This window comes from Eleutherodactylus coqui, chromosome 7 (genome assembly GCF_035609145.1).
Source record: "Eleutherodactylus coqui strain aEleCoq1 chromosome 7, aEleCoq1.hap1, whole genome shotgun sequence".
Lineage (NCBI taxonomy): Eukaryota > Metazoa > Chordata > Amphibia > Anura > Eleutherodactylidae > Eleutherodactylus > Eleutherodactylus coqui.
The window spans coordinates 16,245,459-16,389,637 of NC_089843.1; the positions used below are offsets into that span (position 1 = coordinate 16,245,459).

A 144,179-nucleotide genomic window follows, 5' to 3' on the forward strand; every position below is an offset into this window, starting at 1 on the left:
CAGACTGGGGTTCTTTAGCAGTGGACACATGCAGTTACAACTCCGTGTGGACCGACAGCATGGGTGGCTCCCTGGAACCCACCGGCGGTACATAAATATATCCCATTGCAGTGCCCAGCACACCTGATGTAACGTCAGCTTTAATGCAGGTGGGCAAAAAATTAACTGGATTACACTGTAGGCGAGGGCCCAAAAAAATTGGTGTACCAACAGTACTAATGTACCTCAGAAAAATTGCCCATGCCCAACCAAGAGGGCAGGTGAAACCCATTATTCGCTTTGGTTAATGGGGCTTAATTTGTAACTAGGCCTGGAGGCAGCCCAGTTAAAATAAAAATTGGTTCAGGTGCAAGTTTCAACGCTTTAATGAGCATTGAAACGTCTAAAAATTGTTTAGAAAAATGATATGACTGAGCCTTGTGGGCCTAAGAAAAATTGTCCGTTCAGCGTGATTACGTCAGGCTTCAGGAGGAGGAGCAGGAGGAAGAGGATGAATAGAATACACAGATTGATGAAGCTAAAAGGTCCCCATTTTTGATGGTGATAGAGAACGATCCTTCCATCTGCAGGTGCAGCCTACGTATTGCTTAGGTATCGCTGCTGTCCGCTGGTGGAGAAGAGAAGTCTGGGGAAATCCAGGCTTTGTTCATCTTGATGAGTCTAAGCCTGTTGGCACTGTCGGTTGACTGGCAGGTACGCTTATCCGTGATGATTCCCCCAGCCGCACTAAACACCCTCTCTGACAAGACGCTAGCCGCAGGACAAGCAAGCACCTCCAGGGCATACAGCGCGAGTTCAGGCCACGTGTCCAGCTTCGACACCCAGTAGTTGTAGGGGGCAGAGGCGTCACGGAGGACGGTCGTGCGATCGGCTACGTACTCCCTCACCATCCTTTTACAGTGCTCCCGCCGACTCAGCCATGACTGGGGAGCGGTGACACAGTCTTGCTGGGGAGCCAGAAAGCTGTCAAAGGCCTTAGAGAGTGTTCCCCTGCCTGTGCTGTACATGCTGCCTGATCTCCGCGCCTCCCCTGCTACCTGGCCCTCGGAACTGCGCCTTCTGCCACTAGCGCTGTCGGATGGGAATTTTACCATCAGCTTGTCCGCCTGGGTCCTGTGGTATAGCATCACTCTCGAACCCCTTTCCTCTTCGGGTATGAGAGTGCAAAGGTTCTCCTTATACCGTGGGTCGAGCAGTGTGTACACCCAGTAATCCGTAGTGGCCAGAATGCGTGTAACGCGAGGGTCACGAGAAAGGCATCCTAACATGAAGTCAGCCATGTGTGCCAGGGTACCTGTACGCAACACATGGCTGTCCTCACTAGGAAGATCACTTTCAGGATCCTCCTCCTCCTCCTCAGGCCATACACGCTGAAAGGATGACAGGCAAGCAGCATGGGTTACCTCAGCAGTGGGCCAAGCTGTCTCTTCCCCCTCCTCCTCATGCTACTCCACCTCCTCCTCCTCAACGCGCTGAGATATAGACAGGAGGGTGCTCTGACTATCCAGCGACATACTGTCTTCCCCCGCCTCCATTTCCGAGCGCAAAGCGTCTGCCTTTATGCTTTGCAGGGAACTTCTCAAGAGGCATAGCAGAGGAATGGTGACGCTAATGATTGCAGCATCCCCGCTCACCATCTGGGTAGACTCCTCAAAGTTTCCAAGGACCTGGCAGATGTCTGCCAACCAGGCCCACTCTTCTGTAATGCCCCAGTCAGACTGGGGTTTTTTATAAGTAGACACAGGCAGGTTCAACTCCCTATTGTGAAGTCCGTGTGGACGAACAGCATGGGTGGGTCCCAGGAAGCCACCGGCGGTACATAAATATATCCCATTGCATTGCCCATTACAGCTGAGGTAATGTCATGTTTAATGCAGGTGGGCTTGGGCCCACACTGCATGCCCCAGTCAGACTGGGGTTATTTGGAAGTGGACACATGCAGTTACAACTCCGTGTGGACCGACAGCATGGGTGGGTGCCAGGAAGCCACCGGCGGTACATAAATATATCCCATTGCAGTGCCCAACACAGCTGAGGTAATGTCATGTTTAATGCAGGTGGGCTTCGGCCCACACTGCATGCCCCAGTCAGACTGGGGTTCTTCAGCAGTGGACACATGCAGTTACAACTCCGTGTGGACCGACAGCATGGGTGGCTCCCTGGAACCCACCGGCGGTACATAAATATATCCCATTGCAGTGCCCAGCACACCTGATGTAACGTCAGCTTTAATGCAGGTGGGCAAAAAATTAACTGGATTACACTGTAGGCGAGGGCCCAAAAAAATTGGTGTACCAACAGTACTAATGTACCTCAGAAAAATTGCCCATGCCCAACCAAGAGGGCAGGTGAAACCCATTAATCGCTTTGGTTAATGGGGCTTAATTTGTAACTAGGCCTGGAGGCAGCCCAGTTAAAATAAAAATTGGTTCAGGTGCAAGTTTCAACGCTTTAATGAGCATTGTAACGTATAAAAATTGTTTACAAAAATTATATGACTGAGCCTTGTGGGCCTAAGAAAAATTGCCCGTTCAGCCTGATTACGTCAGGCTTCAGGAGGAGCAGGAGGAAGAGGATGAATAGAATACACAGATTGATGAAGCTAAAAGGTCCCCATTTTTGATGGTGATAGAGAACGATGCTTCCATCTGCAGGTGCAGCCTACGTATTGCTTAGGTATCGCTGCTGTCCGCTGGTGGAGAAGAGAAGTCTGGGGAAATCCAGGCTTTGTTCATCTTGATGAGTCTAAGCCTGTCGGCACTGTCGGTTGACTGGCAGGTACGCTTATCCGTGATGATTCCCCCAGCCGCACTAAACACCCTCTCTGACAAGACGCTAGCTGCAGGACAAGCAAGCACCTCCAGGGCATACAGCGTGAGTTCAGGCCACGTGTCCAGCTTCGACACCCAGTAGTTGTAGGGGGCAGAGGCGTCACGGAGGACGGTCGTGCGATCGGCTACGTACTCCCTCACCATCCTTTTACAGTGCTCCCGCCGACTCAGCCATGACTGGGGAGCGGTGACACAGTCTTGCTGGGGAGCCAGAAAGCTGTCAAAGGCCTTAGAGAGTGTTCCCCTGCCTGTGCTGTACATGCTGCCTGATCTCCGCGCCTCCCCTGCTACCTGGCCCTCGGAACTGCGCCTTCTGCCACTAGTGCTGTCGGATGGGAATTTTACCATCAGCTTGTCCGCCAGGGTCCTGTGGTATAGCATCACTCTCGAACCCCTTTCCTCTTCGGGTATGAGAGTGCAAAGGTTCTCCTTATACCGTGGGTCGAGCAGTGTGTACACCCAGTAATCCGTAGTGGCCAGAATGCGTGTAACGCGAGGGTCACGAGAAAGGCATCCTAACATGAAGTCAGCCATGAGTGCCAGGGTACCTGTACGCAACACATGGCTGTCCTCACTAGGAAGATCACTTTCAGGATCCTCCTCCTCCTCCTCCTCAGGCCATACACGCTGAAAGGATGACAGGCAAGCAGCATGGGTACCCTCAGCAGTGGGCCAAGCTGTCTCTTCCCCCTCCTCCTCATGCTACTCCACCTCCTCCTCCTCCTCCTCAACGCGCTGAGATATAGACAGGAGGGTGCTCTGACTATCCAGCGACATACTGTCTTCCCCCGCCTCCATTTCCGAGCGCAAAGCGTCTGCCTTTATGCTTTGCAGGGAACTTCTCAAGAGGCATAGCAGAGGAATGGTGACGCTAATGATTGCAGCATCCCCGCTCACCATCTGGGTAGACTCCTCAAAGTTTCCAAGGACCTGGCAGATGTCTGCCAACCAGGCCCACTCTTCTGTAAAGAATTGAGGAGGCTGACTCCCACTGCGCCGCCCATGTTGGAGTTGGTATTCCACTATAGCTCTACGCTGCTCATAGAGCCTGGCCAACACGTGGAGCGTAGAGTTCCACCGTGTGGGCACGTCGCACAGCAGTCGGTGCACTGGCAGATTAAACCGATGTTGCAGGGTGCGCAGGGTGGCAGCGTCCGTGTGGGACTTGCGGAAATGTGCACAGAGCCGGCGCACCTTTCCGAGCAGGTCTGACAAGCGTGGGTAGCTTTTCAGAAAGCGCTGAACCACCAAATTAAAGACGGGGCCAGGCATGGCACGTGCGTGAGGCTGTCGAGCTGCAGAGCCGCCACCAGGTTACGGCCGTTGTCACACACGACCATGCCCGGTTGGAGGGTCAGCGGCGCAAGCCAGCGGTCGGTCTGCTCTGTCAGACCCTGCAGCAGTTTGTGGGCCATGTGCCTCTTATCTCCTAAGCTGAGTAGTTTCAGCACGGCCTGCTGACGCTTGCCCACCGCTGTGCTGCCACGCCGCGCGACACCGACTGCTGCCGACGTGCTGCTGCTGACACATCTTGATTGCAAGACAGAGGTTGCGTAGGAGGAGGAGGAGGGTGGTTTAGTGGAGGAAGCATACACCGCCGCAGATACCACCACCGAGCTGGGGCCCGCAATTCTGGGGGTGGGTAGGACGTGAGCGGTCCCAGGCTCTGACTCTGTCCCAGCCTCCACTAAATTCACCCAATGTGCCGTCAGGGAGATATAGTGGCCCTGCCCGACTGTGCTTGTCCACGTGTCCGTTGTTAAGTGGACCATGGCAGTAACCGCGTTGGTGAGGGCGCGTACAATGTTGCGGGAGACGTGGTCGTGCAGGGCTGGGACGGCACATCGGGAAAAATAGTGGCGACTGGGAACTGAGTAGCGCGGGGCCGCCGCCGCCATCATACCTTTGAAAGCCTCCGTTTCCACAACCCTATACGGCAGCATCTCCAGGCTGATAAATTTGGCTATGTGCACGTTTAACGCTTGAGCGTGCGTGTGCGTGGCGGCGTACTTGCGCTTGCGCTCCAACACTTGCGCTAGCGGCGGCTGGACGGTGCGCTGAGAGACATTGGTGGATGGGGCCGAGGACAGCGGAGGTGAGGGTGTGGGTGCAGGCCGGGAGACGGTAGTGCCTGTGTCCTGAGAGGGGGGTTGGATCTCAGTGGCAGGTTGGGGCACAGGGGGAGAGGCAGCGGTGCAAACCGGAGGCGGTGAACGGCCTTCGTCCCACCTTGTGGGGTGCTTGGCCATCATATGTCTGCGAATGCTGGTGGTGGTGAGGCTGGTGGTGGTGGCTCCCCGGCTGATCTTGGCGCAACAAAGGTTGCACACCACTGTTCGTCGGTCGTCTGCGCTCTTAGTGAAAAACTGCCAGACCTTTGAGCACCTCGGCCTCTGCAGGGTGGCATGGCACGAGGGGGCGCTTTGGGAAACAGTTGGTGGATTATTTGGTCTGGCCCTGCCTCTACCCCTGGCCACCGCACTGCCTCTTCCAACCTGCCCTGCTGCTGCACTTGCCTCCCCCTCTGAAGACCTGTCCTCAGTAGGCGTAGCAAACCAGGTGGGGTCAGTCACCTCATCGTCCTGCTGCTCTTCCTCCGAATCCTCTGTGCGCTCCTCCCTCGGACTTACTCCAATTACTACTACCTGAGTGATAGACAACTGTGTCTCATCGTCATCGTCCTCCTCACCCACTGAAAGCTCTTGAGACAGTTGCCGGAAGTCCCCAGCCTCATCCCCCGGACCCCGGGAACTTTCCAAAGGTTGGGCATCGGTCACGACAAACTCCTCCAGTGGGAGAGGATTCGGAACCATTGCTGCCCATTCTGGGCAGGGGCCCGAGAACAGTTCCTGGGAGTCTGCCTGCTCCTCAGAATGTGTCATTGTAATGGAGTGAGGAGGCTGGGAGGAAGGAGAAGCAGCAGCCAGAGGATTCAGAGTTGCAGCAGTGGACGGCGCAGAACTCTGGGTGCCACTTTGTGCCATCCACGACAGGACCTGCTCACACTGCTCATTTTCTAATAAAGGTCTACTGCGTGGACCCATTAATTGTGAGATGAATGTGGGGACGCCAGAAACGTGCCTCTCTCCTAATCCCGCAGCAGTCGGCTGCGATACACCTGGATCAGGAGCTCGGCCTGTGCCCACACCCTGACTTGGGCCTCCGCGTCCTCACCCGCGTCCACGTCCACGTCCTCTAGGCCTACCCCTACCTCTCAGCATGGTGTATTACCAGTAGTGCAGAAACAGAACACTGTAATTAAATGTGCCGCGTATTGGCCTGTGGTTGGAGGCTGACTTCGCTTACGCAACGCACAGCAGAGCCAGGAAAGAATTTTGCGCAAGCCTGCTGTAACACTTAGCTGGCTGCGTATTAATTAGGACTACTACCCCCAGCAGAGACACAGTACACTCAGGACGGTCACAGGCAGCCCAAATAGAATTTTTTTTTCCCAAATTTTTTTGGAAAAGCCCACTGCCTATATATACAGTATATCTCTTTCACTGTCCCTGCCTCACCACTACTGGCCCTGGACTATGTAAAATTACTGCAGACTGTTTCCCTTTGGACAGGATGACAGCGGTGATGTGGCGGGCAACGCAGAGCCAGGAAAGAAGTTTGCGCAAGCCTGCTGTAACACTTAGCTGGCTGCGTATTAATTAGAACTACTACCCCCAGCAGAGACGCAGTACACTCAGGACGGTCACAGGCAGCCCAAATAGAATGTTTTTCCCAAATTTTTTTTGGAAAAGCCCACTGCCTATATACACAGTATATCTCTTTCACTGTCCCTGGCTCACCACTACTGGCCCTGGACTATGTAAAATTACTGCAGACTGTTTCCCTCTGGACAGGATGACAGCGGTGATGTGTAACGAACAGCAGAGCCAGGAAAAAATTTTGCGCAAGCCTGCTGTAACACTTAGCTGGCTGCGTATTAATTAGGACTACTACCCCCAGCAGAGACGCAGTACACTCAGGACGGTCACAGGCAGCCCAAATAGAATGTTTTTTCCCACATTTTTTTGGAAAAGCCCACTGCCTATATACACAGTATATCTCTTTCACTGTCCCTGCCTCACCACTACTGGGCCTGGACTATGTAAAATTACTGCAGACTGAGGACGCAATGCTCTGCACGGCCGATATACAAAACAAAAGTGCAACACTGCAAAAAGCAGCCTCAACAGTACTGCACACGGTCAGATGTGGCCCTAAGAAGGACCGTTGGGGTTCTTGAAGCCTAAAATAACTCCTAACACTCTCCCTATAGCAGCTCCACCATCAGCAGCACTTTCCCTGAGCTATGTCAGAATGCATCTGTGGCGAGCCGCGGGAGGGGCCGATTTATATACTCGGGTGACACCTGATCTCGCCAGCCACTCAGTGCAGGGTGGTGGTATAGGGCTTGAACGTCGCAGGGGGAAGTTGCCTTCCCTGTCTTTCTATTGGCCAGAAAAGCGCGCTAACGTCTCAGAGATGAAAGTGAAAGCAACTCGAACATCGCGTGGTGCTCGCCTCTAGTAACGAGCATCTCGAACATGCTAATACTCGAACGAGTATCAAGCTCGGACAAGTACGTTCGCTGATCAAGTCACAGCCTGACCAATCAGAGGCAGCTCTCACTCACAACCATTCATTAATTCATGAATGGGTGTGAGTGAGAGCTGCCCCTGATTGGTCCCTGCGCTGAGTCATCTGTAGGTGTGTCTTGTTTTCACAGCATATATATAGTATTAGAGATGATCGAGCACACTCGTCCGAGCTTGATGCTCGTTCCAGTATTAGGCTACTGAAGATGCTCGCTACTCAAGTCGAGAGACATGCGGTACTCGAGTCACTTTCATTTCCCTTCCCCGCATGTTTAGCACCATTTTGTAGCCAATAAACATGCGGGGAAGGCATTACCACTTCCTGCTATGATGTGCCAGCCCTCTGCACGTCTACAGCAGTGAGTTGCTGGCGGGATCAGGTGACCGACGAGTACTTAAACTGGGTCCGCCCGCGGCTTGCCTCAGACGCATGCTGGCAAAGGTTCGGGAAAGAACTGCTGACGCTGAGATAGGGAAAGTGCTACTGTAGGGTACAGTTAGGCAGGGATCCTGTATTCAAGAACCCAACAGTCCTTCTTAGGGCTACTCCTTATTGTGTGCATTACTACTGTGGCTGGCTGGGAGCAGTAGTGTACCAATTTTTATTTTCAAGCATCTAGGCCTGTATAGAGCATTTCACCTATACCATTCTCTGTGTGCAGTGCATTAGGCAGAGTTCTCAATGTTAAACAGTACGCCAATATTCCCTGGGCCCCTGCAGAGCATTTCAGCTGTACCATTCTCTGTGTGCAGCGAATTAGGCAGAGTTCTCATTGCTAAACAGTACACTAAGTTTTCCTGGGGCACTGCAGAGCATTTCACCTATACGATTCACTGTGTGCTATGAAGTAGCCGCTTTTATCTTTACTATCCACTGGGTTAATAGTTAATTCTCTGCCCCTGTGCAGAGCATCTCACAATACACTTTCCTTGTGTGCGGTGAAGTAGCCGCAGTTATCAGCACTATCCACTGGGTTAATAGTTCCCAGCCTCTCTTATATACAAGTCTCTGTGAGTGGTAAATGACCCCTAAGTATCAGTGCAAGACAGCGGGCTAATTTTTTCTGTCACAGCATAGAGCCTACGGTATCTACATGTTACGGCACTCTGCCCCCCGAGCGCCAGGTGGGGTGCCCTGATCTTCCCGCACCCCACTGCCCTGCCTACTTGCCTCGGCCCTGGCTAACCCCAGGCGGACAACTGGGCAGCGGTCCCTGCGCTGGCTAGGGACCTGGCGACTACCTATATGGAAACTCACTAACGGGGGACAGAGTGCCGACAGAAGAGGCAGGTGGAACAAACCAACAGAACTTACAAGTAAAAGCAGGGCTGGAGATGGAGCTCACAGGCAAACTGGAAAGACACTGACTAGCAACTAGTGCAGACTGAGACAGACCTGACTAGAGGCTAACAGAACCAACAGAAACAAGACTGAGCAAAAGATAACAAGAAGGAGCTGACAGACAACTAGGGACTGGCTGAGGTTAACTGCAGACAGACTGACTAAATGAAAGCAGAACCAATAACTGGCAGTGAGCTCAATTCACTGCCAGTCTTTTAACCACAAGGCTCCACCCAGGGGCGGAGAGTGGGAGGAGGCAACTCCACCCACTGCTGTATAAAAAGGACTGAGGAGTGCGGACACGCCGCCGCCCACCGGCCGCCCCAAGCCGCTGGGAGAACCCCGACACAGAGCTCCAGGCCGCCGGAGCCGACGCCGTAGCGACGCGAACCGACCGCGGGACCCCGTGCCGCCCTGCATGGTAACACTACAAGTCTCTGTGTGCGGTGAATTAGCCTCAATTCTCTGCGCTATACAGTGGGGTAATTTATTTGGGCCCTGCTCTATCCTTTATCCGACATGATGAGGGGTAGGGGTAAGGGTCGAGGATGTAGACATGGACGCAGACACAGCGTGGGCGTCCAAGTACGGTTGCGGGCACAGGCCGAGGTCCTGGGCAGGGTGAATCACAGCCGTATGCAGAGGGATTAGGAGATAACCACATCTCTCCGCTCCCGAGCTTCATATCACAATTTTCGGGTCCGCATGGCAAACCTTTATTACAAGCAGAGCGGGTCCTGTCGTGGATCACAGAAAACGCGGCCAGCGATGTATCGAAACCCCAGTCTTCCACTCAGTGCACTACTACCAGGCTAGGGATGGCACCTCTGAATCCTCTGGCTGCCCCTCCTTCCTCCCAGCCTTGTTACTCCAGGAACATGACAGATTCTGAGCAGGCAGACTCCCAGGAACTGTTCTCAGGTCCCTGCCCTGAGTGGGAAAAAATGGTTCCTCACCCACCTGAGGAGTTTGTCATGACCGATGCCCAACATTTGGAAATTTCCCAGAGTCCGGCTGATGAGGCTGGGGACTTCTGGCAACTGTCTCAAGAGCTTTTTATGGATGAGGATGATGAAACACAGTTGTCTGTCAGTAAGGTAGTAGTAAGGGCAGTAAGTCCGAGGGAGGAGTGCACAGAGGGTTCAGAGAAAGAACTGCTGGACGATGAGGTGACTGACCCCACCTGGCTTGCTAAGCCTACTGAAGACAGGGCTTCAGAGGGGGAGGCAAGTGCAGCAGCAGGACAGGTTGGAAGAGGTAGTGGGGTGGCCAGGGGAAGAGGCAGACCCAGAGCCAATAATCCACCAACTGTTTTCCACAGCACCCCCTAGCGGCAAGCCTCCGTGCAGAGGGCTAGGTGTTCTAAGGTGTGGATGTTTTTTAGTGAGAGAGCGAACAGTGGTGTGCAATCTGTGTCGCACCAAGATCAGCCGGGGAGCCACCACTACCAGCCTCACCCCCACCAGCATGTGCAGGCATATGATGGCCAAGCACCCCCAAGAGGTGGGACGAAGGCCATTCACCGCCTCTGGGTCACACCACTGCCTCTTTCCCTGTGCCCCAACCTGCCACACAGATCCAATCCCCCTCCCAGGAAGCAGGCGCAAGCGCCTCCCAGCCTGCACCTACACTCTCACCTCCACAGTCCTCCATGGACTCTAGCAATGTCTCTCAGTGCAGCGTTCAGTTGTCGCTAACACAATTATTGGAGTGAAAGCGGAAATACGCTGCCACCCACCCGCATGCACAAGCTTTAAACGTGCACATTGCCAAATTAATCAGCCTGGAGATACTGCCGTACAGGCTTGTGGAAACGGAGGCTTTCAAAAACATGATGGCGGTGGCGGTCTCGCGCTACTTGCCCCCAGTCACCACTATTTTTCCCAGTGTGCCGTCCTGGCCCTACACCAGCACGTCTCCCGCAACATTAACTGTGCCCTCACGAATGCGGTTACTGAGAAAGTCCACTTAACGATGGACATGTGGACAAGTACTGGCCGGCAGGGCCACTATATCTTCCTGACGGCACATTGGGTGAACTTGGTTGAGGATGGGATCGAGTCAGAGCCTGGGACATCTCACGTCCTACCCAAACCCAAGATAGCGGGTCCTACCTCAGTGCTGGTTTCTGTGGCGTATTATGCCACCTCCTCCACCCCCCCTCCCACCTCCTCCTCTGCCACCTCTCAATTAAGATGTGTGAGCACGTTGCCAGCAGTCGGTAGCACGCGGTGCGGCAGCCCAGCGGTGGGGATGTGTCAGCAAGTTATGCTGAAACTAATCAGCTTAGGTGACAAGAGACACACTGCCCCCGAGCTGTTACAGGGTCTGACAGAGCAGATCGACCTCTGGCTTTCGCCGCTGAGCCTCGAACCGGGCATGGTCCTCTGTGACAATGGCCGTAACCTGGTGGTGGCTCTGCAGCATGGCTCCCTCACACATGCCATGCCTGGCCCACTTCAATCTGGTGGTTCGGCGGTTTCTGAAAAACTATCCCCACGTGTCTGGTGTGCCGGGTGTACGTACCTTTTTTTTTTTTTGCAAGTCCACCAGGGATGCTGCCACCTTCAGGACACTGCAACATTGCTTCCAGCTGTCAGAGCACCGACTGCTATGCGACGTGCCCACACGCTGGAATTCTACGCTGCACGTGTTGGCCAGGCTTTACGAGCAGCTGGAGCAATTGTGGAATACCAGCTGCAACATGGGCGGTGGAGTAGTAGTCAGCCTCTGCAGTTCTTCACAGAGGAGTGGGCATGGATGGCAGAAATCTGTCAGGTCCTCAGAAACTTTGAGGAGTCTACCCAAATGGTGAGTGGCGATGCGGCCATAATTAGCATTACCATCCCGTTGCTTTGCCTGCTGAGAAGTTCACTACTAATCATAAAGGTCGACACTTTGTGGTTGGAACAGGAGATGGGGGATGACAGTATGTCACTTGATAGCCAGACCACCCTCCCGTCTGTATCTCAGCGCATTTTGGATGAGGTGGAGGGGGAGGAGAAGGAGGAGGGGGATGGGGAAGACTGATTCAGAGGGAGCACTGTAAAAAGATTGTGAGGAAGTACCACCGTTCTCTGTGATCCCTCTGCTCCATACAACTATTGGGTGTCAAAGCTGGACACGTGGCACGAACTTGCGCTTTACGCCCTGGAGGTGCTGGCCTGCCTTGCCGCTAGCATCTTGTCAGAGAGGGTGTTTAGTATAGCTGGGAGATCATCACGGATAAGCGTACCCGCCTGTCAACTGACAGTGCCAACATGCTTACACTCATTAGGATAAACAAATGCTGGGTTTCCCCAGACTTCTCTTCTCCACAGGTGGAAAGCCATGGATCATAAAGATTCTTTTCGCAGCTACAGGAGAAATATGCACCCTTTATCACCCCCAAAAAAGGGGAGAAGTAGCTTGGTCTATCGCTCTCGGATATTATTCCTCCTCCTCCTACAAAACAGCATGTTATCATGCTGAACTGCCAATTTTTCTGTGGGACAAAAGGCTGTTTAAAACCAATTTTTTCGGAGGGCTGTCTCCAGGCTCTATTACAAATTAAGCAATAACGAGCTGTATCTTTAAAAAATGTTTATGGATTTCACCTGCCCTTGGCGTTAAGCAATTTTTCAGGGCTACACTTGTACTCTTAGTACACCAATTTTTCAGGCCCTCACCTACACTGTTAGCAAATTAATTTTTCCAGGCTTTGCCTATACTCTTGATAAACAAATTTTTTCACGTGTTCGCCTATACTCTTGCTACAGAAATGTTTCCGGGGCCTGCCTATACACTTGCTGCAGGAAGATTTGAGGGGTTCGCCTATACTCTTGCTACTGAAAGGATTGAGGGGTTCGCCTATACATTTGCTACAGAAATGTTTCAAGGGGTTCCCTATACTGTGGGTGCACAAAGGTTTTCCAGCGCGGTGTTCAGCTATCTGTCACAATGACTTGGGCAGAAGTGTGGGCCAAGGTCCAGGGCGGTGTTAAATTGCCATGTTTGGGCACTGTCATTTCTTCATGTGTAATACTGTCTTTGGGTTTCATGGGCTCGCCTAAGCTGTGGGTGCACAAAGGTTTCCCAGCGCAGTGTTCAGCTGTCTGGCACAAATACACTGAATGACTTGGGTAGGGTGCAGACAGCTTTCCCATTGTGATGTTCAGCTATCTGACACATACACAAAATGAATTGTGTGTGTACACATGGGTTTCCTATAGCTATGTAACTCACGGCACTTTGGGTCACACAAGGTGGAGGCTAGGACCGAGCCTGACCCTGGGCCTGCTCACGTGCTTGCCACACAGAGCATTGCAGGTACTATGTCGGTCACGATTTCACAGGCTTATTATGCCACCTCCCCCTCCTTGGGGTCTTGGAAACAGCGTTGGTCGCCATGTATTATCTCTCATTTTACTACAGTTATCCGAGATACTGGATTAGAGCATTTACAGTAAGCATAACTGATTGAATGAGATTTCACAGAGTCACTGTATACCTGTGGTGGCTACTTTTGCGACACTTCCTGCTTCAAACCAATCTTTGGTGTTAGTATGCACTGCTGCATTGTGGAGATGTGTAGAAGTACTGGCATCTGAGTCCCCTTTATGCCCACGTTTGCGGCTCCTGTCAATTTTGTGATGGAGGTGGCATGGGGTTGGAATTATGATCGTACGTCAATTTATCAGCAGTTCTCATCAGCATTGTTGGCTATCGCCCATACTTTCAAAGAGGGTCGCTGCCTGTCCCTGCCAACCCTCTGCAGTGTGTGTCTCCGGTTTCTCCTCATCCAGCATGTACTTATAAATAGACATGAGGGTGGTGTGGCTATGAAGCGAGCATGTGGCATGAGGGCAGCTGAACGCTGCGCAGGGACACTTTTGTGTGCACTGTGGACACAGGCTCATGCGGGGGGGTTGAACAGCAATGCCAGCATGTAACCCAGGAGACGAGGCAGTGGTGTCACCCGCAAGCAGTGATTGTCCTTGCTTGCACTTAGTGTGGTGCTTAGCTAAGATGTGCCAGCATGTGTGCCGTGCTGCTTATGGTCTGTCCGAAGTAAATTGTTAGGGGGGTGACAGCCAGGCTCTTGCCCCCAATTTGGCTTAATAGTGGAACCTGGGAGCCTCAGATGCAGCCATGCATGCTGCCCCGGCTGTTGCCTACCCGTTTCTGTGGTGTTTCCATCACTTTCCGATGTTTTCAGAGCATTGGTCACTTTGAAAAAGGCTCAAGTCTCCCATTGACTTCAACAGGGTTCGTTACTCGAAACGAGCTCTTGAGCATTATGAAAATTTTGTCTTGAATAATGAGCACCCAGGCATTTTGATGCTCACTCATCTCTAGTCAGCATGATTATGATGTCATAGGCTTTTTTTGTTTCTACACTACATTTAAAAAAATAAAATTGATTTGGAAAAAAATTACATTTTTATCTGCTGTCATCTAGCAGCCACAATTTTTTTTTCCATCAACATAGTTGTGATGGTTCATTTTTTGTCGGACGTCCTGCATTTCCTGTTGGTTCCATTTCGGAGTTCCATTTTTTTTTTTTACTTCTGATCACTTTTTTCTACATAATTTTTTTACGTTTTTTAAGCTCCCACAGGGGTTTTGAACTTTGCAATTGTTTGATTGCTCATACAGTATGATGAAATACCACAGTATTAGATTACACCACATTTTGATATGCAGTGTATGAATTAAAATCACTGAGGTGAAAGTAAAAACACAAACATTTTTCACTGAAAAAAGAGGAGTCAATAATGCCCCACCTGATAGACTGCAGTCCGGGCTCAATCACCATAAACCCTTGTAGAATGCACAGTGCCAGATTGCAGTATGGAGGAGCTACTTATTCTGTGCAGACTAATCTGCAGTCAACCAATTTACCCTACCCACATTGGTCGAGGGGTGACTGCAAACACACACAGTCTGGACAGGTGAACCATTGCCAAAGATGCCAGGCACACCAAACAGATAAGTATGCCACACCATACAGAAATTGCAACCCCTACTGGCAAAGCAGTGGATCGTCCTGCATCTCCACAATGGGTCACACTGGCTGACATCCCACTGCTCCCCTCCAGCATCTATAGCAACTTCATGTAAAAAACACTGATAAATGCAGGTGTTACTTTTGCATTTTGGCCTGGACACGTAAGCTGGCGGGCCGCTGCAAGGCCATCGTGCGGCCGTCAGAACCTATGCTATCTCACTATTAACTAAAAAAAATCACTAAGGGGATGCAGTACATGAAAATGTGTAATTGGATAGTCTTGATTTCTCCAGAATGCCCACAGATGCCATATCAACTGGGCAACACCTGTGATTTCAACATGGAGGAGTTGTGCGGGACCTTTGAATAATGATTGAGGGTTAACAACTGCGATCAGCTTCAGCTCTGATCATGGCTGTTACCAGTGGGTGTCTGCTATCGCAAACACTTGGCCCCTGCAGCTCTATATAAACCCTGCACACCGAGCACATAACTGTACATCCTGTTGTGTTAAGAGGTTATGAAAGCTATATAGACCGTTGCTTGACTTTGCATTAAGAAAGCAAATTCATACTAACAAGAGAGCTCAGTGCACAAATAGTCTTATACTTTAACCCCTTCCTGACAGGCGCAGGGTGCTGCCCAGATGTTATGGCAGCCTGAAGCCCTCTGAAGGCAGCCACCACTTAGCAAAGGGATCGCTGCCATCTTGGATTCTGAGCTTTAGTGCACACCTCACACCGCTGTGTTCAGCAGCCCCAGATGATGGAACTGCTCTGACAGCCCTACTAAGGCACCATAGCCACCATCCGAGATAGGAACTTGGTTTTGAAGAGGTGGAAGGGGACAATTACCATAACAAGTGCATGGAGCTCCATACTGATGCTAAGGAATAGCTACGCATGTATCATGAGTATTCACTGCATAGTTACGTGGACTAATTGACCAAAATAGGACATGACGGGTGTTTTTAAGATTTGCAAAATTAATGCAAGAAAAATACCTGTTTGAATACCCCAATGTAAATGAATGGGGTTTAAGTTGTCCAAATTGTGCATAATATGGAACACAAATACTGTATATTTGGGTTAATGAGCCTGTATAAATAGTGATTTGAAGGCATCCATAATGCTGATGTGGCCCTAATTGAAATGGAGTTTGACACCCAAGGTCTAAAGATTCAGCAGGTTTATCATCCAGAATGAGCAACTGTGATAAACTGGTACATTTTACGACTATCTGGTCTAGGCTTGCACGGTGTAATTATTACCGTAGACAGCGTTACTATGTCTGCTTCTTTTTATCTCTAAGGGCTCCCATCCACTGGCAATATTTTCTTTCTTGTGCTGCGAGAGCACGAGAAAAATCTCGCCTCGCAGCGCAAGAAAGAGGCCGGTATAGAACCGGCACATCGCAAGTGGTTTCAGTGGAGCTAGCGACAGCAGCGCTAGCCCCATTTAAAGCATAGGGAGAATGCCGCGGACTTCTGCCACAGCTGCCGATCCCATTGAAATCAATGGTTTTAGCCAAGCCCCGCAGAATGATTATCGGGGAAGGGCTTGAAATATAAGCCCTTCCCCGATTATCATCAATAAGTGTGTAAAAAAAAAAAATATATATATTACTCACCTCTCCTGCGCTCAGCCGCGCTCAGCCGCGTCCTCCTGCTGGCTCCCCGACACTGCTATTAAGCTCTTTCAGCCGTCGGGGATTTAAAAATCCCCGCCTCCTGAAAGGGCTGTGCAGATTGGCTGAGGGCTCAGCCAATAGCAGCTACTGCTTAGCTATTGGCTTAGCGCTCAGCCAATCACACATAGCCCTTAGCTATTCATTCATGAGAATAGCTAAGGTCTATGTGTGACTTTAACTTTAGAATCGCATCGCAGTAGAGAAAATATTGCCAGTGGGTGGGAGCCCTAATACTGATAATTTTTTTTCTCCGCAGCTCATTTATGGAGTCACTGACCCCATCCTGTATAATAGAGCCCTATACCCAACCATATATCAGTTTGGTCTTGATGATTTCGCTCAATATATAGTTATTGCTTTATTTCTGCACAGCATGGGATGGAACTGGGTTGGATTCATTATAGCAAGTGAAGGATGTGATAAAGTGAGAGTAAAAGAGCTTTTGGATGACTATAAGATCTGCATTGAGTATATCATCAATCTGGGCGATAAAGAGAAAGCAAAGAGGGAAATATCGAAGATCGATAAATCGACTGCTGAAGTTGTGGTGATCTGTGGATCTTACTCAGTAGGTTATGCTGATATTATCAGAGAATCTAAAGCGCTTATTGACAACAGAACGCTGATCCTCCATGAGTCCTGGATTGATGTAACAAACACAGCACAATCCGACATGAAAACATTTATCAACTGCAGTTTAGTTTTTATGCTGCCAATAATAAAAATAGAAAAGGTTGAGGATTCTATTAATAATGTGAACCCATCAACCCATCAAAATGACCGGCTGCTGGAAGAAATCTGGTTCTGGTTATTTCAATGTCTAGCTGAAGATAAAGAAAGAAATCGCATTTACGAGTGGCACTATAATCGTTATGGAGTGAACTGCACCGAGACATATTATATTCCACAAACCGTGTACAAGAGAATAGATACAGGTTTATACTATACGTATGTATCCGTGTATGTTGTGGCGCAGGCCATACACACAATGATGGAAACTGGTAATGAGTCAAGTACACACCGGATACAGCAACGGGTAAGTATTAACCCCTTAAGGACGCGACCCTTTTTTGATTTTGTCTTCAGTTTCTCCTTCCCACTTTCAAAAAATCATAATTCTTTTATTTATCCATCACTATAACTGTCTTGTTTCTTGTGGGATAAGTTGTATTTTTCTCTGATACTATTTACTGTACCATATGATGTACTGAAAAAGCTTCACGAGTTTCTAATTGGAATGAAATGGAAAAACAAAGTTCGTCCATCTTTGCTGGCTCTTGTTTCTACGGTGTACGCACTACGGCAAAAATGGTAAGATAACTTTATTCTTTGGGTCAGTACGATTATGATGATACAAAACATTCATAGGCTCTTTGTTATACTTAAAAATAAAATATCTCTGGAATAACATAAAATTAGTCTGTGCCGCCATCTTCTGACCGCCATTTTTCTGTCAACTTAGTTGTGTTAGAGCTTGATTATTGTGGGACATCCTGTAGTTTCATGGACATCCTGTACCATGTTGGAGTACATGCAACTTGTTGATTGCTTTTAATTAAACTTTATCTTCGAGACAGGGCAATCAAAAAAGTGCAATTCTGGTGCTGTATATTTTTTTCAGAGCAACGTTCCAGCACAGGATAAATAATGCGGTACTTTATAGGTCAGACTTTTATGCATGCAACAGTACCAAATTTTTCTTTTGTTTATTTTAATTTTTGAAAAAATCTCTGAATAAGGCAGGGAGCATTAACATTCTCTGAAGGCTCCCACGATCTCTCCTCAGAACCATAACCCTTCGTATCTACCAGAAAAGGTCTTGTTTCTAATCGTTTAATGTGTATATTATCTTTGATCTCATATTCTCCATGTTGATCTGGGTTGCTGCCGGTCTGGCAATTCTGGAAAATTCATTCAAAGCTAGTGGTTTGAGCAGTGAGACATGAAATGAACTAGAGATACGCAGGGAGGCGTGAAGGCATAATTTCTAGCACACAAGGTTAATTCTACTCAAGAATGTGAATGGTCCCAAAAGTTGCAGAGCAAGCTTGTAGGAGGGAACCTTTAATCTAACATGCTTGGACAAAAGCCATACCTTGTCCCCTATGGCAAACAGAGGTGGAGGCCTGTGCTTGCGATCCACAAACCTCTTCATCTTGGCAGTGGCCTTCTCAAGAGCCCTCTTGGTCTCCTGCCATGTTCTGCAAAAACTTCTGCAATGCGCCTGCTGCTGGAACCTCAGATGTGGTGGAAATGGGCAGGGGAATCCTGGGCTGCTGGCCATATGTGATGCAAAAAGGGAAACTTTTTGTAAATTCACTAAAATGCTGTTTGTAAGAAAACTCCGCCCAGGGCAGCAGTCTGACCCAATCATCCTGCTGAGCACTGGTAAAATGGTGTAGATAATTAGTTAGAATCAGATTAGTAAGCTCTAATTAACCATTGCTTTGAGGGCGGTAAGCGGAGAAGAAGTCCAACCAAGCTCCAATGAGCCTACAAATGGATACTCCAAAACTTGGAAGTGAATTGCAATTCCCTTTATCGGAAACAATGTACAGTGGAAATCTATGTAGCCAGAAGATATGTTTGATGAAGCTCACCGCTATCTGGCTGGGAAATAGTAATCCAAACAAAAGAACAAAGTGGGCCATTTTAGAAATTTGGTCGAGGACCACCCAGATAACTGTGTGACCTCCGGCGGGAGTCAAGTCACTGATGAAGTCCATATCAGTGTGTTGCAACAGAAGCACTGGGATGGGTAGAAGACACAGCAGGCCAGTGAATTTCTGTTTCAGGACCTTGTGCTGCTCACAAGTGGGACAAGCGGCGACAAAGTCACGAATGTCCTTCATCATGGATGGCCATCAATAGTTACACCCAATTAGTTCAGTGAGCTTACATTGGCCAGAGTTCCCAACTATTTTGGAGGAATTTCCCTAGGACAAAACTGACCTCCTCCTGGATTTGTCCACGAAAGTCTTCCAAACCGAAATCTCTTTGACATGGCGTATATAAAACCGCATCTGCAACTGCTGCAGTTGCTTGTGGTACCACTAAAGCAGAATAAATCATATTTAGGTGAGCACTTATATTATGCAAGTAGGGTAGAAGATGCTCCTGGTGCTCGCGCTGTTGCGTCATCTCCTGGAATAGTTCTGTGAGTCCTCTGTGGGAGGATTCAGTGGAGTCCATGGCCTTAGTACACTGTTACGGCTGACTGGTGTGGACCCACTGTGCCAACTTACCAGCTAGGCCGTAATCCTGGACCAGTAAGGTTAGCAGCTGATTCTGGTGGATGGAGGTGTTGGAGCGCAACGCCGCGAGTCTGTCTCATCTGCGAGCAGGAGAGGCACAAGGAGTACCAAGTACAGGTAGAGACTGATGTTCTCAGACGGGCTATGGGAGATGATGTCTCATTCTTAACTGACACAGGGTTAGGGGAAAAGTCCTGCCTAGGGCAATCGTTCTGAGAAAGAATGGTCCTGTGGTCTTCAGGTGGGACCTGTCTAACCCTGACAGGGCACAAGAAAGGGGATCTGAAAACTAAACACACACACACAGAACAATAAAGGTAAACAGAAGACCACAGAGATGAATGCAATACAAGACACGACTGCACTAGAGAACAGGAACACGGGAAAAGTACAAAACATAGAGCAGGAAAACACTTGGAAATGGGAACCTGACTGGATAGCTGTAGCAAGGTACACCAGGCAATGAAGCTAAGATCCTAGCTCAGTTAAATAGAAATCTGATGGCTGATGCTTAGCAGCTGAACTGGAACATTGCAGGGATTAACCCCTGCACTGCTGGAAGGAAATATACAACAGTTCAGGTTAATGTAAAAGCCGGATGACACCTTTGTCTGTCTGAAATAAGCAGAGGCAGGTAGGTCTGGGGCACAGGCGTAATAACTGTGAGGCTTTAGCATTGATTGGCTCTCTTCTGTAGCAGAAGACATTGTAGACTTTATATGATTCCTTCTTCAGCCGTGATCGTGTACAGCTCTATATGAATTCATCCTATTTTATTATTAAAATGAAATGTTAGTAGTAAAGTATCAATATATCTCGTAAAATCACCTTTTTCCTGTGATGGCATGTCCACTTAGCATATCTTATCAACCCCCCACCTCCTTATAGTAGTGACAGGCGGATCTGCCCTTTAATAAAGATCATAAACCCAACCCTATTCTTGGAGTAGTGATAGCCCCACTCCATGACATGTCGCGATTCTGCTAAAATAGGAGTTATTCATTTCCCATGTGGAGCCATAACCATTGTCTCCACCTCTCCCAATTCCTATTTCAATAGCAATTGTGGTATAATGATACTGATAAAGTACCACCCAATTGTCCATCAGCTGCCACCCAGGATACTGGGAAAGCTGAACTCCTCAATATTTTTATTCTTCCCTTCCTTCCTCAGATCTGAGAGGTCTCTGAAATGCATATAGCCTCAGGAATTCTTTATTCAAGATGGCAATAAAATTAGGCATGGACAAGGTGTAGTGCCCTAGAACATCTATTTCTGGCCCCCTCCATAAGTGTATTGTCATTGCTTGTTTGTCACGGCAGCGTTGTGGCATAGTGGCCTTGACCAAGACCAAGACCTTTTGCCTTGTTATGCATGACAAGGGTTAATGCACAATGTGCAGAGACTCCGGGTTGCTGTCTCTCTATACTGCATGGATGCATGCTGATGATTAGTCATTCCTGGGAGAAGGTTGGGGGTGCGGTCCTCTAGTTGCTCTGCTAATCCTCAGGTGTTGAGAGCTTTATATTCTTATCCCTTCCTTTGCTCAGCACAGCTTATTCAGTTCCATAAAGGGGTAGTTGGAGAGAGGTGTTCCTCTGTGCTGGGTGTTTTGCTACTTCCAGAAAAGTGCTGTAGTTTCCTTTTCAGTTATATTGCTGCTTTCATTTCTGTATTGCTTTGCTGTGTCAGTTCATCTCTTCAGGGGCTCCTATTGGGACAATTAGAGGTCAGGAAGAAGACCGTGGGGCCACCTTTATCAAGGCGATGACTTTGCTTCTAGACAGGGACCCTTCACCCCCTGCTAGGTTAGGGCCAGGAGAGTCTTTCTCTCTGGAGTGGTGCTTCTGATCAGCTTTGCTTGGTGTGCTTCTATTTCCAGCAGTGTGTACGTTATCTGACACCGTGCTAAGCGCAGTACTCCCTTGTTGCACAGGCTTTTACATACTGGTTTACATACTCCTGTTGGGATTCGCACTGTTCTACAGTGCATAGTGTTATCAACTGCAGTAGTTGTGAATGTCACCCTGTGTCATGCTACAGTAATGTGAGACCATTATATGTAGTGTCTTGTGTGGATGCACTGTGCAAAGATTGTCTAGTCATTTGTTATGTGTGTTGCACAGCTGCAGCATATGAAGAGTTAAAGGGGTTGTCCCACACCGAAACGGTTTTTTTTTTTTTTTTTCAATAGGCCCCCCGTTCGGCGCGAGACAAACCCAAGGGATGTGTTAAAAAAAAAAAAACGTTTAGTACCTACCCGAATCCCCGCGCTGCGGCGACTTCTTCCTTACCTTACTAAGATGGCCGCCGGGATCTTCACCCACGATGCACCGCGGGTCTTCTCCCATGGTGCACCGTGGGCTCTGTGCGGTCCATTGCCGATTCCAGCCTCCTGATTGGCTGGAATCGGCACACGTGACGGGGCGGAGCTACGAGGACCAGCTCTCCGGCACGAGCGGCCCCATTCACTAGGGAGAAGACCGGACTGCGCAAGCGCGTCTAATCTGGCGATTAGACGCTGAAATTAGACGGCACCATGGCGACGGGGACGCTAGCAACGGAACAGGTAAGTGAATAACTTCTGTATGGCTCATAATTAATGCACTATGTATATTACAAAGTGCATTAATATGGCCATATAGAAGTGCTTAACCCCACTTGCTTTCGCGGGACAACCCCTTTAATGTCAGTATGAGACTGGGAGATGCATGTAAATGTATTTTTTCACATCCTGTCATGTGCTGTGAGTGAGGTGATAAAAGCCAGTGTGTGAGAGTGAGAAAAGAGTTTTATAGCTGGCTAGTCTTTGCTGCTAATGTTTCTTGTGTTCAGAGTGAAAATGCCAGCCACACATGGGTACCTTCAACCCTCATGTGGTGAAGATGGAGGAGAAATAGCGGCTCTCTGAAAACTGGTATGCCAGGGGCCACTGAAACTTGAGGAGAGAGAGAAGAGAGAATGTGTGTGTGAGAAGAAACTTAAAGGGGTTGTCCCGAGGCAGCAAGTGGGTCTATACACTTCTGTATGGCCATAATAATGCACTTTGTAATATACATTGTGCATTAATTATGAGCCATACAGAAGTTATAAAAAGTTTTTTACTTACCTGCTCCGTTGCTAGCGTCCTCGTCTCCATGGTGCCGACTAATTTTTGGCCTCCGATGGCCAAATTAGCCGCGCTTGCGCAGTCCGGGTCTTCAGCAGTCTTCTATGGAGCCGCTCGTGCCAGAGAGCGGCTCCGTGTAGCTCCGCCCCGTCACGTGCCGATTCCAGCCAATCAGGAGGCTGGAATCGGCAGTGGACCGCACAGAAGAGCTGCGGTCCACGAAGACAGAGGATCCCGGCGGCCATCTTCAGCGGTAAGTATTGAAGTCACCGGAGCGCGGGGATTAAGGTAAGCGCTCCGGTAAACTTTCTTTACTTCCCTGCATCGGGGTTGTCTCGCGCCGAACGGGGGGGGGGTTGAAAAAAAAAAAAACCCGTTTCGGCGCGGGACAACCCCTTTAAACATCATGCAGAGGTACTGTTTTCTCAAGTCTAGCATCTGTGGAGAGTTTTCCTTCCCTAATTCCAGGAGTGATCCCAGACAAATAACTAGGACTGTCAAGCCGGTGTCATCCTGAGTTTTCCCTGCCAGGAGTGGTTCCTTTAATATTGCAAGACCAAGTGCTTTCTGAGTCCCTCCCAGATTTGCACGTTTTTGTGACCTGCATCTTCTTTTGCCACCGACAGCTCATACAGGTGGGAAAGGGAGTGGTGGTGTCACCCATGACAAACCTACATTCCTGTTCCATGTATATTGGCCATCCCTATCCTACGGGTGTCCGGAAGAGGCCTTGTGGTTTTTGGGCCAAGGTCGCATGTAGCCCTCCGTGAAGGAGCCTTGTGAGTGCCACCATGACAAGTAACTGCTTTACCCTCCCAGCTCCTCGGCGTGGGCCTCCTGTCCTGAGTGGACCCTCCTGGTCGCCACACAAGGGAATATAATTACCACCTGCAGGGAGGTTTGACAGCTTGAGTATTTCCCATAGGCATCCTGGCTCCAAGATTCAAATCAGAAGAAAATCTTTTAATAAGTACTGATTGTGCAAAGTCCCTAGTCTGATATCTTCTATTCATTTGTCAATGTCTATTTGTTTGTTCGAGTATTACACACAAACTGTATGACATTAAATTATGCATATATTATGCATATATTATGATCTTGATCTGGAGAAGGTTATAGGCTAAACATAATTCAGAAATGTTGTTGTCTTGACAACCTTATTTGCATTTTTTTAAACCTGTGCTTGAATTTTCATGCAGCAACCTCCAAATTTGCTTTCAACAATCGATTTTACGCACTCGATTTAGTATTCCTGTTTATTTCCAAAAAGTAATTCCCAATAGAAGAGTCATACTGAGCGTTGTTGCTTTTTAGCCCAAGTCTAACTCTGGTGGAGGCAGCAATCATTTGCCCATTGGGTCCTTCCTAATTCCGTCTTGGATGGCCATGTGGACAACAATTTGCTAAAATATGTCCCCAAAAAGGAATACATGGAGCAAATTTATGAACACTGGCCCTCATTTATCAAAACTGTCTAACAGTAAATCAACAAGCAGTAAAAAGCAGTTTTGATGGCCATAGCAACCAATCAAAGAGCAGCTTTCATTTTACCTGAGCACTAAGAGAATTAAAAGCCATCCACTAGGCCATCCACTAGGCCATCCACTAGGAGGATGGATGAGAAGACCACCTGTGCTCCTAGTTCCTTCACCATCTTTCCAAGGTCTTCAAATTCTCTGCAGATAGTTGTACAGTTCTATCTTGAAGTGTCATTTGTCCCTATATGTATTAGTAGGAATGGGTGGTGTTCTGTAGGACTGAAGAGTCTTGACAGCCTATCAGATACATCTTTAATTTGTGCACCTGGAAGACAGCACATCTCTCATGACGTGTCAGGTCTCCAGAAAGCGGTCTCTGTTCCTCACATTAGGGAATCGTCCATAACCACCACTCTCCTTTTCTTTCTTCTATACAACAGTACTTCTTTTTCTTCATTCAGGAGGACTCTGTGTGCTTACTACACAGTTCTTTGTGGGTAAAGTCATTACTTGCTGTACGTCTTTCCCCTCTGCTCTGTACTTTGTGAGTAGGTATCATTTCTTGCTGTAGCTCTTAATTCTTTGTGGGTAGAGTCAATACTTGCTGTACCTCTTTCTCCTTTTGCTCAGGAACCAGTACCAGGCCCCCTGGTTCCAAAACAGTATGGGTTCTGGTTGACTCTAAATCCTCCTCCTTCTTTGGGTCACATGCTTCCATTCCTCTGATTCTGCAGGTATGCTGGATATTTTTTTTTTTTCCTTTAACATTTTGAAGACTTTCTTCTACTCTGTCAGGGAAATCCTCACCATCCTTAATAGGTTTTAATGTAGCTATTCTCTCCTGTAGGCTAAGCACCTTTTCCTCCAGTAGAGACACAAGCTTGCATTTCTGGCAGGTGAAGTTTGGCTTTTCTTCTGGTAGGTTAGTAAACATATGGCATACATTGCAGGTCACCATATGGCTCCTCTCCTTTTCCATGTTGTCAGATGATGTCCTCTTCTAAACTTCTAAATGTCAAGAATTATAGTGAAGTTACTAACAGCGCGCGGTTTATGATGTTGTCCGAGCAGTTAGACCCGGCTAGTCCCAACAATCTTCCCGATTACAGTGATTCTTTGCTCTTCCCAGAATGTACAGGGAATATGCAAATTATCTTCTTGCAGCTCCAATCTCTGTTCTGGTGATGTCCTCCAAGCAGTTCCATCCGGCTTATTCCGGCAATCTCCCCGCTTAAAGTGATTCTTTGCTCTTCCCAGAATGCACAGGGAATAGGCAAATAATCTTCCTGCGGCTTCAATCTCTATTCCGTTGATGTCCTTCAATCAGTTAGACCCCACTAATACCGACAATCTTCCAGTTTACAGTGATTCTTTGCTCTTTCCAGAATGCACAGGGAATATGCAAATGATCTTCCTGCAGCTCCAATCTCTTTTCAGTTGATGTCTTTCCAGCAGTTAGACCTGGCTAACCCCAACAATCGTCCCGCTTACAGTGATTCTTTGCTCTTCCCAGAATGCACAGGGAATATGCAAATGATCTTTCTGCAGCTCCAATCTCTGTACTGGCAATGTCCTCCAAGCAGTTAGACCCAGCTCATCTCAATAATCTTCCCAGAATGCACTGTGAATATGCAAATGATCTTTCTGCAGCTCCAATTTCTGGTTCTATGGTTCATCGACACACAGGAGCTTGCTGGCTTTTCAATGAAGAGCAATGCCAGGTTTTCACAAAATGTAAATTCCTTTTGTGATAGGAACCATGAGGCAGTGCTTTCTTTCCACGGGTCAAGACATTCTTCAATGGTTTCCACAGTGGAAGCCTCAGAGGACCCCAGTGAGTGTTCATGTGATGCAGCCAGGGTTGGAAAGGTATTCAAGGAAATGGGAAGCAAAGCTTCTCGCTGATGGATTTAGTTGTGGTTTCGTGATACTCACTGAATCTACAGCAGCGCTCATGTTATTAGAGGTAATTTCATACGTGTTACCAAAAGCATGCAACAAGATTTGCAGATTTGCCAGGTATTTCTGGAGAAGTTTAATGGCAGAACAGTTTGTCAAGATATTGAATATTCCACTGTGGATTTTGAATCATTCATGGATATGTCTGGCGGTATTGATTCCTGTGCAATATTGTGGAACTGTTGGTTTGCTGGCATTTGACCGGGTGTCTGGGGCACTTTGGGTTCACTAAAAGCTTAATGTTGCTGGAACCATTTCTAATTGTTCCTATTGTTCAGCCTGGTGGAGAAGAGAGGAGGGAGAAGAGTCTTTCCTGGAGCAGCTGCAGACATGGACGATGAAAGAAGAGAGCCATGAAGAAGTTTGGCAGAAGCACAGACATCAGGTGCATGGCGGGATGATGGGCAACGTGGTCAGCGGTGCACAGACAGAAGGAGGCAGAGCAGTGGTGGCAAGTGGTAAGTCAGGTACGAGGAGTGCCCCCCACGTGGCTGTCTAGATTGACAGTGTAAGTGTGCACCCCACGTTGCTCTAAGGAAGGGAGGCCGCTAGTGGACAGCTTACAATGTAGTTTCAGTGGGAGGCTAGCGGAAAGATCCCAAGACAGTGGGGGTGTTATGGTATCCTACCCGATGATACGCCAGCCCAGGTTGCCCTAGAACTTACCCGCAACCCCTATCCCTGCCTACTTGCCTCCACTCCTGGCTAACCCCAGGCGGGCAACTGGGCGGCGGTCCCTACACTCGCTAGGGACCGAGGAGGGACGCTGGCGTACCAAGATGGAACAGGGTAGGATCACCGAAGGGACAAAAGGTTTCAATAAAGACTTATGGAACACCCTGTGAACCCTCCATGTAGCTGGCAAACCCAGTTCGTAGGCGAGCGGGTTCACCACACGTGTGATGACAAAGGGACCCACGTAACGCAGCGCCAGCTTCAAGGATGGGACCCTTAATTTGAGATTTTTAGAAGACAGGTATACCTTCTGTCCCACCCTGTAAGGTTCAGATACAGACAGACTCTTCCCACTACGCAACTGCATACGAGTCCCCGTTGCTTCCAAGTTTTTCTTTACCTCTTTCCATACTCCCTGAAGCGTATTTGTGGCGACATCAGCTGCAGGACAGACCGAAGGAGTAGGGATTGCTGTAAGGAAGCGAGGATGCTGACCGTATACACAAAAGAATGGAGATACCCCAGTGGAAGAACAAGGGCGGTTGTTTAGTGCAAACTCTGCGAACGGCAGGAACTCTGCCCACTGATGAGCCTTTTCGCTAGCAAACAACCATAAATATTGCACTAAATCTTGGTTCTTCCGCTCAGTCTGACCATTAGTTTGCGGGTGGAATGCTGAAGAGAAGGAAAGCGACGTTCCCAGGTTTCTGCAGAAGGCACGCCAAAACTGCGACACAAACTGAGCCCCGCGATCAGATACAATATTTTGGGGAACCCCATGTAGGCGAATTATTTCTTTTACAAAAATCTTGGCAAATTCTTTTGCCGAAGGTAGCTTCTTTAACGCCACAAAATGTGCCATCTTTGAGAACCGGTCGACCACCACTAAGATAGTGGTGCACTGCTGGGATTCTGGTAGATCAGTGATAAAATCTACCGATAACTGCAACCATGGACTGGAAGGAACCGGTAGCGGTCTCAGAGGACCCTCCGGAGGACGCCGCTGACTCTTATTGCGTGCACAGACAGAGCATCCCGTAACAAAGTCTCGGATCTCCTGAGACATGCCTGGCCACCAGAAGTGTCTGGAACAAAGATCCAGGGTTCCCTGAAACCCTGGATGCCCTGCGAGAACCGACGAATGAGATTCATCCATGACTCTAAGACGTAAGATCTCTGGCACAAACCATCTGCCCTCCGGCACACCCGAAGGAGCGTCCTGCTGAGCATTCTGTAGTTGAGGGACGAAGTTAGACTCTACAGCTGCCACCACCACGCCAGGTGCCACGATATTCTCGGGAGTCATAGTCTCACTTTCCGGCACCCCAAAACTCCGTGACAGGGCGTCCGCCTTCACGTTCTTCTCTCCTGGGATAAATGTCACAACGAAATTAAACCTGACGAAGAACAACGCCCACCTGGCTTGACGAGCTGTGAGTCTTTTAGCATTGGCGAGATATATACCAGATTCTTGTGATCAGTATACACGGTAATTGGGTGTCTAGCACCCTCAAGATGGTGTCGCCACTCTTCCAAAGCCCATTTGATAGCCAGTAATTCACGGTTACCCACGTCGTAGTTGCGTTCTGCTGAATTAAACTTCCGCGAAAAGAACGCACATGGGCTATACCCAGATCTCCCACTGACTTCCTGCGACAATACTGCTCCTGTCCCCACCTCAGACGCATCTACCTCAATGAAAAAGGGTAGTCGTGCGTCCGGCTGTATTAGCACCGGGGCAGTCGTAAATGCCCTTTTTAGATGACTAATGGCCTCAAGGGCTGCAGGCGACCATTTTACCAAGTCGGCCCCCTTCTTAGTCAGATCGGTCAGGTGTTGAGCAATAACCGAGTAATTCTTAATAAATTTGCGGTAAAAATTTGCAAAACCTAAGAATCGCTGGAGAGTCTTAAGGATGTCTGGTCTGACCCATTGGGAGATTGCTGCTACTTTATCAGACTCCATCTGAATCTCCGTGGGTGAAATCACATAACCAAGGAAAGATACTTGTTTAGAACCAAATGTACATTTCTCCAACTTGACAAAAAGTTGATACTCGCGCAAACGGGTCAGAACCAACCTCAGGTGCCGCACATGTGAATCCCAGTCAGGAGAATACACCAGAATGTCATCAAGATAGATGACCAGAAATACCCCCAGGAAGTCGTGAAAGACCGCGTTCATAAAACCCTGAAACACAGCGGGGGCGTTACAGAGTCCGAAAGGCATGACCAGACATTCAAAATGTCCTAACGGGGTGTTGAACGCCATCTTCAATTCATCTCCCTCTCTAATGCGAATTAAATTGTAAGCCCCCCTTAAGTCCAGTTTGGAGAACCAATGGGCCCCTACCACCTGATTCAACAAGTCAGGAATTAGGGGCAAGGAGCACTGGTTCTTCACTGTGATTTTATTCAAGGCCCGACAATCCACACAAGGCCTCAATGTCCTGTCCTTCTTCTCTACAAAGAAGAGACCTGCCCCGGCAGGGGACCTGGACGGTCGGATATGTCGTTTGGCCAGAGCCTCCGAGATATAGGACTTGAGGGCTCCATGCTCACGGCCTGACAAATTGAAAATGGCTCCCTTAGGGATGGGACTGTCGGGAATCAGATCTATACCACAGTCCCACTCCCTATGGGGAGGCAGAGTCTCAGACAGTTATTTGGAGAATACATCCTGAAAGTCTGACAAATACTCCGGAATAAGCACAGTATCTGCGGAGCACATGGCTATAGTAGATAGGTGATTATGACAGGATGACCCCCAATGAGTCAATTCCCGGGTGGACCAATCAAATTGGGGATTGTGCAGTGCCAACCAGGGCATACCAAGTACCACATCAACCGACATCTTTTCCATAACCAGGAAAGACAGATTCTCAGAATGGAGAACACCCACAGTGAACTGCAGAATGGGAGTCCTCCATTTAACAACACCTGCGGAGAGAGGGGTCGAATCAATACCAATGAAGCGCATGGGGGGCTTCAGCATGGAAAACTCCGTTATCAGAGGTCTGACAAAATTTAAATTAATCAGATTAACGGTAGCACCCGAATCAATATAGGCTTGACCGGACCGAATAAAATTCCGGAAGCCAACCTGACAAGGCACCAACAACCTAGGGAGTACCTGTGACACTAGGCGACCCTTCAGGGAATCGCCTAGGATTGGTAGTTCTTCCCCAGCTTAAGACTGATGTCGTCGTTGCTTCCATGGACAGGTTGCTACTCGATGTCCGTCTTCCCCACAGTAGAGGCAAAGATGGTGAGTCATCCGGAACTGTCACCGTTCCCCTGGACTTAGCTGGTCCACTTCCATAGGCTCGGCCCCTGGAGCTGGCTTGGGAGAAATGGGAACGGATCGACAGGACTCCCTAGTTTTACAGGCGTGACGTTCCTTTTCTCTGGATCTCAGTCTCCCGTCAGCCTTTACTGCCAATACCATTGCCTCATTAAGTGTTATGGGAGCGGGATGGGAAAGAAGCAGATCCTTGACAGCATCAGAAAGGCCCAACAAAAACACATCTTTGAGGGCACCATTATTCCAGGAGGTTTCACCGGCATACTGTCTAAACCTAGAGCAGTAGTCTTCAGCACACTGCTGCCCCTGACGCAAAGCCATGAGGTGAGATACAGCTAACCCCGCCCGGTCCAGCTCATCAAAAATACCTCCTAGTTCCTGAAAAAATGAATCTACAGACTGCAGGCAAGCAGAACTCTCAGGTAAGGAGTAGGCCCATGGCTGGGGGGGACCCCGCAGCAAGGAAAGAATCAATCCCACCCTCTGGAACTATGAACTGTAGGATCCGGGCCGCATCCGAAAATACAGTCTACATGCCCGCTGAAAAATGAAAAACTTGCTTCTCTCCCCAGTAAACACCTCAGGGAGAGGAAATTTGGGTTCAGGAATAGATGGGGCGGCAGGAACATGCGCCAACATCCGCTGCTCCTGGGCCACCATACGACCGGACAGGTCTTGGAACACTCACACTAGGTCCTGCAACTGATTAGCAAGGACGCTCATAGTCTCCATTAGAGAGCAAACAAAAACCCGCAGGGTAATTTTAAGGGCCAGTTATTATGTTACGGTATCCTACCCGATGATACGCCAGCCCGGGTTGCCCTAGAACTTACCCGCAACCCCTGTCCCTGCCTACTTGCCTCCACTCCTGGCTAACCCCAGGTGGGCAACTGGGCGGCGGTCCCTACACTCGCTAGGGACTGAGGAGGGACTCTGGCGTACCAAGATGGAACAGGGTAGGATACCAACAGGAAGGGCAGATGAATAAACCAACAGAAAATATAGCAGACCGAGGCAGATGGATAACCTGGCAGATAAAGCAAAGCTGAGACACAGGAGACTGTCAGAGGCAAGACACTAGGACACTGGAACAGAAACCAATAACTGGCAGTGAATGGACCTCACTGCCATCCTTATAAACAGAAGCCTCCGCCCAGGGGCGGAGAGGGGGAGGCAACGCCTCCCAGCAGAATCCCATAACAGGGACTCGTGCACAGAGCTGCACTCACAGACGCCCGCGCGCACGCCACCGCCTGGAGCCACGAGCGCTGACCAACCACCTGCGGCCCCGGCCGCCGCCGCATGGTAACAGGGGGGCTGCACAAGTGAGTCCCTTTTCAGCTGGGAGTAGAAGGGACTATGTGCGGGGGAGCAGTAGAAAAGGGGCAAGGGGTCAGAGAGGGAGGGGCTGAGAGTGGAGGAGGGACAAGAGCAGCATATGATCAGCGTGGGGGGGAGTGAAGGAGGCTTTAGGTCCAGTTGTTATTAGGAGGGGGGAAGAGCAGCAGCAAGGGTCAGATGTGACAGGCAGGGGGCTATATTAACAGAGTCATTTTAGACACATGGGGTCAGAGTTGTGAGAAGGGGTGGCACTCTGGGGGAGCTGAGTTTTAAAGGGTCAGATGCTAGTGAGGAGAGCCTTAGCCACATGTGTAAGATAGGTTGCCAGTCCTGGTCATCTTGGCGGATTCTTCCCTTGGCAGAGCCAGAGGTTCAAAGGATGGTGAGTCGACATGCCATGGTGTTTGGGAAACTGTTTTGAAAATAAAAAAGGGCTTCCAGTGTCCCATAGTTATCTGAGGGGCACACACTAGCCTGATCATAAAGGTTCTTCTCATGCATCCAGCGTCTCGCCAAGGGTGGCAAGCTCTAGGAGCAAAGAGTTGTTTTTTGATGGTTTAAAATATGCTGATTCAAAGTTTTGTGGTGTTGCCTCCCTTGGTGTAGCGCTGGCAGAGTAGACAACTGAAAAATCTAACATGGTGTGTATTTGGCCCGGGCATTTTCTGAGCATTTATCATTGTAACAAAAGTTACAAGAGAGCTGCATCATTTTATACACGTAACAAGGGCTATGTGCGCAGATTTACACGTGTGGAAAGTTTTTCTCCAGAGTTTCAATCGGCAAGTGATATACCAAAAGCAGGAGGTTGTTTGATTTGCAGCTGGAGCCGTTGGGTTAGGAGTTATTTTTGGTGACCATTGGTGCAGAGCTTCCTGGCAAAGGTCATGGTTCGAAAGGCATTGGGTCAAAAACATTGCATTATTGGAGGTTTTTCCAGTAGTTGTGACAATAGAGGTATGGGGACCTGAGATGGCGGACACGAGCATATGTTTTTTGGGTGGACAACGAGACAGTGGTTCAAGTGATCAACAGGCATTCTGCTCTTTGCCCATGGTACTAGCCATGTTGCAGCACTTGCTGTTGTGATGCCTGCAGTACAATGTAGAGTTTAGGTCCAAGCAAGTCCGATGATGCCAGAAGGGAGTGGCTGATGCTCTTTCTCATTTTCAGATTAGGTCATTCAGAGAGATGCACCCAAAGGTGGATGTCGAGGGGGTACATTGCCCTTCTTCATTATGGGAACTTGTAGAAGAGAGCTCCTGAATTTAATTCAAGTGTCCTGAATTTAATTCAAGGAGGCGACCTGGAAGAGTTATAATAGCATTTGGTCATCCTGGTTGTCTTCCGCGGAGGCCTTTAGATGGAAGGAAAACTGGTGCGGTCAGTGACTTTGGATCTACTGACGGGATTGCGCAGAAAAAGAATGTGGGTGGGGGTAGCTAAAAAACATCTGTGGGGCATTGATTTTTTTACTGTGTCTGCATGGCTGGCTGGACATGACCAATGATGTTTTTAAAAACAGATCCTGAAGGGTTGGAGAAAGAAGCGTAGGTGTTTTGATGACAGACGGCCTATTACTTTCACGTTGCTAGGCCAGATGTTAAAAATTTTGGAAGAGATATGCACTGATCAACAAGAGATATTGCTTTTTTGCGCGGGTTTTTCATTAGTGTTTTTTGAAGCCCTTAGGGTGGGTCAGGTGGTTTCGGCCAGTAAGTTTAAGTTGGGGGTTGCGATTTAGGGATGTTTTGGTGGAAGATGGCATAGTAAAGTTATGCATTAGGAAGTCTATATACACAACCTCTCCTCTCTGCCAAAACTGATATATATGGCAGAGAGGAGAGGTTGTGTATATAGACAATGGAGTCAAAGGGGTGTCCGGCTGGGCTGCTGTGCGCTTACTTAGCACAGCGTTTGGCGAAGGGCCAATTTTTGGTGCATGCATCGGGATATCCAGTTACAAGTTACCAGTTCACGGCGGTCATGTGGTCTTGGCAAAAAAAAGAAAACTGGGCTTGGACCCGGAAGATTTTTGCATGCTTTCTTTTAAAATTGGAGTGGCAACAACGGCATACTAATGCGGCTTGAGTGCAGAGGAAGTTAAGAGCTTGGGTAGTTGGAAATCAGACACCCATTGGTCGTATGTATGGCCGGATTTGAAAGTAGATTAGGAGTTGTAGAACTGGTAGGAATTAGAGATGAGCGAGCACACTCGTCAGAGCTTGATGCTCATTCGAGCATTAGGGTAATCAAGATGCTCGTTACTCGAGACGAACAGCACGCGGTACTCGAGTCAATTGCATTTCCTTCCCCGCATGATTAGCGCCATTTTCTAGCCAATAGACATGCGGTGAAGGCATTACCACTTCCTGCTCTGACGTGCCAGCCCTATCCCACCCCACAGTAGTGAGTGGCTGGGCCAATCAGGTGACCGCCGAGTACTTAAACTGGTCCCGCCCGCGGCTCGCCTCAGACTCATGCTGGCAGAGGTTAGGGAAAGTGCTGCTGCTAATATAGGGAAAGTGTTAGAGTTGGATGCTGTCTCCAAGAGCCCCAACAGTCCTTCTTAGGGCTACTCTTCATAGTGTGCATTACTGTTGTGGCTGGCTGGAAGCAGTAGTGCACCAATTTTTTTTTTTTAAGCATCTCGGGCTGTGGAGGCCATTTCAGCTATACTGTTCTGTGTCTGCAGTGCCGTAGGCAAAGTTGAGGGAAAGAGCTGCTTATATAGGAAAAGTGTTAGAGTAGGATCCTGTCTTCAGGAACCCCAACGGTTCTTCTTAGGGCTACATCTGACCGTGTGCATTATAGTTGTGGCTTGCTGGGAGTAGTAGTGCATCAATTTTTGTATTACGCATCTAGGCCTGTTCCCAGCCTTTCAGTAATAGCGTTCTCAGCCTGCAGTGCCGTACAACCAGCTCTCACCGTGAAATTGCTCTATAATATTTCCTAGCCTACTGCAAATTACTTCAGTTATACCGTTCTGTGTCTGCAGTGCATTAAACAGAGGTCTCACTGCTAAACAGTACTGTAATATTTCCTGGGCCACTGCAAAGTATTTCAGCTCTGACGCTCTGCAGAGCATCTCACAATACCCTTTCCTTGGTGGGGTTGAGATAGCCGCAGTTACCAGCACTATCCCCTAGCTTTAGAATCTTCTCTTACTCCATACAAGTCTCTGCGAGCGGTAAATTACCCCTAGCTATCAGCGCAAGACAGCGGGTTAATTTTTTCAAGTCACAGCATAGAGTCTCCGCTATCTACAAGTCTCTGTGTGCGGTGAATTAAGCCACAGTTGTCAGTGCTGTACAGTGGGTTAATTTATTTGGGCCCTGCTCTATTCTTAATCCGCCATGATGAGGAGTAATAAGGAGTAATAAGGGTCACGGACGCGGACGTCCAAGTGAGGGTGTGGGCACAGGCCAAGTTCCAGACATGGTGAATCACAGCCGGCTGCTGCGGGATTAGGAGAGAGGCAAGTTTCTGGGCTCCCCAGCTTCATATCACAATTTGCAGGTCCGTGTGGTAGACCTTTATTACAAACAGAGCAGTGCGAGCAGGTCCTGTCATGAATTCCAGAAAACGCCTCTGGCAATGTGTCAACCACCCAGTATTCTACGCAGTCCACTACTCCCAGCCTAGGGACTGCAACTCTGAATGCTCTGGCTGCTCTTCCTTCCTCCCAGCCTCCTCACTTCATGAAAATGACATATTCTGAGAAGGCAGACTCCCAGGAACTGTTCTTGGGTCCCTGCAATGAGTGGGAAAAAACTGTCCCTCTCTCACCTGAGGAGTTTGTTGTGACCGATGCCTAACCTTTGGAAAGTTCCCGGATGATGAGGCTGGGGACTTCCAGCAACTGTCTCAAGAGCTTTTTGTGGGTGAGGAGGATGATGATGATGAGACACTGTTGTCTGTCAGTGAAGTAGTAGTAAGGACAGTAAGTCCGAGGGAGGAGCGCACAGAGGATTCGGAGGAAGAGCTGCTGGACGATGAGGTGACTGATGCCACCTGGCTTGCTAAGCCTACTGAAGACAGGGCTTCAGAGGGGGAGGCAAGTGCAGCAGCAGGACAGGTTGGAAGAGGCAGTGGGGTGGCCAGGGGTAGGGGCAGGACCAGAGCAAAGAATCCCTCAACTGTTTCCCACAGTACCCCCTCACGGTAAGCCTCCGTGCAGAGGGCTAGATGTTGAAAGGTGTGGATGTTTTTCAGTGAGAGCGCGGATGACCGACGAACAGTGGTGTGCAACCTGTGCCGCACCAAGATCAGCCAGGGAGCCACCACTACCAGCCTCACCACCACCAGCATGCGCAGGCATATGATGGCCAAGCACCCCACGAGGTGGGACGAAGGCCATTCACCGCCTCCAGGTCACACCACTGCCTCTCCCCCTGTGCCCCAATCTGCCATACAAATCCAATCCCCCTCCAAGGACACACGCACGAGTGTGTCCCAGCCTGCACCCACAGCCTCACCTCCACTGTCCTCCACGGCCTCTAGCAATGTCTCCCAGTGCAGCGTTCAGCTTTTGCTAACACAAGTGTTGGAGCGAAAGTGCAAATACGCCACCACCCACCTGCATGCACAAGCTAAAACGTGCACATTACCAAATTAATCAGCCTGGAGATACTGCCGTACAGGCTTGTGGAAATGGAGGCTCCCACAACATTACCCGTACACTCAACAATGCAGTTCTTGGGAAGGTCCACTTAAAGACGGACACGTGGAGAAGTACTGGCAGGCAGAGCCACTATATCTCCCTGACGGCACATTGGGTGAACTTGGTGGAGGCTGTGACCGAGTCCGAGCCTGGGACCGCTCACGTGCTACCCACACCAAGAATAGCGGGTCGCACCTCGGTGTTGGTATCAGCGGCATATTATGCCACCTCCTCCAAACCCCCCCTCCTCCTACTCCGCCCACTCCACCTCTCAATTACGAAGTGTGAGCACGTCGCCAGCAGTCTGTAGCGCGCGGCGAAGCAGCACAGCGGCTGGCAAGTGTCAGCAAGCCACGTTGAAACTAATCAGCTTAGGTGAAAAGAGGCGCACGGCCCCCAAGCTGTTACAGGGTCTTACAGAGCAGACCGACCTCTGGCTTTCGCCGCTGAGCCTCGAACCGGGCATGGTCGTGTGTGACAACGGCTGTAACCTGGTGGCGGCTCTGCAGCTTGGCAGCCTGACACACGTGCCATGCCTCGCGCACATCTTTAATCTGGTGGTTCAGCGGTTTCTGAAAAACTCCCCCCACTTGTCTGACCTGCTCGGCAAGGTGGGCTGCGTCTGCGCACATTTCAGCAAGTCCAGCTCGGATGCTGCCACCCTCAGGACACTGCAACGTCGGTTTCAGCTGCCAGAGCACCGATTGATGTGCGATGTGCACACACGCTGGAATTCTACGCTGCACATGTTGGCCAGGCTGTATGAGCAGCGTAGAGCAATTATGGAATACCAGCTGCAATGTTAGACACATTCCTGCCAACATGGATTACTGTGAGTACACCCTTCTCGACCCACGGTATAAGGAGAACCTTTCCACTCTCATTCCTGAAGAGGAAGGGGGTACGAGAGTGATTCAATACCACAGGGCCCTAGTGGGAAAAGTGATGCTAAATTTGCCAGCTGACAGCGCTAGCGATAGAAAACGCAGTTCAGAGGGCCAACTAGCAGGGGAGGTGCGGGGATCAGGCAGCATGTCCAGCGCAGGCAGGGGAACACTCTCCAAGGCCTTTGGCAGTTTTATGGCACCCCAGCCAGACTGTGTCCCCACTCCCCAGTCTAGACTGAGTAGGAGGGAATAGTTTAAAAATATGGTGAGGGAGTATATAGCCGACCGTACCCATGTCCTCCGTGATCCCTCTGCTCCATACAACTATTGGGTGTAAAAGATGGACACGTGGCACAAATCCGCGCTGTATGCCCTGGAGGTGCTGGCCTGCCCTGCTGCTAGCATGTTGTCAGAGAGGGTGTTTAATGCTGCTAGTGGGGGTGGGGGGGGTCATCACGGATAAGCGTACCCGCCAGTCAACTGACAGTGCCGACATGCTTACCCTCATAAAGATGAACAAAGGCTGGATTTCCCCAGACTTCTCTTCTCCACCGGTGGAAAGCAGCAGATCGAAAGAATATTTTTGCTGCAACAGGTGAAAAATGTATCCTCTATCACCCCAAAAAAGTGGAGAATTAACTTTATTTATCATTACTCCTCCTCCTCATCCTAAAACAGCATGCCATCATGCAGAACTGCCAATTTCTATGCGGCCCAAAATACTCTGTTTAAAAATTTTGTCAGTTTTTAAAGTTTTAAAAGTTAAACTTAAACCAATTTTTGCTGTCTCCAGGCTCTGTTAAAAATTAACCAACACCGAGCTGTATCTTCAAAAAATGTTTCTGGGTTTCACCTGCCCTCGGCGTTCAGCAATTTTTCACGGGTACACTTGTACTCTTAGTACATAAATTTTTCAGGCCATTGCCAATACTGTTAGCAAACTAAGTTTTCCAGGCCTCCCCTATATTCTTAGTAAGAAAATTTTTACAGGTGTTCTCCTATACTATTGGTACACCAATGTTACTGGGGTAGGGATACACTCTTGCTACAGAAATGTTAGAGGTGTTCAGCTACACTTTTGCTACTAAAATGTTACTGGGGTCTGCTTATACTTTTACTACAGAAATGTTAGTGGGGTTCGCCTATACTCTTGCTATAGAAACGTTACTGGGGTCCAGCTATACTCTTGCTACAGAAATGTTACTGGGGTCCGCCTATACTCTTCCTACAGAAATGTTACTGGGATCCGCCTACACTCTTGCTAAAGAAATGTTACTTACTAGGGTCCGCCTATACTTTTGCTAAATAAATGTTACTGAGGTTCGCCTATACTCTTGCTATAGAAATGTTATTGGGGTTCGCCTATACAGTTGCTACTGAATGGTTTGAGGGGTTCGCCTATACTCTTGCTACAGAAATGTTACAGGGGTTCACCTATACTTTTGCTACAGAAATGTTACTGGGGTCCGCCTATACTCTTGCTACAGGAATGTTACTGGGGTCCGCCTATACTCTTGCTACAGAAATGTTACTGGTGTCCGCCTTTACAGTTTCTACTGAATGGTTTCAGGGCTTCACCTATACTCTTGCTACAGAAATGTTACTGGGGTTCGCCTATGCTGTGGGTGCACAAAGACTTCCCATCGCGGTGTTTTACCTGTCTGGCACAAATACATTTACTGACTTGTGCATAAATGTGGGCCGAGGCCGAGGTCCTTGGCGGGGTGAAACTCTGCCATGCTTGGGCACTCTGATTTCTTCCTGTGTAATACCATCTTTATGCACCCATAGCATAGGCGAGCCCAAGGAACTCAAAGACTTCCCATTGCGGTGTTGAGCTATCTGACACCTACACAGAATGAATTGTGTGGGGACACATGGATTTCCCATTACTATGTAACTCGCGGCACCTTGGGTCACCCAAGGTGGAGGCTGGGACCGAGCCTGACCCAGGGCCCGCTCACGTGCTTTCCACACAGAGTATTGCTGCATTGTGGAGATGTGCAGAAGTGCTGGAACCTGAGTTCCCTTTATGCCCACATTTGCGGCTCCTGACAATTTTGTGACGGTGGTGGCACAGGATTAGAATAATGATCGTACGTCAATTTATCATCAGTTCTCAAGAGGGTCACTGCCTAGCCCTGCCAACCCTCTGCATTGTGTTCCTCCGGTTCCTCCTCATCCATTACTTACTTATAAATACACATGAGGGTGGTGTGGCTATGAAGCGAGCGTGTGGCATGAGGGCAGCTGAACGCTGTGCAAGGAAAATTTTGGGTGCGCTGTGGACGCAGGGTCGTGCGGGGGGGGGGGGGGGGTTGGACAGCAATGCCAGCATGTAACCCAAGAGAAAAGGCAGCGGTGTCACCCGCAGGCAGTGATTGTCCTTGGTTGCAGGTAGTGTGGTGCTTTGCTAAGATATGCCAGCACGTGTGCCTTGCTAATGAGGGTTTGTCCCAAGTAAATTGTTAGGGGGGTGGTGCCAGACTCTTGCCCCCATTTTGGCTTAATAGTGGGACCTGGGAGCCTCAGATGCAGCCATGCATGCTGCCCCTGTATAATGCAGACTTAGTTTAAAGGGGTGATGTTGTGTCTATGTCAATAAAAAACAAACGGGTAATCGATAACTTGGAATGTTTTTAGGTTCTTGGTCCGACACGTTTCAGCCGTGTAAATGGCTCATCAGGAACCTATCATGAACCAACTATTATACTCAAATATAAAGAAACTGTAGGGTAGCCATGTAGATGTTATGACATACCGTTAACTGACCAAAAAGCCTCCTGTAAGATGAAATAAAGGAGTTATACAGGGCCTGACCTCAAAGAATAGAGGCTAGGTGTAATCAAAAAACTAAACCTGATTAGGATATAGTTAGAAAGTTACATACCTGTGAAGGCCATCTATATAATTGTGATTCTCCTGCTACAGTGATTTGTATATACCCTCCAGAAGATACATTCACTATGCTGGATACCCTAGAGATACTGGAAGGGTTATAAATAAAGTACATTTTAACTAAAATGTTTTTTTCCCCTTCTCATATTGATGATCTATCCTGGGAACCCCTAAACCCAACATAACTTAGTAAGATACAACCCTCATGTTTAGTATCAATAGATTGGTAAAGCTGTGCGTCAAAACATAATGATTATAATCTCTCTCTAGGAGCTTCTTACGAGAAAATAGGACCAAAATAAGAATTAGATCTTGATCTATGTGATCTTGAATGTAATTAGCCCCACCTATCACATGGTTAGGGCTCATTCACGCATAAACAAGTGGATTCCAGCTATTTGAATTGGCCCATTCACATGATCCAAGGTGTGTGGTGTGTGTTCCAGCTCCCATAGGAGTCTATGGAATGCACACATCTAAGATAGGTCAGGTCCTCTCTTTTCTCACACCACAGACCTTAGATGCACGCATAGCGCTTGCAGGTCCTATCTTTGTTAGATGGTAGTATTTTGAGTGTCTAAAACTCCTTCATGTGAACACTTCTATAGAAAACCATTAGTTCTTATAGAAGTGCATTCTGTGTGCGCCTCTAATGTGTACAGACAGCGCTCGTCTGAACGAGCCCTTAGACAGCCAGCACCCACCTTGTATGGAGCAGGATCAGGTAGTGATCCTATTCCATATAAAGACGGATACGTTAAGGGCTTAATAAGTTCTGTCCTTGTCGCTCTATGAGAACTAATAGCCCCTGATAAAGTTCACTCTGACTGCTGGAGTGCAGTGAGGCCCATATTTTTTGGTTTGTTACTGAAACTTACCCATCTGGCCTTTCTTACAGTAAAACGGTCAATGGTTCAATGGTTATTTTTTGGGCATGTGTTGAGTGGGATCTGTGTTTCATCATGATATGAGTATATAAGTAAGGAAGTGAAAGTAGATTAACCCCTTGTGCTCATGTCACAAGCTAAGAATGCAGTGGTGGAAGCAAGTATTTTGAGGTCACATGAGGCTGTGTTTGGGTGTGATCTTACAATGAGTGCAGGATTGAGTGACTGGATGCAGAACTACCCCTTGTAGTCACACCCTCGTCATGTACCAGAAAGGAGGCAGTTGAAGATTGAGCGATTCCTGAGATTGTGCCCCTTAGTTTATCCCTAAGGCCTTGGTCAGACAAGCATTTTTTTAGCGCATGAATAGGTGCGCTAAAACATTGCACATCTCATGTGTACAAAAACGTGTGACCAGAGCAAAAATAAAAGAATTGAACATAAATAGTGCAATTGGTATCTCCTGCTGTGGTTGTGATAGTTGCAGGGGATTCCTTGGATGTGAAGCCCTGCATGCAGTCACATCCAGGGGTTTCCCCTTGTCATCAATGGGGCCAGCAGCAGCAGCGCCGGACCCCATTGAAAACATAGGGAGTACATTGAACTCCCATACCACAGCTGTGACAACTGTGGCAGGGGATTCCTACATGCCACAAAGTAAAAGTAAAACTTTTTGCTAATTTATTTAATAAAAGAAACATTTCAGGCAAAACTAGTGGCCTTTATCAAGCTTGATAGATTTCTTTTTACTTTTAACCAAGAGACTACCATTAATGCTGCCACGTTCTACTATTTTTCTTGGGCATTTGTGGAGACCTTGGGTTCAGGTCATCATTAAGGGGCTCTGCATACAATTCGCCTCCGACTGGATGTGGTTTGTTCTGAGTGCCGTGGTTCCTGCAGCTTTTGAGCATTCAGATGTTTCACATCCAAGAAATCCCCTACTGTAGCTGTCACAGCCGCAGCAGGGGATACCGGTCGCATTATTTACGTGTGATTTTTTTTGCTTCAGTAACATGTTTTTTTACACACGCGATGTGCGATTTTAATTGCTGTCCTATCTTTTGCAGGTGCAATTTTTTTTGCAAATGTAAAAATTGGACATATGACCGCTTTCATTGGAAAGCATTGGTTCTAATAAAGCTGATTTTTAACCCCTTAATGACGCAACCGCCTTTTTTTCCCATTTTCGCCCCCCCCCCCCTTTAAAAAAACAAAAATCGCAACTCTTTTATTTATCCATCGACGTGGCTGTATGAGGGCTTGTTCTTTGCGGGACGAGTTGTATTTTTCAACGGTCCTATTTAATGTACCATATAATGTACTGAAAAACTTTTAAACAATTCTAAGTGGAGTCAAATGAAAAAAAACCCCAACATTGCCATTTTTGATTGTGTCTTGTTTCTACAGCGCACAAACTGCAACAAAAATGACATGATAAATTTATTCAATGGGTCAGTATGATTGCTACGATACCTAACTTGTATTGTAGTGGAAACCCAATATATCTATATTTTGGACTGTGGGCCTTTGGTAGTGGACATTTGTGAATTTAACATTCTGTATAACCAAATGTCATGTTTGCCTTCTGTTCTTACATTTACGCAATATGCAATACTTCCTCTTATGAAACTTCTGTTCTCAAAACGCTGACAAGATAATATATAGTATAAACACGTTACATTTTCCATCTGTTTTGCAACTTTGGAAGACAGTATAACTCAGACATGGACAACCGCAGTCTGAAACAGCTACCGCAATACTTACCCAAGCAATTTTACTGGAAACGTATGCAAATAACATGGGAGGTTTGTGCAATTTATAGTTCATGATGTAACACCCAATCAGATCGAAGGAACCACTCGTGGGGCAAAGACAACCCACTCATTTCATCCACCACCTGATGGCCAATCACGGATGACCGGAGGATGGAAGAATTGCAAGATGCTTATCCAATAATTAAACAATACGTTGTATCTATGTAATCTTTTGACCTGCCCATATGTTAAACTCTTTAAAAGAGGCAACACGCCCAACATTAAAGTAGAATTGAGGAAGCTATACATGCTGAACCTGTGTCAGTGTGAAAACTTCTTATGCACATTATCAATTCAGAATTAATATGGAAGGGTGTAAACATTTCAAATTGAGTAAGCCGTGGTTCCACAAAGGAATGCCACGACAGTATAGTTTTTTTTACTGTACTATTTTTTTCAAAGACATTTAATTTTTCAATTATTTTCTGCGGTCATCTTCTGCGCACAATAACTTTATTTTTCCATCGCCGCAATTGAGCGAGGGCTAATTTTTTCGTGGGATTTCCTGTAGTTTACGTTAGTACAAATTCGGAATACATACGACTAGAGATGAGCGAACATACTCGTCCGAGCTTGATACTCGTTCGAGTATTAGCGTATTCAAGATGCTCGTTACTCGAGACGAGTACCACGCGATGTTCGAGTTACTTTCACTTTCATCTCTGAGACATTAGCGCGCTTTTCTGGCCAATAGAAAGACAGGGAAGGCATTACAACTTCCCCCTGCGACGTTCAAGCCCTATACCACCCCCCTGCAGTGAGTGGCTGGCGAGATCAGGTGTCACCCGAGTATATAAATCGGCCCCTCCCGCGGCTCGCCACAGATACATTCTGACAAAGATCAGGGACAGTGCTCCTGGTGCCGGAGCTGCTATAGGGAGAGCGTTAGGAGTTATTTTAGGCTTCAAGAACCCCAACGGTCCTTCTTAGGGCCACATCTAACCGTGTGCAGTAGTGTGGAGGCTGCTTTTTGCAGTGTTGCACATTTTTCTTTTTTGTATATCGGCCGTGCAGAGCATTGCGTCCTGCAGTAATTTTACATTGTCCAGGGCCAGTAGTGGTGAGGCAGGGACAGAAGACATATTTAGTGTATATGGGCAGTGGGCCTTTCCAAAAACATTTGGGGAAAAAAATCTATTTGGGCTGCCTGTGACCGTCCTCAGTGTACTGGGTCTCTGCTGGGGGTAGTTGTCCTAATTCATACGCAGCCAGCTAAGTGTTACAGCAGGCTTGCGCAAAATTCTTTCCTGCCTCTGTGTTGCCTCTTACATCACCGCTGTATTCCTGTCCACAAGTGTACTGGGTCTCTGCTGGGGTAGTTGTCCTAATTCATACGCAGCCAGCTAATTGTTACAGCAGGCATGCGCAAAATTCTTTCCTGCCTCTGTGTTGCCTCTTACATCACCGCTGTATTCCTGTCCACAAGTGTACTGGGTCTCTGCTGGGGGTAGTTGTCCTAATTCATACGCAGCCAGCTAAGTGTTACAGCAGGCTTGCGCAAAATTCTTTCCTGCCTCTGTGTTGCCTCTTACATCACCGCTGTATTCCTGTCCACAAGTGTACTGGGTCTCTGCTGGGGGTAGTTCTCCTAATTCATACGCAGCCAGCTAATTGTTACAGCAGGCTTGCGCAAAATTCTTTCCTGCCTCTGTGTTGCCTCTTACATCACTGCTGTATTCCTGTCCACAAGTGTACTGGGTCTCTGCTGGGGGTAGTTGTCCTAATTCATACGCAGCCAGCTAAGTGTTACAGCAGGCTTGCGCAAAATTCTTTCCTGCCTCTGTGTTGCCTCTTACATCACCGCTGTATTCCTGTCCACAAGTGTACTGGGTCTCTGCTGGGGGTAGTTGTCCTAATTCATACGCAGCCAGCTAAGTGTTACAGCAGGCTTGCGCAAAATTCTTTCCTGCCTCTGTGTTGCCTCTTACATCACCGCTGTATTCCTGTCCACAAGTGTACTGGGTCTCTGCTGGGGGTAGTTGTCCTAATTCATACGCAGCCAGCTAAGTGTTACAGCAGGCTTGCGCAAAATTCTTTCCTGCCTCTGTGTTGCCTCTTACATCACCGCTGTATTCCTGTCCACAAGTGTACTGGGTCTCTGCTGGGGTAGTTGTCCTAATTCATACGCAGCCAGCTAATTGTTACAGCAGGCATGCGCAAAATTCTTTCCTGCCTCTGTGTTGCCTCTTACATCACCGCTGTATTCCTGTCCACAAGTGTACTGGGTCTCTGCTGGGGGTAGTTGTCCTAATTCATACGCAGCCAGCTAAGTGTTACAGCAGGCTTGCGCAAAATTCTTTCGTGCCTCTGTGTTGCCTCTTACATCACCGCTGTATTCCTGTCCACAAGTGTACTGGGTCTCTGCTGGGGGTAGTTCTCCTAATTCATACGCAGCCAGCTAATTGTTACAGCAGGCTTGCGCAAAATTCTTTCCTGCCTCTGTGTTGCCTCTTACATCACTGCTGTATTCCTGTCCACAAGTGTACTGGGTCTCTGCTGGGGGTAGTTGTCCTAATTCATACGCAGCCAGCTAAGTGTTACAGCAGGCTTGCGCAAAATTCTTTCCTGCCTCTGTGTTGCCTCTTACATCACCGCTGTATTCCTGTCCACAAGTGTACTGGGTCTCTGCTGGGGGTAGTTGTCCTAATTCATACGCAGCCAGCTAAGTGTTACAGCAGGCTTACGCAAAATTCTTTCCTGCCTCTGTGTTGCCTCTTACATCACCGCTGTATTCCTGTCCACAAGTGTACTGGGTCTCTGCTGGAGGTAGTTGTCCTAATTCATACGCAGCCAGCTAAGTGTTACAGCAGGCTTGCACAAAATTCTTTCCTGCCTCTGTGTTGCCTCTTACATCACCGCTGTATTCCTGTCCACAAGTGTACTGGGTCTCTGCTGGGGGTAGTTGTCCTAATTCATACGCAGCCAGCTAAGTGTTACAGCAGGCTTGCGCAAAATTCTTTCCTGCCTCTGTGTTGCCTCTTACATCACCGCTGTATTCCTGTCCACAAGTGTACTGGGTCTCTGCTGGGGGTAGTTGTCCTAATTCATACGCAGCCAGCTAAGTGTTACAGCAGGCTTGCGCAAAATTCTTTCCTGCCTCTGCTGTGCGTTCCGTAAGCGAAGTCAGCCTCCAACTACAGGCCAATAAGCGGCACATTTAATTACAGCATTCTGTTTCTGCACTACTGGTAATACAGCATGCTGAGGGGTAGGGGTAGGCCTAGAGGACGTGGACGTGGGCGAGGACGCGGAGGCCCAAGTCAGGGTGTGGGCACAGGCCGAGCCAGTGCGGTGGCCAGGGGTAGAGGCAGCGTCAGACCGAATAATCCACCAACTGTTTCCCAAAGCGCCCCCTCGCACCATGCCACCCTGCAGAGGCCAAGGTGCTCTAAGGTGTGGCAGTTTTTCACAGAGACGCCTGACGACCGACGAACAGTGGTGTGCAACCTTTGTCGCACCAAGATCAGCCGGGGAGCCACCACCACCAGCATGCGCAGGCATATGATGGCCAAGCACCCCACAAGGTGGGACGAAGGCCGTTCACCGCCTCCGGTTTGCACCACTGCCTCTCCCCCTGTGCCCCAATCTGCCACTGAGATCCAACCCCCCTCTGAGGACACAGGCACGAGTGCCTACCCACACCCTCACCTCCGCTGTCCTCGGCCCCATCCAGCAATGTCTCTCAGCGCAGCGTCCAGACGTCGCTATCGCAACTGTTTGAGCGCAAGCGCATGTACGCCGCCACGCACCCGCGCGCTCAAGCGTTAAACGTGCACATAGCCAAATTGATCAGCCTGGAGATGCTGCCGTATAGGCTTGTGGAAACAGAGGCTTTCAAAAGCATGATGGCGGCGGCGGCCCCGCGCTACTCGGTTCCCAGTCGCCACTACTTTTCCCGATGTGCCGTCCCAGCCCTGCACGACCACGTCTCCTGCAACATTGTACGCGCCCTCACCAACGCGGTTACTGCCAAGGTCCACTTAACAACGGACACGTGGACAAGCACAGGCGGGCAGGGCCACTATATCTCCCTGACGGCACATTGGGTGCATTTAGTGGAGGCTGGGACAGAGTCAGAGCCTGGGACCGCTCACGTCCTACCCACCCCCAGAATTGCGGGCCCCAGCTCGGTGCTGGTATCTGCGGCGGTGTATGCTTCCTCCACTAAACCACCCTCCTCCTCCTCCTCCAATGCAACCTCTGTCTCGCAATCAAGATGTGTCAGCAGCAGCAGCAGCACTTCGCCAGCAGTCGGTGTCGCGCGGCGGGGCAAGCGTCAGCAGGCCGTGCTGAAACTACTCAGCTTAGGAGAGAAGAGGCACACGGCCCACGAACTGCTGCAGGGTCTGACAGAGCAGACCGACCGCTGGCTTTCGCCGCTGAGCCTCCAACCGGGCATGGTCGTGTGTGACAACGGCCGTAACCTGGTGGCGGCTCTGCAGCTCGGCAGCCTCACGCACGTGCCATGCCTGGCTCATGTCTTTAATTTGGTGGTTCAGCGCTTTCTGAAAAGCTACCCACACTTGTCATACCTCCTTGGAAATGTGCGCCGGGTCAGCGCACATTTCCGCAACTCCAAGACGGACGCTGCCACCCTGCGGACCCTGCAACATCGGTTTAATCTGCCAGTGCACCAACTGCTGTGCGACGTGCCCACATGGTGGAACTCTACGCTCCACATGTTGGCCAGACTCTATGAGCAGCGTAGAGCTATAGTGGAATACCAACTCCAACATGGGCGGCGTAGTGGGAGTCAGCCTCCTCAATTCTTTTCAGAAGAGTGGGCCTGGTTGGCAGACATCTGCCAGGTCCTTGGAAAGTTTGAGGAGTCTACCCAGGTGGTGAGCGGCGATGTTGCAATCATTAGCGTCACCATTCCTCTGCTATGCCTCTTGAGAAGTTCCCTGCAAAGCATAAAGGCAGACGCTTTGCGCTCGGAAACAGAGCCGGGGGAAGACAGTATGTCACTGGATAGTCAGAGCACCCTCCTGTCTATATCTCAGCGCGGTGAGGAGGAGGAGGATGAGGAGGAGGGGGAAGAGACAGCTTGGCCCACTGCTGAGGGTACACATGCTGCTGGCCTGTCATCCTTTCAGCGTGTATGGCCGGAGGAGGAGGAGGAGGAGGAGGATCCTGAAAGTGATCTTCCTAGTGCGGACAGCCATGTGTTGCGTACACGTACCCTGGCACACATGGCTGACTTCATGTTAGGATGCCTTTCTCGAGACCCTCGCGTTACACGCATTCTGGCCACTACGGATTACTGGGTGTACAGACTGCTCGACCCACGGTATAAGGAGAACCTTTCCACTCTCATACCCGAAGAGGAAAGGGGTTCGAGAGTGATGCTATACCACAGGACCCTGGCGGACAAACTGATGGTAACATTCCCATCCGACAGCGCTAGTGGCAGAAGGTGCAGTTCCGAGGGCCAGGTAGCGGGGAGGCGCAGAGATCAGGCAGCATGTACAGCGCAGGCAGGGGAACATTCTCCAAGGCCTTTGCCAGCTTTATGGCTCCCCAGCAAGACTGTGTCACCGCTCCCCAGTCAAGGCTGAGTTGGCGGGAGCACTGTAAAAGGATGGTGAGGGAGTACGTAGCCTATCGCACGACCGTCCTCGGTGACGCCTCTGCCCCCTACAACCACTGGGTGTCGAAGCTGGACACGTGGCCTGAACTCGCGCTGTATGCCCTGGAGGTGCTTGCTTGTCCTGCGGCTAGCGTCTTGTCAGAGAGGGTGTTTAGTGCGGCTGGGGGAATCATCACGGATAAGCGTACCCGCCTGTCAACTGACAGTGCCGACAGGCTTACACTCATCAAGATGAACAAAGCCTAGATTTCCCCAGACTTCTCTTCTCCACCAGCGGACAGCAGCAATACCAAAGCAATACGTAGGCTGCACCCGCGGATGGAAGCATTGTTCTCTATCACCATCAAAAACGGGGACATTTTTGCTTCATCAATCTGTGTGTTCTATTCATCCTCTTCCTCCTGCTCCTCCTCCTGAAACCTCACGTAATCACGCCGAACGGGCAATTTTTCTTAGGCCCACAAGGCTCAGTCATATAATTTTTGTAAACAATTTTTATACGTTTCAATGCTCATTAAAGCGTTGAAACTTTCACCTGAACCAATTTTTATTTTAACTGGGCTGCCTCCTGGCCTAGTTACCAATTAAGCCACATTAACCAAAGCGATTAATGGGTTTCACCTGCCCTCTTGGTTGGGCATGGGCAATTTTTCTGAGGTACATTAGTACTGTTGGTACACCAATTTTTTGGGGCCCTCGCCTACAGTGTAATCCAATAAATTTTTTGCCCACCTGCATTAAAGCTGACGTTACATCAGCTGTGATGGGCAATGCAATGGGATATATTTATGTACCGCCTGTGGCTTCCTGGCACCCACCCATGCTGTGGGTCCACAGGGAGTTGTAACTGCATGTGTCTACTTCTAAAGAACCCCAGTCTGACTGGGGCATGCAGTGTGGGCCGAAGCCCACCTGCATTAAACATGACATTACCTCCGCTGTGATGGGCAATGCAATGGGATATATTTATGTACCGCCTGTGGGTTCCTGGATCCCACCCATGCTGTCGGTCCACACGGAGTTGTAACTGCATGTGTCCACTTCTAAAGAACCCCAGTCTGACTGGGGCATGCAGTGTGGGCCGAAGACCACCTGCATTTAATCGGACGTTACCTCAGCTGTGATGGGCACTGCAATGGGATACATTTATGTACAGCCGGTGGGTTCCAGGGAGCCACCCATGCTGTGGGTGCACACGGAATTCCCATTGCGGAGTTGTACCTGCCTGTGACTATTTATAAAAAACCGCGGTCTGACTGGGGCATGCAGACACCTTGACAGAATGAATAGTGTGTGGCACATAGGTTCCCCATTGCTATGCCCACGTGTGCAGCTCCTGATAGCGGTGGCACAGGATTATATTTGTCATTGCCTCTGTACAGCATTGTGGGCTATCGCCCCGCCCCTTTTAAATAGGGTCGCTGCCTAGCCGTGCCAACCCTCTGCAGTGTGTGCCTGCGGTTCCTCCTCATGGCAGACGCACTTATAAATAGACATGAGTGTGGCGTGGCATGAGGGCAGCTGAAGGCTGGGCAGGGACAGTTTGGTGTGCGCTGTGGACACTGCGTCGTGTGTGTGTGTGTGTGGGGGGGGGGTTGGGCAGCATGTAACCCAGGAGAAGTGGCAGCGGAGTGTCAAGCAGGCAGTGATTGTGCTTTGTTGGAGGTAGTGTGGTGCTTAGCTAAGCTATGCATTGCTAATGAGGGCTTTTCAGAAGTAAAAGTTGTTGGGAGGGGGGGGGCACTCTTGCCGCTATTGTGGCTTAATAGTGGGACCTGGGAACTTGAGATGCAGCCCAACATGTAGCCCCTCGCCTGCCCTATCCGTTGCTGTGTCGTTCCCATCACTTTCTTGAATTGCCCAGATTTTCACAAATGAAAACCTTAGCGAGCATCGGCGATATACAAAAATGCTCGGGTCGCCCTTTGACTTCAATGGGGTTCGTGACTCGAAACGAACCCTCGAGCATCGCGATAATTTCATCCTGAGTAACGAGCACCCGAGCATTTTGGTGCTCGCTCATCTCTACATACGACTTTTTGATTGCTTTTTATTGCGTTTTTTTTCTGGAGACAGGGTGAGTTAAAAAGTTCATTTCTGGAATTTTTATTTATCTCTTTGGACAACGTTCTCCGTGCGGGGTAAATAATGTGCTACTTTGATAGATTGGACTTTTACTGACGCGGCGATACCAAATATGTATTTTTATTTTGGGATTTAGATTTTGTAATTTTAGATATAGCAAAGGGGGTTGATTTAAACTTTTATTACTTTTTTTTTTTACAATTGATTAAACTTTATTGATCTTTTTTCTTACCTTTCTTTTAAGTCCCCCTGGGGAACTACAACATGCGATGCTTTGATGGCTCCTGCAGTATTACGTAATGCTATAGCATTACACCATACTGCAATTTGACAGGGATGGCTTGATTGGCAGTCTTCTAAGGCAGCCCTGGGGCCTTTCAGAAGGCCCCCGGTTGCCATGACACCTGCCCGGCTCCCCTGATCTCACCGCCGGGGAGGGGGGCATACGGGACCAACAAACAGAATTGACAGCAGCATTTAAAGGGTTAATATCCGCAATCAGCCGCACAGCTGATTGCAGCTATTGCCCGCGGGTGTCTGTTAATAAACAGCTGACGCCTGCGGTATATGAAGAGAGGTCACAGGGTGACCCCTCTTCATTAGAGATGAGCGAGTATACTCGCTAAGGGCAATTGCTCGATTGAGTATTGCCCTTAGTGAGTATCTGCCCGCTCGGGAGCAAAGATTCAGCTGCCGGCGGCGGGCGGGGAGCGGCGGGGGAGAGCGGGGAGGAACGGAGGGGAGATCTCTCTCTCCCTCCCCCCCCCCCTCCCACTCCCTCCTGGTCACTGCCGCAACTCACCTATCACCCGCGCTGGCAGCTGAACCTTCTCTGCTGAGCGGGGATATACTCGCTAAGGACAATGCTCGATTGAGCAATTGTCCTTAGCGAGTATGCTCGCTCATCTCTACTCTTCATACATACCCCGATGCTCCAGGACGTAAATGTACATCCTGGAGTGGGAAGGGGTAAATCTCACCTATACATGTGCCTTAAAAAAAATAAAAATAAAAAACACTCATCTGACTGCGGCCTAATCCAAATCCAACAGTGATGTTGTGGGTTCATTCTTAGTTCATTCTTAGTCTGTGATAATAACTGTAGTCAGTCCTATAGCAAATGGTGTTCTACAAAATAGGAATGCAGATAATAATTCTTTATCCCTTTTTTGCAGTTGAACAAATACATGAAATACGTCAAGTACACAGATCCCGGGGGAGAGGAGATTACCTTTACTACAGGGCAAGCAAGCTTTCAATGCTATTTAGCAAACTGGATTCTGCACAAAACTGAGATCAGCCGTGAGTTTCTTTTCACAAGCAAACCCATAGGCACCATGGAGGAAACATCAGAAGGGAAGAAGCAGATCAGATTAATAGATTCTATTACATGGAAAAAATTTGGTCAAGTAAGAGAAACTGGCTATCATAGTACATACTAAGCTTCTATATAAGGGTGGACACCCACTTGCTATATGATTGACTTGCAATGCAAGAGTGAGTAAAAACACATGATAATGAAACCAATGATTTTCAATGGTTTTATTCTCATTTGGGATGTTTTCACTGTAATCTCACATCACAAAGAAGAATGGGAGATATCATCTATTGTTTTGAATGGGGCGAGTGGCAGCAGCGCTAGTCACATTGAAAACATAGGGAGAACATTGCGCTCCCCTGACACTGCTGTGACAGCTGTGAGAGCTTTGATAGGGGACTCCTTCACCTCCACGGGGACCGTGGGCATGAAGGAATCCTCTGCCACAGCTGCAACAGCTGTGGCAGAAGTCCATGATGCTATCCAATTTCTTTCAATGGGGCCAGCACTGCGGCCCCATTGAAAGCAGTGGATTTGCAGCGATGATTTTCGGGGAAGAGCGTGAAATATAAGCCCTGCCCTGAAATCATAGCAAGCTGTAAAAAAAAAAAAAAAAAAAAGATTAAATCACCTAGAAGAACCGTCCGGTTCTTCTCTCCAGCCCTGGCAGTCTTCTTCTCTGTTTCGGAGGCCGGAGATTGAAAAATTCCCCACCTCCAGAAAGTGCTGCCTCAGATTCGCTGAGTGTCGTGGCCAATCAGAGGCAGTGCCCAGCCATCATTGAATGACTGCAGAGTGCTGCCTCTGATTGGCTGAGTAATTGTATATGGTACAGACAGTAGCTTAAGTCAATACTGCAGTCCGTGACTAAAGAAAGATGAAAGGAATGCCCCGCCTACTGAAACAGACTGGGACAGAGGACTAATACTGGAAAGAGACTTGGAGAAACAGAAGCCTCCAGCCATACACATACATCATGCACACCAGTCACACAGACCTAAACAGGAGCGTTTTTTTTCTTTTGTAAATGAACACCACCTTACTATAGGCACATTTATAAACTACTTCCTCCGGCACGACACTTCAACTATAACATTGCAAAAATAGACATAACATTTAGAGATGAGCGAACGTATTCGTCCGAGCTTGATATTCGTGCGAATATTAGGGTGTTCGGGATGTTCGTTATTCGTAACGAACACCATGCGGTGTTCCGGTTACTTTCACTTCCTTCCCTGAGACGTTAGCGCGCTTTTCTGGCCAATTGAAAGACAGGGAAGGCATTACAACTTCCCCCTGTGACGTTCAAGCCCTATACCACCCCCCTGCAGTGAGTGGCTGGGAAGATCAGATGTCACCCGAATATAAAAGTCGGCCCCTCCCGCGGCTCGCCTCAGATGCCTTGTGAGTTAGATGAGGGACAGTGCTGCTGGTACCGGAGCTGCTGTAGGGAGAGAAATAGCAGTTAGTGTAGGCTTCAAGAACCCCAAAGGTCCTTATTAGGGCCAGTAATACCTGTGTGTTGGCTGCTGTTAGCAGTGCCTTTTTTTTTTTTTCTCAAAATCGCCTCTGCAGAGCGTTGCACCCGGCATTAGGGACAGAAGTGTTGGATAGGCAGGGAGAGTGTTAGGAGTGAGTGTAGCCTTCAAGAACCTCAACGGTCCTTTCTAGGGCCATATTTAACCGTGTGCAGTACTGTGCTGGCTGCTGTTAGCTGTGCTGCATATTTTTTTTTTTCTCAAAATCGCCTCTGCAGAGCATTGCACCCTCCATTGATACTACAGGGAAAGAATTGTGTAGGCAGGGCCACAACACAGTTATTATTCATTGAATATACGCAGTGGGTCCTTTTGGTGTAAAAAAAGGGAAACGAAATCTATTTGTCCTGCCTCTGTCCGTCCTAAGGGCTGTGGACACGTGTGAGCTGCGTGTACAACGTTAAAAAATCAGACGCACCCAGCTACCGTTTACTGCTGGCTTCGCCATTTGCTTTCCTTAATTGGGAAAAAAATACCTGCTCTGCCAGAGTTAATAACTCTGCTACCCTCAAGTTCTGTGACACATTAGCAGGGACACAGCACAGTTATTAAACTTAGATTATTCATTCAATAGAGGCAGTGGGTCCTTTTGGTGTAAAAAAAGGGAAACGAAATCTATTTGTCCTGCCTTTGTCCGTCCTAAGGGCTGTGGACACGTGTGAGCTGCGTGTACAACGTTAAAAAATCAGACGCACCCAGCTACGGTTTACTGCTGGCTTCGCCATTTGCTTTCCTTAATTGGGAAGAAAATACCTGCTCTGCCAGAGTTAATAACTCTGCTACCCTCAAGTTCTGTGACACATTAGCAGGGACACAGCACAGTTATTAAACTTAGATTATTCATTGAATATATGCAGTGGGTCCTTTTGGTGTAAAAAAAGGGAAACGAAATCTATTTGTCCTGCCTCTGTCCGTCCTAAGGGCTGTGGACACGTGTGAGCTGCGTGTACGACGTTAAAAAATCAGACGCACCCAGCTACGGTTTACTGCTGGCTTCGCCATTTGCTTTCCTTAATTGGGAAAAAAATACCTGCTCTGCCAGAGTTAATAACTCTGCTACCCTCAAGTTCTGTGACACATTAGCAGGGACACAGCACAGTTATTAAACTTAGATTATTCATTCAATAGAGGCAGTGGGGCCTTTCGTTTTCAAAAAAGGGAAAAAATTATATTTGGCCTGCAGTCTTGCGCCAATTTATTTCCTGCCTGTGAAATCAAATCACTGGTAATACAGCATGCTGAGGGGTAGGGGTAGGCCTAGAGGACGTGGACGCGGCCGAGGACGCGGAGGGCCAAGTCAGGGTGTGGGCACAGGCCGAGCTCCTGATCCAGGTGTGTCGCAGCCGACTGCTGCGCGATTAGGAGAGAGGCACGTTTCTGGCGTCCCCACATTCATCGCCCAATTAATGGGTCCACGCGGGAGACGGTTATTAGAAAATGAGCAGTGTGAGCAGGTCCTGTCCTGGATGGCAGAAAGTGCTTCGAGCAACCTATCGTCCACCCGCAGTTCTGCGCCGTCCACTGCTGCAAATCCGAATCCTCTGTCTGCTGCTCCTCCTTCCTCCCAGCCTCCTCACTCCACTACAATGACACCTGCTCAGGAGCGGGAACACTCCCAGGAACTGTTCTCGGGCCCCTGCTTAGATTGGGCAGGAGTGGTTCCTCTCCCACCAGAGGAGTTTATCGTCACTGATGCCCAACCATTCGAAAGTTCCCGGGGTCCGGGGGAAGAGGCTGGGGACTTCCGCCAACTGTCTCAAGAACTTTCTGTGTGTGAGGAGGACGATGACGATGAGACACAGTTGTCTTGCAGTGAGGTAGTAGTAAGGGCAGTAAGTTCGAGGGAGCAGCGCACAGAGGATTCGGAGGAAGAGCAGCTGGACGATGAGGTGACTGACCCCACCTGGTGTGCAACGCCTACACAGGACAGGTCTTCAGAGGGGGAGGCACGGGCAGCAGCAGGGCAGATTGCAAGAGGCAGTGCGGTGGCCAGGGGTAGAGGCAGGGCCAGACCGAATAATCCACCAACTGTTTCCCAAAGCGCACCCTCGCGCCATGCCACCCTGCAGAGGCCGAGGTGCTCTAAGGTCTGGCAGTTTTTCACAGAGACGCCTGACGACCGACGAACAGTGGTGTGCAACCTTTGTCGCGCAAAGCTCAGCCGGGGAGCCAACACCAACAGCCTCACCACCACCAGCATGCGCAGACATATGATGGCCAAGCACCCCACAAGGTGGGACGAAGGCCGTTCACCGCCTCCGGTTTGCACCCCTGCCTCTCCCCCTGTGCCCCAACCTGCCACTGAGATGCAACCCCCCTCTCAGGACACGGGCACTACCGCCTCATGGCCTGCACCCACACCCTCACCACCGCTGTCCTCGGCCCCATCCACCAGTGTAGTTCAGCGCACCGTCCAGCCGTCGCTTGCGCAACTGTTGGAGCGCAAGCGCAAGTACGCCGCCACGCACCCGCACGCTCAAACGTTAACCGTCCGCATAGCAAAATTTATCAGCCTTGAGATGCTGCCGTATAGGGTTGTGGAAACGGAGTCCTTCAAAAGTATCATGGAGGCGGCGGCCCCGCGCTACTCAGTTCCCAGTCGCCACTACTTTTCCCGATGTGCCGTCCCAGCCCTGCACGACCACGTCTCCCGCAACATTGTACGCGCCCTCACCAACGCGGTTACTGCCATGGTCCACTTAACAACGGACACGTGGACAAGCACAGGCGGGCAGGGCCACTACATCTCCCTGACGGCACATTGGGTGAATTTAGTGGAGGCTGGGACAGAGTCAGAGCCTGGGACCGCTCACGTCCTACCCACCCCCAGAATTGCGGGCCCCAGCTCGGTGGTGGTATCTGCGGAGGTGTATGCTTCCTCCACTAAAGCACCCTCCTCCTCCTCCTCCTCCGCAACCTCTGTCTCGCAATCAAGATGTGTCAGCAGCAGCATGTCGCCAGCAGTCGGTGTCGCGCGGTGTGGCAGCACAGCGGTGGGCAAGCGTCAGCAGGCCGTGCTGAAACTACTCAGCTTAGGAGATAAGAGGCACACGGCCCACGAACTGCTGCAGGGTCTGACACAGCAGACCGACCGCTGGCTTTCGCCGCTGAGCCTCCAACCGGGCATGGTCGTGTGTGACAACGGCCGTAACCTGGTGGCGGCTCTGCAGCTCGGCAGCCTCACGCACGTGCCATGCCTGGCCCACGTCTTAAATTTGGTGGTTCAGCGCTTTCTGAAAAGCTACCCACGCTTGTCAGACCTGCTCGTAAAGGCGCGCCGGCTCTGTGCACATTTCCGCAAGTCCCACACGGACGCTGCCACCCTGCGCACCCTGCAACATCGCTTTAAGCTGCCAGTGCACCGACTGCTGTGCGACGTGCCCACACGGTGGAACTCTACGCTCCACATGTTGGCCAGGCTCTATGAACAGCGTAGAGCTATAGTCGAATTCCAACTCCAACATGGGCGGCGCAGTGGGAGTCAGCCTCCTCATTTCTTTTCAGAAGAGTGGGCCTGGTTGGCAGACATCTGCCATGTCCTTGGCAATTTTGAGGAGTCTACCCAGGTGGTGAGCGGCGATGCTGCAATCATTAGCGTCACCATTCCTCTGCTATGCATCTTGAGAAATTCCCTGCAAAGCATAAAGGCAGCTGCTTTGCGCTCGGAAACGGGGGCGGTGGAAGACAGTATGTCGCTGGATAGTCAGAGCACCCTCCTGTCTATTTCTCAGCGCGTACAGGAGGAGGAGGAGGAGCATGAGGAGGATGAGGAGGAGGGGGAAGAGACAGCTTGGCCCGCTGCTGACGGTACACCGGCTGATTGCCTGTCATCCTTTCAGCGTGTATGGCCTGAGGAGGAGGAGGAGGAGGAGGAGGAGGAGGAGGATCCTGAAAGTGATCTTCCTAGTGAAGACAGCCATGTGTTGCGTACAGGTACCCTGGCACACATGGCTGACTTCATGTTAGGATGCCTTTCTCGTGACCCTCGCGTTGCACGCATTCTGGCCACAACGGATTACTGGGTGTACACACTGCTCGACCCACGCTATAAGGAGAACCTGCCCACTCTCATTCCCGAAGAGGAAAGGGGTTCGAGAGTGTTGCTATACCACAGGACCCTTGCGGACAAGCTGATGGTAAAATTCCCAGCCGACAGCGCTAGTGGCAGAAGGCGCAGTACCGAGGGCAAGGTAGCAGGGGAGGTGCGGAGATCGAGCAGCATGTACATCCCAGGCAGTGCAACAGTCTTTAAGGGCCTGGACAGCTTTATGGCTCCCCACCAAGACTGTGTCACCGCTCCCCAGTCAAGGCTGAGTCGGCGGGAGCACTGTAAAAGGATGGTGAGGGAGTACGTAGCCGATCGCACGACCGTCCTCCGTGACGCCTCTGCCACCTACAACTACTGGGTGTCGAAGCTGGACACGTGGCCTGAACTCGCGCTGTATGCCCTGGAGGTGCTTGCTTGTCCTGCGGCTAGCGTCTTGTCGGAGAGGGTGTTTAGTGCGGCTGGGGGAATCATCACAGATAAGCGTAGCCGCTTGTCAACCGACAGTGCCGACAGGCTAACACTCATCAAGATGAACAAAGCCTGGATTTCGCCAGACTTCTCTTCTCCACCAGCGGACAGCAAGGATACGTAAGCAATACGTAGGCTGCACCCGCGGATGGAAGCTACGTTCTCTCTCACCATCCAAAACGGGGACATTTCTGCTTCATCAATCTGTGTCTAATATTCCTCCTCCTCCTCCTGCTCCTCCTCCTGAAACCTCACGTAATCACGCTGAACGGGCAATTTTTCTTAGGGCCACAAGGCTCACTCAAATTATTTTTCTGAACAATTTTTAAAAGTTTCAATGCGCTGAAAAGCGTTGGAACTTTAACTTGAACCAATTTTTCGTTAAACTGGGCTGCCTCCAGGCCTAGTTACCACTTAAGCCACATTAACCAAAGCGATTAATGGGTTTCACCTGCCCTCTTGGCTGGCCATGGCCAATTTTTTGGATGTACATTAGTACTGTTGATACAGCAATTTTTGTGGGCCCTCGCCTACAGTGTAATCAAATGAATTTTTAGCCCACCTGTATTACAGCTGACGTTACCTCAGCTGTGTTGGGCAATGCAATGGGATATTTCTATGTACCGCCGGTGGCTTCCTGGTACCCACCCATGCTGTAGGTGCACACTGAGTTTTTACTACATCTGTACACTTGAAAAGAACCCCAGTCTGACTGGGGCATGCAGTGTGGGCCGAAGCCCACCTGTATTAAGCACGACATTACTACCTCAGCTGTGTTGGGCAATGCAATGGGATATTTCTATGTACCGCCGGTGGCTTCCTGGCACCCACCCATGCTGTAGGTGCACACGGAGTTTTTACTACATCTGTACACTTGAAAAGAACCCCAGTCTGACTGGGGCATGCAGTGTGGGCCGAAGCCCACCTGCATTAAGCACGACATTACTACCTCAGCTGTGTTGGGCAATGCAATGGGATATTTCTATGTACCGCCGGTGGCTTCCTGGCACCCACCCATGCTGTAGGTGCACACGGAGTTTTTACTACATCTGTACACTTGAAAAGAACCCCAGTCAGACTGGGGCATGCAGTGTGGGCCGAAGCCCACCTGCATTAAGCACGACATTACTACCTCAGCTGTGTTGGGCAATGCAATGGGATATTTTTGTGTACCGCCGGTGGGTTCCAGGGAGCCACCCATGCTGTGGGTCCACAGGGACTTCACAATAGGGAGTTGTACCTGCCTGTGTCTATGAATTAAAAACCGCGGTCTGACTGGGGCATGCAGACACCTTGACAGAATGAATAGTGTGTGGCACATAGGTTCCCCATTGCTATGCCCACGTGTGCAGCTCCTGATGGCGGTGGCACAGGATTCTATTTCTCATTGCTTCTGTACAGCATTGTGGGCTATCGCCCCGCCACTTTTAAAGAGGGTCGCTGCCTAGCCGTGCCAACCTCTGCAGTGTGTGCCTGCGGTCCCTCGTCATGGCAGACGCACTTCTAAATAGACATGAGGGTGGTGTGGCATGAGGGCAGCTGAAGGCTGCGCAGGGACACTTTGGTGTGCGCTGTGGGGGGGAGGGGGGGGGGGGGGCAGTTGGGCAGCATGTAACCCAGGAGAAGTGTCAGTGGAGTGTCATGCAGGCAGTGATTGTGCTTTGTTGGAGGTAGTGTGGTGCTTAGCAAAGGTATGCCATGCTAATGAGGGCTTTTCAGAAGTAAAAGTTGTTGGGAGGGGGGGGGGGGCCCACTCTTGCCGGTATTGTGGCTTAATAGTGGGACCTGTGAACTTGAGATGCAGCCCAACATGTAGCCCCTCGCCTGCCCTATCCGTTGCTGTGTCGTTCCCATCACTTTCTTGAATTGCCCAGATTTTCACACATGAAAACCTTAGCGAGCATCGGCGAAATACAAAAATGCTCCGGTCGCCCATTGACTTCAATGGGGTTCGTTATTCGAAACAAACCCTCGAACATCGCGGGAAGTTCGTTTCGAATAACGAACACCCGAGCATTTTGGTGTTCGCTCATCTCTAATAACATTTCAAATATGAAAAATATTATAAGCAGGCTATGAAAAAGGGACATGACTTGTGAGTCCTTTATAAGAAGGGGACAACATTCATTTATTTTTCTAAGTGTATGCACACGCTCTATTGAGATAGCCGCGCCTTTTATGCACTGGGCATGCTCTGGCAAAACACTATGATTGGTGGAGCCACCGATATGGGATTGGTCAAACTATAGCCCCATTCACTGTCTGTCAAGATTTTCTCACATCGTTATTTGCTGCTGCCTTGTCTCTGGTCTAGATTGGCTACTCAAAAGATTGTTCCGCTTCTTTTCTATTTAAGAGTTATCAGTTCAGCGCTCGGCCCACTACAGCGCTGGTTGTTGTTCCCCCTGAGGACTCCGCAAGGTGAAACATGTCGGGGAGGCTATAGATTGGGTTCTAATAGGGTTTTGGTGGTGCTGATTAACTAATCTTTACATAGGCTTTTGGAAGTTGGCCATCCAGGCCTATGTTTTGGTGTGTACATGCACAGTTACACACATGATACTAACTGATGACTACTAGTCACATCTCATTTGGCCTTTATTTTAAATATTATTTGAGGTTTTCTGTGTCTTTTTACATAATAAAGTATTTTGGCTATATTTTAGGTGACATTACTTACGGGTATTTTTAGCCTTTGCCAATTAGAATTATCTAACCTAAAGTCAGCGCTGGATAGGACTCCTTTTCTTATATTAACTTCTCATTTACACCCGAATCAATGGAAAATGGCGGTTGGGAATGCCATCCTGTGTGTGGCATGGGGGAGGGAGGGGGGAGGTGTCCAACACAGCAGCCATTTTGAAAGCCAACATCTAGTACTCAAATTGATATTTTCAAATGGGAATGGGTGCTTATGACATATGTATCTGGTAGAGAATTTCATGAGGGATCCAAATTTAAGGTGACCTAGCTTTATTTCTTTATTGCCACAGACAAAGCAACAACAATGGCCATCCTGGTGTCCTTCTGCAAGAGCCCACATTATAGCCCCGGAATCTGAAACACAGGACAGCAGGTGAGCCTAACCACCATCAGGCGGATACTGGCTGCACACAAATGGCACTCATACAAGAACCAGTTGCTGCATCATCTCAATGAGGATGGTTCCGATCATCATGTTGAATTTGCAGAATGCGTGTTGAAGCAATAGCAGAAAGACCCACATTTTACAGATATACTACTTCTCGGTGAGCGAGGAGGTGAACAAACAAAATATTCACTAATGATGCAATGGATAGATGCCTCTAAAATGGTTGGCACACAGAAGGTCATAGTGAGGTAGGTACGAAGATAGTGGACCCCTTCTTTATCAATGGTAACCTTATTGCTGGTAAGTATCTGCAATTGTTACATGGCTAGGTGTTCCATCACTGTGCAATGAAGATGGTACATTCCGGCATGGTGCCCCCCACATTGTGAACATGATGTCCACAAGTTTTTAGATCAGCAGTTTTTTGCGAATTGGATTGGGCATCGTGGGCCAGTAGAATAGCCCCTGCGCTTGCTGGATCTTACCTAATTGGACTTCTACCTGTGGGGTAATTTCAAGTTCAGGGTTTATGTAGTGAAACTCCAGAGCGGATCCTGGATGCTGGACGCCTGCCCAAGCATTTCTGCTGAGGTGCTGCTCTCAGTGCATTGTGAATGGAAAAGAGGAACCTTGATGATTCGATACAACCCTGAGGACATTGAGCATTGAAACATTTATAACTTTGTCAGGAATAAAGATACATGGCACTTAAATATAGATTTGGGTTTCCCATAAAATTCTCAGATACATATACCACATGCACTACTTTCCATTTGAAAATATTGACTTGGTTTCAAGATGGCTGCTTTCAAAATGTCAACTATGTTTGACATCGCCCCTCTCAGATATGTCCCCTGGCCCTTAGCAATATGGCAAACACAGGATGGCATTCCCATCCACTGTTTTCCGATAATTCAGGTACTCCCATACCTTTGGACCACCCTGTATTTCTCTTTATATTTCTTCTCTTCAAGAAGCCGCAGTCTCGCTGTAACGATCGATGTTCTCCGGGATACAGAAAACGTCCTAATGGAGGATATCATGTCTGCTGCTATGACTGTGTTCCATGTTCTGAGGGTGAAGTGTCCAATATAACAGGTAAGAATATTGCAGACCATGGATATACTAACCTGCAGGCAGGAACAGAGGCTGAAAATTATCATGTATAGGTAAAATAAATCCCCCACAAGTAGAGGTGGGATTTCACAGCACGGTGTGATGGAAATGGACAGTTGTGTTAATGCTGGCGCAAAGTGTTACTCTCCGTCTGGTCATATCAGATGAAGATTCTCACTGTCTGCCAGTCAGGTAAAAACATGACAGAACTGTGCGCCTTTTAGTCAATTTGATGGAAATCATTTCATCTGCTTCCTTTTTCTGACCCGTTGGGTCAAATTCACTAAAACAAAATGTTTTTGAACATCAGTCTTAGTAAACAGGAAAGTAAAGTAAAAGATGCGCCAAACTTTTTAAAAGGCGGGTTGAATTACAGAAATTCTGTCCGAGTGAGATTAAAATGTTGCAGAAAAGCAGAATTCCAATACAGCAATTATTTTAGCAAGTCTCTTGGCTTCATCGTGTATCCAATGGTGAGGAGTTTTCTCAGCCTGGATAACCTTTTAAATACAGTTTACCGTGCTGTAAATGTAGAGCAGACGGCACAGCAAGAGGTTAACAAAGAGGGTATGTACACAGGAAACACTTGGCATCAAACTAATGGCCCTTTTAGACACAAGGAGAACCTGACGAGTCTCATCTGCTTGAATGAATGAGCTGGTGATGTCATCATCAGCTTGTTCACACATCGGCTGCCTGTTTAGACTGCAAGTTTTCTGTTGACTTATTATTTAGTGTTTCACATTCCTATGTGAACGATCAGTGTATAAATTGCCCAACAAGGGCACAAGCCTGAGCAAACTTTTATGCTGGCTGAAACTGAACAACGAATCTCGCTATTCTTGTTTGTCATTCAGTTGTTGACTAGATTTTCAGTTTTGCTTGCTTCAATGATTTTCTGAAACATATAATCATTCAGTCTAAAAGCACCTTTAGAGTAGGCACTATTCCACACAACAGCCTTGGTTGAACTCTTGAGCAGATTTCTATAGATGTCAACATTGTTCAATGTTGCGTGTCCCAGTGATTGGGACAATACCTCTGCAGGGTCACATATTAAATGCAGCATTCCTGCAAAACAATGTCAGACCCATTATACAGGTCTTTATAACGATGATTGGGAATTGATGAAAAGCCAGAAAACCATACACAGACAGCTGTTTCTAGAGAAGCTTGCTTGACCTTATAAGTATCCTCAACTCATAGGGCCTCTCCTTAAGGGATGATACCTTTCCTGACACACATTAGAGGCTTCTAACTAGCCAGATGGAGTCAATGGACTTTCATTGATCTATGCAAATGAAAACACTGCATGTCGATATGCATGACAGAGACATTGCAGCATGCTCTATTTCTTTGCATACCACGCTTTCCATACACAATACACTGCATATGGGAGCATTTTCATATGCAACCCCATTCTGAAACAGAGTGGGAAATTTGAAAAAAAAAAAAAGTCACACTGCACATGTCCGTGTGTGTGTGATATGATCCGTGCGCAGTACACCTGTAGCCATACACAGCCCCATTGTTTACAAACTTAGTAAATCACTGCAGGGAACTAGCAATGGCTTCTTTTTCTGGTGCAGGCATCTGTTGGCTGAGATCTGCATTCGGACCCTGCTCTGCCTGTTAAGTACCTTTGGTATATATAGTATTATCACTGTTCTGTAACAATACTGTATGCTAAATCTACCCCTTTTGTTGCTATTATAGACAGTGAGATTTGTCATAAATGTCTTGAAGAAGAGTGGCCCGATGGGAAGAAAGTGAAATGTGTCCCCAAATTATATGAGTTTCTATCTTATGAGAAGGACATTTTGGTTTATGTTTTTTCTGGATTTGCTTTATTTCTTTCTGCTGTAACATTATTTATATCAGGACTCTTCATTTATTACTGGGACACTCCAATTGTAAAAGCCAATAATCAGACTCTGAGCTTCATCCTCCTGGTCTCCATCTTCCTGAGCTTTCTCTGTGTCTTCTTCTTCCTTGGTTGTCCAGTGCACATAACTTGCTTACTGAGACAAACATCATTTGGGATCTTATTCTCCATCGGGGTTTCTTCTGTTTTGGCCAAGACTGTCACCGTCTGCATTGCCTTCAAAGCCACCAAACCCGGCAGCTCCTTGGGGAAGCTTGTCTCATTCAAAGTATCTAATTATGTCATCTTGGTGTGTTCTTCTGTACAAGTTCTCATTTGTGTTATTTGGTTGTTGGTTTCACCTCCATATGTAGAGTTTGATCATCACACTTATCCTGGGAAGATCATCATTCAGTGTAATGAAGGCTCAGATATCTGGTTCTACTCCATGTTGGGTTATATGGGGCTCCTGGCAGCTGTGAGCTTTGTTATGGCTTTCATGGTGAGGACATTACCGGACAGTTTTAATGAGGCCAAGTACATCACCTTCAGCATGCTGCTGTTCTGCAGTGTCTGGATCACGATGATCCCGGCTTATCTGAGTACCAGAGGGAAATACATGGTGGTTGTGGAGATATTTGCCATATTGACCTCCTGTGCTGGAGTTCTTGGCTGCATATTTTTTCCAAAAGTGTATATTATTCTTCTAAAATCGGATCTCAACTCAAAAAATATAATAATGCAGAAAATCAAGTCATAACTTATATTATCACATTACAAGAATATTGTTTGATCGAGTTACATGATAATCACAAGATTTCCAATACTCTGATATGGCTCATCACTTTTTCCTTCAAGTGATTTAACTGTTTCAGCAATTCCAGATTTACCAGTGTCCATCACATGAACAACAATAAATGAGCCTAAATTATGATTCTTTGTATTTATTCTGGATCACTATATTAATATAATTATGTTAATAAAATACTGCTAATTATACATGTCGTTACTGGTCCTATTAACTCAGAATCACATTCACGCAACCCTCCAGTACCAACCAGAATGGTCACATAGCTTCTCTGACTCATCAGATTTTTTTTGAGATGAAATGACGAAAGCAGCACAATTCTGGCACTATGTGTATTTTTCTGACCACATTCACCATCTAGGATAAATAATGCAATATATTAAAATATCGGACTTGTACTGAACAAATATGATTTGTAAACAGAAAATGACAGAACTCGGCGCTGATCCCAATACACACACATTGCCGAAAAGCACCCTAAAACTTAACAGCATTTTTGTATTAAACAAGATATAAAAAGAGCTACATGTTTAAACCCTGAATTGGGGTCTTCTTCAGGCTTGAGGAAAACCCCGATCCAGACAAGAAACATGTAGTCCTTTTGGGCGCAGAGCCAAGTTCTGATTTTCTGGTTTCCATTCTTGACCCATTTTTGGAGCTCTGAGGATGGCTCTCACGGTGCATCAGGACAAGAGATTGTAGTTTCGGAGTGTAAAATATCCATCATCACCCTATCTGTTGTTTTGAGTTGGTTTACTGTAGTTGTGCTCATGCTTACCACAACTTTTCCAAGTGAGAGGGTCAACCATATTTTTCCCATTTTTGGTTATTTTACACTATCATAGCATCTTTATTTTTCCTTTCCTGTATTTTTCACTGAGATTTCCTTAAATATCCTTTTGTTAAATGTTTGTTCTAATGTTAAAAATAGGAAAAGTGTTTTTTTTTTTTAACTTTTCATCTTTTTCAATTTTGTTATAACTTAAAAAAAAATCTTTAAAAAAATATTTTTTGTCCCTATGGGGAACTTGAATTTGTGATTGAATGATTGATTGTACAATATACTGTAATATTTCAGTATTTCAGTATAGTGTACTTTTAATGGCAGCCTAGTAAGTTCTGCCAGTGTCAGGGCTTATAGAGATAAACAAATATATGAGAAAAGGCATCAGGGGCCATACAGTATACTGTAAAATAAGATAGCAATAGCATAAGATATTGAAAAATGTACATATGCGGAGGAGAGGGACTGGTTGATATCTCACCACTGTTGGCCTAAGCATGCCTGAAGGACCACTAGCATCTCCTGTCAAATGATCAACACCTTATTCGAAACAACCAGCTGAATACATTTCAGGGATATAACAGACTTCTTGGCTTCATTTGGGAATATGTCCCTGAAATGCTTTGGGATTGATGTTTCTGAATAACGTGTTCACCTCCTGACTGGAGTCTCTGGTGGTCCTCCAGCCAGCTGTACTCAGGCTTATAGAGGATGAAAGGTATCTATAAATAACTCTCTTTACACATATGTATGTTTTTTGTGAAACCTTATACTATTGCTACCTTATTTTACACTATATGGTCTCTAGAATCTATCCTTTCATATGCTTTATGATGGTTGGATCCGTGTGCATGAAGGTACCTGCTCTGATATCACATTACTGCAGGTTATTAAGAAAGGAGTTCCTAGAAGAGTTTGAATATTCTGGGGGTCTGCTTGGATTACAGCATAGTATTATCACGTGCAATACTCCTGGAAGGTTCTGCATAAATTATTTTTCTGTATCCATATAACTGTTGAGCTCTTCTGGGTCTTGTATTTCTGTTTGATTCTTGTGTCAGGACTTAAGTGGCTCAAATTCATGCCAGGCTTAGAATCCTTCATTAGGCCCCAGGCTGTCATGATAACAAAGTTCCTGATAAACTCCATGACGCCTGTGTAGGAAAGGACTCCATGACATACAAAGTGATAGTTTCTATATGAAATAATCTAATCTTTAAACACACATCTGGAGAAAATATTTTAAACACTTTGAGACAGTGAAGTGGCATGAATAGTAGACACAGGAATAGGACAATCTTAAGGTCTTTAAACGCATGCGATTGACAGCTTAGATGTACATTAATTATCTCTAGCTCCATAATCCAGAAATACCTTAATTGGAAAATTCTCAGCAGCACAAAGGATCTCAGCGAGAAGGAGCAGCCTGGATGACATCCAAGCAATCTGCGGACATAAAGGAAACTTCCCTCTAACCTCAACACCACCTAGTTTTCTGACTGAGATCCTTGGTGAGGACAAACCTCAACAAAATGCTCAGTTTGGCCGCAAAGGAAACAACAACCTCTAAACTGAATTCTGTCTCATTTTCTAGTACCATCGGAAAGAGAACCCAGTTGTCTGGGTCCTTCCACATCTGTAAATTCCAAAATCCCATAGATGAGTTTGAGGAAAGCTCGCTATGCTGTTTCCTTAATTGCCGCTCAATTCAGATGGCCAAAGACATGGTGTTGCTTAAACTGCAAGGAGCAGGATACAAAACCAGCAGACCTTTAGTTTTGTCACTTAATCTGACAAAAAACTGACTTTATAATGCAGGATCATTCCACCGAATCTCAGTCATCCAGTGTCAAAACTCTGCACAAACCACAACAATGGAAGACATCCCCTTCTGCAGACTTCTGAGTTTAGCTTCGGTCAGAGACACGCTAACTGGATGGACATAGATTGTGATAGATAAGGAAGAAAAAAATTAATCCACAGAAGATAAAGCCTCAGAAGTGGGTTGTAAGGAAAAGGCCCAGGCCTGAGGGTCTCCCTGCAATCTCAAAATAACCATCCCAACGCTCTGAGCCTGATCTCCTGAAGATATGGTGAGCAATTCAAAATATAATTTCCAGGACTCTCTAAATGACACAAACTCCTGCCTGTTTCCAGAAAAATGATCCTGCAACTCGAGTTTAGGTTCTTTAACTGATCCTGTTAGGTTTGAACGCTGCCGCTTGACCTCAGTGACCTCAATAGCCAGTGCTTTAGGCTGGTTACATAATGTCTCTATGGGATAGAAAAAACAAACAAAAAACGGAGAAAAAGTATTGGCTGATTATTATGTCATGTCTGACCAGGATGAACTGAAACTGGTCGCCAAAAAGTTCCTAGGCTATGTTAATACAGTGGAGCAAAGAACATAAACCACCACAAGTAACATGTGGAATAACAGATGGAGAGGGGAACTTTCCCCATATGACTCAGAATAAGAGACTGTACTTGCCTTCAGCAGATGTCCCATCCTGATAACAACTCTCTTGACCCATGATCCTCGGCTACTCGCTGTCCCTGTCTGGGAAAGAAGAAAACAGCTAAGTAAGAATACAACTACCACCAATAACCACAATGCTTAGCTTGAGATGAAATGGTGCAACAGAAGACCAAGATCCAGCTCTGATTCCAATAACCATCCAATGAAAACTGAAAATAATTAGCACTGTTCCACAGTCATTGACAATCAAGGCCCTCCCTAATTGCAAAGCAGGTGCAACAGGTAGCAGAACACTCCCATAGACACTCCCACCAGTGCAAGAGAAAGCTGAGCAGAAAATCCAAAATAGCCCTAACATAAACTAGATATACATGAACAAAAGACAAAACCTGCAGCATCAGAGAGGTTGTAGCCCCCCTTAACAGTATGTGAGGGAGGGGTGAAATGAGGAAAAGGGATTTTATCTGACAACTATTTTAATGATTAAATTATAGAATAAATGTAAGTGGATTTCACAACTAGATGGATTTACTAAATACACCCCCTCTAAACTGTCAGAGTTTCTTAGAACAAAGAAGACTTAACTCTCTCTAGACAACTAATATAACTGTATAACAGATTTAATGGATCCAAGCAGGAACTCCTATACAGATCAAATAATTCTTTGGTTTCTATGCACCAAACTTTGTGCAATATGACTTTTAGTATACGTTTACCTCTGCTACATAATTACATTGTGAGAAGGTGTTAGGCCTCATGTCCACGGGGAAAATAAGATCCGCTGCAGATTCTCAATGGAGAATCTGCAGCGGGTCCCTCCTGCCCCGCGGACATGAGCGCCGAAAATAGCAATTTAAAAGCATTTACCTATCCGGCGCGGGCGGGGAAAGTCAGCTGTTCCTCACGGCCGGATCTTCATTTTCGGCCGGCGGATGAATTCCTGACGCCGGCGGCACGTCGCCGGCACGTCGTCGACGTGCCGCGCGCATGCGCCGGGCACATCCGCCGAGCCGAAGCAAGGAAGATGCGGCCGTGAGGAAGAGGAGACCTTCCCGGTCCACTACGGATGGTAAATACTTTAAATTCCTATTTTAGGTCTCCCGCGGATCCGGACGGCTTCCATAGGCTTCAATAGAAGCCCGCGGGAGCCGTCCCCGCGGGAGACCCTGTCTTACCTGCTCAAGATTTTGGCAATTTTTTAACCTCATTAACATACCCGTTAAGCACACAGTCTGAGGTAAGACAAATATAAAACACAAGTTTATTTACTCTTTAGTATATGTAAGTAAAATAGTTAATTAACATATAGGCATTGAGATCACATGGGTAACAAAGTTAAGCATCAATACGTCACCGGATATTGTAGCATCACTCCGCAATCGGGGGATCTCCAGGTACGATTGTCAAGAGGATCCGGGAGTACGCCGGTACGTCTAACGGCCACAAGATGAGTCCCGACTCTTCCCTGAAGATCACTGCTATTTATGCCGTTCTTACACTACGTGGCATATCTGCTTCTGCGCAGTTATGGGTATATACGTCATTCTAATATGGCTATTCAGGTTCTAGACATGCGTAGTAGATGATTGGCAACACAATATATTGAATATTTTGTCCATGAAGTTATCACATCTGTGTTATATTATGAGTCATTCTTGCTGTCTTACCATATATGTCGATAATATTCTGCATTGAGCAGAATATTCAGACAGGTCATTAGTTCATTGAAGTTCTGGTTAACTCATACGGCAACTAGTTATTTGATTACACAATCATCCAGTTCAATCGTATCCCATACGTGTCACAATCGGTCCTTAATCATTCACTATTTGCCGTATGATACCATTAAAACTTTTGGTTTTCTACAGAATACCTTATATGCCATGAAACAATTCCATAGCGATAAAAGTATTACAACTATGGCCAATACCAAAACAGGATGTATTAGCCAATTAAGAGTGGTTTGTGCAGATGATGAATAACCCATAAAGATGTCATACCAATGGTGTGACGTGGCATCAGCAATAGCCGATCCCATCTTTACAATTTTGCCAGCTATTACAGTAGTACTTACAATATGCGTTGCCAAAGATCTATTAAGCAATTTAATATGTTGCTGTACTTCTTCTGTGTCTTCTAACAACTTTTTGAATTTGGTCAAATTTAGATCCCAATTTGACACATTTAAAGGCAGTGGTTGCCAATTGACAGCCACTGTCTTGTCTTGTTCGGGTAATAACACAAAGGTCTCATTTTCCCAAACAAGTGCAGATACGTTTCGCAAGCATCCTGAAAATGGGACAACCATCCCAGGTACAACAGGTTGATTACTTGCCAAACATACCTCCTGTGGGGCTATTTCAACCATCATCTTAAAAGTGAGTGGCAGCACAGTCCATTCACATACATTGATCGTATTTTGTAATAAGCATGGTTCATAAACAGCCGATTGGACCTTGCATATGGTCCCTTCTAATGTATCATCACACAATGATAAATCATGAGTTCTATTTTGGTCATCAATGTAAATCCCGTTAAATCTAGGTACCCAGAAATGCATATCTTCTGGAACACCTATAAGTAAGGGGAGAACTACAAACTTACACATCACATTCTTTTTAGTAACATTGTATATGAATATGGTCCCTTTACATAATATATCATTGCAAACCATTTTCTGCGCCTCCAACTGTATCCAATCAGTCTCAGTTATAGTCTGATTGAACACGGTCCTCCATACTTGCTCATTGCCAGTCATGAGCATAGTTTGAAGTGTGTTCTTTTGTTGTTGCTGATAAATGGTCTGCAAGGTACATATTGACCAATTAACATAATTAGATATGTTAGAATTTATTTCATATGAAAACCTATTAGATGCATCTTGCAAATCAAGCATTATTGTGTCCACATCCGTTTGCATACTAAAGGGCTGCCATATAGTGGGCATCCAGTTAGCCTGCAATGTGAGCACATCTTTAATACCACTTCCCGCGTTATGCATTCGATTAGCTAAAGTCTCTATATCAAAACCATTAATAGTCCCAGAAAGCGCTCCGTAGCCTCCGAGTAAGGTATCATACCAAGCTCGACGGGAACGCTTGGTAGGACAAGTCCTTGAGGGTGGAAACTGCACGGAGGCTTGTATAACAGTCTTTTGAGCATCTCGTCCCACCAGGCGACAGGTGGATGGAACCCTTTTTATATGTCCAGGATCTATTTTAGAAGCATTAATGTTCACGAATACCAGGAACTGGCCCCACATGGCCCGATTCTCGATCTCCGTTGCATTCCCACACGTAATTACTTCTGTCTCATTTAAGGGAAATGAAAACTGCACTCCCGTATTTGTACAATTCTGAACATATTGTATCACCAGGGAGTAATTGAGATATGGCAACTCTTTTGGTCTCTGACAGCAGGACACTTTCACAAGTGACGTAATGTTTATTTGTCCCGTTGCCTTATGCAATGCATATGAAGGACGGTAAGTCGAACTTATATGCGATAATGGATTTCCACTCCAGATAGTCCCATCAAAGGTAATATTCACGATATAACATTTCTGGTTGGCTTCACAAGTGAAGTTGTCTTGCTTCCTGGTTCGGGTTGAATTCCTCCAGCCCCACGAATAATCATTCCTTCCGGTGTCATTGACGCGGATCCCTGGCGTCCACGCATCACCTACTGCGAACACCGAACACATGACGCCAAGGATTCCAAAAATGATTATGTGATTCTAGAGAAGGCAAGGAAACAAGCATTATTCCCGCAAATAGCACTTTTCTTGTGGGACATATTCCCATTTCTCTACTCCGGGTCGCATAATAAGCAAAGTTCGATCTTTCCCCACAGCAATAACCTCTGCCGGGGAGGGCGGTCCTTGGTGATTCTGAACCCATATTTTGGCCCCTACATTAGTAACATCAGTTGAGCCAAAACCTTTATCTCCTCTTACAGTAAGTTCAGTGGGAGCTGCCCCTTCTTCCACTTGTGTCAGATACACTGGTATTAATAGCAGCTGTGCCATGCGCTCCTTTTTCCCTATTATCAGAGGATCTGTTCCTAAATTTATCATGATTACTTTAATTTCCCCCTGATAATCTGCATCTATGACTCCCCCTAGGACTACTGCACTTCTCAGAGCAAAACTCGATCTAGTGGCTATCTGCCCGAAGTGATTCTCCGGGATCTTGCATCCTATCCCTGTGGGAATAGTACTCACCTTTCCCGGGGCTATCACCACCGTATCAAGAGCATATAGATCCAACCCTGCAGCGGCAGGAGTGGCTCTATAAGGTGCCTGCGCATCTGGATTAATTTTCCAGTATAAGATTGTCTCTACCTTAGCTACATCTATACTGAGATTGGGTGTTAGCATGCGCATTAAGGGTGTCATAGAATCAGTGATGGGCCTGTTGTTGATAATCTGTAAAGCAGCAGTCAGATTATCTCTCCATTGACCATATTTGTCGGTCTCAGTGAGCTTCTTCAGGGTAGATTTTAATAACCCATTCATTCGTTCCACCAGGCCCGCGGCCTGTGGATAGTAGGGCATATGATATACCCATTCTATGTTGTTTTTACTGGCATACTCTTTTACCTGATTTCCGGTAAAATGTGAACCATTGTCTGTCTGGATCTGCAGGGGAGTCCCATAATACTGGGTAATAACTTCCAGAGTACGTAAAGTACTCCATTGTGTTGCTGTTTTACATGGGAATCCCACCATCAGACCTGAGAATGTATCTACTGCTGTACAAATATACTTACATCCTCTGCTCTCAGGGAGGGGCCCTACAAAATCCATCTGCCAAATCTGCGCTGGCAACTGGCCTCTCCCTATGTGTCCCATTACTGTATGAGGCACTTCTCGTTTTTGCACATGTTGACATACTGGACATTGCGCGATTACTTGTTTGATCATGTCCACCGTCAATGGGATACCTCTTTCTTGTGCCCACCTGTAAGTGGCCTTCTCTCCCAAGTGTCCACTTTTTTGGTGAGCCCAAACAGCTGTACCTTGAAGCCATGCTTCCTTTTCCTTGTCAGGTTCTTGTATGGCAACAGAAATCGATGCTGCCGCATCTGCTTGAGAATTAAATAAACGTTCCAATGAGTCAAGAGGGACATGAGCATCAACATGAAACACTGTACTTTTGGTACTCCTAATGAATTCCTCTATGTCTTGCCAAAGCTCTTTCCCCCACAATTCCTTACCATGAATGTTCCAGTCGTTCTTCTTCCATCCCATGATCCAAGTGGCCAAACCATTGGCAACTGACCATGAGTCCGTATACAAATGACATTCTTGCCCTTGTTCCTGCTTCAGAGCTAAGAATACTGCACAAAGTTCTGCATATTGACTACTCTTACCTTCTCCTTCCATGACCAACGTCTTGTCTAATTTCGGATTAAAGGCTACACTTTTCCATCTACGTCTTCCACTGATATACTTGGCCGAACCATCCGTGAACCAAGCATGCTCTTTTTGGGAGTCTGTCAACTCAGAGTAAGGTATTCCCCACTTTACTGGGGATTCCTCCATTTGCGCTACTGGTGTAACCTGACCATCTGGAGGGATATCAGCTATCTTTTCATGCAGGGCAGCTATCCCCCCTTCACCTTTTTTCGCTCTTTCCGAGATGTACCATTTCCACTTAATGATACTCTGCTCCTGGGCATGTCCTATCCGATTGGACTTTGGATTAGATAATACCCAACTCATGATGGGTATTTGCGGCCTTAGAAGGACTATGTGTCCTGTCGTCAATTGTTCAGTATCCACCAGGGCCCAATAACATGCCAACAGCTGTTGCTCCAGTGGAGTGTATTTTTCTCCTGCATCTGGTAATTTCCGATTCCAGAAGCCTAGTGGCACTCTTTTGCCCCCTTGCTTCTGCCACAATGACCAGTTTGCATACATATGCTGAACTGATACATGAAGTTCTATCTCACCATCTTGTAAAGGCCATAAATCTACAGCCTGTTGTATGGCTTCTTTTACTGCCTCAAATGCAACCTGTTGCTCTTCTCCCCACGTGAACTCGTACTTCTTGCGAGTCACCTTGTAAAGAGGAGCAAGAAGCTGCCCCAGATGCGGAATGTGTTGTCTCCAGAATCCAAACAATCCTATGTAGGATTGTGTTTCCTTCTTGTCTTTCGGAGTGGGAAAATTTAAGATTTTCTGCCTTGCCTTAGGGAGAATCTCCCTATGGCCCTTATTCCATTGAATTCCTAAGAATTTCACCGTCTGAGAGGGGCCTTGCACCTTGCTATCATTTATTTCCCATCCTTTTTCTCGCAGATGATGTAACAATCCGTCCAATTGTTTCTTTACAGATTGTTCATCCAGTCCCTGAATCATTATATCATCGATATAATGTGAAAACTGCATTTCTGATGGTAAATCAAACTCATCCAAATGTTCTGCCACCGTCCGGTGACAGATGGTTGGACTATGTATCCAACCTTGTGGCAATCGAGTGAACGTATATTGACGTCCTTGCCACGTAAAGGCAAACTGATCTTGCGCCTTTTCTTCTATTGGAATTGTGAAGAACGCTTGTGCGATATCAATCACAGCGTACCATTGTCCACTGTGACTTTGAATCTGCTCCACAATTGTAATGGTGTCTGGGACAGCTGCCGTCAAGGGAGGTGTTTGTTTATTCAACTCCCTGTAATCGACAGTCATCCTCCAAGACCCATCACTTTTCTTCACAGGCCATACCGGATTGTTCCATGCTGTGGTTGCAGGCCTCACAACCCCAGCATCGACCAAATCCTTAATGGTTTCTCCTATTTCCTTGTGACCTCCAGGAATTCTGTATTGCTTCATAGCAACCAGTTTTCCTGCAGGAGGGATGTGTACGGGTGGCATTTTGACCTTTCCCACCGTAACTGGACAAGCTTTTATCCCTATTTTCCTTACGCCAAAGGCAAACTTACCATCTTCGAGGTGTAGTGTCAATCCTTTCAGAATATCTATGCCAATGATATATTCCGGAATAGGTACTACTAACACCGTGTATTTACGTAAGGGCAAATTGCCCAATTTCAAAGTTACCTGTGTCTGTACTCCTTCGGTAACTTTTCCTCCCAATCCTGAAATATTAACTTTTGGACCTTTAAACTTTTTGGGATTTCCATAAATCAGAGTAGCCTCCGCCCCTGTATCTACTAAAGCTGGGACCCTTTGGACATTACCCCCTTTCCAATGTATGGCTAGCGGGACATAGGGTCTGTCATCCCGCCTAACCCAAACAGGGGCTTGGCTTGCTACCTATGCGGAATCAGAATCTGATTCCTCCAGGAGCGGAGCAGATGGCTTCATATGGTCCTGCACTTGGCTAGCTACCATTGCAGCCATCTCCTTCCATGGATAGATCTTTTGAAAATCCTCCCATTCTAATTTCTTAGGTTCTAAATTAGTGACCTGCTTCTCTCTCTTTTTAGAAGCTTTTGGGGCCACTGAATCTTCCCTTTTATCCACCTTTTTGTTGGATAATACCTTCTGTTTATAAAGACGCCACAAATCACCTGTATCTTTTCCATCAATGGCGTCCTTGGAGACTCCAGCTTTCAGGAGAGCCTGAAACATATCTCTACGAGATACCCTTGGCACTCCTGAATCACCAGTCCCCTGGGAACTAGGATTCCTAGACCTATCACGATCTGTTCGCTTTTCCTCTCTATCCCAGTTTCCCATATCTTGCAATTCCCGCATTCTAGCCACAACCGCAGACATTGGCTCATTAGTCATGGATAGAAGTAGGGTCATCATCACGGCTTTATAAGCCGAAGGTGCAGTCTTAATTAAACGATTTCTAACTCCTGCTGTCAGCCGAGTCTCCAAATAATCTTCCATATGCTCGATGATAATTAATGAGACCCTCATAGCTTCCTCCTTCAACCTTTCAATGCCATCCCTGATAGTGTACCAAGGTTTGTCATTGATTGGAATGTCTGCCTCTGTTGGGAATTTATTAAGAAACCCATTGGTTACTATATTAAACAGGGAAATAGCACTTTCTCCTTGATGATTAGGAAAATATTCTCTAAAATTTCTACTGATTACTGGATCTCTAGTTAGAGTAACAAATCTCATTGCATCTTTTGGATCCAACATTACCCCAGTCGCCCCGTGCTCAAATAGACGGACCAACCATGGTATGTCAGATTCCCCAGGCCTTTGCCTAAATCTACTCAGTATATCATCAACTTCTGACTGAGAAAAATCCTCTAGGGTAAGCCTGGTGCGCCTATGTGGCACCAATTCTTCTTGCACCAACAGTCTCCCATCGGCATCGTACATATAGTTTCCCTGATCGTCATACCTGGGCAACCTTTGCCCATCATGACCTACGATAGGCTGGGTATCGGGTCCATATTCAGTAGTTTCCTTCCTTCTGCTAATGGGCTGGGCACGTTTTAAAGCAGGTGGATCAATTATTGGATTGGGTGGGTCTTCCCAATCCCCCTTATGCCAGTCCTCCTCCCCCGAAGAAGATGAGGAATCCCATAAGTCTCCATCCCACTTATCTGGGTCCCAGTTCACAGAAGCAGAAGCTATAGCTTTCGATACCTTTCGCTTATCAACTTTACCTTTACGCCCCTTATATTTATTCTGAGCAACTTTTACAACAGCCTTTTCTGCAATATTCTGGTAATGTTCTATTTTTTCCTTTATCAGCCTTTGGTTACATTCCAACACCACTCTCTTTCCTTCAGATTCTACTAACTTTTGTTCCGTCTGATTAAGTTTTCTTATTAGTTGGGACTTCTTCTTATGGATATTCCTATAGGCTGAGGCCAATACCCAATTTCTCCTACCCAACTGAACTGCGTCACCTGCCTTGGCAGGGGTCTCCTCGAGTACCTTAACGACATCGAGGGGCTCTGAATCTTTTAGCTTACTATCCCATGATTCTGCAAGCCCACTATGCATCAACTCCTGAGCTAATATATCATAGGGACCCTCGGACCAGCCGGGGATGTCTATTTTCTGAACGATTTTAGTTTTATCTTTCTTGGTTCTTTTTCTAAACATATTGTTGTCTTTATTGGCAAAATGCCAATTGGTGAAACTTTTTGCGCAGAGTTCCCCCTTACAGAACTCACAAAATTTTGGCAACTTGCCAATTGGTGAAACTTTGCACAGAGGTCCCCTTTACTGCGAGAAACCACCCTGCAAATTGGCACCAATTTCCCAAGTCCTGTCTCAAAGTTACAGAACTCCGAAAGTTTTGGCAACGTGCCAATTTGGTGAAACTCTGCACAGAGTTCCCCTTTACAAAATTTTGGCAACGTGCCAATCTGGTGAAACTTTGCACAGAGGTCCCCTTTACGGCGAGGCACCACCCTGCAAACTGGCACCGATTTCCCGAGTCCTGCCTCAAAGTTACAGAACTCCGAAAATTTTGGCAACGTGCCAATTTGGTGAAACTCTGCACAGAGTTCCCCTTTACAAAATTTTGGCAACGTGCCAATCTGGTGAAACTTTGCACAGAGGTCCCCTTTACGGCGAGGCACCACCCTGCAAACTGGCACCGATTTCCCGAGTCCTGCCTCAAAGTTACAGAACTCTGAAAATTTTGGCAACGTGCCAATTGGTGAAATTTTGCACAGCGGTCCCCTTTACTGCTAGACACCACCGTGCAAACTGGCACCAATCTCCCAAGTCCTGCTTCAAAGTTACAGAACTTATAATATTTTGGCAGTATGCCAATGGGTTCAACAAGGACTACTTACTGCAACTATCAATTTGTATTTACTATTATTACTCTATCACCTATCAAAGCAAAGTTATAACCATTTGAACCCCTTGGCAATGGGCCAAAAATCTAATATGGCGACAGCAACCCCCCCGTGCACTGAGAAGCACTGTCACAATACCAAATTATACAGTAATATAACCTTACCAAAGACAACAATATCCTGCCAGACTACGCCAATTTATGTCTTACCTGCTCAAGATTTTGGCAATTTTTTAACCTCATTAACATACCCGTTAAGCACACAGTCTGAGGTAAGACAAATATAAAACACAAGTTTATTTACTCTTTAGTATATGTAAGTAAAATAGTTAATTAACATATAGGCATTGAGATCACATGGGTAACAAAGTTAAGCATCAATACGTCACCGGATATTGTAGCATCACTCCGCAATCGGGGGATCTCCAGGTACGATTGTCAAGAGGATCCGGGAGTACGCCGGTACGTCTAACGGCCACAAGATGAGTCCCGACTCTTCCCTGAAGATCACTGCTATTTATGCCGTTCTTACACTACGTGGCATATCTGCTTCTGCGCAGTTATGGGTATATACGTCATTCTAATATGGCTATTCAGGTTCTAGACATGCGTAGTAGATGATTGGCAACACAATATATTGAATATTTTGTCCATGAAGTTATCACATCTGTGTTATATTATGAGTCATTCTTGCTGTCTTACCATATATGTCGATAATATTCTGCATTGAGCAGAATATTCAGACAGGTCATTAGTTCATTGAAGTTCTGGTTAACTCATACGGCAACTAGTTATTTGATTACACAATCATCCAGTTCAATCGTATCCCATACGTGTCACAGACCCGCACGAAAATGGAGCATGGTCCAGATTTTTCCATGCTCCATTTTTTTTTAAATCCCTTTTATTGACGATCCGCGGGTATTTATCTACCCGCGGGTGGTCAATGCATCCCTATGGGGTGCGGATCCGCATGCGGGAGATCCGCTGCGGATCTTAAATCATATTTTGCCCGTGGACATGAGCCCTTAGTGAATGATACAGAGGCAGAGCTGAGGCCAACTGAAGCTGCACTGCTCTTCTCCTTCTGTCTCAGGCAAATACAAATCATTGTATATAAACATCCTTTATATTCATCTTCCTTGTAACCTCCGGCAGACACTTTCTGTGACACGTTAAATCACTTATCCACTTTACATCATGATCTGCTCTCCAGCCTCCACATTCTCTTCTTAAACTTGCTTCACTTTTGAATTAGCTGCATTTCTCTGTATCAAGACATCCAGTTTTGGGCATAACTGTCTCTCTTTTTGCACTCCCAGAGTGATCATAATTGGTAAGAATCAAGCGTGACCTACACTGGGTCATCTCTGTCCATCGGACATCTATTCATGAGCTGCGGCTGATCACACATGACCCACGCATTTAACTCATCTGTAGCCATAATATATCAACCCCTCAATGACATACTCAAAAAAAACTCTCTCGGAATCATAATTCATTAATCTAGAATTTCTGCTGGAGTCGTGATTCCCAGAATGACTACATATCTAACGGGTACTTTCCAGAAGTCTAAACCCATTAGTGGAGTCCTAGAATTGACTTACCAAACAGCATAAGGCTCAGACACACGGGCATTTGAATGCGTAAGATTTTGTGCGCATATCTGATGCGTTCAAAAATTTTCATGACCAAAGCGGGCTTCACGGTGGAAAAAAAAGCACCTAGCAGTGTTTATCCACTCAAAAAGAGCGTTGCTCGCTATCTCCTGCTGCGGCTGTGACAGTGACAGCAGGGGATTCCTTGGATGTGAAACCCCTGGATGCTGTAACATCCAGGGGTTTCACCTGTGGTCAATGGGGCCAGCTGTGCCAGTTGTGGCAGAGGATTTCTTCATGTCCGCGGGGAGTCCCTAAAATGTGTAAAAAATAAAAAAGTAATACTCACCTCTCTGCAGCTGCCGGGGCTCAGTCACGTCCAGCCGACTCCTCTCCTGCACTGCTATGAAGAGCTGCCTCTGATTGGCTGAGCACCGTGACCAATCCCCGCCTGAGCACAAATACAGTAAATTTTTAATCCCCACCTGCTGAAAGCTCTTCATAGCAGTGCAGGATAAGAGCCACCTGGACATGGCGGTTAACCCCCGACAGCTGCAGAGAGGTGAGTATAGATTTTTTTTTAATTTTTTTTACACATTTTTGAATTGATTTTCAAGGCTTATATTTTAAGCTTTTCCCTGAAAATCACTGCAGCGCTTGCTGGAAGCCCATTGCATTCAATGGAGCTGGCTTTATTGCTATCTCCTTTGAATTCAATGGGGGAACATTACGATCCTCTGCTACAGCTGTGACAGCTGTGGCTGAGGAGTGCGATCTTCACTATATGTTCTCAATGGGGTTGGTGCTGCTGCTGGCCCCATTGAGCGCAAGGTGAAACCCCTGAATGCTCTCCCTCCCCCCCCCCCCCCCCCGAGCACGCTTGGACAAGAATGCAGTTACTCGAGAAGAGCGAGGCTCGCTTGAATAACTAACTTATCCGAGCGTGCTCGCTTATCTCTAACTGTAATCCTACTTCTGTGGTTTATCTAATCACATGTCTGTCCTGCCAAGTACAGTATGTGGGGTGCCTACAGTTTATAAACCAGGATATGAAGACATATATCTGATATTAAACACGCTGGAAGGAAAAATGTATCGGCTGTTTCATCCCATTTCATTTGGTTCATAAAAGAGATTTTTCCTCTCTAAAAGTCTGTGGTAATGAAAGAGTTAACCACCTATTATGGGGTGGAGATCATCACCGCAAGCTTCTTGATAGAGAGGCAATTTAAATGCATGTTTTGCAAACATATGAACCGCATGATATGAACCGCCGACTGGCTTTTTATTGCATTATTAGTTATTTATTTTTGTTTCCTTGTAATTGTATTTTGCCTCCGGGGTCATGTGTTTTTGTTCCAAGCACCCCATTGGCTGTTCACTGTGATGTATGTGTAACTTACGTGCCTTAATGTCTATGATTAAGGGCAACATGCTTGCCTGAGACATGTAAGAAAGCACATGTGCTTTGTTCTTCCATGTCTGTCTGTCTAGATCATCTAATAAAGCCTGAAAGCTTTTAACCCAACGCTGGACTTTCTCCATTTTTCTTTATATATGATTACTTTGTTTTAATACAAAGAACAACTCACTACACCACATGCCAATGCAAGGACATCTATCACAATAAGTACTATTAGATATTACATATAACTACTGCCGACCCTCTGCTTTGTAAAAAGAGACAGGAAGGAATGATGTGCTTTTATACCATTAACTGATTGATTCCACAAAAGTGAATGTAGTGCTAGAGTGGTTGTGCAACCAGTGCGCCATTCAGTCTCCTCCTTACTGTGGGTGGACAAGACCCCTGCAGTGAAGAAGGTGAGGGACACAAGTCCTCTGATCTCAAGATTGGCATGGGGTCTCAGCAGTGATAGGACGGAAGTTGCTGTCTTGGTAAAAAAAAACTATTTGCATATGTAAATTGTGTGTTTAATATACAGCCCCAGTGAGGCACAGTGCAGAGTATTTGTAAATAGTACAGTAGGAAGGAACCAATGTATGCTCAAAGGTTCATCAAGGTCAACAAGACCTCAATTAGTGATATATAGAATGAAAGGCTCCTCATATATTTGTACTGGTGTAATATGTCGACACCAGAACTAAAGGGTTGGCTGGGCTCAATGACAGGGAACACCCTGGGTGACACCCCCAGCTGTAGATTGGTGGCTCACTTTACCGGTAGTAGAGTACAGTACTCTCTGCACAGAGAACTCTATGCACACAGCAAATGTCAGGCGGCAGGCGTTCTGCTTGTAAGTATGCCCGTTTCTCTTGACTGGTCCCATGCTGTAGTAGCCGGTGTTTTCCTCCTCTGCAGTTTGTATCCGCTGCTCTATCCCATGCAGTGGTGCCTCCTTTGGCCCAACAAGGTCTTCTTGTGGCACACATCTCTTATGCTTCCCCTCACCAAATGCATCATCCATAAAAGCTGGCAAGAAGTTCTGGGTGAGGGTGCTGCCGGGGCTCCACACTCATACGACTGGCAGTTACCTGAGCTTTAGACTGCTGGAGGTGGCCGTTGTCCTCCTCCTGCTTTGCTGCCACCCCTCTGACTTCCATTCTTCTCCCTTGTTTGCTGCCCGGTGCAGTTTTTGACGGTGTTGGAGCTTGCTGCAGGTGCTCCAGCCACAGGTCATTCACTAACAATTAAAAATAATAATATACGAAGATACATATATACCAAGGACAAAAATGAAAATATGAATGCTTAAAGATTTATACAGCCACCACTAGAAGGAGCTCAACACTTTGTGATTTATACAGTTAGCGCTAGGAGGAGCTCATCACATAAATATTTATACAACCACCACTAGGGAAGGCTCAACACTTATGGATTTATACAACGACTACTAGGGAGAGCGCATTAAATAGGCCTTTATTCAGTCACCACTAGTAGGAGCTCACCATAGGGGGTGGGGGGATACGGACACCACTAGGACAAACTCACTGCCTAGGGATTTCCACTAAAAAGACCTCACCACATAGGGATTTATGCAACCACCACTAGGAGGAGCTCAACACATAGGGATTTATACAGCCACCACTAGGGAAAGCTCAACACTTAGGGATTTATACAACAACTACTAGGGGGAGCACATCAAATAGGGGGTTATTCAGCCATCACTAGTAGGAGCTCGCCATATGGGGGGGTTTACAGACACCACTTGGACAAACTTACTGCCTAGGGATTTCCACTAAAAAGACCTCACCACATAGGGATTTATGCAACCACCACTAGGAGGAGCTCAACACATAGGGATTTATACAGCCACCACTAGGGAAAGCTCAACACTTAGGGATTTATACAACAACTACTAGGGGGAGCACATCAAATAGGGGGTTATTCAGCCATCACTAGTAGGAGCTCGCCATATGGGGGGGTTTACAGACACCACTTGGACAAACTTACTGCCTAGGGATTTCCACTAAAAAGACCTCACCACATAGGGATTTATGCAACCACCACTAGGAGGAGCTCAACACATAGGGATTTATACAGCCACCACTAGGGAAAGCTCAACACTTAGGGATTTATACAACAACTACTAGGGGGAGCACATCAAATAGGGGGTTATTCAGCCACCACTAGTAGGAGCTCACCATATGGGGGGGGGGGGGGGGTTACAGACACCACTTGGACAAACTCACTGGTTAGTGATTTCCACTAAAAGGAGCTCACCACTTAGGGATATACACCACCTCTAGGATAGAGCTCACCACATGAGGATTTTTATAACCACCACTAAGGGAGCTCACCACTTAGGGATTTATATAATCCCCACTAGGAGGATCTCATCACATAGATATTTATACAGTAGAAAGATATAGAAAGAGGAGCATAAGGCTCAGGACCCAATTATCTTTAAGAGCTTACATTATATAGGAGAGAGGACACAACTAACCAAAATAAATTACAATGTAAGGAGAGAGAGGGTCCCCCTAACCATAAGAGCTTACATTATATAGGAGAGAGGACACAACTAACCATAAGAAATTACAATATAAAGGAGAGAGAGGGTCCCCCTAACCATAAGAGCTTACACTCTACATGAGAAGTGAGGACATGGCTGAACATAAGAATTAACACTCTACAGAAGAGAAAGAGGACCTGGCTGACCGTAAGAGCTCACACTCTACAGTAGAGAGAGAGAATATTTTGCTGACTTTGGAGCTTATACTCTATAGCAGAGTGAGGCGCCCACTGACCATAATAGCTTACACTCTATAGAAGAGAGAGAGAGAGAGAGAGAGAGAGAGAGAGAGTATACGACTGATCATAAGAGCTTAAACTCTACTGGAGACAAAAGTTCATTGGCCATAAGAGCTTACATTCTACTTGGGAGAGAGGACCACGCTGACCATAAGAGCTTACACTCTACAGGAGAGAGAACCCCACTGACCATAAGAGAATTTACTGTACTGGATATAGGGTCGCACTGACCATAAAAGAGGTCTCTTTTTTCTCTCCTGTAGAGTGTAAGCTCTTATGGTTTGAGGGGTCCTCTCTCTCCTGTAGAGTGAAAGCTATTGTGGTTAACTGCATATTTCTCCTGTAGATTGGAAGCTCTCATGTTTAGCAAAGTATTCTCGCTCTCCCCTGTAGAGTGTTAGCTCTTATAGTTAGGGGGATGCTCTTTCTCCTGTAGAGTGTAAGCTTTAATGGTCAGCGGGGTCCTCTCTCCTTTCCTGCAAAGTATAAGCTCTAAAGATAAGAGCTTACACACTACAAGTGAGAGAGAACTCCGCTGACCATAAGAGCTTACACTCTACATGAGAAGTGAGGAACACAACTGACTCTAAGAGCTAATGTGCTACAATCTACAGCAGAGAGAGAAAACCCCACTTACTTTAAGAGTTTACACTGAACAATAAAGAAAGCACCGCAAACGATAAGAAATTACACTCTACAGGAGAAATAGGACAACGGGTAATCATAAGATCTTTTATGCTTCATGAGATGACCCGGCTGACCATAAGAGCAGGGACTCTATAGTAGAGAGCGGACCCTACTGACCATAGGAGCTAACACTCTACAGTAGATAAAGAGAGAGAACTTTGCTGACCATAAGAACTTACACCTTGCATACCCTAATCACCCCATCATATCCATGTCCACTTTTTTTGGGGTTAATGGTTTTTTTTTTATTTACCTTCAATAAAAAAAAAATTCTAAAATGGAGCGTAGGCGCTACAGCGCTGAGCAAGCGTATGCCTTACTCTTTGCCACTAGTTCTGGTAGCAATACCACCAGTGAGTCGAAAGAGGAGGTTTTTTTGAGAGTGACAACTCTGCCTCTCGTGCCATGGAGGTTGAGGAAGGGGTTGGAGCAGCAAGGCTAAGTAATGCAGCACCTGCCACTGCATGAAGTTCCGCAAATTTATTTTCGCCCCGCATCCCTGAATTTACAGTGACTCCAGGGACTAATATGGGCGTCACAAATTTTATCCCCTTTAATTTTTTTAATTTATTCATTACTGACGGCTTCCTCGAGCTTATTGTCAAGCAAACTAACACCTACGCTGGACAAAACATTACCCCGCACCCCGCATCAGTATATTCAGCAACGTGGACCGCCATAGATGTCCCTGAGTTAAAAAAAAGGGAATTGTACTGCTAATGGAACTTGTAAAAAAGCCCTTAATACGGTCCTATTACTCCACAAGGCTATTCTTCCACTACATAAGGCACTTGACCTTGACCCTTACCCCTAGTCTTTATCATGTTGGATAAAGGATAGAGCGGGGCCAGAAAAAATTTAACCAGTGTATAGCGATGATACCTAGGCCTAATTCACTGCCCACAGAGACTTGTACATTTGAAAGGCTTTGAGCAGGGCCAGAAAAAATTACACCACTGTATAACGCTGATCCCTAGGGCTAATTCACCGCCCACACAGACTGGTAGACTTGAGAGGCTCTAAGCAGGGCCAGAAAAAAATTAACCAGTGTGTAGTGCTGATACCTAGGGCTAGTTCACCGGCCACAGAGACTGGTAGATTTGAAAAGCTTTGAGCAGGGACAGAAAAAAAATTAACCCACTGTATAGTGCTGATACCTAGGGCTAATTCACCCCCCACACAGACTGGTAGATATGAGAGGCTCTGAGCAGGACCAGAAAAAAAGTAACCAGTGTATAGCGCTGATACCTAGGCCTAATTCACCACCCAAAGAGACTGGTGGATACAGTCCACTCCAACACAGCACCAAAACATGGGTGTATAGCGTTTGCTTTGAGCCCACAAAAAACTAAAAGTAAAAAAAATGATAGTTTGGTAAATTCCTATGTACTGTGTGGACACCCCTGGCAGTGCACCTCATAAAACCTCTAACAGTGGGCAGAATACAGCCAAGAAGCTTGACAAAAAAAATGGGCACACTGCTGGTCCCAGCCAGCCAAAATACTGATGCACACAATGAGAAGAGTAGACCTAATAAGGACTGTTGGATCCCTGCCTAACCGCAAACTAATCTCTACTAATCTCTACCCTAACGCTTTCCCTATCGCCACAGCTTTATCCCTAAACTCTGCCAGCATGCGTCTGAGGCGAGCTCCGAGCGGCACCAGTTTAAGTACTTGGAGGTCACCTGATCCGGCCAGCCACTCACTGCTGTGGAGCTGCAGAGGGTTGGCACGTCACATCAGGAAGTGGTAAATCCTTCCCTGCATGTTTAATGGCTAAAAAATGGCACTAAACATGCGGGGAAGGGAAAGGAAATTTACTCAAGCACTGTATGGTTCTCGACTCAAATAGCGAGCATCTCAAGTAGTCTAATACTCGATCGAGCATCAAGCTCGAGTGAGTGTGCCCACTCACTTCTAATATTACAGGATATAAACATTACGTGATCAACGGGTTGTTGATCTGGGTCTTACAGACAGGTAGGAACAATAAGAGGTTGATCCAAGGATTAGTCTGACTGCCATTAGGGAGTCGGAAAGGAATTTTTTCCCCGAGAGGGCTAGTTGGCTTCTGCCTATTGGTTTTTTTTGCCTCCCTATGGATCAACAAGAAGGTTGAAACAGGCTGAACTAAATGAACATTGTCTTCATTTGGCCTAACGTATTATGTTACCACGTTACTATGCTTAGATAATCATTACAGATGAGCGAGCACCAAAATGCTCGGGTGCTCGTTACTCGGGACGAAATTGTCGCGATGCTCGAGGGTTCGTTTCGAGTAACGAACCCTATTAAAGTCAATGGGCGACTCGAGCATTTTTGTATATCGCCGATGCTCGCTAAGGTTTCCTTGTGTGAAAATCGGGGCAATTCAAGAAAGTGATGGGAACGACACAGCAACGGATAGGGTAGGCGAGGGGCTACATTTTGGGCTGCATCTCAAGTTCCCAGGTCCCACTATTAAGCCACAATAGCGGCAAGAGTGGGCCCCCCCCCACCAACTTTTACTTCTGAAAAGCCCTCATTAGCAATGCATACCTTAGCTAAGCACCACACTAACTCCAACTAAGCACAATCACTGCCTGCATGACACTCCGCTGCCACTTCTCCTGGGTTACATGCTGCCCAACCCCCCCCCCCCCCTGCACGACCCAGTGTCCACAGCGCACACCAAATTGTCCCTGCGCAGCCTTCAGCTGCCCTCATGCCACGCCACACTCATGTCTATTTATAAGTGCATCTGCCCTGAGGAGGAACCGCAGGCACACACTGCAGAGGGTTGGCACGGCTAGGCAGCGACGCTCTTTAAAAGGGTCGGGACGATAGCCCACAATGCTGTACAGAAGCAATGAGCAATATAATCCTGTGCCACCGCCATCAGGAGCTGCACACGTGGGCATAGCAATGGGGAACCTATGTGCCACACACTATTCATTCTGTCAAGGTGTCTGCATGCCCCAGTCAGACCGCGGTTTTTTATAAATAGTCACAGGCAGGTACAACTCCGCAAAGGGAATTCCGTATGCACCCACAGCATGGGTGGCTCCCTGGAACCCACCGGCTGTACATTAATGTATCCCATTGCAGTGCCCATCACAGCTGAGGTAACGTCCGATTAAATGCAGGTGGGCTTCAGCCCACACTGCATGCCCCAACCTGACCGGGCTTTTTAATTCATAGACACAGGCAGGTACAACTCCCTATTGTGAAGTCTCTGTGGACCGACAGCATGGGTGGGTGCCAGGAAGCCACCGGCGGCACATAAATATATCCCATAGCATTGCCCATCACAGCTGAGGTAATGTCATGTTAAATGCAGGTGGGCTTCGGCCCACACTGCATGCCCCAGTCAGACTGGGTTTCTTTAGAAGTGGACCCATGTAGTTACAACTCCGTGTGGACCGACAGCATGGGTGGCTCCCTGGAACCCACCGGCAGTACATAAATATATCCCATTGCAGTGCCCAGCACAGCTGATGTAACGTCAGCTGTAATGCAGGTGGGCAAAAAATTAATTGGATTACACTGTAGGCGAGGGCCCCAAAAAATCGGTGTACCAACAGTACTAATGTATCTCAGAAAAATTGCCCATGCCCAACCAAGAGGGCAAGTGAAACCCATTAATTGCTTTGGTTAATGTGGCTTAATTGGTAACTAGGCCTGGAGGCAGCCCAGTTAAAATAAAAATTGGTTCAGGTGCAAGTTTCAACGCTTTAATGAGCATTGAAACGTATAAAAATTGTTTACAAAAATTATATGACTGAGCCTTGTGGGCCTAAGAAAAATTGCCCGTTCGGCGTGATTACGTGAGGTTTCAGGAGGAGGAGCAGGAGGAGGAGGAGGAATATTATACACAGATTGATGAAGCTAAAAGGTCCACGTTTTTGATGGTGATAGACAACGATGCTTCCATCCGCGGGTGCAGCCTATGTATTGCTTAGGTATCGCTGCTGTCCGCTGGTGAAGAAGAGAAGTCTGGGGAAATACAGGCTTTGTTCATCTTGATGAGTGTAAGCCTGTCGGCACTGTCGGTTGACAAGCGGGTACGCTTATCCGTGATGATTCCCCCAGCCGCACTAAACACCCTCTCTGACAAGACACTAGCCGCAGGACAAGCAAGCACCTCCAGGCATACAGCGTGAGTTCAGGCCACGTGTCCAGCTTCGACACCCAGTAGTTGTAGGGGGCAGAGGCGTCACCGAGGACGGTCGTGCGATCGGCTATGTACTCCCTCACCATCCTTTTACAGTGCTCCCGCCAACTCAGCCTTGACTGGGGAGTGGTGACACAGTCTTGCTGGGGAGCCATAAAGCTGGCAAAGGCCTTGGAGAATGTTCCCCTGCCTGCGCTGTACATGCTGCCTGATCTCTGCGCCTCCCCTGCTACCTGGCCCTCGGAACTGCGCCTTCTGCCACTAGCGCTGTCGGATAGGAAGTTTATCATCAGTTTGTCCACCAGCGCCCTGTGGTATAGCATCATTCTCAAACCCCTTTCCTCTTCGGGAATGAGAGTGGAAAGGTTCTCCTTATACCGTGGGTCGAGCAGTGTGTACACCCAGTAATCCGTAGTGGCCAGAATGCGTGTAACGCGAGGGTCACGAGAAAGGCATCCTAACATGAAGTCAGCCATGTGTGCCAGGGTTCCTGTACGCAACACATCGCTGTCCTCATTAGGAAGATCACTTTCTGGATCCTCCTCCTCCACAGGCCATACACGCTGAACAGATGAGAGGCAAGCAGGATGGATACCCTCTGCAGTGGGCCCAGTTGTCTCTTCCATCTCCTCCTCCTCCTCTGGCTCCTCCCCTTCCTCCTTCACGTTATCCAAAACGCGCTGAGATATAGACATGAGGGGGCCCTGACTATCCAGCGACATACTGTTTTCCCCGTCTCCTGTTCCGACCGCAAAGCGTCAGCCTTTATGCTTTGCAGTGAACTTCTCAACAGGCATAGCAGAGGAATAGTGACGCAAATGATTGCAGCATCGCCCCTCACCATCTGGGTAGACTCCTCAAAGTTTCCAAGGACCTGGCAGATGTCTGCCATCCAGGCCCACTCCTCTGTAAAGAATTGAGGAGGCTGACTCCCACTACGCCGCCCATGTTGGAGTTGGTATTGCACTATAGCTCTACACTGCTCATACAGCCTGGCCAACATGTGCAGCCAAGATTTCCACTCTGTGGGCACGTCGCACAGCAGTCGGTGCACTGGCAGATAAAACCGATGCTGCAGGGTCCGCAGGGTAGCAGCATCCATGTTGGACTTGCGGAAATGTGCGCTGAACCGGCGCACCTTGCCGAGGGTGTCTGACAAGTGTGGGTAGTTTTTCAGAAACTGCTGAACCACCAAATTAAAGATGTGGGCCAGGCATGGCATGTGCGTGAGGCTGCTGAGCCGCCACCAGGTTATGGCCGTTGTCACACACGATCATGCCCGGTTGAAGGCTCAGCGGCGAAAGCCAGCGGTCGGTCTGCTCTCTCAGACCATGTAACAGTTCGTGGGCTGTGTGCCTCTTCTCTCCTAAGCTGATTAGTTTCAGCACGGCCTGCTGACGCTTGCCCACTGCTGTGCTGCCACGCCGCGCGACACCAACTGCTGGAGACGTGCTGCTGACACATCTTGATTGCGAGGTAGAGGTTGCGTAGGAGGAGGAGGAGGGGGAAGGTTTAGTGGAGGTGGCATACACCGCCGCAGATACCTGCACCGAGCTGAGGCCTGCTATTCTGGGGGTGGGTAGGACGTGAGCGGTCCCAGGCTCTGACTAGGTCCCAGCCTCCACTAAATTCACCCAATGTGCCGTCAGGAATATATTGTGGCCCTGCCCGCCTGTGCTTGTCCACGTGTCTGTTGTTAAGTGGACCTTCCCAGTTACGGCGTTGGTGAGGGCACGTACAATGTTGCGTGAGACGTGGTCGTGCAGGGCTGGGACGGCACACCATGAAAAATAGTGGCGACTGGGGACCGAATAGCGCGGGGCCGCCGCCGCCATCATGTTTTTGAAAGCCTTCCTTTCCACAAGCCTGTACGGCAGCATCTCCAGGCTGATCAATTTGGCAATGTGCACGTTTAATGCTTGAGCGTGCGAGTGTGTGGCGGCGTATTTGCGCTTTCGCTCCAACGCTTGTGCTAGCGACAGCTGGGCGCTGCGCTGAGAGACATTGCTGGATGGGGCCGAGGACAGCGGAAGTGAGGGTGTGGGTGCAGGCCGGGAGACGCTCGTGCCTGTGTCCTGAGAGGGGGGTTGGATCTGAGTGGCAGGTTGGGGCACAGGGGGAGAGGCAGTGGTGCAACCCGGAGGCGGTGAACGGCATTTGTCCCACCTTGTGGGGTGCTTGGCCATCATATGCCTGCGCATGCTGGTGGTGGTGAGGATGGTAGTGGTGGCTCCCCGGCTGATCTTGGCGCAACAAAGGTTGCACACCACTGTTCGTCAGTCGTCCGCGCTCTCACTGAAAAACATCCACACCTTTGAACACGTAGCCCTCTGCACGGAGACTTGGCGCAAGGGTGTGCTTTGGGAAATAGTTGGGGGATTCTTCGCTCTGGCCCTGCCTCTACCCCTGACCACCCCACTGCCTCTTCCAACCTGTCCTGCTGCTGCTGTTGTGTCCCCCTCTGAAGACCTGTCCTTAGTTGGCTTATCAAACCAGGTGGGGTCAGTCACCTTATTCTCCAGCGGCTCTTCCTCCGAATCCTCTGTGCGCTCCTCCCTCAGACTGACTGCCCTTACTACTGCCTCACTGATAGACAACTGTGTCTCATCATCATCGACCTCGTCATCCTCTGAAAGCTCTTGAGACAGTTGCCGGAAGTCCACAGCCTCAGCACCCGGACCCCGGGAACTTTCCAAAGTTTGGGCATCGGTCACGACAAACTCCTCAGGTGGGAGAGGAACCATTTTTTCCCAATCATGGCAGGGGCCCGAGAACAGTTCCTGGGAGTCTGCCTGCTCATCAGAATGTGTCATTTTCATGAAGTGAGGAGGCTGGGAGGAAGGAGGAGCAGCAGCGAGAGGATTCAGAGTTGCAGCAGTGGACAGCGTAGAAGACTGGGTGGTCGATACATTGCTGGATGCACTTTCTGTTATCCACGACAAGACCTGCTCCCACTGCTCATTTTGTAGTAAAGGTCTACGACGTGGATCCAAAAATTGTGATATGAAGCTGGGAACCCCAGAAACTTTCCTCTCTCCTAATCATGCAGCAGCCGGCTGCGATTCACCTGGACCACGAACTCGGCCTATGCCCACACCCTCACTTGGAAATCTGCGTCCGTGCCCGCGTCCATGGCCTCTAGGCCATACCCCTCCCCCTAAGCATGGTGGATTACGGATAGAGCATACACACAGCTGTGTGAAATTTTTTTTAATTATTGGCGTGCAGATGGAAGGAATCAGCGCTTTTATTACGCAAACTGCACCCAGTGAAAAAATAATACAGAAGCCTGCAATCAGGCCTAGCTGTGCAATATGCAATACTGATACACCTGAACTGACAGCAGCCATGCAGTGAAATGCAGACAGTTACAGCTAGCCGTAAGAAGTTTTTTTTTTTTTTTTTGGGAAATGCAATGCAGGCTATATAGCGTCTATATGAGTTTCCCTCTATCGGGGGCTGTCGCCGTCCGCTGTGCGTGAAGTTGACTGCAGACACACAGCGGTGAAAAACATTTTTTGAATTATTGGCGTGCAGTTGGAGGGAATCAGCGCTTATGTTTCACAAACTGCAGCCAGGAAAAAAATAATACAGAAGCCTGCAAGCAAGCCTAGCTGTGCAATAGTGAGGTACTACAACTGCGAGCAGCCACGGAGTTAACTGCACACGGTCCCAGATAGCCCTAAATCCTTGTTGACAGGATTCTATACTACCACTGTCCCTGCCTCACCAATACTTCCCCTATACTCTGTATAATTGAGGCAATAGTCTGCAGAGCCCAAGATGAAGAAAGAAAAAATTGGTGCAAAACTGCTCCTAGCAGCCACAACAGTAATGCACACGGTCACAGATAGCCGTAAACAGGAGCTTTTTGGGGGTACTTGTTGACAGGATTCTACAGTAGCACTGCCCCTGCCTCACCAATACTTCCCCTATACTCTGTATAATTGGCTGCAGACTGAGAACGCAATCGTCTGCAGAGCCCAAGATGAAAAAAAAAAAAATGGTGCAAAACTGCTCCTAGCAGCCACTACAGTAATGCACACGGTAAGATGTGGCCATAAGAATGATCGTTGGGGTTCTTGTACACAGGATTCCACACTACCACTGTCCCTACGTGACCAATACTGCCCCTATACTACGTAGTACAGACTGCAGCCTGAGAACGCTATAGCCTGCATGCCCGATATAAAAAAATGTGCAAAACTGCTCCCAGCAGCCACAACAGTAATGCACACGGTCAGATGTGGCCCTAAGAAGGACCCTTGGGGTTCTTGAAGACGCCAACACTCTAACTATAGCAGCAACACCCTCCCTAATCTCTGCCAGCATGTGTCTGAGGCGAGCAGAGGGCGGGAAAGCTTTAAATACCCAGCGGTCACTTGATCTCGCTAGCCACTCACTGCAGGGGGGTGGGATAGGGCTGGAACGTCACAGGAGGAAGTTGTAATGCCTTCCCTGCATGTCTATTGGCCAGAAAATGGCGCAAAACTTTCATGGAAGGAAATGTAATTGACTCGAGTAACGCATGGTCCTCGTCTCGAGTAACGAGTATCTCGAACACCCTAATACTCGAACGAGCAACAAGCTCGGACGAGTATGCTCGCTCAACTCTATTAGAGAGCCAAATGTTATGTTTATATAAACGTATGAATGTTTAATAAAAAGTGATTGAACCATAACAGACGTCTGCTCCCGCCACCTGTCTGACTTGAAACCTGGTCATATTGGCTCACTGGGTGTGTTCTACTTGTGGGCACCCTGGGCAGTAGTCATAGATATTTACAAAATTTTCCTCTGCCTTGGGGTCATTATGGATTACTGAAAATACACATTTTAGTACTGAAATTGAGGTAGGTACTGTTAACAGCCAGGTACGCAGTATGCCCTCACTGTTCCTGAGATTTGCCATACACATATTAGTAATATTTAATACATCCCGGACCAGGTATTCCCACATATTGGCATGCCCTTCTGCCCATTGCATCCACCTCTTTCCATGTCTTAGCTGTTCTGTTTCCTGCAGGCCGTGAGTGATACAGGCCTCATTGCCCCTGGGATTTGGTTTTCTTTTTGCATTGTGAGGCCTGGATCCAATTTGGTTTACCCTCCAATTAGACTAAAACGCTGGTGGTCAACAGAACCTGGTAGAGACTATCAAATCTGGGTTCCAGCACTCTCCTCACATGTCTCTCAATGACAACCCAATCTCCAGGCTGCAGGTCATATGTACCTTCAAAAGAATTAGGATGTGGAATAGAAGAGAACACTTGGTCATGCGTTTCTTTTAGACGTTTGCTTAGAGTTTGTACATAGTCCGTCAGTGTCCCAAACTCTGCCTGCAGTTGTTAAGGGAAACACAGGCCCAGTCTTGGCACACTGCCAAACAAAATTTCATAGGAAGACAATCCTGTCTTTCTATTAGGTATGCAGCTAATTGAGAAAAGGGCTAATGGAAGGCACTCAGACCAAGGTTTGCCATTTTCTCCATTGCCTTTTGTATTTTTAATTTCAGGGTACCGTTCATCCTTTCTACTTTCCCCCTACTCTGTGGATTGTAGATTATGTGAAAGGCCTGGGATACACCCAGAGCAGACATGATGTGTTGCATTATTTCACCTGTGAAGTGTGTACCTCTGTCTGACTCAATAACTTCTGGTACCCCGTACCTGCAAATAACCTCATTCATGAGCTTCTTAAATGCGTGGTTACCTTGGTAACAGGGTAAGCCTCCAACCTGAAAAGACAACAACAAGCACATATTCATACTTCCAACAGGTGGGAGCTGAATGTAGTCAATTTGAAATCTCTGAAATGGGTAGAGTGGTCTAGGCAAGTGTTTTTATGGCACTTTTACCTTCTGTCCTGGGTTGCTCATGGCACACTGACTAGTGTCTCATTTCAGGGAGTGGCAGTTGGCTAATTTAGTACAAGCTCTCAACCCACGTCAAGGGTCCTCATTGTTTTGCAAGTCCTTAAATATAAACATGTGCCAATAAGTAGCTAACTAAGAAAAAAAAGGACACAACCAGCTTAAAAAACAAACAAACACAAAAAACCACTATCTGGTGAGACCAGCTCATCTGCCTTCTTGCACATCGTTTGTCTGTCAAGGAACCACTCCCAGAGGAGTCAGGAAGTAGTCTGCAAAGATGTCCCTGACTTGGAAAGCAGAATCTGCTGGTCTACCATACTATGCAGGCTTCTCCACAACTTCCCCTTAGAAAGTAGTCGATTGAGTCTCCTCTGCATTCCAAACAGTATTATTCTACCAAAAAAAAATTGTAGAAACACACAGGCGCAAATAACCGCACACATTTTGTCTGAATGTCACTTAGGAAAACTCTCTATCGGTTGGTAAGAATCTTAAACACACACTCAAGATAACGTCAGGCACATGTGAGGCGGTAATTAAACACCTGCCTCCTGGTGTCCTTGTCTCTGTGAGCAAAGGTATGTATAACATGAGTTGCCAGGCCAATCCCGGATATTCCACATGGACAAATGGGGCATCTGGATCTGTTAAAGCAGGAAGGTTCTGGGGCCCCAGCACAGAGAGCTGCTCGACCATGAGCCACCAAGCCATTCTGGAAGCCCTGAAAATGAGAGCATCCCAATGCTTCTAAAGACCCCAATATCAACCAGCAAGAATCAATAATTACCATCAGCTACTGCAAACAGAACAGCCGAAAATCACTGCCTATGGTTAAAATACAATCTTGAATAGGTTATATGTCAGCATCACTCCTCTTCAATTACCATCAGGTCTCCAAGAAGTGAGATGTTGCAAGCCCTGCTATGGGCAGGATTCCAGTGCAAATAGATCCAGTAGAAAACATAAATGCACAGGACAGCAGGATTATGGTGTCAATGAAACAGACATCCATCAGGAAAGCAATTAACTTTCCCGGTGGTGCCTCAAGTCTTCATAAAGGGAGTCCTGTGTCCTTCCTCCTCCTTGCTACTGCAGGGAGGTGAAGAATGGAGAGCTGGTAGTGCAGCAACTCTGACACCCCATTTACTTTCAGTGAAATTGCAGAAATTGTTATGTAGCAAGCACTTCAGTGTTTTCATCAGCCCCTTTGAACTGAATGGAGTGCTGATCCTGTATGCTTGGCCAGCACTCCAATCATTCTGACATCACTGCTGCAGAGGAGTAGTGACCCTGCAGTGACTGGCAGAGGGGGACATGGGACCCCATTCTCAAGATTGGGTGCTGCCTCAATGGTGAGTCCCCCATTGTTCAGCAAATTACTTATAATCTTGATACAACCTGTTCAACACATAAGTGTTACCATGCAGGGCGGCGCAGGGTCCCGCAGTCAGCGCGCGCCACCCCGGCGTCGGCTCCGGCGTCCTGGAGCCCTGACGTTGGGGCTCTACCGGCGACGTGAAACGGCTGGTGTGCGGCGGCGTGGGCGTGTCCGCCCATAGGGCGCCGCCGGCACTCCTCCATCTCTCTTGTGCAGTAGTGGGAAGCTGGCTCCTCCCACTCTCCGCCCTGGGGCGGGGTCTTTCGTTTATAGGCTGGCAGTGACCTGAGCTCACTGCCAGTTATTGGTTCTGTTAGCCACTAGTCAGTTCTGCCTGTGTCAGTCAGTCAGTACTAGTTGCTAGTCAGTCTCTTTCTAGTGTGCCTTTTACTCAGTCTGTTCTGGTTCTGTCTGCTACTAGCTAGTCTGTCTGCAACTACCCTCAGCTAGCCCTAGTTTGCCAGTCAGTTTCCTTCAGCCTGCCTGTAGCTTTGTTTGTTCTGTTGGTCTTTTCCATCTGCCTCTCTGTCGGCACTCTGTCCCCCCCTCAGTTAGTTTCTCTTGTCAGTCGCTAGGTCCCTAGCCAGCGCAGGGACCGCCGTCCAGTTGTCCGCCTTGGATTAGCCAGGGCCAAGGCAAGTAGGCAGGGACAGTGGGGTGCGGGAATTTCAGGGCACCCCACTGGGCGCTCGGGGGACAGAGTGCAGTAACATAATAACTGGCCCTTAAAACTATTTTTTCCATGGCGGTGATCAGCGCCCTCGCAAACCAGCTGCAAGACCTAGTGCCGGTGATCCGGGATTCATCAGCTCGCATGGTGGCCTAGGAGCAGTGGACAGTGTCGCAGGGGCGGGACGCCTCAACCAGTCCTGAACCCAAGTGCCCTCTTCCCGAGGTGTTCTCTGGGGAGAGGAACAAGTTTTTTGTTTTTCAACAGGCGTGTCGGTTGTTTTTTCGGATGCGCCCCAGTTCTTCCGGGTCGGAGGCCCAGAGGGTCGGGCTTATAATGTCCCTGCTGCGGGGCTTTTTCCATTCCCGAGGGTTCCCCCTCCCTGCAGTCGGTGGACTCCTTTTTTCAGGAACTCGGGGGTATCTTCGATGAACCGGACCGAGTGGGGTTGGCGGTTTTGCGGCTGCTGGCGCTGCATCAGGGGTCGCTTTGTGTGGAGGATTATGCTCCAATTTCAGACGCTATGCGGGTGATACTGCATGGAACGATAGCGCCCTGAAAGACGTTTTTCTGCAAGGCCTCTCGGACGCGGTTAAAGAACTGTTGATTTCCCATCCCGTTCCCGGGTCCTTAAAGGAGGCTATGGAGCTAGCGGTGAAGGCAGATAGGAGGCTCAGTGCTGGGAAGCAAGATAGACAGGCCCATAGAGTCAGCGAGGTCGTTTGTCCTGTTCCCTCCTCTTCTGTAGCAGTCTCTGTTCCCGAGCCTATGGAACTGGACCCACTGAACCCCAAGGAGCGACGCCGGATTCGTTTATTGCATCACCTCTGCCTCTACTGTGGAAAAGCTGGACATCGGGTGATAACCTGCCCCCTAAGGCCTCAGCGTCCACAGTCTGAATCGGCAGAAAGACTCCAAGTCCTAGGCGATTGCAGGGAGGATCGCCTAGGACTACAGGTACGTCCTAGACTTCTGGTACCCTGCCAGGTTAGATTCCGGAACTTCTCCCTCCCAGGGCAGGCGTTTATTGATTCCGGAGCAGCCGCTAACCTGATAAGCATGTGTTTCGTTGAGCCCCTGATGGCTGAATTTGTGGCGCTGAAGACGCCAATTCGTTTTGCTAGCATTGATGCTACCCCTCTTGCTTCGGGCTTGGTATGATGGAGGACCCCAGTGTTACAGTTCACGGTGGGGGGGTCACCACTCGGAAGATCTATTATTCCTGGTGATGGAGAAAATATCAGTAGACATGGTACTAGGGATGCCGTGGCTGGTGTTGCACAACCCCCAATTCAATTGGGCCACTGGGGAGCTGACCCAGTGGGGACCATCCTGCCATAGCCATCTTGCTCCCCTTCCTCCTTGTTCAGTTGATACCGCGCTCAGTCCCCGTGGTCTGACTTCCCTTCCCACCCCGTCTGCCTGTCTCGCTGCTGATGTCGCCACCGATGTGCGGCAGGGGGGACGATAGGAAGTGCAAAAGAATCTAGAAGTGGTGGGGTCTCGTATGCAGTTGCGTAGTGGGAAGAGTCTGTCTGTATCTGAGCCGTGCAGGGTGGGACAGAAGGTGTGCCGGTCCTCTGGAAATCCCAAAAGGAGGGTTCGCAGGGGGTTCCATAAGTCTTTATCAAAACCTTTTGTCCCTTCGGTGATCTCACCTGAGCTCACTGCCAGTTATTGGTTCTGTTAGCCACTAGTCAGTTCTGCCTGTGTCAGTCAGTCAGTACTAGTTGCTAGTCAGTCTCTTTCTAGTGTGCCTTTTACTCAGTCTGTTCTGGTTCTGTCTGCTACTAGCTAGTCTGTCTGCAGCTACCCTCAGCTAGCCCTAGTTTGCCAGTCAGTTTCCTTCAGCCTGCCTGTAGCTTTGTTTGTTCTGTTGGTCTTTTCCATCTGCCTCTCTGTCGGCACTCTGTCCCCCCCTCAGTTAGTTTCCCTTGTCAGTCGCCAGGTCCCTAGCCAGCGCAGGGACCGCCGTCCAGTTGTCCGCCTGGGATTAGCCAGGGCCGAGGCAAGTAGGCAGGGACAGTGGGGTGCGGGAATTTCAGGGCACCCCACTGGGCGCTCGGGGGACAGAGTGCCGTAACAATAAGTTCACTTACTTTTCCTTGCTAATGTAGAATATGAAATGTATTTTTTTTTATTTTTGCAGTCTGTACAGAGTTAAATTCTGAACACATTTCCGTAAAAAGAACAGAGGTAAAGGTATGCAAAATATAGACATTGGTATTATATTTATTAAGACCATCACCATTGTGCAGCTGCCTCTGAGTCTAAATCAGCCCCAGGATCTGCATATAAGCAGCTGCAGACTGACGGCAATGCCTCTCCTCAGCTGATTTCTGCTGAGCTGTTGGGCCATGTACTGAATGAGAAGACCTGGTCTGTGCCATGAGCTGCTCTCCTGTTCTCAGTGCCTTTTGTCTGTTTGTATCCTTACAACTTATAACATCTCATAGAAGCCATAATCCTCAATGCAAGCTGTCAGGATACAAGCCTGTTATTGAATATGAATATTACCAGGAAGGAGACATCATTATATCTGGGATGACTGCTGCTCATTACACTGTTAATAGACCTGATGTTTGTGATATCTTTCATTCTTTACAATTGTACTGTATAGGGTGAGTATCTCTCTCTTCTTCACAGACTCTAGTTGCTACGCTATTTATTTATATTGCAGAAAAATCGGAAAAACTGTCCAAAAGCATCTGAAAACCCATGATAAATGTGCTGCAAGCTTGTAAGACAGTTTTCTAGGGTAATGTGCACCAGAACACGGTCGTATTTTGGATAGTAAATAAGCCCCTATGTGTTTCATGTTTATTAGTGAATAAAAGGTGTAAATGACCCCAGGATCAGAAGCGGTGTCGGCTCCTGCCAGATACCACACAGTATAATCTGACCGCTACCGATCTACAAAAGGTAAACCGATATACAATACAGTGACATAATAACTAACAGATGAGAGCCTCCATGGGGAAGGAGAAACAACAATGTGCATGAAGTACAGAGGAAACCTGAGACAGTAATCACAGTGCCATGGGGGCTTCAATGAGTGATTTATGGCAGAAGCCTGCAGACATGGAGGTGCAGTAAATACATCAAGCTGGAGAAGTACAAATATCAGCTGCAGGATTATAGATTTTACCGCATTAATGACTGGACGCTTCTTGTTTTTACACTCTTTTTCATCTCCAGGTTCCAAGAGCGAAAAGTTTTTTTATAATGTTTGCATATAAAGGGTCATTTGCTGTTTTTTTTGTGTGACGACTTAAATGGCGTCATTTAATGCTCCATATGATGTCCTGAAAAAAAATCAACATTTTCTAAGTGTTGTGAAATGACAAAAAACACAATTGTGAGATCTATATTTTATTTGAGGCCAGGGTTGTCTTGCTGTTTGGCATTCACAGTGTGATAAATGACAAGTTGTCTCTATTCTGCGGGTTAGTATGAAACGGGGATACTTAATGTAGAAAGTATTTTAGGTTTTATTACTTAAAAAAAACTACAAAACATTAATAAATGCTTTCTGGCTCCACATTCTGACCTCTTCCCCTTTATAAAAGCTCTATGAGGACTTGTTTTCACAGGTCAGGGTAATACACGCTCGTCTGAAGCCACCCTCACTCTGTAGCTTTTTACTGGATATCAGATTTCATTCTTTTTCTTCACTTTGTTTGGAGTAGCGGGTGATCACCGAAGGGAAAAAGGTTTCAATAAAGACTTATGGAACACCCTGTGAACCCTCCATGTAGCTGGCAAACCCACTTCGTAGGCAAGCGAGTTCATCCCACGTGTGATGACAAAGGGCCCCACATAACGCGGCACCAGCTTCAAGGACGGGACCCTTAATGTGAGATTTTTAGAAGACAGGTATACCTTTTGTCCCTCCCTGTAAGGTTCAGATACAGACAGACTTTGCCCCCGTTGCTTCCAAGTTTTTCTGTACCTCTTTCCATACTCCCTGCAGCGTATCTGTGGCGACGTCAGCTGCAGGACAGAAAGATGGATAGTGCGGTTGTCTAGTGCAAACTCTGCCAACGGCAGGAATTCTGCCCACTGAGAGCCTTTTCGCCAGCAAACAACTGTAAATATTGCACTAAATCTTGGTTCTTCCGCTCAGTCTGACCATTGGTTTACGGGTGGAATGCTGACAAGAAGGAAAGCAACGTTCCCAGGTTTCTGCAGAAGGCTCGCCAAAACTGCGACACAAACTGAACCCCGCGATCAGATACAATGTTTTGAGGAACCCCATATAGGCGAATGATTTCTTTTACAAAAATCTTGACAAATTCTTTTGCCGAGGGTAGCTTCTGTAACGCCACAAAATGCGCGATCTTTGAGAAGCGGTCGACAACCACTAAGATAGTGGTGAACTTCTAGGATTCTGGTAGATCGGTGATAAAATCTACCGATAACTGCAACCATGGACGAGAAGGTACCGGTAACGGTCTCAGAGGACCTTCCTGAGGACGCCGCCAACTTTTATTGCGTGCACAGACAGAGCATCCCTTAACAAAGTCACGGATCTCTGAGACATCTCTGGCCACCAGTAGTGACTAGAACAAAGATCCAGGGTCTCCTGAAACCCTGGATGACCTGCTAAAACCGATGAGATTCATCCATGACTCGGAGATGTAAGGTCTCTGGCACAAACTATCTGCCCTCCGGCACCTCTGAAGAAGCGTCTTGCTGAGCATTCTGTAGTTGAGGGACGAAGTTACATTCTACAGCTGCCACCACCACGCCAGGTGCAAAGATATTCTCAGGAGTCATAGTCTCACTTTACGGCACCCCGGAACTCTGTGACAGGGCGTCCGCCTTCACGTTCTTCTCTCCTGGGATATATGTCACGATGAAATTAACCCTGGCAAAAAACAACCCCCACCTGGCTTGACGAGCTGTAAGTCTTTTAGCATTGGCTAGATATACCAAATTCTTGCGATCGGTATACACGGTAATGGGGTGTCTAGCACCCTCAAGATGGTGTCGCCACTCTTCGAAAGCCTATTTGATCGCCAGTAACTCACGGTTACCCACATCGTAGTTGCGTTCTGATGAACTAAACTTCCGCGAAAAGAACGCACATTGACTATACCGGGATCTCCCACTGACTTCCTGCGACAATACTGCTCCTGCTCCCTCCTCAGACGCATCTATCTCAATGGAAAAGGGTAGTAGCCTGTATGGCTCTATTAGCACCAGGGCAGTCATAAACGCTCTTTTTAGATAACTAAAGGCCTCTAGGGCTGCAGGCGACCATTTTACCAAGTCATCCCCCTTCTTAGTCAGATCGGTCAAGGGTTGAGCGATAACCGAGTAATTCTTAATGAATTTGCGGTAGAAATTTGCAAAACCCAAAAACCGCTGGGGAGCCTTAAGGTCGTCTGGTCTGACCCATTGGTATTCAAGGCCCGATAATCCACATAAGGCCTCAATGTCCCATCCTTCTTCTCAACAAAGAGACCTGCCCCCGCAGGGGACCTGGATTGCCGTATATGTCGTTTGGCCAGAGACTCCGAGATATAGGACTTAAGGGCTTAGTGCTCACGCCCTGACAAATTGAAAATGTCTCCCTTAGGGATGTGACTTTCAGGAATCAGATCAATACCACAGTCCCACTCCCTATGTGGAGGCAAAGTCTCAGACAGTTTTTTTTGGAGAATATGTCCTAAAAATCTGACAAATACTCCGGGACAAGCACAGTATCTGCTGAGCACATAGCTATAGCAGTTAAGTGATTATGACAGGATGACCCCCTATGCGTCAATTCCTGGGTGGACCAATCAAATTGGGGGTTGTGCAGTGCCAACCAGGGCATACCTAGCACCACATCAACAGATATCTTTTCCATAACCAGGAAAAACAGATTCTCAGAATAAAGAACACCCACAGTGAACTGCAAAACGGGAGTCCTCAATTTAACAACACCTGTGGAGAGAGGGGTCGAATCAATAGTGATGAAGCGTATGGGGGTCTTCAGCATGGAGAATTCGGTCATCGGAGGTCTGACAAAATTTTAATTAATCAGATTGGAAGCAGCACCTGAATCAATATAGGCTTGACCGGACCGAATAAAATTTCGGAAGCCAACCTGACAAGGCACCAACAGCCTAGGGAGTACCTGTGATCCTAGGCAACCCTTCTGAGAATTGCCTAGGATCTGTAGTTTTTCCGCTGGTTCAGACTGATGTTGCCATTGCTTCTGTGGACAGGTTGCTACCCGATGTCCGGCTTCCCCACAGTAGAGGCAAAGACGGTGAGTCATCTGGATCAGTCGCTGTTCCCCGGGACTTAGCTGGTCCACTTCCATAGGCTCGGCCCCAGAAGCTGGCATGGGAGAAATAGGAACAGATCTATAGGACTCCCTAGTTTTACAGGCCTGACGTTCCTTTTCTCTAGATCTCAGTCTCCTGTCAGACTTTACTGCCAATACCATCGCCTCTTTAAGTGTCACAGGAGCGGGATGGGAAATAATTAGATCCTCGACAGCATCAGAAAAACCCAACAAAAACACATCTTTGAGGGCACCATCGTTCCAGGAGGTTTCACCGGCATACTGTCTAAACTTAGAGCAATAGTCTTCAGCACACTGCTGCCCCTGACCCAAAGCCATGAAGTGAGATATGGCTAACCCCGCCCGGTCCGTCTCATCAAAATTACCCCCTAGTTCCTGAAAAAATAAATCAACAGACTGCAGGCAAGCAAAACTCTCGGGTAAGAAGTAGGCCCATGTTTGGGGGGGACCCTCTAGTAAGTACAGAATCAGTCCCACCTTCTGGGACTCAGAGCCAGAGGATCCGGGCCACATCTGGAAATATAGTATACATGCCTGCTGAAAAACAAAAGACTTGCTTCTCTCCCCAGAAAACACCTCCGGGAGAGGACATTTGGGCTCAGGAATAGATGGGGCGGCCGGAACCTGCGCCAACACCCACTGCTCCTGGGCCAGCATATGACCGGACAGGTCTTGGATCACGCCCACTAGCTCCTGCAACCGATTAGCAAGGGCGCTCATAGTCTCCATTGGAGAGCAAACAAAAACCCGCAGGATAATTTTAAGGGCCAGTTATTATGTTACGGTATCCTACCCGATGATACGCCAGTCCGGGTTGCCCAAGAACTTACCCGCAACCCCTGTCCCTGTCTACTTGTCTCCACTCCTGGCTTACCCCAGGCAGGCAACTGGGCGGCAGTCCCTACACTCGCTGGGGACTGAGGAGGGACACTGGCGTACCAAGATGGAACAGGGTAGAATACCGACAGGAAGGGTAGGTGAATAAACCAACAGAAAATATAAGCAGACCGAGGCAGATGGGATAACCTGACAAATATAGCAAACAAGCTGAAAACAGGAGACTGACAGAGCAGGAAGCAAACACACTGACAGAAACCAATAACTGGCAGTGAATGGACCTCACTGCCAGCCTTATAAACAGAAGCCTCCACCCAGGGGCGGAGAGGGGGAGGCGACTCCTCCCAGCAGAATCCCATAACAAGGACTCGTGCATAGAGCTGCACTCACAGGCACGCGTGCACGTCGCCGTCCAGACCCATGAGCGTGCGCACCGCGCCGACCAACCACCGGCAGCCTCCGCATGGTAACATTATGCAACTAATAACATATCTGTGCCCCGCAATATTTGAGACAGTTATCTTCTTAGCAAAACAGAACACATTTAGAAATATGAGTATATACTGACAGGAATAAAACTGACTGTTGTATGTATTGAAAGGCTGTAAAGTACAAAAGGAAGTGGACATGGACTGCTGGGATGGACTATGCCTTTAAGTATAACAAGGGGCTACAACTTTCAGTCTGGGTAGGAAATTTGAATAAAAAGGGGTGTTACCTTTCAGGGTAAAAATGAGGAGAGTGTATGAGGTGGCACATTCTGTGTAGTGGCATTTTCACATACAGTCTGAGATAAACCTCTTTCCTATCTGCCTATACACTGAGAGGAATCTATCTGATCTGTGTGTTATGAGCAGCGTGTGAGAGGTGGACATTCTGTGTAGTGGCATGTTCACATACAGTCTGAGATAAACCTCTCTCCTATCTGCCTATACATTGAGGAAACGTCGCATGGTTATCTTCACGTGGTGTTTCCTGGGTAACGCAGAGAACTATGCAAAATGGTGAACATATTTTTTTCCTCAGTATCTCTAAAGTAACCACGACTTCATAAGATTTTCCGTGTGAACAGCAGATAAACACAAATACCAAATTAACTCGGCTGAAGCTGGGTATATCAGCTAGTCTCTATATAAGAACCAATAATTTCCTATGGATTCCTTTATCTGAACATTCCCATAGGGAATTATTGGTTCTAATAGCCGCATGCTTTTTAAGCGTCTGGTTTTTGTGTGCCTAGCTCCCCGTGCGAAAGAGCCCTAGGGGCGCCTACCCACTTGCGTTGCCGATTTTCGCGCGTGAAAAACGCGGCGTTTTCGCGCGTTTTCCGTGGCGTTTTTTGCGCGTTTTTTTGCAGCCCTCCATTGACAATCATGGGTGCATTAAGAAAAAATAAGGAGACATATGCAACTGACAGCTCCTATGTGAAAAAACCCCAAGAAATGGAAAAAAAACCCAGATGGACAAGAACACATTATATACTAATTGCTCTTGAGAAAAAACGCAAAACATCACAGGAAAAAAAATCGCAAGTGGGTAGGCGCCCTAATACAGACATTTGGGCCGCTCTTACGAGCGTTTTGTAAAGTATTTAGTGCAGTATTTGAAACGCCCACTAAAAACTATGTAAAACGCCTCCCATTGACTTCAATGCAGGTTCTTAGACAAGCGTTTTGAATGCTGTCTGCTCTATTTTAGTGCTTTTCAGCAATTTCTGACACACCTCATCACCCACTGCAATGATGGGCCTTAAAATCGCAGTTGAACGAGTTTAAAGATGTCATTAGAAAGCTCAGCAATTAAACTAATGGCTGTGAGAGAGAAGCCTTATTAATAACCTGTAATATGGGAACAGTTGTGCCTGCAGCCGTTCTATAGACACTTCTGGATAGAGCGCCCTCTACTGTCATACAGCTAGGAGAGGATGAATTCTGTGAGAAAGATGTACAGAATAAGCTGATAAAACCAAATGCAAAAATGCTTAGAATCGTCTATCCTGGACATATGAAAAAAAGTGCAGATACTCTTTAACCCTTTCCAATCCAATTATTTTTTCTCATCTATTCTCCCCAGCTCCAAATAAATTGGAGCTGGTGAGAATGGATGAGAAAAAAAATATATTTCCCTGCACCCTCCTGAACTGACAGAGTTCAGGAGGGTGTAGGTGCTCACCGCACCGTGGAGGGACCTGCTTACCTGTCCGGTGTCTTCCGCATTCTCCTTCTGCCTCCTGTCTCGGCGATCATGTGACCGCTGGGGTCAGGTGGCACCCAGCGGTCACATGATCGCCGAGCCGGGAGACAGAAGGGAGAATGCGGAAGACGCTGGACAGGTAAGCAGGCCCCCCCACGGTGCAGGCTCCCAACTCGGCGTTCATGTGACCGCTGGGGGTCAGGTGACACCGGTGGTCACATGATCGCCAGCCGGAATCTCCGTGCGTTACATAGCGCTAATTGAGCGCTATGTAATGTGTAAAGGAGAAGGCAGAAAGGGTTAAAAACCCTTTCTGCCTTCCCTTCGGGGGTCCTCGATGAGGACCAGTGCAGGAGTGTATCTGCACCCGATGTGTCTGACGATCGGGTGCAGATGCACTCCTGCACTGCAGTGTCGGGCCTGTCCCGACATCGGAGCTGTGGAGGGAAATTATGATGTCGGGGCAGGCCCGACATTGGATTGGAAAGGGTTAAAGGACATTTGTCACCTAAATTTGGCCTAGTAACCCAGTATACTGTTATGCTCGTGCCGTCATAAGGAACCCAGCGTTACCTTTATCTTTTGTCACAGTGTCTCTTATGTGAAGATATTGGCCAATATGTTTCCCCCGTGCCATATGCTAATGAGCCCCAGGCTGTCTAATGGGCAGTCCACCTCTGATAGCCTTTCTTGCTAAGTGACACCCCCAGCTCTTCAGGCTGCAGGACGTCCATTTCTCCCATCCTGAAGTGTAGGTCACATAATTCACTGACACGGAAATAGCCGAGCTTCTATAATACACTTCTTATCAGCCTAATGGAGACGTTCTCTCCCAGCAGTCACAGCTGTCCCTCCCAATCATTCAGTGAAAGTACTTGGAAAAAGTAAATATTTGTGTTTACCATTTACACACTTCTGGTATTTGTTATTTTGTAATGCCTTTTAACCCCTTATTGACGAAGCCTTTAGTGCCTTAATTACAAACCAATTTTTTAGTTTTTTCCATCGTCTCATTCCAGGAATAATACCTTCTTCATTTTTTCCCCAACATAGCCTTATAAGGGCTTGTTTTTTTGCGGGGTAAGCTGTATTTTTAAGATTTGGTTGTGTGCTGCAACATACAAAGAGCCATAGCAATGTTCTTATTTCGATTGAGCTTTATGTGGGCTTGCTTTTCGTGGGATCAACTCTAGTCTTCATTTAATTGATTTTCGAGAACATTTAACATTTTGATTGCTTTTTATTCAATTTTTATTTTAGAGACAATTTTAACAAAATCTGCAATTCCTGCCTATTTTCAATTTTACATTTTACCAGCATTTACTGTATAGTATAAATAATATGTTAAAACAATTCTGCAGGCCACTAAGATTATATTATTACATTTATATAGGGTTTTTTTTTTTTTTTTTTTTTTTTAAATCAAATTTTATTAGTTTTATTTTTCACATGAACAATTAGACAACAAATGCAGGGTACAATTTTCAGTGACAGATGGTCTTGATGGCAGATCAACTAGCGAAAGGGACAGGGCCGGCATACAAAATTGAGATAATTAGAATCTGATAACCAAGAAAAAGAATAAGCAACTCATTAACTCAGGAATAATCTGATGCTGTCGTCCTTGGGTCTAAGTTGGAGGAGGCTTCTTAGGAACATGTATATAATACTCCAATATTTAGGCGGCCGAAGGCGTTGACTTTCATTGCTAGCATCAGCGTAAGAAAACCATCTTTGCCAGTAGACAAGACATCAAGGGGGTGGGGGCATGGGAGGTGGTGTGGGAGGTGGGGGGGAGGGAGGGAAGGGGAGATGGGAGGGAGCCGGGGGAACGGCGCAGAGTACCATAGAAACCGTCTCATTCGTACCATATTGGTGAGGATCTCACTGTCCACCAAATGGACTAAGTTTGACTGAATTTTTCATGAGTATTTTTGGACCAGCTGTATAGTTCCTCTAAATTGTAAAGGTCGTCTACTCTCTCTCTCCACTGTCTCAACGAGGGGGGCACTTTCTGTTTCCACAGAAGAGGGATCAGAGACTTGGCAGTATCTAATATCATGGCTAACATTTTATTTCTCTGAGGGTGGAAATGTTTGGAGGGCTTCCAAAGAAGAACCAACTCCGGTGTTACTTTTAAATTCGGTGAGATTTGTTGTATTATTTTTTCCACTCCCTTCCAAAAGGGTGCGAGCGTCGGGCATGACCACCAGAGACGAAGATACGAGCCTAGGTGGTTGCCGCATCTCCAGCAAGAGCCATCGTCAGTGAGGTTGTTGCCAAGTAGCCACTGTGGGGTTCGATACCAACGAGATAGCAGTTTGTAGTGTGTTTCTTGTGTGAGCACACAGGGAGATAGGCCAAAAGAGGTTTTTAGGATCATTTTCACCTCGTTTGATGAAAGCATAAAACCCAGGTCCTTCTCCCAGGAGTACAAAAAGGCTGGTTTGTAGGGGAGGAGAGGAGCAACAAAATTCTTACGTAGGTAGGAAATTTTTCGGAGGGGCGGCTTATTGTCTTTTAGTGCTTTCTCAAATGGGGTTGATGGTCTGGTGGATTTATATCTATTAAGGAATATCTTTAACCCCCTCTCTAACTGTGCTTGCTGTAGGAAAGACAGGTTTCCCTCAGGGAGAAGTCTCTGAAGTATTGTAGCCGATGGTAGATATGCTAGGGGGTATAGGTCAGACAACTTAAGAGGGGAAAGCTTTTTCCAGACCGAGGATGAGGACGGATCCGAAGGCAGATCAAGTATTTTCGTGATAGAGCGCAGTGGGAGTATGGGGGAGGGAGACGGGGACAGGTCCTTAAGCAGTGGGTTGAAAGACTTAGCAGTGTATCTGGTTTTAGAGGGGAGCCACAAATCTTCGGTTAGTTGATCCCTGTTGTAGCCTTCCACTAATGTGGTCAGCAGTTTGTCACCGTGTGGTTGGGTTAGGTCCACCCAGTATCGAAGCTGGGCAGCCCGATAGAAGTCGAATAAATTTGGGAGGTCAATACCACCCTCGGATCTCCTCCTGGTCAGCAGGCAGTAAGCTAGTCTTGGCCTCCTCCTCCTCCAAACAAATCCCGTAAACGCAGTGCATAGTGATTTAAAGAAACTAGTCGGTAGGTGAATGGGGAGCATTCTGATTTTGTACAGAATGGAAGGTAGGATGTATGATTTGATAATGTTTTTTCTACCGAACCAGGACACAAATGGGATATCATATTTCTTTAAAAGACGTTTGACCTGGTCCAGCAGGGGGATAAAGTTTACGCTGTATAGGTCTTCAGCTTGCCGAGATAGTTTAATGCCTAGGTATTCAATTGAGGAAATCGACCATGTGAAAGGCGAGTTGGCTCTCAATGCGTCTGTCTGGGCCTTCGGGATAGAGATATTTAAGATAGTCGACTTTGTGTAGTTTATCTTGAAATTGGAAGCAAGGCGAATCCTTCCAGTACTTCCATCAGCCTAGGAAGACTCTTTTGGGGGTCTGTTATTAAGAAAACAATATCGTCAGCAAACGCAGCTACCGAGAGCCCTTGTCCACTGAAATGGAGACCTCTAATTGCTGGGTCTTGCCTGACCTTTAGGAGTAGTGGCTCCAGAGCCAGGATAAAAAGGGAGGGTGATAGGGGGCACCCCTGCCGAGTACCATTTTTTTATGTCGAAGGGAGGGGAGAGAGTGTAGTTGATTTTAAGTCTTGCGTAAGGGCATGTGTATAGGGAGAAGATCGCCCTGATAAACTCCGGTGGGAAGCCAAAGGAGTGCAGGACCCCTTCCATATAGCGCCAGTCTACCCTATCAAATGCCTTTTCTGCATCCGTGCTTACTAAGGCTAGAGGTATTCTGTGGCGTTGTGCGTAGCGTGCTGCATGGAGCAATCTGACGCAGTTGTCTCTCCCCTCCCTTCCAACAACAATGCCCGCCTGTTCTCTGTCTATTAGGGTTGACATAGATGGCTCTAATCTTTTTGCGAGGAGCTTAGCCCAAAGTTTCATATCTACATTTATGAGAGGTATTGGGCGGTAACTTCCACACAACTCCGGATCCTTGTTGTCTTTATGGATCAGCGTAATGTGGGCCTCCAGGGACTGTCTCGGCAGGGAGCCCCCCCCCCCCCTAACAAGTTGTTGAATAACTCTACTAGTTTGGGTTTTAAAATGGGGAGGAAGGATTTGTAGTACAGAATAGGTAAGCCATCGGGGCCAGGGCTTTTGTTGGGCGGACATGACGCTATCAATTCCTCCACTTCTGACTGAGTAACCTGGGCCATAAGTGTCGTGGCTTCTGTGGGATTAATTTTAGGGATGGTAAGCTGACTTAAGAAGTTATCTATCAAAGTTGAAGGGTCAACCTGCGGGTTGGGCGTGGAGGTATCTTTTAAATTATATAAGCTAGAGTAGTAACGCTGGAACTCTCTTGCAATCCCGGTAGTTGAGGAGCAAGTTCCGCCCGTGGAGGTTTTTATAGCGCCGATGTGGTTTCTTGCACGTGCTTTTTTGATTAGCGAAGTCATAAGCTTGCTGCCCCTATTGCCCTGGGCGTAGACCAAGTGTTTTAGATGTAGTTGTTTTTTATTAAATTTGGATTCTAACAAAAGCTTCAGGTCTGTCCTCAGGGCAGTAAGGGCATCTAGATTTTGTTTTGATTGGGAAAGCTTCGCAGCTAGTTCCACTTTTGCTATCTGCGAGAGTTTCGTGTCAATCTCTTTTTGGGTGCGTTTTTTAACGCGAGAGCCCAGGGCTATCAGGAGTCCTCGGATGAAGGCCTTGTGAGCTTCCCACACAATCGGGATTTTAGATTCGTGAGAGGAGTTCACACAGAAGTATTCCTCTAGTGCTTTGGATAGTAGTTCCCTTTCTTCAATTGAGTCTAGAAGTGACGCATTGAGAGACCACCTCCACTCCCGGGAGATTGGGTGTGGGTCCCTTATGTGGATCGGGGCATGGTCAGAGATTGTCATGGAGTCAATCTCTGCTTGAATCATGGATGTAAGGAGGTTGGAGTAGACCAAGACATAGTCCAATCTTTGATACAAAGAATGGACCGTCGAGAAGTAAGAATAGTCTCTGGTGGCAGGATTTAAGGTACGCCAGGAATCCACCAATCCTAGTTCCTGTAGGGCTTTGCTAAGTTTTCTCAACCCCCTTTGGGAGGTCTGAGATCGACCAGAGGAGGAGTCCAAGGAAGGATTGAATGTGACATTAAAGTCCCCTGCCATAACTACTTGGCCCACTGCAAAGTGTTTTAAAACTTCTAGTTGTTGGAGTAGCCAGGGTATCTGATCTACATTAGGAGCATAAATGTTTGCGAAGGTCATTTTACATTATTTATTGTACCTTTCACAAAAAGGACTCTACCCTCGCCGTCCTTGTATTGGGCCTCTTCAACAAAATTAGTTGTTTTGTGAAATAGGGCCGAGACCCCTTTTGAGGCCGACGAGGGGTGAGTGTTATGAAACGCTTTGGGGAAATGTTTGCCCGGAAGGGAAAAGCATTTGGTTCCTTTAAAATGTGTTTCCTGAAGGAAAAGTATTTTGGTGTCATACCTTTTCAGGAGGAGGGCGAGGTTGTATCTCTTGAAGGGGGAGTTAAGTCCTCTGATGTTAAACGAGGTGATGCGAAGTCCCACCATGGTGACGATCCTGAGCTATGGTACGAGAGGGCAGTCCAGTGAGAGAGCTAGACAGGGAACTCAAGCAGGTCCAAAAAGAAAAATATATTAACAGTCGGTACAAGTTATTGAGAGGCGCCGTTAGTCTGGGTGCCTGGAGTTCCAGAGGGGGGTAAGGAGTATTGGAGAGGATACAAGAGGGATGAGGGGGTAAGGAGGCAGAAGGGGGTAGGGAGGAAGACAACACAAAACGGAGAGTGCACTACACGTGTAGTACAGTAAACAGACAAACTTAGCTTGAACAACTAACTTAATGCTTTATGGGAAGGCGAGGAGGAGGGGGTCCGGGATACCCCAAATCTCCCTCTCACGGTTGGGCGGGCTACTGAAGTCTCGTAGGGTCACGGCCCCAGCGAGAGATCAGAGTTTTTATAGCAGCCTGGGCAGACCAGCAACCCACAGCCCCTAGGGAAGAAAAAGGAAAACAAGGGTAGCTGGGCCAACAGCCCAGAATGCAATAAACTGTAGCAGTCGAAACTCGACGGAATTTTCAACTTGGATGTACATAACAATTCTGTAAGCGGATGTAATAGGAATCTGGCAATAACATAGGATATAAAAGGAACACTTGGTCTGGACTGGGACGAGAACATAGCCTCTAAACCGTCCTCTCCACAACCCACGGCGCCGAAGCCAAGGCCCCAAGATTTATGTCAGGAGACCTTTAACCACGGTGGCCGCAGACGGGGGGAAGTCGGTGGGAACGTCTGATCGTCCAATTGCTGGACGAAACTCGGGGTTCCCCAGATGATACTCAGCAATACTGAGGGAGGACTCAGGTCGAGTCGTCCCTGGGTTTCTTCTTTTTCCCTCTGGGGGATTTAGATCTACTCGTTGGAAGCCATCTTTCCGGATTCTCCAGTTGGTGAAATTGGGGTGGGTCCGGGAGTGGTTGCCAATTAGGGAGTTCAATAGGGTCGATCTCAAGGATTGTCCAAAGATTCTGTAGATCTTCGTTGGTGCGAATATTGATTCTTTTGCCCTTATGAAAGCAGCTCAGTCCAAACGGGAAGAGCCATGAATATTTAATATCCATAGATTTGAGTGTCTCCAAGAGTGGTTGAAGAATGCGGTGCTTTGCCAAGGTGGAAGGGGCAAGGTCTTGGAGATATCGGAGACTCAGCATAATTCAGATCTCTGTTAAATCTTGCAGCTCTCAGTATGGCGGCGGCATCAGGGAAAGCGAGCACCTTACAAATGATGTCCCGGGGAGGGTCAGAATCGTTCGGCAGGGGTCTGAGCGCTCTATGAATTATTTTGATAATTATGGAGCTGGCCCTCTCTGTTCCCAGCAGTAATTCGAAAATTTCTTTTGCGATTTTCGGTAAACTTTCGCCAGGGTGGGATTCGGGCAACCCTTTGACGCGCACGTTATTGCGCCGATTTCTGTTTTCAAGATCCTCCTGCATCAGGAGGGTCTTGTTGAGGTGATTGTGCTGCTCCTTTAAGACCCGCTCTAACTGCAGGGAGTGGGTAGTGATGGATGACGTTGCGGTCTCAAGCTCTTCCACCCTGTGCCCCATCTGTCTAAAGTCCTCCTTAATCTCGGCTAGGTCAGCGCTTATGGGGCGCAGGGCATGGGAGATCAGGTCTCTCATAAAGGATTTAGAGACCGTTTCCCCTTCGTTGCCTTCGGAGCACGACTCCTCCTCCTCCCCCTTGCTAGGAGCAGATATGAGTTCCCTTGCCGGTGCCATCTTGGCAGAGGGGCGTGGGCACCCTGCAGACCGATCTCTGAAGAATCGCTGCATATCTGCTTGGCCTTTTGTAACTCTAGGTGTTCCTTGAAGGTCAGTGTTCTTTTCTTTTGATGGCTTGCCCATTATTCCGTCCTTTGACTGCTGCTAGGGGTCAGCGTGGGTGCTCGGTCATAGGAGCGCTTCTCTCAGGCCGCCATTGCGCTCGGCGCCTAGGCTCCGCCCCCCCTGCTCCTAGACTTCTAGCAACAGTTATTAGTTTGGAACTCTTCTTCAGGGAGTTCTGGAAAAAATTAGAGCTAGGCTCTCTGTTTAAATCTTTTGCATGCAGTTGCAGGCAGTTAGGTATGTGGATGGGAGAAGGAAAGAGAGGGGGGGGAGGTGGTGGTGGGGGATATGCCTCCCTGTGCTGTTTTGTTAGCCTTGGGCTTGCTAGCTTGTAGTGGGCTGGTGTGGGGGGTATCCCCCTGTGCACAGGGATCTCTCAGGCTCTCAGTAGGGCTCTGCTATTCTGTGGGCCCAGGTTCACTCCCCTCTGATGGATCTAACCTCTCTCCTCCGACGCTTCTGCCTCCTCTCCTCCTCCTCAATCCACTGCAGGGAAGCTGTGTTCACCGCTGTCTCCTAGCCGGGGAGGGCTACAGGTTGGTGGATAGTTCAGCAGCCAGGTTCTGCCGTGATCGGGCCGCCGCCGCAACTTCCGGTCGGCCGAGGCCGGCACTTTAGCCTGGGGATCCGCCTGGTGATGTAGGCCGCGCCGGTGAAGGTGCCACTAGGAGGCCCGGGATGGTCTCTTTTTAAAGCTCTCCTATGCGCGGTGCTGTTTTTAGGCCCAAATGTGACCTCTATTCAGCAGGATCCCTCACGGAAGCGCTGCACACTCAGGAGCCTCCAAAATGGCGCCGGCTCCCGTTGCCGGCCAGGCCACGCCCCCCCATATAGGGGGTTTTTGCACCTTTTTCACAATTTTTTTTTTTTTTTTTTTAAAGTACTTTTGTTTATTGCCTTTATTGTATCTTTGCTCATTTTTGTCAATCATGCAGTGAAAAGTTTTTTTGTTTTTTTTCGAGGATAGGTTCTACTTTTTCATGGTACTATTGATTGATCCATATGACATTTAGATCACTTTCTATTCCATTTCTTGTAAGGCAAAATAGGCAAAATTAAGTAGTTTGGGCCTGTTTTCTTGCATTTTATTTTCATTATGTGCACTTTGAGGATTAAATAATGTACTATCTTTTTCCTCTGGGTAATTACAAATGCAGCAATATCTCATATATGATTTGTTTGTATTTTTATTTTTTTTATTGTAATGTGGTAAAGGTGAGGTTTTGACATTTTTATAATTTTTTTTACTAATTTTTAATACTCTTTAAACTTTTTATTTTGTCTCTCTAGGGGACTTGAATATCAGCATATTTTATAATTCTTTTAATACATTACTATTATAAATGAGTGAGTATACTCGCTAAAGGCAATTGCTCGAGCGAGCATTGCCTTTAGCGAGTATCTCCCCCGCTCAAGACGGAAGGTTCGGGAGCCGGCAGCGGGCACGGAGCGGCGGGGGAGAGCGGGGCGAAACGGAGGGGAGATCTCTCTCTCCCTCTCCCCCCCCCCCACCGCACTCCCTCCTGCTGACAGCCGCTACTCACCGCGTGCGACGGCACCCGAAACTTTTGTCTCGAGCGGGGGAGATACTCGCTAAAGGCAATGCTCGCTCGAGCAATTGCCTTTAGCGAGTATACTCACTCATTTATAATAGTAATGTATTAAAAGAATTATAAAATATGCTGATATTCAAGTCCCCTAGAGAGACAAAATAAAAAGTTTAAAGAGTATTAAAAATTAGTAAAAAAAATTATAAATTGCCTTTAGCGAGTATACTCACTCATCTCTAATTACTAGAGATGAGTGAGCGTACTCGGATAAGCGGTACTCGCTCGAGTAATTGGCTTTATCCGAGTACCGCTGTGCTCAGGGCTAAAGATTCGGGTGCCGGCACGGAGCGGGGAGCTGCAGGGGAGAGCGGGGAGGAACGGAGGTAAGATCTTTCTCTCCCTCTCTCCCGCCCGCTCTCCCCTGCTCCCCGCTGCGACTCACCTGTCAGCCGCAGCGGCACCCGAAACTTTAGCCCCGAGCACAGCGATACTCGGATAAAGCCAATTACTCGAGCGAGTACCGCTCATCTCTACTAATTACTATACATCACTGTCACTGAAGCAGAAACGATCTATTATCGAATAGCAATTTCACTGACTAGATGCCTCTATTCAGAGAATCTATCCATTTCCTTTTTTCTCTATATTGCATGACAGAGGAAAACCACCTCCCTCTGTCATTCTTTTACATGCTCTTTGGTCCCTGATGTTAGAGCAAGTGACTGGCTGTCATCCCACAGCTGAGCACCCACTCAAAAGACTTTTGGGCGGTCATTAAAACCGATTCTGCCTTCTCCTCCAGTTACTCAGCTGTCGGTAACAGCCGAGGACCTGACCCGCTCCAGCTAGATTGTAGGATATTTAATCCTGCTCCATATTTTTACTTTTGGTCTGGATTAAAGTCTGCTATATTTATGGTGCTTGGTCCTCATCAGGTTAAATTTTGAAAAAAAAGGAAATGCCAATTAGAAACTAAATCCAAAAACCCCCCAAAAGAACCTTTAGAAAAATCTAAATGGTGGTTGATTATATCCAAGACATGAGGGTGTTTGCATATCTGCTGTATATAGTGTATAGTGGACATGGTGTATATAATGTATAGTGAACACAGTGAATGTGCGCATCTGTACCTCCCATTCATCTCTATTTACCTGTAAGTGAAAGTCATTGAATGTCACCTCATCCAATACTGTAGTTACTCTGTTACATTTATCTCATCCTGACTCTTACCCTGAAAATGTTTCTAGTGTTCAAAATGAAAAATATAGAGGCGTCTTGTCCTTCATCTTTGCTGTTGATGAGATTAATAAGGATCCCGACCTTCTACCCAATATTACTTTGGGGTATCATATAGTGGATACTTGTGGAGATTCACTGAAAACCGCACATGCTGTCTTCAGAATCCTGTCTGGAAGACACAAGGAGGCTCCTAATTACTCCTGTATGGATCGTGGTGAAGTGGCCGCTCTAGTGGTGGATTCTAACTATCACACCAGCCACACGATGCTTCCCGTACTCAGCCTATATGGGTACATACAGGTAAGTGACATCTATATAGTATCATACAGAACTACCTAGTAGAGATCAAGCTTTACAATGACAGCTAGCACTGCATATTCTGCTTTATATTTGTGTTCTGGCACATGCAGGGCCGTGACGATAGAGGATGTAAGTGGCGACTTAATTTCTCTTTGTGAAAAGAGATAATTTATAGATTGAAAATGTAAGGGACTCCCCTAAAGGGTTAAAAGGTTACTATTAGAGATGAACGAGCATACTCGTCCGAGCTTGATGCTCGTTCGAGTATTAGGGTGCTCGAGATGCTCGTTACTCGAGACGAGTACCACGCGGTACTCGTCTCGATTAAACGAGCACTGACCATTGAATTCAATGGAGCCAGCAATACAGCCGGCTCCATTGAAAGCAATGGGCTGCCGGCGAGCGCGGGATTAATTTTCAGGAAGGGCTTAAAAATATAAGCCCTTCCCTGAATTTCATCCAGAAATGTGTAAAAAGTAAAAAAAAATATATACTCACCTTGTCCCAGCAGACGGAGTTGAGCCGCCGGCAGTTCTCCTGAACTGCTGTGAGAAGTATTCAGCAGCCGGGGATTTAAAATCCCCGCCTGCTGAATGAGCTGCTCTGCTTGGTCACAGACTCACCAATCAGAGGCAGCTCTCACTCACCCATTCATGAATTCATGAATGGGTGAGTGAGTGCTGCCTCTGATTGGCTCAGCGCACGGACCAATCAAGGGCAGCTCTCAGCTGTCATTCAATGGGCTAACATCGTTCTTCTCTGCCACAGCCTTTACAGCTGTGGCAGAGGAGAACAATCTTTATGCTGACAGTGCGCGGGGGGGGGGGGGGTGGTCTCACTCTTGCCACTATTGTGGCTTAATAGTGAGACCTCGGAGCCTGAAATGCAGCCCTGCATGTTGCTCCTCACCTGCCCTATCCATTTCTGTGTTTTTTACATGACTTTGGTGATTTGCTAAGATTTTCACAAATGAAAACCTTAGCGGAGCACCAGTCATATACAAAAATGCTCGAGTCGCCCATTGACTTCAATGGGGTTCGTTACTCGAAACGAACTCTCGAGCATCACTGAAAGTTCGACTCGAGTAATGAGCACCCGAGCATTTTGGTGCTCGCTCATCTCTAGTTACTATACAGATGAACTGTAAAGTGCACCAAAATCACTGCATGTGCCAAAATTTGCGATAAATATTTGGCCATAAAAGGGATAATTCTTGCTGTTCAAGAAACAGGGGTTGGAAGCAAGCTTAGAGGAGCTGATGCCTGACTGTCTGAGGAGAGAGAGGACACCAGATAGGGTGACAAGGAGCTGCTGGCTGACAAGACACAGGTGCAGGATTGCATCATTCTTGGGAGCAGGAGACCAGACTGGAACCAATCACAGGACTGAGAGTAGAGCAGAGCGCAGCAATCCTGACACACAGGCAATGTAGAGGGATCACTGGGATTGATCGTGGAAACTAGAAAGGAGGAGGGGTGCGTCTGTACATTAAGTCCTACTTTATGCCGAGGCTACGGGAGGATATAGGGAGAGAAGATGAACATATGGAATCTCTGTGGGTAAAAATACAGGGAGAAAAAAAAGCTATAAAATACGGATAGGGGTTTTCTATAGGCTACCAAAAGCAACAGAATAAACTGAAATCTTATTATTAAGGCGGAAAGAAGAGGTGTCAAACCGCAACCAAAGTAATTATTATGGGGGACTTTAATTATCCGGACATAACATGTGAGAACGAGACTTGCAAATCTCATGGGGTGATAAGATCTTGAGAGCAATTGAAGATAACTATCTTAGCCAACTAGAGGGAAGACCATTCTGGACTTAGTATTAACTAACAAACTGGTTAAGGGACTGCTACTGGTTGAGGGGCACTTGGAGAACAGTGTAAATCACAACAGCTACAATCATAACAGTAAAAGATTTTTCACTGAGGGCGCTGTCCTTTTAACAAATAATACAGGAGAGCTCATAGAAGACCATGGGGGTAAGGCAAATCTATTAAACAGTTTCTTTTCAAATATATTCACAAACGAAAAGGAAATGTCATATGAGCTGTAGAGTAATAAAATGAATCCCTCGCGAAATATTACATACCTAACACAGGAAGAAGTGCAGATCCGGTTGAAGAGGATTAAAATCAATAAATCGCCAGTTCCAGATGGAATACACCCAAGGGTTCTAAGGGAACTAAGTGATGTGACAGCTAGGCCGCTATTTCTAATATTTATGATACTATCAAGACCGGGGTTGTACCAGTGGATTGGAGCATTGCCAATGTAGTTCAAATATACAAAAAGGGGTCCAAAAGAGAGCCTGGTAACTATAGGCCGGTAAGTCTCACTTCAGTAACTTGAAAAATAGTCAAGGGGGTTTTGAGAAACGCCATCCTAGAATACCTCAAGGAGAACAATGGAGTAACTCATCACCAACATCGATCATGTCAGACCAATCTGATCAGCTTCTATGATGAAGTAAGCTCTAGGCTGGACTTGACTCACTATCGGGATGCCACCAGTTATCACGGCCGCTCCCCTCCTCATTTTCTAATCCTCCTGATGAAGCAGTTTATCTGTTATAATACTTCAGAAACGCGTTGATGACGTAGTATAGTGAATTAGTTACTCTCCCTTCAGGTAGTCAGTTTGGTGTAGTGTCAGCCGGCTGCTCGATATCATCTGTCGGGCAGCTACAACGATGCCGATCTAGCCAGCTATGCATCACGGCGGTTAGTGCTGTGAGAGGCAGCAGGGACTTTCATGAAATCAGACTGATATATCTTTATAGAGGAGGTTAGCACTGTGTTTCAGACCTCAGGCAAAGCTGTCAGCAGCTCGCCGGTCTTTTAAGCCCACGGGAGATATTAACCCTTAACGTGCTGGGTCCCACAAGCTGACAATGTGCAATTATCATATGCTCTTCGGCTATTAAAATATTAAACATGGAGCTTTGATTGGGCCAAAGATGTGCCTAATGTAGGGGTCCAGCATCCAATAATTAACCCTTTCCTCTCACTCTTTGGTCTTTATAGAACCTGTGTGATAAGAGGAAAAATTAATCGGGTTTTCTAGGAGCCAGCTTTTTACATCAATATCGCTAACTTCTATTAATACCTAAACACATGGGGATTATTTAACCCTTCGCGTATTGGGCCTTGCAAATTGTTAATTGCACTTTCTTTGGATACACAATATTATGGCTTTTGGAGCAATATATTCCATACCTCAGAAGTGCTAATCCCTGCTCCCACATTAGTGGTCCTGACCTCTATTAACCCTTTCTTCTCTATTGCGCTCTCAGGATTGGGGGCTATTTTTAGCGCCAGACATCAGCTAAGGGTGTTCATTTCTCTTTATAGTCACCATATAATGAAATAATAAAACCCAAAGAGCAAACACTATACACCAGCTTCCCATTATAAAGATCATGGATGGGGGCTTTAATCTAAGGAAGTGCAGGTTTGTGCAATTGCAGCACATACAGTACACTACCTTCTGACTCTCTGAAAACTTGGATTTACCCTGGAGTCCTTATCCAAAGGGAACTCTGTGAATTTGTGAATAAAAGGCTTTGCCTCACCCGACCTTATGACCGTGTCTGATTAACGGTTGGAGGTGATCACTCCGCGTACTGTATAAACTCTCACTTAATGGTTTGATACCCAGTATCCGTTGAATAGCGAGGTCACTGACAAACGGGTCATTTGATTGTGGAGTCAAGGGATTTTCTCATCATAAATTCATTCCCGAAGGCTCTCACTTTCTCTATATTTGCTTTGTTCTGTCTATTCAAGATTTTAGATTTCTTTAATAAAGTTAGTATGTTTTAATAGGTTCTTCTTCGGTGATTATTTTCGGACTTATTCGAAGAATTACTGCCTTGGTGACAGTTTTGCATAGTGGATTGATATACAAAATGAGGCAGCTTGGACTGGGTGAAAACGTGTGTATCTGGGTAAAGAACTAACGCAGAGATAGAAAGCAGGGGGTGGTAATAAATGGTTCGTACTCTGATTGGGCCACCATCGCTTTTTGGGCACCACAGGTTTCTGTGTTATGCCCCATTCTGTTCAATATATTTATCAACGACCTGATAGAGGGACTGCACAGTAAAATATCAATATTTGCAGATGATACAAAATTATATAAGACAATTAATACAACAGAGGACAATGAACGACTACAAAATGACCTAGATAAGCTGAGGGCTTGGGCGGAAAATGGCAAATGAAGTTCAATGTTGACAAATGTAAGGTTACACACATAGGCAGGAGAAACTGTGTCACCCATATACACTAAATGGGGTACTACTAGGGAAAACAGACGGAAAAAGACCTGGGAGTACTAAAGGATTGTAGATTTACATGGGGTACATTAAAAGAGGTATAGGGGCGAAGGATGAGAACATTATTCTTCCACTATATAAGGCACTTGTCAGGCCTCACATGGAAGACTGTGTACAGTTCTGGTCACCGGTGCTCAGGAAAGATGTTACAGTGCTTGAGGGGATTCAAAGAAGGGCAACTAAACTAATAAATGGAATGAAATGACTGGAATACCCAGAGAGGCTTTAAAAATTGGGATTATTTACCCTGGAAAAAAGACATTTAAGGGGCAGCCAAATAACTATGTATAAATACAAGAAAGGGGACAATACGAGGATCTCTACCATGATCTGTTTATACCCAGGACTGTGTCGGTAACAAGAGGGCATCCGCTACGCCTAGAAGAAAGCAGGTTTCAGTACCAACACAGAAGGGGGTTCTTTACTGTAAGAGCAGTGAGACTGTGGAACTCTCTGCCTGAGGACATGGTGATGGCAAAATCTATAGAGGAGTTTAAGAGGGGACTAAATGTCTTTCTAGAGTGCTATGATATTACAGGATATAGACACTAAGTGACCAGCGGGTTGTTGATCCGGGTCTTACAGACAGGTAGGAATTATTAGAGGTTCATCCATGGATTATTCTGACTGCCATTATGGAGTCGGGAAGGATTTTTTTCCTCAAAAGGGCTAATTGGCTTCTGCCTGCTGGGGTTTTTGCCTTCCTCTGGAACAACAGGGAGGTTGAAACAGGCTGAACTAGATGGACATAGTATGTTAGGCCAAATAAAGACAATGTTACTATTTTACTATATTGGTAGAAGTTGCAGCTCCCGCATAACAAACTGTAAGTAAGACTGGTCTCAACACAAACACTAGGTGTGCACACTGGTAGGAACACGAACAGTTAGTTGACAGGCCTGTTTTAAAAGAGAAGAGCTGCTCCAAGGACATTAGACTGACTAATAATTCATGCTACCACTGTAGGACTGAGGTAATATTACAAGAGGGCAGGGTGTGAGCAGTAGGTAAAATACACTTCTGGGGAATTTCACATGTATTTTTAATAGACCTTATTAATAACAATGGAGTGATAGGGTCTATTTACACAGGACGATTGTCGGGCAAACGATGCCCGACACTCGTCCCCGATTGTCCTTGCTCCCGTGCTGTCACATGAGAGCTAGTATTGCTGGCTCACTCACAGAGCGGCCAGCAGCGGGGTGGGAAAGTGTAGGAGATTTCTCCTCTCGCTCTTTGACCCTCTCCATTGACTTAATACAGCAGACGTTCAGTACTGAACAGCCGCTATTTACACTGAACAATGAGCAATGAGCATGTTGCTCATCACGCAGTGTAAATAGCGGCCATTCAGTACAGAACAGACACTATATTAAGTTAATGGAGAGCGGTGGGGGAGCAAGAGGAGAGTAATCTCCTGCACTGCCCCGCCACCCTGCTGGGTGCTCTGTGAGTAAGCCAGCTCTGCTTGCTCCCATGCAACAGCATGGGAGCAAGGAAACAAAGGGACATGTATCGGGCATCGTTTGCCCGACATTCTTTCTGTTTAAATGGGGCTTTAACACTCAAAGAGGATCTATTTGCCATAACCTGTACTTCTATGAAATGGAACTCATATTTGCAAATTATTATTGACATTGTTCTGAAAGGATATTGCGGTTACTTCATATTGTGCACAAAGTATCATTATTCCTAAATTCCAGTTAGCAGTAGCGGCCGCCTAGGAGGGGGGGGGGGGGGGGGGAGGGTGAGGATTAGTCTGTTTAAGTAACTTTATAATTTTAATTAAATTGCATTAGACCCATCCAAAGTACATATAAAACCTTCTTTGTGAACCTGAGGTCAAGATCCTAATCGTATCAGTTGAATCTGTCAAGGTTATTTTCTTGGGTTTATCCAGGGACCGGATTCCCTATCTTGAAGAATTTCTGCCAGGGACTCCATGTCTGCATAAACTGACTTATTCTTTCATTCCTAAATGCAAATACGTTCTCATACACATAATGTTCCAAGAAAAGTTGTGTTATTTCATTGAAGGAAGGGGTCTGTGGTGATCTCCATTTTCTCACTAGGAGTAATTTGATTGGAAGGAGGCTATGAGATACCAACTCTCTATATTTGATGAGAATGTTATCTATCCGTATCAGAAGAATGGCTAATTCTGGCTTTGAGGGGATAATTATTCCAGCTATTTTGCTAAGAGAGAAGAATTCCCGCCATACATGTTGAATGTGAGGGTAACTCCAGTAAATATTTAAAAAGGAGCCACGTTTTCCCAGTCTCGCCAGCACTTATCTGAAATCTGCTAATCTGACCAGAGATCTGCACCATCCTGTAAGGACTTTACTGTGCACTTCCAGTATTGAGGCGCAGGATGAGGCCCTGTTGGCCCACAGGTGAGCACTATTCCATTGTGTCATTGAGAAAGACTTTCCCAATTCTCTCTCCCAATTCAATAAATGGGCTTACTTTTGAGGAATATGGATACGATCACCGCCCCCACAAAATTTTTCGTAGAAATCTTATAATTTTTTATTTTATAGAGGGGGGGGGGGGGCGAGTCAAACATAAATCTCTATAGATACAAAGGCAACAAAGGTTTGTGGAGAGGAACGGTCATCCATATCCTACAGACTTAGGAATAAAGGAGAAAATTTGTATCCAAGAGACCATATTTTTCCTGCAAACATTTAAACGTTTTTAATTCTTGGCCCTCAGCAAGATCTGAAGTAAACCTAATTCCCTTTGATCTCCAGTTGCATGTATTTAAATTGTCTGACTAGAATTCTAAGATCTCTATCGGAAGGGAAATGGTCTTCCTGGGGGAGTGATTTTTTGAAATTTGTATTATTGGTGTCCAAATTGTTTTGGCATTATTGATCATGGTGCTTTCAAGATTAGTATCTACGCTTGACACTAGTAGCAGGGTCCTAAGGAATTTATTTCATATTGCACACTGTATAATATTTGGTCAACTAATCCCTTCCTGGGGTATACACTAAACCCTCAACTGAGAGATTACATTTGCTTTGTAGTAAGCTTCTAAATTAGGGACCCCCATTCCTCTGTCTTTCCTGGGACTATACATAATGGCTGCAGCTGCTCTAGGTTTTTTTATTTCCCCACACTAATGTCATCAGTTGTTTTTGCAGACTTCTAAGTAGTTTAGTGGGGCATTTAAGTGCAATTGCTCAAAAAAATGTTAAGAATTTTTGGGAGAACCATCATCTTATAAATCACTATTTTCCCTAAGCAGGAAAATTCTGATTTTGTTGTAGTCTTTAAGATTCCTCTGTATCCCTTCAAGGAATTCATCAAAGAAACTACATTTAAATCCATTTTATTTTTTATTGGGGAGGTAATTGCTATGCCCAAGTACTGGGTACCCTTCAGGTCCCATCAATAGGGGAATTCTTTTTTGATTTGATGCATGAGCTTTTGGGGGACATTAACCCTTTCCAATCCACTGTCTGATGTCTAAAGACATTCTGATTGAAGGCTGTACAGCTCTGATGTCAGAAGACGTCCTGCAGGGTATTCTTACTGTATATTACTGGCTGCTCTGTTGTTAGGGGCCTCTCCAGCATGTCAGATACCACATTACTGGCTGTAGCCAGTAGATGGCGCCATTGTATAATTGGAGAAAGAGAAAACCCCCTAGGAAACCCTGAATCCAAAATTGGATTGCAAAGGGTTAATGCCTAATATTCTTGACTTTGATGGGTTGATTTTATTATAAGATATTTTCCCAAAAGAGTAGTGGAGTTCAGATACTGCTCTAAGGGACTTTAAGGGGGAAGTTAACATTAAAACGATATAATCTGCCAAGATGTCACTCCAATTTTTGCATCTAACATTTTCCCAAGGGCAGGGCAGTCCACCAGAAACAGGTTGATTCTGGAGAATGTTTTATGACAAAATGAGTACTCTCTTAAGTTCACATTTAGACATCTGAAAAGTATCAAACAATTCTGCTTTGTGGATCCAGGAGGATAAAGTTGGGACTCTACTTCTGCTAGCATGGCTAGAATCTAGAGTAGCATCTGCTATGAGATTTAAGTCCCCCGACATTATCACATTTCCTTGTTGTACTTTATTTATTTTCCTCATCACTCTGACCTTTCCTGCTCTGGCTTTCACCACAGAGCCTCCAACCGGGCATGGTCATGTGTGACAACGGCTGTAACCTGATGGTGTTTCTGCAGCTTGGCAGCCTCACACACAGGCCATGCCTGGCCCACATCTTTAATTTGGTGGTTCATGGGTTTCTGAAAAACTACCCCCACTTGCCTGACCTGCTTGGCAAGGTGCGCTGCGTCTGCGCACATTTCCGCAAGTCCACCACGGACGCTACCACCCTGAGGACCCTGGAACGTCCGTTTCAGCTGCCAGAGCACCGACTGCTGTGCGACGTGCTCACATGGTGGAATTCTTCACTGCACATGTTGGCCAGGCTGTATGAGCAGCGTAGAGCAATAGTGGAATACTAGCTGCAACATGGGCGGCGGAGTGGTAGTCAGCCTCTGCAATTTTTTACTGAGGAGTGGGCATGGATAGCAGATATCTGCCAGGTCCTCGGAAACTTTGAGGAGTCTACACAGATGGTGAGCGGCGATGCGGCAATCATTAGCGTCACCATCCCGCTGCTTTGCCTGCTGAGAAGTTTGCTGCAAAGCAGAAAGGCCGATGCTTTGCGCTCGGAACAGGAGATGGGGGATGACAGTATGTCGCTTGATAGCCAGACCACCCTCATGTCTATATCTCAGCGCGTTTTGGAGGAGGAGAAGGGGGAGGGGGAGGAAGAGTCAGCTGGCCACCACTAGGTCCCACTATACAGCCACAATAGCGGCAAGAGTGGTCCCCCCCTACCAATTTTTACTTCGGACAAACCCTCATTAGCAAGGCACACCTTAGCTAAGCACCACACTACCTCCAACAAAGCACAAGCACTGCCTGCGGGACACACCCCTGCCTCTTCTCGTGGATTACATGCTGCCCAACCCCCCCCCCCCCCCCCGCACGACCCAGTGTCCACAGCGCACACCAAAGTGTCCCTTCAGCCTTCAGCTGCCCTCATGCTACACGCTGGCCTCACAGCCACACCACCCTCATGTCTATTTATAAATGTGTCTGCCATGAGGAGGAACCACAGGCAAACACAGCAGAGGGTTGGCAGGGCCAGGCAGCGACCCTCTAGAAAAGGGGTGGGGCGAAAGCCCCAATGCTGTACAGAAGCAATGAGAACTCCAATCCTGTGCCACCTCCGTCAGGAGCTGCAAACGTGGGCATAGCAATGGGGAATCCATGTGCCACACAGTATTCATTCTGTCAAGGTGTCGCATAGCTCAATCCACACTGCAAGGGGAAAGCCGTCAGCGCTCTGCCCTCTACCCAAGTCAGTCAGTGCCTTTGTGCCAGACAGGTCAAACACCGTGATGGGAACTAAGTTTGCACCAACAGCATAGGGGGGTCCTAGGAAGCCCAAGACATGAACCAAAAATTGATCTGAGCGGCCAAACATGGCAGACTTGCACCGTGCCCACAACATAGGCCTCTGCCCACAGCTTCAGCAATCCTAGGCAGGAAGCGGACTTTCACTGCACCAAGGACATAGGCCTCTGCACAAACGCTCAGCAATCGCAGGCCTACAGCGGACTCCAATGCTAGCGTAGCTGAGCACGTCTCATTAGCGCTGTATTGCTCCTGTAGTTTGTCCCAATGCAGTGCCCCGGATAGTAGAGCTAACATCAGATTAAATACAGGTGGGCTTCGGCCCACACTGCATTCCCCAGTCAGACCGGGGTTTTTAATACATAGACACAGGCAGGTACAACTCACTAATGTGAAGTCCCTGTGGACCCACAGCATGGGTGGCTCCCTGGAACCCACCGGCGGTACATAAATATATTCCATTGCAGTGCCCAGCACAGCTGAGGTAACGTCCAGTTAAATGCAGGTGGGCTTCGGCCCACACTGAATGCCCCAGTCTGACCGGGGTTTTTAATACATAGACACTGGCAGGTACAAATCCCTAATGTGAAGTCCCTGTGGACCCACAGCATGGGTGGCTCCCTGGACCCGACCGGTGGTGCATAAATAAAACCCATTGCAGTGCCCTGCTCAGCAGAGCTAACGTCAGATACAATACAGGTGTGCTTCGGCCCACAGTGCCCCAATCAGACTTGTAATATGTACCTTAACAGTAACCGCGTTGGTGGGAATGTGGTGGCGACTGCGGACCTAGTAGCGCGGTTTTATTTAGTTGGTTTTTGGAATGTGGCCAGGATTAAGTGGGCCGTGGCGGGGGGATGGTGGGGGGGATCTCTTGTTGTGTCGGTAAACGTGAAATTCTTGGACTGCCACCAGACGGACCAATGCAAAGGTATTTGACAAGAATGTTTTCATTGTTGGAGGAGGAGGGGGATGTTTTTGAGGCACTACGTGTCCTCTCCACGTGTCCGTGGTTATATGCACCTTAACAGTAACCGCGTTGGTGGGAAATGGCCTCGCCACCATCATGTCTTTGGGAAGCCTCCGTTTCCACACCCCAGTGACATAGCATTAGCAGCGGTATAGGCAGAGCACAGAATTAGTAACCTCTCAGCGGTAGCATTAGGGACAGGCCCCAGTAACATATCACTAGCAGCATTATAGGGGGAGCACAGTCTTAGTTCCATTTCAGTAATAGTAGCAGTCAAGACAGGCCCCAGTAACAATTCCGAAGCAGCAGTATAGGGGGAGCACAGTATTAGTTCCATTTCAGTAGTAGTAGCAGTCAAGACAGGCCACAATAACAATTCCGAAGCAGCAGTATAGGGGGAGCACAGTATTAGTTCCATTTCAGTAGTAGTAGCAGTCAAGACAGGCCACAGTAACATTCCCGTTGCAGCAGTTTAGGGAGATAACAGTCTCTTTCACATTTCAGTAGTTGCAGTATAGACAAGGCCCCAGTTACATTTATGTAGCAAAATTGTAGGCCAACCCCACACACCTTGCTGTACCATGAGTGCAGGCGAAGCCCATAAAAATTACTAGGATTTCACTGTAGGCGAGGGCCCAAAAAAATTGGTGTACCAACAGTACTAATGTATCTCAGAAAAATTGCCCATGCCCAACCAAGAGGGCAGGTGAAACCCATTAATCGCTTTGGTTAATGTGGCTTAATTTGTAACTAGGCCTGGAGGCAGCCCAGTTAAAATAAAAATTGGTTCAGGTGCAAGTTTCAACGCTTTAATGAGAATTGAAACGTAAAAACATTGTTTACAAAAGTAATATGACTGAGCCTTGTGGGCCTAAGAAAAATTGCCCGTTCGGCGTGATTACGTGAGGTTTCAGGAGGAGGAGCAGAAGGAGGAGGATGAATATAATACACAGATTGATGAAGCTAAAAGGTCCCTGTTTTTTATGGTTATAGAGAACGATGCTTCCATTCGCGGGTGCAGCTTACGTATTGCTTAGGTACCGCTGCTGTCCTCTGGTGGAGAAGAGAAGTCTGGGGAAATCCAGGCTTTGTTCATCTTTGAGTGTAAGCCTGTCGGCACTGTCAGTTGACAGGCGGGTACGCTTATCCGTGATGATTCCCCCAGCTGCACTAAACACCCTCTCTGACAAGACGGTAGCCGCAGGACAAGCAAGCACCTCCAGGGCATACAGCGCGAGTTCAGGCCACGTGTCCAGCTTCGACACCCAGTAGTTGTAGGGAGCAGAGGCGTCACGGAGGACGTTCGTGCGATCGGCTACGTACTCCCTCACCATCCTTTTACAGTGCTCCCGCCGAATCAGCCTTGACTGGGGAGCGGTGACACAGTCTTGCTGGGGAGCCATAAAGCTGGCAAAGGCCTTGGAGAGTGTTCCCCTGCCTGCGCTGTACATGCTGCCTGATCTCCACGCCTCCCCTGCTACCTGGCCTCGGAACTGCGCCTTCTGCCACTAGCGCTGTCAGATGGGAATTTTACTATCAGTTTGTCCGCCAGGGTCCTGTGGTAAAGCATCACTCTCGAACCCCTTTCCTCTTCGGGTATGAGAGTGGAAAGGTTCTCCTTATACCGTGGGTCGAGCAGTGTGTACACCCAGTAATCCGTAGTGGCCAGAATGCGTGTAACACGAGGGTCACGAGAAAGGCATCCTAACATGAAGTCTGCCATGTGTGCCAGGGTACCTGTACGCAACACATGGCTGTCCTCACTAGGAAGATCACTTTCAGGATCCTCCTCCTCCTCAGGCCATACACGCTGAAAGGATGACCGACAAGCAGTATGGGTACCCTCAGCAGTGGGCCAAGCTCTCTCTTCCCCCTCCTCCTCATGCTCCTCCCCCTCCTCCAAAACACGCTGAGATATAGACATGAGGGTGCTCTGACTATCCAGTGACATACTGTCTTCCCCCGCCTCCGTTTCCGAGCGCAAAGCGTCTGCTTTTATGCTTTGCAGGGAACTTCTGAAGAGGCATAGCAGAGGAATGGTGACGCTAATGATTGCAGCATCGCCGCTCACCATCTGGGTAGACTCCTCAAAGTTTCCAAGGACCTGGCATATGTCTGCCAACCAGGCCCACTCTTATGTAAAGAATTGAGGAGGCTGACTCCCACTACGCCGCCCATGCTGGAGTTGGTATTCCACTATAGCTCTACGCTACTCATAGAGCCTGGCCAACATGTGGAGCGTAGAGTTCCACTGTGTGGGCATGTCGCACAGCAGTCGGTGCACTGGCAGCTTAAACCGATGTTGCAGGGTCCGCAGGGTGGCAGCGTCCGTGTTGGACTTGCGGAAATGTGCGCTGAGCCGGCGCAGCTTTCCGAGCAGGTCTGACAAGCGTGGGTAGCTTTTCAGAAACCACTGAACCACCAAATTGAAGACGTGGGCTAGGCATGGCACGTGCGTGAGGCAGCCGAGCTGCAGAGCCGCCACCAGGTTACAGCCATTGTCACACACGACCATGCCCGGTTGGAGGCTCAGCGGCGAAAGCTAGTGGTCAGTCTGCTCTATCAGACCCTGCAGCAGTTCGTGGGCCATGTGCCTCTTCTCTCCTAAGCTGAGTAGTTTCAGCACGGCCTGCTGGCGCTTGCCCACCGCTTTGCTGCCACCCCGCGCGACACCGACTTGTGGCGACGTGCTGCTGCTGACACATCTTGATTGCGAGACAGAGGTTGCGTAGGAGGCGGAGGAGGAGGGTGGTTTAGTGGAGGAAGCATACACCGCCGCAGATACCACCACCGAGCTGGGGCCCGCAATTCTGGGGGTGGATAGGACGTGAGCGGTCCCAGGCTCTGACTCGGTCCCAGCCTCCACTAAATTCACCCAATGTGCCGTCAGGGAGATATAGTGGCCCTGCCTGCCTGTGCTTGTCCACGTGTCCGTTGTTAAGTGGACCTTGGCAGTAACCGCGTTGGTGAGGGCGCGTACAGTGTTGCGGGAGACGTGGTCGTGCAGGGCTGGGACGGTACATGGGGAAAAGTAGTGGCGACTGGGAACCAAGTAGCGCGGGGCCGCCGCCGCCATCATGTTTTTGAAAGCCTCCGTTTCCACAAGCCTATACGGCAGCATCTCTAGGCTGAGCAATTTGGCTATGTGCACGTTTAACGCTTGAGCATGCGGGTGCATGGCGGCATACTTGCGCTTGCGCTCAAACAGTTGCGCTAGCGACGTCTGGATGCTGCGCTGAGAGACATTGCTGGATGGGGCCGAGGACAGTGGAGGTGAGCGTGTGGGTGCAGGCCGGGAGACGGTCGTGCCTGTGTCCTGAGAGGGGGGTTGGATCTCAGTGGCAGATTGGGGCACAGGAGGAGAGGCAGTGGTGCAAACCGGAGGCGGTGAACGGCCTTCGTCCCACCTTGTGGGGTGCTTGACCATCATATGCCTGCGCATGCTGGTGGTGGTGGCTCCCCGGCTGATCTTGGCGCGACAAACCTTGCACACCACAGTTCGGCGGTCGTCTGCACTCTCAGTGAAAAACTGCCACACCTTTGAGCACCTCGGCTTCTGCATGGTGGCATGGCGCGAGAGGGCGCTTTGGGAAACAGTTGGTGGATTATTCGGTCTGGCCCTGCCTCTACCCCTGGCCACCGCACTGCCTCTTCCAACCTGCCCTGCTGCTGCACTTGCCTCCCCCTCTGAAGACCTGTCCTCAGTAGACTTAGCAAACCAGGTGGGGTCAGTCACCTCATCGTCCAACTGCTCTAGACCAGGAGCTCAGCCTGTGCCCACACCCTGACTTGGGCCTCCGCGTCCTCGCCCCCGTCCACGTCCTCTAGGCCTACCCCTACCCCTCAGCATGGTGTATTACGTGATTAGCAGAAACAGAATGCTGTAATTAAATGTGCCGCTTATTGGCCTGTAATTGGAGGCTGACTTCGCTTACGTAACGCACTGCAGAGCAGGAAACAATAATGCGCAAGGCTGGGTATTAATTCAACAACTACTACACCCAGCAGAGACGCAGTAAACGGAAGGCAGTGACAGGCGGGCCAAATCTTGTATATTTTTAAACTTTGTGGAAACAACCACACTACCTGTGATATACACTAGATTTCAATTTCCCTCTTGGAGGCTGACTTCACGTACGTAACGCACTGCAGAGGCAGGCAACAATTATGCACAAGGCTGGGTATTAATTCAACAACTAGTACACCCAGCAGAGACGCTGTTAACTGAAGGCACTGACAGGCAGGCCAAATTTTGTATATTTTTTTTAACTTGGTGGGAACAACCACACTGCCTGTGATATGCACTGTATTTCGATTGCCCTGTTGGAGGCTGACTTCACGTACGTAACGCACTGCAGGGGCAGGAAACAATTATGCGCAAGGCTGGGTATTAATTCACCAACTACTACCCCCAGCAGAGACGCTGTTAACTGAAGGCAGTGACAGGCAGGCCAAATCTTGTATATTTTTTTCTTAATTTTGTGGGAACAACCACACTGCCTGTGATATAGTCTGTATTTCGATTTCCCTGTTGGAGGCTGACTTCGCGTACGTAACGCACTGCAGAGGCAGGCAACAATTATGCGCAAGGCTGGGTATTAATTCAACAACTACTACCCCCAGCAGAGACACAGTAAACTGAAGGCAGTGACAGGCAGGCCTAATATTGTATTTTTTTGAACTTTCTGGGAAAAAGCCCACTGCCTGTGATATACACTGTATTTCGATTTCCCTGTTGGACGCTGACTTCGCGTACGTAACTCACTGCAGGGGTAGCAAACAATTATGCGCAAGGCTGGGTCTTTATTCACCAACTACTACCCCCAGCAGAGGCGCTGTAAACGGAAAGCACTGACAGGCAGGCCAAATCTTGTATATTTTTTAACTTGGTGGGAACAACCACACTGCCTGTGATATGCACTGTATTTCGATTGCCCTGTTGGAGGCTGACTTCACGTACGTAACGCACTGCAGAGGCAGGAAACAATTACGCGCAAGGCTGGGTATTAATTCAACAACTACTAGCCCCAGCAGAGACGCAGTAAACTGAAGGCAGTGACAGGCAGGCCAAATATTGTATTTTTTGGAAGTTTTTGGGAACAACCACACTGCCTGTGATATACACTGTATTTCGAGTGCCCTGTTGGAGGCTGACTACGCAGAGGCAGGCAACAATTATTCGCAAGGCTGGGTATTAATTCACCAACTACTACCCCCAGCAGAGACGCTGTAAACTGAAGGCACTGACAGGCAGGCCAAATCTTGTATATTTTTAAACTTGGTGGGAACAACCACACTGCCTGTGATATGCACTGTATTTCGATTGCCCTGTTGGAGGCTGACTTCGCGTACGTAACGCACTGCAGGGGCAGGAAACAATTATGCGCAAGGCTGGGTATTAATTCACCAACTACTACCCCCAGCAGAGACGCAGTAAACTGAAGGCAGTGACAGGCAGGCCTAATATTGTATTTTTTGGAAGTTTTTGGGAACAACCACACTGCCTGAGCTCTTTCCCTGTCTCACCAGTACTGCCCCTTTACTGAGTAAAATGACTGCAGACTGAGTACGCTATGGTCTGCACGCCCGATATACAAAAAAAAAAAAAAAAATTGTGCAACACTGCTAAAAGCAGCCTCAACAGTACTGCACATGGTCAGATGTGGCCCTAAGAAGGACCGTTTGGGTTCTTGAAGACTAAAATAACTCCTAACACTCTCCCTATAGCAGCTACAGCAAGACAGCACTGTCCCTGATCTATGTCAGCATGCATCTGTGGCGAGCCGCGGGCAGGGCAGATTTAAATACTCGGGTGTCATCTGATCTCCCCAGCCAGAATTTATGAATGGGTGAGTGACTGCTGCCTCTCATCTGATTGGTCCCGCTGAGCCAATCAGAGGCAGCAGTCACACACCCATTCATAAATTCATGAATGGGTGTGTGAGTGGAATCTGCCTCTGATTGGTCAGGCTGTAACCAATTAGAGGCAGCTCATTCAGCAGGCGGGGATTTTAAATCCCCGGCTGCTGAATACTACTCACAGCTGTTCAGAGCAGTTCAGGAGGACTGCCGCTGGCCGCGCTGAACTCCGTCTGCCAGGACCAGGTGAGTATGTATGTATATATATATATATATATATATATATATATATATATATATATATATATATATATATTATTTTTACACCTTTCTGGATGAATTGCAGGGAAGGGCTTATATATTTAACCCCTCCCCGACAATTCATCCCGCGATCGCCGGCAGCCCATTGCTTTCAATGGAGCCGGCTGTATTGCCGGCTCCATTGAATTCAATGGGCTAACATCGTTCTGCCGGGACAAGGTGAGTATATTTGTTTTTAATTTTTACACATTTCTGGATGAATTGCAGGGAAGGGCTTATATATTTAAGCCCTTCCCGACAATTCATCCCGCGATCGCCGGCAGCCCATTGCTTTCAATGGAGCCAGCTGTATTGCCGGCTCCATTGAATTCAATGGGCTAACATCGTTCTTCTCTGCCACAGGCAGAGGAGAACTATCTTTATGCTGACAGTGCGGGGGGGGGGGGGGTCTCACTCTTGCCACTATTGTGGCTTAAAAGTGGGACGTGGGAACTTGAGATGCAGCCCAACATGTAGCCCCTCGCCTGCCCTATCCGTTTCTGTGTCGTTCCCATCACTTTCTTGAATTTCCCAGGTTTTCACAAATGAAAACCTTAGCGAGCATCGGTGATATACAAAAATGCTCGAGTCGCCCATTGACTTCAATGGGGTTCGTAACTCGAAACGAACTCTCGAGCATCACTGAAAGTTTGACTCGAGTAACGAGCACCCGAGCATTTTGGTGCTCGCTCATCTCTAGTGTTTAGTAGTTTCACGTAATTTTCGCTTTCCATGTTTTTTATTAACGGAGTTAAAGCTATTCCCAGATATGGAACACTTTTTACTCCCCATTCGAATGGGAATTCTAATCGGATTGCGTTTTCCAAACTTTTTGAGATATTTACACCAAGAATAAGCGATTTGTCTACATTTAATTTGTACTTGCTGAAGTGCTCCAGTATCGCACAGGCAGACCTCAAGGACTCCAATGGATGTGCCAACGTAATAATTACGTCGTCTGCAAATAACCCTATTTTATACTGCCTGTGGTTCACTGGAACACCCCTCACATCAGGAACAGTACGAATAAGCTCCGCCAGTGGTTCTATAGCCAAGACATATAATATCGGCGACAGTGGACACCCTTGTCTTGTACCATTCGTAATTGTTAGTGAATCAGATAATGTTCCATACACTAACACTCTGGCAGTAGGTGAAGAGTACAAGGCCCGCACAGCACGGATTAACCTTTCCCCAAATCCGAATTTTTCTAATGTTTTTAAAAAATAGCCCCAGTGGACCCTATCAAATGCTTTTTCAGCATCTAAAGTTAGCATAATTGTTGGTATCCGGGATTTTTCTAAAAAATGTAGTAAGTTTAAAATTTTTCGCGTGCTGTCCGAGGCTTGCCTCCCCCTCACAAAACCAATTTGGTCCGGTCCGAGTGTATTATATTTGGAAGATATTTTAGAATTCTTTGGGCAGCTGAGAGCTGCCCCTGATTGGTCCCTGCGCTGAGCCAATCAGAGGCAGCACTCACTCACCCATTCATGAATTCATGAATGGGTGTGAGTGAGAGCTGCCTCTGATTGGTCAGGCTGTGACCAATCAGAGACAGCTCATTCAGCAGGTGGGGATTTTAAATCCCCGGCTGCTGAATACTACTCAGAGCAGTTCAGGAGAACTGCCGCCGGCCGCGGCTGAACTCCGTCTGCCGGGACCGGGTGAGTATATATATATTTTTTTTGTTTTACACATTTCTGGATGAATTTCAGGGAAGGGCTTATATTTTTAAGCCCTTCCTGAAAATTCATCCCGCGATCGCCGGCAGCCCATTGCTTTCAATGGAGCCGGCTGTATTGCCGGCTCCATTGAATTCAATGGTCAGTGCTCGTTTAATCGAGACGAGTACCGCGTGGTGCTCGTCTCGAGTAACGAGCATCCCGAGCACCCTAATACTCGAACGAGCATCAAGCTCAGACGAATATGCTCGTTCATCTCTAATCTTGATCCTAATTTTATGAGAATGCCTCTCATGTACGCTTCGTGTGCGTTCCATAAAATTACCGGGTCTATCTGAGGGGTATCATTGAATTTAAAAAATTCTGACATAGCCTCCTGAATCTCTTCTTTGTATTGTGGAAGACTCATTAAGTATGTATTGTTTCTCCATGTTTTATTGTGTCCACTAGGGCTTCCTATATTTAGTGATGTGGTTATTGGGGCATGATCTGACCACGTGGCCGTACCGATTTTTGCCTTTGAGACTGAAGTCAGGAGCGATTTTTCCATTAAGCATAAGTCTATGCGCGAGAATGTCTTATGCCTTGGGGAATAGTACGAATACTCCTTCGAAGAGGCGTTGATGCATCTGAAGACATCATATAATGCATTTTTATGCAACCATTCCCCCAGGGTGGCATTCCTTTTAATTGTGTGGTTGGTAGTATCCATGTTTTTATCAGGGACTAAGTTGAAATCACCACATATTAATATTGGTCCCTGTGCTACTCGAATAATTTTTTTCATCAATTTATTTAGGAAGTTTATTTGTCATGTGTTAGGCACATATGCGTTGACTAAAGTAATTTTTTGGTTTTTTAGGGATCCCATTAAAATTATGAATCGACCCCTGGGGTCACAAATTTGTTAGTCTATTGTAAACGATGTGTTCTCTTTAAATGCAATCATTACACATGCATGTTTCTTCTTTGCGCATGCAAATGTAATTTGTGGATACTAGAGATGAGCGAGCACCAAAATGCTCGGGTGCTCGTTATTCAGGACGAACTTTTCGCGATGCTCGAGGGTTCGTTTCGAGTAACGAACCCCATTGAAGTCAATGGGCGACCCGAGCATTTTTGTATTTCGCCGATGCTCGCTAAGGTTTCCTTGTGTGAAAATCTGGGCAATTCAAGAAAGTGTTGGGAACGACACAGCAACGGATAGGGCAGGCGAGGGGCTACATGTTGGGCTGCATCTCAAGTTCACAGGTCCCACTATTAAGCCACAATAGCGGCAAGAGTGGGCCCCCCCCTCCCAAAAACTTTTACTTCTGAAAAGCCCTCATTAGCATGGCATACCTTAGCTAAGCACCACACTACCTCCAACAAAGCACAATCACTGCCTGCATGACACTCCACTGCCACTTCTCCTGGGTTACATGCTGCCCAACCCCCCCCCCTCCCCCCCACAGCGCACACCAAAGTGTCCCTGCGCAGCCTTCAGCTGCCCTCATGCCACACCACCCTCATGTCTATTTAGAAGTGCGTCTGCCATGACGAGGAACCGCAGGCACACACTGCAGAGGGTTGGCACGGCTAGGCAGCGACCCTCTTTAAAAGGGGCAGGTCGATAGCCCACAATGCTGTACAGAAGCAATGAGAAATAGAATCCTGTGCCACCGCCATCAGGAGCTGCACACGTGGGCATAGCAATGGGGAACCTATGTGCCACACACTATTCATTCTGTCAAGGTGTCTGCATGCCCCAGTCAGACCGCGGTTTTTAATTCATAGACACAGGCAGGTACAACTCCCTATTGTGAAGTCCCTGTGGACCCACAGCATGGGTGGCTCCCTGGAACCCACCGGCGGTACATAAAAATATCCCATTGCAGTGCCCATCACAGCTGAGGTAGTAATGTCATGTTTAATGCAGGTGGGCTTCGGCCCACACTGCATGCCCCAGTCAGACTGGGGTTCTTTACAAGTGGACACAGATGCATTTATAATTCCCTGTGGACCCACAGCATGGGTGGGTGCCAGGAAGCCACCGGCGGTACATAGAAATATCCCATTGCATTGCCCAACACAGCTGAGGTAGTAATGTCGTGCTTAATGCAGGTGGGCTTCGGCCCACACTGCATGCCCCAGTCAGACTGGGGTTCTTTACAAGTGGACAGATATAGGTTAAACTCCGTGTGCACCTACAGCATGGGTGGCTCCCTGGAACCCACCGGCGATACACAAAAATATCCCATTGCATTGCCCAACACAGCGGATGTAACGTCAGCTGTAATGCAGGTGGGCTAAAAATTCATTTGATTACACTGTAGGCGAGGGCCCACAAAAATTGCTGTATCAACAGTACTAATGTACATCCAAAAAATTGGCCATGCCCAACCAAGATGGCAGGTGAAACCCATTAATCGCTTTGGTTAATGTGGCTTAAGTGGTAACTAGGCCTGGAGGCAGCCCAGTTTAATGAAAAATTGGTTCAAGTTAAAGTTTCAACGCTTTTAAGAGCATTGAAACATATAAAAATTGTTTAGAAAAATTATGAGTGAGCCTTGTGGCCCTAAGAAAAATTGCCCGTTCAGCGTGATTACGTGAGGTTTCAGGAGGAGGAGCAGGAGGAGGAGGAGGAATATTAGACACAGATTGATGAAGCAGAAATGTCCCCGTTTTGGATGGTGAGAGAGAACGTAGCTTCCATCCGCGGGTGCAGCCTACGTATTGCTTAGGTATCGCTGCTGTCCGCTGGTGGAGAAGAGAAGTCTGGGGAAATCCAGGCTTTGTTCATCTTGATGAGTGTAAGCCTGTCGGCACTGTCGTTTGACAGGTGGGTACGCTTATCCGTGATGATTCCCCCAGCCACACTAAACACCCCCTCTGACAAGACGCTAGCCGCAGGACAAGCAAGCACCTCCAGGGCATACAGCGCGAGTTCAGGCCACGTGTCCAGCTTCGACACCCAGTAGTTGTAGGGGGCAGAGGCGTCACGGAGGACGGTCGTGCGATCGGCTACGTACTCCCTCACCATCCTTTTACAGTGCTCCCGCCGACTCAGCCTTGACTGGGGAGCGGTGACACAGTCTTGCTGGGGAGCCATAAAGCTGGCAAAGGCCTTGGAGAATGTTCCCCTGCCTGCGCTGTACATGCTGCCTGATCTCTGCGCCTCCCCTGCTACCTGGCCCTCGGAACTGCGCCTTCTGCCACTAGCGCTGTCGGATGGGAAGTTTACCATCAGTTTGTCCACCAGCGCCCTGTGGTATAGCAACACTCTCGAACCCCTTTCCTCTTCGGGAATGAGAGAGGGAAGGTTCTCCTTATAGCGTGTGTCGAGCAGTGTGTACACCCAGTAATCCGTAGTGGCCAGAATGCGTGTAACGCGAGGGTCACGAGAAAGGCATCCTAACATGAAGTCAGCCATGTGTGCCAGGGTACCAGTACGCAACACATGGCTGTCTTCACTAGGAAGATCACTTTCAGGATCCTCCTCCTCCTCCTCTTCCTCCTCCTCAGGCCATACACGCTGAAAGGATGACAGCCCAGCAGCATGTGTACCCTCACCAGTGGGCCAAGCTGTCTCTTCCCCCTCCTCCTCATCCTCCTCATGCTCCTCCTCCTCCTCCTCAACGCGCTGAGATATAGACAGGCGGGTGCTCTGACTATACAGCGACATACTGTCTTCCCCCGGCTCTGTTTCCGAGCGCAAAGCGTCTGCCTTTATGCTTTGCAGGGAACTTCTCAAGATGCATAGCAGAGGAATGGTGACGCTAATGATTGCAGCATCGCCGCTCACCACCTGGGTAGACTCCTCAAATTTTCCAAGGACCTGGCAGATGGCTGCCAACCAGGGCCACTCTTATGTAAATAATTGAGGAGGCTGACTCCCACTGCGCCGCGCAAGTTGGAGTTGGTATTCCACTATAGCTCTACGCTGCTCATAGAGTCTGGCCAACATGTGGAGCGTAGAGTTCCACTGTGTGGGCACGTCGCACAGCAGTCGGCGCACTGGCAGATTAAACCTATGATGCAGTGTCCGCAGGGTGGCAGCGTGCGTGTGGGATTTGCGGAAATGTGCGCAGAGCTGGCGCACCTTTCCAAGCAGGTATGACAAGTGGGGGTAGCTTTTCAGAAAGCGCTGAACCACCAAATTAAAGACATGGGCCAGGCATGGCACGTGCGTGAGGCTGCCGAGCTGCAGAGCCGCCACCAGCTTACGGCCGTTGTCACACACGACCATGCCCGGTTGGAGGCTCAGCAGCGCAAGCCAGTGGTCGGTCTGCTCTGTCAGACCCTGCAGCAGTTCGTGGGCCGTGTGCCTCTTCTCTCCTAAGCTGAGTAGTTTCAGCACGGCCTGCTGACGCTTGCCCACTGCTGTGCTGCCACGCCGCGTGACACCGACTGCTGGCGACGTGCTGCTGACACATCTTGATTGCGAGACAGAGGTTGCGTTGGAGGAGGAGGAGGAGGAAGGTGCTTTAGTGGAGGAAGCATACACCGCCGCAGATACCACCACCGAGCTGTGGCCCGCAATTCTGGGGGTGGGTAGGACGTGAGCGGTCCCAGGCTCTGACTCGGTCCCAGCCTCCACTAAAATCACCCAATGTGCCGTCAGGGAGATATAGTGGCCCTGCCCGCCTGTGCTTGTCCACGTGTCCGTTGTTAAGTGGACCTTGGCAGTAACCGCGTTGGTGAGGGCGCGTACAATGTTGCGGGAGACGTGGTCGTGCAGGCCTGGGACGGCACATCGGGAAAAGTAGTGGCGACTGGGAACCGAGTAGCGCGGGGCCGCCGCCATCATGCTTTTGAAAGCCTCCGTTTCCACAAGCCTATACGGCAGCATCTCTAGGCTGATCAATTTTGCAATGTGCACGTTTAACGCTTGAGCGTGCGGGTGCGTGGCGTCGTAGTTGCGCTTGCGCTCAAACTGTGGCACTAGCGACGTCTGGACGCTGCGCTGAGAGACATTGCTGGATGGGGCCGAGGACAGCGGAGGTGAGGGTGTGGGTGCAGGCCAGGAGACGGTAGTGCCTGTGTCCTCAGAGGGGGGTTGGATCTCAGTGGCAGGTTGGGGCACAGGGGGAGAGGCAGTGGTGCAAACCGGAGGCGGTGAACGGGCATCGTCCCACCTTGTGGGGTGCTTGGCCATCATATGCCTGCGCATGCTGTTGGTGGTGCCTCCCCAGCTGATCTTGGCGCGACAAAGGTTGCACACCACTGTTCGTTGGTCGTCAGGCGTCTCTGTGAAAAACTGCCACACCGTAGAGCACCTTGACCTGTGCAGGGTGGCATGGCGCGAGGGGGCGCTTTGGGAAACAGTTGGTGGATTATTCGGTCTGGCCCTGCCTCTACCCCTGGCCACCGCACTGGCTCGGCCTGTGCCCACACCCTCACTTGGCCCTCCGCGTCCTCGGCCGCGTCCACATCCTCTAGGCCTACCCCTACCCCTCAGCATGCTGTATTACCAGTGATTTGATTTCCCAGGCAGGAAAGAAATTGGCGCAAGGCTACACTCAACCGTAGCTGGTTGCGTCTGATTTTTGTACGTTGTCCACGCAGCACACACGTACACGGAGACCTTAGGACTGACACAGGCAGGCCAAATATAATTTTTTGTCCTTTTTAGCAAAGGGAAGACCCCACTGCGTATATTCAATGAACAAGAAGTTTAATATCTGTGGTGTGGCCCTCAAAAAGTGTCACACAACTATAGTGTAGCAGAGTTATTAACTCTAGCAGAGCAGGTATTTGCCAGTCAGGAAAGACAATGGCGCAAGCCTGCAGTAAACCGTAGCTGGTTGCGTCTGATTTTTGTACGTTGTCCACGCAGCACACACGTACACGGAGACCTTAGGACTGACACAGGCAGGCCAAATATAATTTCTTTTCCTTTTTTGCAAAGGGAAGCACCCACTGCGTATATTCAATGAACAAGAAGTTTAATATCTGTGGTGTGGCCCTCAAAAAGTGTCACACAACTATAGTGTAGCAGAGTTATTAACTCTAGCAGAGCAGGTATTTGCCAGTCAGGAAAGACAATGGCGCAAGCCTGCAGTAAACCGTAGCTGGTTGCGTCTGATTTTTGTACGTTCTCCACGCAGCACACACGTACACGGAGACCTTAGGACTGACACAGGCTGGCCAAATATAATTTTTTGTCCTTTTTAGCAAAGGGAAGGACCCACTGCGTATATTCAATGAACAATAACTGTGTTGTGGCCCTGCCTACACAATTCTGTCCCTGTAGTATCAATGGAGGGTGCAATGCTCTGCACAGACGATTTTTAGAAAAAAAAACAATATGCAACACTGCTAACAGCAGCCAGCACAGTACTGCACACGCTTAAATTTGGCCCTAGAAAGGACCGTTGAGGTTCTTGAAGGCTACACTCACTCCTAACACTCTCCCTGCCTATACACCACTTCTGTCCCTAATGCCGGGTGCAATGCTCTGCACTGCCGATTTTGAGAAAAAAAAAAAAAAAAACACTGCTAGCAGCAGCCTGCACACAGGTAGATGTGGCCCTGAGAAGGACCGTTGGGGTTCTTGAAGCCTACACTGACTCCTAACGCTCTCCCTACAGCAGCACCAGCACGATAGTACTTTCCCTCAGCTAACTCACAAGGCATGTGTGGCGAGCCGCGGGAGGGGCTGACTTTTATACTCGGGTGACATCTGATCGCCCCAGCCACTCACAGCAGGGGGGTGGTATAGGGCTTGAACGTCACAGGGGGAAGTTGTAATGCCTTCCCTGTCTTTCAATTGGCCAGAAAAACGCGCTAACGTCTCAGAGAGGAAACTGAAAGTAACCGGAACACCGCGTGGTACTCGTTACGAGTAACGAGCATCCCGAACACCCTAATATTCGCACGAATATCAAGCTCGGACGAGTACGTTCGCTCATCTCTAGTGGATACCTTTTGTGAGACATTTTAATACAGTCTGATTCTATCAGGTGTGTCTCTTGCATACATACTATGTCCGCATTCTGGAGTAGCGCTTCTTTCCATGCTGATCTTCGTTTGAAGGGCGAATTCAGTCTGTTGGCGTTGATTGACAGGAGTTTCACAGCCATGTCGATGGTTCTTGTGGGTGTTGCCCTAGGTATGGGAGAACTTGATACGAGACGATGCCTGTAAAAACAAAACAAGAAAACCGAACAAAGTCCTCTCTTCTTGGTACTTTGCTGAGCAGCCATAAGTTGCGCTCAAGAAATGGTGTGTGGAGGACAAGAATAAAGAACATTTTAAACAAACTTGAGCAAGGCTGAGCTTGCATATCCAATGGGGGTGAAATGTCCAGCTACAGTGGGCAGGCACTACTTTAGTAGTTGTTAGTAATTCACAAAGGATCTCTTTTTTCTTTTGGTCTTCATTTTAGGGAGCAGGAATCTTGTTTTTTCGGTTTGTTGGCGTTTTTTTGTGCTGGATTTTGACTGCGGTTGTGATGTTGCTTGACTTGCTATTCCCCAATTTTTTAGGGTTGCCGCAGCGGCTTCGGGGTTTAAGAAGATGTGATGTTTGCCATCTTTAGTGGCTATAATTTTTGTTGGGATACCCCATTTATAGGGTATGTTTGCTTTTCTCAAAGCCATAGTTGTTTCTGCATAGCTTCTTCGTGCCTCTAAGGTAGCCTGAGATAAGTCAGTGAAGAGGTGTAGGTCAGAGTATGGGTTTGGAAATGGTTGCATTTTTCTTGTCGCTTGCATAAGAGCTTCTTTTGTTCGGAAATAATAGATGCGAGCTATAGTATCTCTAGGATTGTCTTCCTTGAGGAATTTTGGACGCGGCAGTCTGTGTGCTTAGTCTATTTTTAGCTCTTGGTCTGGAATGTCAGGAAGGGGGATCTGCATGAAGCGTATAATGTAGTTTGATAGTTCAGCATTTGGTATTTTTTCTGGTATTCCTCTTATCTTAATATTATTGCGCCTATTTCTATCCTCCAGATCCGTCAGTTTAAGCTGTAGTTTGGTGACTTTTTCCTCAAGCTCATAGTGTGCATCAATTAATGAATTATGCGAAGTGACTATTTCTTCCATTTTCTTTTAATTTTTTACGATTTTGTTGTTTATGTCTAGCACTGAAGAGTTAACTTTGGAAGTTAACAGCTTGTATGGTTTCTCTGAGAGCCATTACTGCCTCTTTAATATACAGTTCAGTTACTGGTCTGTTTGTGGCTACAAGACTGTTTAGTCCTCCCTCCGATGCATTGTCATTTGTGTGGTTTATGTCTTCCTCCCCCTCTCTGTCTGCAGACATCTTTTGTTTTTGTTTTTCAGGGCTACTGGTAGGTGACCTGCCCTCTGAATGTAGCGTGGCCGGTGCCATTTTAGATGAGGAGTGCTCGGGGTTAATTTTTTCCCTTCTGCACTGACCTTGTACTTTCTGTTGATGTCGGGTCCTGCTGTGTGTCAGCGCTGGGTCTGCCTGCATTCCTCAGCGTTCTCTCCTTTATCTCTCGGTCTGCAGCGGTCCCGCTGTCATCCCTGCGCTCCGTCTCTGGGGGATTAGCTGTCAGAGTTTCTCCGGCGGCCATTTCTGATGGAGTCCCGCGCGCTGTGAAAAAGGACTCCAGTCTGTATGGAACAGACTTGGACGTTCTTCTCCTGGATGTCATTGGATTCCTGGAGTTCTCCTGCAGGATTTAATGGTTGTGGGATCCTCGGTGAGTGCTGTGGGTTGCTGTAGGTGCCTTTGCCGAGCGGAGCTCAGGGAATCACAGCCTTCTCGGAGCCTCTCCAAGCCACGCCCCCTCCTGTTTAAAAGCTTTTTACAAGTTTTAAAAGTATTGATACTTTAACAGAAACCAATTTTTTTCACAGGGCTGCCTCAAGGCTCTGTTACAAATTAAGCAACAGCGAGCTGTATCTTTAAAAAAAAGTTTATGGGTTTCACCTGCCCTCGCGGTTGAGCAATTTTTCTGGGGTGCACTTGTACTCTTGGTACTTGTACACAATTTTTCTGGCCCTTGCCTATAATATCTAACTAATTTTTCCGGCCTTCGCCTACACTCTTGGTAACCAAATTTTTTCAGGTTGTCGCCTATACTCTTGGTACACCAATGTTACAGGGGTCTGCCTATACTTTTGCTATAGAAATGTTTCTGGGGTCCGCCTATACTCTTGCTATAGAAATGTTACTGGGGCCCGCCTATACTTTTGCTACAGAAATGTTACAGGGGTCCGCCCATGCAGTTTCTATTGAATGGTTTGCCTATACTTTTGCTACAGAAATGTTACTGGGGTCCGCCTATAATCTTGCTATAGAGATGTTACTGGGGTCTGCCTATACCTTTTCTACTGAATGGTTTGAGGGGTCGGCCTATACTCTTACTACAGAAATGTTACTGTGGTCTACTTATGCTGTGGGTGCACAAAGACTTCCCATTGCGGTGTTTTATTTATCTGGCACAAATATACAAACTGACTTGGGCAGAAATGTGGGCCAGGACCGAGATCCTTGG

The 144,179-nt window shown here is 47.6% G+C and overlaps 1 protein-coding gene across 1 annotated transcript; it reads left to right on the forward strand.

Annotated features, from left to right (window-relative positions):
* The first annotated feature begins 16,816 nt into the window (after positions 1-16,816).
* LOC136573414 (extracellular calcium-sensing receptor-like) lies at positions 16,817-64,592 on the forward strand. The gene is made up of 8 exons (XM_066574706.1): positions 16,817-17,479; positions 17,609-17,754; positions 25,132-25,202; positions 26,522-26,701; positions 30,142-30,185; positions 51,565-51,798; positions 61,827-61,950; positions 63,685-64,592. The coding sequence occupies exons 1-8, from the start codon at positions 16,817-16,819 to the stop codon at positions 64,590-64,592; spliced, it is 2,370 nt and encodes a 789-aa protein (XP_066430803.1).
* The last annotated feature ends 79,587 nt before the right edge of the window (positions 64,593-144,179 follow it).

Coding starts and splice junctions, on each gene's coding strand:
- LOC136573414 (XM_066574706.1), top strand. CDS start 16,817: ATGGGATGGAACTGGGTTGGATTCATTATAGCAAGTGAAGGATGTGAT. Junction 17,755..25,131: donor TACGCACTACGGCAAAAATG/GTAAGATAACTT, acceptor TCTCTCCTGTAG/GCTAAGCACCTTTTCCTCCA. Junction 51,799..61,826: donor CATGGAAAAAATTTGGTCAA/GTAAGAGAAACT, acceptor CTTCTCTTCAAG/AAGCCGCAGTCTCGCTGTAA.